Source organism: Erythranthe guttata, chromosome 13 (assembly GCF_056151865.1).
Source record: "Erythranthe guttata isolate IM_541 chromosome 13, IM_541, whole genome shotgun sequence".
Lineage (NCBI taxonomy): Eukaryota > Viridiplantae > Streptophyta > Magnoliopsida > Lamiales > Phrymaceae > Erythranthe > Erythranthe guttata.
This window is the reverse complement of record NC_142545.1, coordinates 7,745,572-7,889,750: the sequence shown is the minus strand read 5'-3', so window position 1 is coordinate 7,889,750 and position 144,179 is coordinate 7,745,572. Positions and strand designations below refer to the sequence as shown.

The 144,179-nt window shown below is 39.6% G+C and overlaps 2 protein-coding genes across 2 annotated transcripts; both read left to right on the top strand.

The window, feature by feature from the left end:
* The first annotated feature begins 28,238 nt into the window (after positions 1-28,238).
* LOC148765809 (uncharacterized) lies at positions 28,239-101,867 on the top strand. The gene is made up of 2 exons (XM_088812364.1): positions 28,239-28,328; positions 99,792-101,867. The coding sequence occupies exons 1-2, from the start codon at positions 28,239-28,241 to the stop codon at positions 101,865-101,867; spliced, it is 2,166 nt and encodes a 721-aa protein (XP_088668490.1).
* Positions 101,868-114,233: 12,366 nt separating this feature from the next.
* On the top strand, positions 114,234-114,728 carry LOC148765808 (uncharacterized). The gene has a single exon (XM_088812363.1). It carries the CDS (start codon positions 114,234-114,236, stop codon positions 114,726-114,728), a length of 495 nt encoding a protein of 164 aa, XP_088668489.1.
* Positions 114,729-144,179: the final 29,451 nt, after the last annotated feature.

Sequence of the window (144,179 nt, the reverse complement as noted above, 5' to 3'; positions counted from 1 at the left end):
AACTAGTTTCGATTACATGCATAAACTAATCACATATTCAATGTACCTTAACGCTTCCGCCATACATATGGTAATTATCGATTTAATTGAAAAACACGTAAAACCGAAAATTACGAAACATGCTTGTTCATCATCCAATAAAATCGAAACACGTAATCACATATTATTCATAATCATAAATTATAATTCATACAAACATGCTCGAATTAATTTACGATAGTTTCGATTTATTTACCTCTTGTAGCGTGAGATTTCGACAAATCGAAACCTAGAACCAATCACGTACAAGCTGCGAATTACCAATCCTCGGGGCTGCAATTCACGGCTGGAACAAGCTGATCCAGCAAGCGACGAACGGCGGTGAATGGCAGCAGCAGCGGCGGCGCGTGGCAGCAGCAGCGGCGGCGCGTGGCAGCAGCAGCGGCGGCGCGTGGGCGGCGTAGCGGCGCGTGCGGCGGTGCAGCGGCGGTGCGTGGATTCGTCGGGGCAGCAGCTCCTCTCCAATTAGGTTTCACCTCGTATTTTCGACCCACTCGAACTACATCACTAGATTTAAACGAGTTAGATAACAACAAGAATAAAACGAAGGAAACGAGAGGAGAAAACCGGCGGTTTTCCGGCGGTGATCGGCGGTGGCGCGGCGGGGCAGCAACGGCCGAAGAGGGCTGAGAGGCTAGGGTTTTGGTGCTGAAAAATCTGATCTCAAACTCTTGTTTGAGGTCTATTTATACCTAGGGTTTTCAACCCTAGTGGGTTTAAGTCATTGGGCTTGACCCACTGATGTATTAAGCCCATTCCCTCGTCGGCCTCGTTTCTAATAAACGATCGTCCACAAAATTATAACAACATTATATTTGTGACGAGCTCAAAGTCCTCGTCGATACGAGTGCCTCTTCGAAATTTCCAATTTCCAAAATTGGAAACTTCCACTTCAGTGGACTTGCTAAATCGGGAAACTTCCCAATTTAGAAAGTTCACTAAATTCCGCATGTCTCTCTTTCTCTACGTTTATTCCGATTTGCAATCCACAATTACGAATCTTGGATTCAATCATATCGACATCCAATTGTTCAAAGATTAACACATTAATCTATGCTTGTTGTTATCAAGGATCTATATTACACGAGAAGTGTGAGAAGAGGAATTACAAGGAAGAAATATTTTCCCCCCAGGTGCATTATTATTTGTCTATTTATTTGTTTTTGGGTGCATTATCGTTTTTCCTGGCCCCTTTTATTTTTTTTCCGCTCGATGTAGTATATGAAATAAATTTTTTTTTATGAAGTTGTGATCTATGATATGTGTATTCCTATGAGCTCATTGTAATTTAATCTTTTTGAGCAATATTTTATATGAAGATGTCACTGGAGTTAAAGATATATGCCCCGTACTGTACAAATTGTTCATATGTAATCATGTCTTCGTTCAATTTTTAGACATCCTTGTAAATGTCACTAATTGTAAGCCCTTTATGTTTGTTGTAAATGAATTTCAATGGTCACCGTTTCCTATTGTAAGTCTAATATAACAAACTAGAGCAGTTGTAAGTAGTGGCTGAAATTGTATATATAGTCGAGTGGGAGATCAAATGTAATTGTAGTTTCACGATCAATTTTTACTATTTAACTTATATTATATTCATAAATTGATTGACTAAATCTCTCTATATATTTCTTTGTACCATAAATCTCTATCTCTATATGTTACCCTCATTTTCCTTAAGAATTATGCAGAACCGCATTTCAACTTGATAGATCTCTTCTGCCTTTAATATTTGGATAATATTTGTCAACTTTGATTCATATCTCTTCTGCTATTCAATATTTAGAATTCAAAAGCTTCCTTAACTTCAAAAATATATTTCTAATGATCTCGGCCCTCATCCAAAACATCATTTGCATGTCCATAATCTATCATTAAGAGGTGTTTGGCTAAGCTTATAAGCTGTTAAAAATACTTTATAGATGTTTAAGAGATTATAAGTTCTTCCAAAGTATTTGAGATTTTTTTCAAAAAGACCTTATAAATTCAATAAATAAGATGTTTGAAGTACCTATACTCTATCTTTTTATAGATAAGATCTTAAAAACAGTAAAAACTGAAAACAATTTATAAGTTTATTATCCAAACACTTTAATAATTAGTTTAAAAAATAAGACGCAACAACTTATCAGCTCTCAAAACAGCTTATCAAATTTAAGAGCTTATCTGTTGTTTTAAATAAGCTTAACCAAGCGAGCTCTAAAATAGTTTTTGAAAATTTATTTACCTATTTTAAGTTAGTTATAAAAATATATAAAGCTATCAATTGAAAATAAGTAAATAATATTTTTGATGATGACCATGAGCACATCAAGATTTTGGTGGAAAAAAACATTCAAATTACCAAGATAAAGATCAAATAAAAAAACTCATGAACAAAAATATATGTATAATGTATGAATCTAAATATATTGCAATATTACAAAACAAAATAGATTATACTGAAAAATAATATTTATCGATATAATTCAAATAAGTTAGATATTTTCAATATCTATTTAGTTATTTCCATTGAAAATATGTCAAAAAATAATACAATTTTTTAAAAAAATAAAAAATAATCTCATGAATATACTGATCCAAGACGTGCAACGCACGTCCACCTTCCTAGTATCTTATAAACGTGCAGAAAAATCTGAATAGTGCTTCTCAATTTATTTTTCATTTTCTTTACGCAGATTTACCCCAAAAACGGTGCCGTTTTTTCTTTATATCTACCTTTCCAAGTACAATGTCAATTTCTTTTCCATTATGATTTAATCAATTTTTTTGGGTCGGACCAAATATGTGGGCCCGCTCCCACTATTTTCCATTTCTTTTTTGTTCTGTCAGCAGCTAAATTTTTCTTAACAAAATCTGCAAGGCTTGCATGCATTTAATGCCCTCATGGTCACAATGTTGTCTGCCTCCCCACTCTTTCTTTTTATTCTTTAAAAAAATAAGCTCACATGAATTCATATATAATAATAATTTAAAAAATATATTAATTATAATATACAATAGTTGCTAATTGCTATCTACATTTTAGTATAAACGTGATTCATTTTGAATTAACTCAAAATTATCAACTTATAAGAATACTCCATTTTAGTATAAACGTGATTCATTTTGAATTAACTCAAAATTATTAAGTTTTAAGAATTAATAACTCAAATTTACTATCTTCACTCTAATTAATGAAATAAATATTCAAAATGATTAACTAATAACCTTAATTTATTTTAATCTTTACTATGTTTAATCTTTAAGTTTAAAATTAAAAAAAAAAGTTGTCTCTTATATTTAAATGAGTGTAATTATTTTTTCCTTGTTTTATTTGCTTACTTATTAATATGATTTATATAAGAAAAACAAAAATCGTAACATATAACTATGAATACATTATGGTTCTACATTACTTCAGTTAAATAAGTAATTTCAAAGTTTATCTGCTGAAATAATTTTCCTAATTTCTTTTATATCTTAAATTAACTTTGTTATTTTAATATTTAATATTTTCCACATATTTTAATAACTATACTTACATTGAATGGGCCCATTTTCTCTCTCCTCCTACGCTCACTCACTCCTCCACGCACTTTGTCTCAACTTTCTACACATGCTTCCATTTAATGCATCATTTATCTACAGCCACTTACTACAATAAAACGACGTCGTTTGGGTTCTTATTTACCTTTCCCCATGCAAACTAAAGATAATTACAGCTGCATTTATTGCCTTATTTCACATCTTTCAAAAGTAGACCCACAACTATATTCTTTATGTCTAGTTTTTTTTTCACATCTCTCAAAAGAATTTTGAGGCCACTGGTTGTTCTGTATCACAACAAACCACGTGGGGATAATTATGCAGAAATTCCAATAACTAATAAATTGAATAGTTTTTTTTTATAATCAGTTTATACTTATTAATAAATATAAATATAAAATTTGTTATCTTCATTACAAATTAAAACGTCTATATAATATTAAAAATATCGTATTTACGAATAAATATAAAATTATTACTAATTAAAATTCTAATAATTTATCGTAAATTTATTATATAAGATATATTGCTATATTCATTACAACTTATTAAAACGTATAGATATTAATAATATATATTAGTAGCTATCTATCATCTGGAAAATGCCCACATCATATCCATTTATATTATATTATAATAGTATTTTTTATTAATTCTTGTCCTTCATAGTTGTTTTTATTAATTGTTTTTGTCAAATAATATAATATTTTATAGGATCATCAGGATATATCATAGCTTATGGTATAGACCAAATATAATTATTCATTTCTTCTTACTCCTGCTTCTCCTTCATTTCTCCAAAACAAATACCAACTCGCCATTTGTGTAACAACCACCATTTCTCATGCTTTACTAAAACTCACATTTTGTGCTCTTTGTTTAACGAATCCATTTCTAAATATTATTTTTTGGGCTTATATTCAAAGAAATCATATTACATTTACTGTGTGTTACTTTAAGGTTATATTTTACTGTCTTACTTTACTGTGTGTTACATTTATTTCTATAAGTTTCATTCCTTTGGTTGCAAGTGTGAATTGCAAGTTTCATATGTTTAAATTTTTATGGGCATCTAGACTCTAACTGCAAGTTTTACAGTGTTTTATTTTTTTTTCACCTGTTGCTCATTTACAAGAAAGAAAAGTATGAGGCCATACATTTAGTTGTTGAGTTGTTGTTAGATTTGTAATAGAGATAATTTTACCTATTTTAACATTTTCTAAATTTAAATTTATTTGTTTTATAGATTCCTTGGAGCAACATCACGTATTCACATCGATTCACTTCAACTTTGAAAGGTTTGTGTGCATATTATTTGATTATTCATAATTGTGTGGGCTGTATGATATAAGCCTTTGTATATGTTGTTGCTCTGTTCATTTTATAGTTTCAACTACATTATCCTATAATTATTCTATGTTTTTATTTGTTGTGAAAAATATATTATGTGTGTAAATTATTTATGATGGATTTCATTCTCATTGTTTTTATGTGAGTCTAGAATAGTTAACCTAAGTCGCTATATTGTTGAGATATATATATAGTCATGGCTTCTTCTTCAAAGCATAAAGAAATTCGCACAAAGATCTTGTATAAGATATGTTGCAATGAGTGTTCAAGATAGAGAGAAATTGAATTCTAGAAAAAAGGGAGAATTATGCACGCCGGGCACGGTCTTATATAAATGAGCCATCTAATTTGGCTCGGGCTCGTACCTTCAATGATTCATCTGCTATGGCCAACTCCAGTGGTCAAATTCATGATGGTGAATATGCATTTCGTGTAATACAAACTACCGCGTGCTTGCCGACAGGATCTCAGAGAATTCCTCTAATTTATACTTCTTCTACTCTAGTGCAAGAACAACCTTTTTTGCATGTACAAGCACAAAGTAAGTCATTGCTTCCTAAATTTCAGTTTATTTTACATTATAAGAAATCTTGCCTGTTAGAGTAGGTGACCAGCAAGCCAACTTGTGGCTGTGGTCCTTCTCTTTTTCCTTGTAATAAAACAATCGTTTTTCGTTCGTAATAATAAAACATTTCATTTGGCATTCTATATCTGTTATCCCATGCAAGCAGCATAGATATAGTCCTAACGAGTTACTCTATTACTGTGAGTTGGTCTAGTAGAATCGTGAGATAACTCAACAATGTAATGTAACTGTTAAACCTTGTTCCTAGTCGATGGGTTAGGCCAATAATGAGGATACCGGCCTTTCCCTTTTGAGACTAGCACTTAGTGTATGTGTACTGCGTCTCATCAGTCCTCGGTGTTGTGACATCGGCATACTTGAGTGGGTGCTCATACTAGATGAGTTCACTGAACTCCCTCGCCCTAGAAATCTATAAGTGGTTCTTATTCATCGAGTAATAGGTTTCTAAGATATAGTTGTACACCATTAGTCCTTAAGACACAGACATCACCGTGACTTCACTAGAGGACCGATTGTATCGTGACCTGTCCCTGAGTCCCACCGCGGACCACTCCAAGGGCCAACGTTCGTGCAATCCGAAATCTAGTGTGAAGTCTGTGCATTGTAGTAGGGGATTCGAGCGCTTGAGTAGTCATGGATGTCCTGTGTGTTCTGACGGTTTATAATCCAAGGAATCTCTGGCCAGATTTGATAGTGGGGTGATTAGGGAAATGTGTTTCCTTAAGTCGCACACGAACGGATTTATAATACCTAGAACGTTCGCAAGGTTATTGAACTTTATAAGATGTCTCGGTGAACCAATGCCTCTAGTTCAATCGGGACATGTGCTGCGAAGGGATCGTACTGTACGCTAACTATATCATAAGGTTCTTGCAGGCACTTCAGTTGTTTCTAGGGAATCATGATGCGTAGTTGCTCGATGCCAATCTTGATTCGTTGGGCACCGATTTGATCGGGGATTAGGTAAAATGAGTTTTACTCTAATCGGGACTCTTGGGAGGAGTTCGTATATGAACAATGTGTTGTTCGAATCACAAAGAGTTGTGAGCCCACGGCTAGCATACACCTGAACCATTGAGGGTCACACTTCTCGTGTAATATAGATCCTTGATAAGAACAAGCATAGATTAATATGTTAATCTTTGAACAATTGGATGCCGATATGATTGAATCCAAGATCCGTAATTGTGAATTGCGAATCGAAATAAACGTAGAGAAAGAGAGAAATGCGGACTTTAGTGAACTCTCTAAATTGGGAAGTTTCCCGATTTAGCAGGTCCACTGAAGTGGAAGTTTCCAATTTTGGAAATTGGAAATTTCGAAGAGGCACTCGTATCGACGAGGACTTTGAGCTCGTCACAAATATAATTTTGTTATAATTTTGTGAACGATCGTTTGTTAGAAACGAGGACGACGAGGGAATGGGCTTAATACATCAGTGGGTCAAGCCCAATGACTTAAACCCACTAGGGTTGAAAACCCTAAGTATAAATAGACCTCAAATAAGAGTTTGAGATCAGATTTTTTGCTTAAAAAAACCCTAGCCGTCCAAGCCCTAGCCGCTCCTCCACTTCGGCCGTTGCTGCCTCGCCGCGCCACCGCCGATCACCGCCGGTTTTCTCCTCTCTTCTCCTTCGTTTACTTGTTGTTTATCTAACTCGTTTACATCTAGTGTTGTAGTTCGAGTGGGTCGAAAATACGAGGTGAAAGCTAATTGGAGAGGAGTTGCTGCCCCGACGAATCCACGCACCGCCACACGCGCCGATACGCCGCTCACGCACCGCCGCTGCTGCTGCCACGCGCCGCCGCTGTTGCTGCCATTCACCGCCGTTTGTCGCTTGCTGGATCAGCTTGTTCCAGCCGTGAGTTGCAGCCCCAAGGATTGGTAATTTGTAGCTTGTACGTGATTGGTTCTAGGTTTCGATTCGTCGAAATCTCACGCTACAAGAGGTAAATAAATCGAAACTTTCGTAAATTAATTCGAGCATGTTTGTATGAATTATAATTTATGATTATGAGTAATATGTGATTACGTGTTTTGATTTTATTGAATGATGAACAAGCATGTTTCGTAATTTTCGGTTTTACGTGTTTTTAATTAAATCGATAATTACCATATGTATGGCGGAAGCGTTAAGGTACGTTGACTATGTGATTAGTTTATGCATGTAATCGAAACTAGTTCGATTTAAAAATTTTAAATTCCGCTGCGTATACATGCACGATCCCCAACAGTGGTATCAGAGCCACGGGTTAATCGTTTATTTGTCAACGTGTTTATCGTTTTCGAAAGCATGCTTCGATTTGTTGAATTGTTGAATTATTGGTGTTATCAAATTGGGTGATTAATATTAAAATTAATTGATTTTTAATTTTTGAAATTATTTATCAATTAAACCCAATTAGATAATTGATCCATTAATTTAATTTGAATTCAAAGAATAGTGTTGGATTAATTATTTAATTTAATCGTTTAATTAGTTTAATTAATGGAACACAAATTAGATGGCAAATTAGTGGGAGAACAATTAAAACATAAAAGTCCAAAATTTTAATTGTAACGATTATTACGAACTAAACTCTAATTATTGTCTTCTTAAAATTTTCTCAGCAACAATGTCCAGACATCCCCTTTCCTCTATCCTCGACCAAAACAAACTTACCGGTCCAAACTGTTGGGGATCGTGCATGTATACGCAGCGGAATTTAAAATTTTTATATCGAACTAGTTTCGATTACATGCAAAACTAATCATATAGTCAACGTACCTTAACGCTTCCGCCATACATATGGTAATTTTCGATTTAATTGAAAAATACATAAAACCGAAAATCACGAAACATGCTTATTCATCATTTAATGAAATCGAAACACGTAATCACATATTACTCATAATCGTAAATTATAATTCATACAAACATGCTCGAATTAATTTACGAAAGTTTCGATTCATTTACCTCTTGTAGCGTGCGATTTCGACGAATCGAAATCCTAGAACGAGTCACGTACAAGCTGCTATATACCACTCCTAGGGGCTGCAGGAACACCACCAAACGGCAGCTGGACCGAAAGTGTGGCGACGGCGGCGCGTGCGTGACGACGGCGGCGGCGCGTGGGCGGTGCAGCGGCGCGTGCGGCGGTGCAGCGGCGATGCGGCGATTCCGTCGGGGCAGCAGCTCCTCTCCAATTAGGTTTCACCTCGAATAAACGGATCTCCCCCTACTGTAGCACTAGATACAAAGGGGTTAGATAACAAGGGAATACGATAGAGAAAGGAGAGGGAAAAACCGGCAGATTCCGGCGACGGACGGCGGTGGCGCGGCGGAGATGCAGCGGCCGAGAGGGGGGGCTGAGCGGCTAGGGTTTTGTGCTGAAAAATCTGATCTCAAAACTCCTTTTGAGGTCTATTTATACTTAGGGTTTTAAACCCTAGTGGGCTTAAGTCATTGGGCTTGACCCACTGATGCATTAAGCCCATTCCCTCGTCGGCCTCGTTTCTAATAAACGATCGTCCACAAAATAATAACAAAATTATATTTGTGACGAGCTCAAAGTCCTCGTCGATACGAGTGCCTCCTCGAAATTTCCAATTTCCAAAATTGGAAACTTCCACTTCAGTGGACTTGCTAAATCGGGAAACTTCCTAATTTAGAAAGTTCACTAATTTCCGCATATCTCTTTCTCTACGTTTATTCCGACTCGTAATCCACAATCACGAATCTTGGACTCAATCATATTGACTTCCAACCTTGCAAAGATTAACATATTAATCTATGCTCATTGTTATCAAGGATCCATGTTACACGAGAAGTGTGACCCTCAATGGTTCAGGTGTATGCTAGCCGTGGGCTCACAACTCTTTGTGATTCGAACAACACATTGTTCTTATACGAACTCCTCCCAAGAGTCCCGATTAGAGTAAAACTCATTTTACCTAATCCCGATCAAATCGGTGCCCAACGAATCAAGATTGGCGTCTAGCAACTACGCATCATGATTCCCTAGATACAAATGAAGTGCCTGCAAGAACCTTATGATATAGTTAGCGTACAGTACGATCCCTTCGTAGCACATGTCCCGATTGAACTAGAGGCATTGGTTCACCGAGACCTCTTATAAAGTTCAATAACCGTGCGAACGTTCTAGGTATTATAAATCCGTTCGTGTGCGACTTAGGGAAACACATTTCCCTAATCACCCCACTATCAACTCTGGCCAGAGATTCCATGGATTATAAACCGTCAGAACACACAGGACATCCATGACTACTCAAGCGCTCGAATCCCCTACTACAATGCACAGACTTCACACTAGATTTCGGATTGCACGAACGTTGGCCCTTGGAGCGGTCCGCGGTGGGACTCAGGGACAGGTCACGATACAATCGGTCCTCTAGTGAAGTCACGGTGATGTCTGGGTCTTAAGGACTAATGGTGTACAACTATATCTTAGAAACCTATTACTCGATGAATGAGAACCATTTATAGATTTCTAGGGCGAGGGAGTTCAGTGAACTCATCCAGTATGAGCACCCACTCAAGTATGCCGATGTCACAACACCGAGGACTGATGAGACGCAGTACACATACACTAAGTGCTAGTCTTAAAAGGGAAAGGCCGGTATCCTCATTATTGGCGTAACCCATCGACTAGGAACAAGGTTTAACAGTTACATTACATTTCTGAGTTATCTCACGATTCTACTAGATCAACTCACAGTAATAGAGTAACTCGTTAGGACTATATCTATGCTGCTTGCATGGGATAACAGATATAGAATGCCAAATAAGATATTTTATTATTACGAACGAAAAACGATTGTTTTATTACAAAGAAAAGAGAAAGACCACAGCCACAAGTTGGCTTGCCGGTCACCTACTCTAACAATCTCCCACTTCACCTAAAGCCAACTACTCATAAATCTAAGTCCCATCGACTCTCGATGTTTCTCGTGGACCGATCCTGACAATGGCTTGGTGAAGGGATCTGCAATATTCTTCTCCGAGGTGACTCTGTCTAGCTTGACTTCACCTCTCTCTATGATCTCTCGGATCACATGGTATTTTCTCAACACGTGCTTCGACTTCTGATGAGCTCTTGGTTCCTTAGCTTGTGCTACGGCTCCGTTGTTATCGCAGTACAGCCGTACTGGATCGCTAGCGTTCGGAAATACACCCAACTCTTGGATGAATTTCCTAATCCATGACCCTTCCTTTGAAGCATCTGATGCTGCAATATATTCAGCCTCGGTGGTGGAATCAGCCGTCGTGCCTTGTTTGGAACTCTTCCAACACACGGCACCTCCGTTGACTTTGAATATATACCCCGAGTTTGACTTCGAGTCATCAACGTCCGATTGAAAACTAGAATCCGTGAAGCCTTCTATTTTCAACTCGGTATCCCCATAGACCAAAAACAAATCTCGAGTTCTTCGCAAGTACTTGAGAATGGCAAAGATATGGAAAACCTGATATATTCTTGACCATGACTTGCAATCCTTCTTGGAAAGAAATCAAAGATAAATTGCTTCCAAATGAAAAACTGCATGATAGGCCAGTGGTAATCGCAAGGGTTTTCAAAGCAAAGCTTGCAGAGCTCAAAGATGAAATTGTCAGAAAAAAGACTTTTTGGTGAAGTTGCAGCATATGTATATGCAATCGAGTCTCAAAAATGGGTTTTGCCTCACGCCCATTGGATTATTATTTTGACGGACCGTCACAAAATGATTTCATCAGATGTCTATGATGATATTATAACTGCAGAATTACGAGATACTTCACATCCTTTTTTAAGAGAATATGTTGTCCGTCACATAATGCACGGTCCATGTGGTCATTCAAATCCATCAAACATATGTATGAGAGACGGCCTTTGTAAAAATCATTATCCTAAACAATTTTCTTAAGTCACTGTTCATGGGCGCAGTTTTTATCCATGCTACAAAAGAAGAGATGATGGCAAGACAGTAGTTGTGCGCAAAGTCCATTTGGATAACAGACACATTGTTCCTTATTGTCCGTATCTACTTGCAAAGTATGATTGTCACATTAATGTCGAGAAATGTTCAAATATCAAGTTAGTTAAATACTTGTACAAATACATCTACAAAGGACATGATAAGATGGCATATCACGTGGTTGGCAATGAATCTCACGGTTCATACGATGAGATTCACGCTTTCCAAGACGGACGGTATATATGTGCGCCTAAAGCTTATTGGAGAATCTATACATTTCCAATGAGTGAGATACACCCTACCGTTATAACTTTTCTAGTGCATTTGCCAAATCACCAACCTTTGCGCTTCGGCCTCCATCATTCCTTGGAGCAACTTCTGCAAAATCCTTTATCGTCAAAGACTATGTTAACCGAATTCTTTTGGATGAATTCCAATGATTCAAACACAAAGCATCTGAAGCTTCTTTATAACAAATTCCCAAAACATTTTGTCTGGGATTCTAAATCTAGAAAATGGAAGCTACGACAGAAACAAGTCGTTGTTGGTAGGTTATCCACAGTGAGTCCATTTTAAGGTGAACGATATTATGAACGGTTATTGTTAATGCATGTAAGGTGTCCTCAATCTTTCGAAGATTTGAAGTCTATTGGAAATGACTTAGTTGTATCTTTTCGGGAGGCTGCTATATTTAGAGGGTTATTAGAATCCGATGATTATATAGATAATTGTTTGGCTGAAGCAATTCATTATCAAATGCCATGCAGTTTGCGATGACTATTTGCGATGCTACTTGTATACGGATGTGGTTCCCGATCCGCAAGTTCTTTGAGAAAAATATTATTCTGCGTTCTCTAAGGATTCTCTAGATTTGATGGGATGTCTGAAGCTGAAATAATGAGGAAAAAAATTAGATCTATAGACAATTTTCTACTCTCTATGGACAAATCCATATCGGATTTTTCTTTGCGGTTTCCAATTTCTTATTCTTCTGTTCGTGATAAAATGATTCGGGGGTATGAGCATGAGTAAAATATGGAAATATCAAAAGAAGATTTGCTTTCAAGTCATGCATTAAATGACGATCAACAGATAGCTTTCGATATGATTGTATCTAAAATTAACTCCAATGAAGGTGGTGTTTGCTTTGTAGACGGGCCTGGAGGAACCGGAAAAACCTTTCTGTACCGTGAATTATTGGCATATGTGCGTTCTAAAGGAAATATTGCTTTAGATGTGGCTACTTCAGGAGTAGCAACTTCTTTGTTACCAGGTGGGCGAACAACTCATTCCAGATTTAAGCTTCCATTTGATCTTCTAGACAAATCAATTGGTAACATCAACAAACAATGAAACCTTGCTAAAACGATAATAAATGAAAAACTTGTGGTGTGGGATGAGGCCTGAATGGCAAATCGTCATTCTATTGAAGCTCTTGATGAATTACTTAGGGACTTGATGTCTGATGACTCACCTATTGGGGGGAAAGTGATTCTATTTTTGTGGCGACTTTAGGCAAACTTTACCTATAGTGCCTGGAGGATCAAGGGAATCCATGATTGCGGCTAGCATTGTAAGTTCAGTGATCTGGCCAAATGTTACAAAGATTAGACTACAAAGAAGATCCCTGTTTTGGGTCATTTTTAATCAGAATTGGCGATGGTGATGAGCCTTTCGTATTTGAAAACAACATTACCATCCCCCAAAATATGCTTATCCCTTTTGTCGATACAAATACTTCTCTTAATATGTTGATAATCTTTCCCAGTTTCGATTTGTTCCACACATATCCTTATAAATTAATTAATAGGGCAATTTTGACACCTAAAAACGAATGTGCTGAAGAAATAAATGATCTATTAATAGATAGTTTCCCATGAACTTTAAGGGAGTATGTTAGTTATAATAAGATAATAGATTCAAACCAACAAGGAGAATATGAAACCTATTTGAATAGTATTTCCGTAAGTGTCCTTCCTCCTCACATTTTGAGGTTAAAGATGAATTGTCCGATTATGTTATTTGAGGAATTTAGATCCTATTGAAGGCCTTTGTTATGGAACACAATTAATATGTCGAGAATTAGGGGAGAATTTTATCGGAGTAGAAATAGCAGTAGGAGATTTTAAAGAAAATCACGTGTTCATACCAAGGATTCCTTTAGAGTCTTCTCATAAACAAAATTGTGCGATTCTTTTTAAAAGGATGCAATTTCCCATTACCATGTTTTGTTATGACTTTAAATGAAGCTCAAGGTCAGACACTTGATTTTGTTTGAGTTTACCTACGTGAGCCAGTCTTCTCACATGGGCAACTTTATGTTGCACTGTCGAGAGCTAGATCAACTGATGCTGTTAAAATCTTGATTCAACCATCATGTGAAAAAGCACTTGTACCTATACAATATACGAAGAATATAGTTTACAATTAAATTTAAAATCTAGCTTAAGGCCATCTTCATACAATTTACTGTTACAGTGAAATTATATCGATAACTTATGAGTTTTTAAATACCTTCATGGTTTTTAACGTTTTGTACACATTGTTTTGTACAATATTAGTAATATTTGGCAAATTTGTTTTATGCAGGATGACTTCAGTTGTTTTAGATCGTATCCAAGATGTCTTGCCAAGTATTCCTCGTTGGAGCATAAAATTAATGGTACATGACATAGCAAAACCACAACAGTCGTACTCAAGTCCCAAACGTTACCAGAGGAACAGTAAGTTCTTATTATTTCTTACTATCACAATACCAATTAAATATAACTTCAAGAAAAATAATTGTAATACTAAATTATTATAATTTGATTGTTTAAACGAATGACAAAAGGCTATGGCTACTATATTTGATAATGATATTTCAATGTTCGAAAAAGTATTCGTACTATTTGAGACATATAAAATTTTCAATGCTAAAATTACCCTTCTTGCTGAAAAGTATAATAAATTTGGATATCCATATCAATGGATCATAACTGCAAGAACTGCAATTAGTCGCGAGATAGGACATGCTATCTCTAGATCAGCAATGAATCTAAAATTTGCGTCAATTGGTCAGTTGAAGAGCAGCACACAAAGTGATGAATTGAAAGGTATAGACGACATTCTCATTTTATTTTATAAAATGTGATAAATTCCTTGCATTGCTATCTAGAAAAGCACTCACTCAAAAGAGCATGTTCATAAATGCTAATGAAAACACAAACTACAATACTAAGACATACGCATGAATGAACATGCACAAAAATACTCGGAGAAAACAACATTCACAAACATAAACGTACAAAACAATGGACAAAAGTACTCGAGGAAAAGTTCATGCACAAAAACACATGCACAAAAATATAAAGGATCATATTCTAGTTTCCTAAAGATATTTATATTAAAAGAGCACATATGGCAAAACTCACATTAATATATTTGTAACAATTACATATTTATAAATTCTAACCCCATATAGGGTTCACAAAAGAATTTATTGATTTTTATTTAATGAGTAACATTTTAACGTAATTTGTATTGTTGCATTGCATATTATTTGTAAAGTTAATTAAATAATAAAACCAATTAAAGTTTATTCATAAGCTAATTTTTAGTGAACCTTGTCTCACGCATATTAAGTACTAAAGATCATTTTCTTTTTCAAAAAATAAATCCTAAACCCAATATCCAAACATTACTCACGTGTTTGTCGATATTTTATGCAATTGGCTTAGTAATAATAATAGTAATAATAATAAGGGGAAATTTGCTAGACACCCCTAATTTTGGACTTATATAGGTGGAAATCCAAGTGATTAGATGAATATAGGTGTAGGTGCCTTGCCTATTAAAATTAATATGAGTTAAATAAAATTAATTGTATATGGACACAAATATCCTTAACTAATATTTATATAAAAATATTATTTTAGAAAATAAAGAAATAAACCCACAAATCACTCTCATTTTTTTCTCTCTCCTCTCTCCCTATCTTTCTCTCTCTCACACGCATTTATCTCTCTCCCCTCTCTCCTATCTCCTATCTACATATCTTTCTCTCTCTCACCCTCTCACGCCTCCCTCTCTCTCTCTCTCTCTTACTTACATATTTATCTCTCTCTATAATTTTATGTTTGCATTTATTATTAATTTGCTTCCAAACAACAAACATCAAACATCAAACAACAAAAGGAATTTGAAAACACATATTTAAATTGTTGTAATATGATATTTACTGGTTATATTTTTTGGTATAATTCCATCATAAATATTTATTTGCATATTTTTATTTAATAAAATCTTTAAATATTCAATTATCTTATTCACAATTTTTTTTTTTATTTTTTCCAAGTTGTAAGTTGTAACAGGAAAATGCAAATTACATACAACAACAAAATGCAAGATACAAAAGAAATGGTAAACAAACTGCAAATTTTAGAATGGTGTTTTTTTTTCTTTGTTAATTATGTATTACTGTTATATCATTTTGTAAATAGCGAACTGCACGATCAATAATTGCAAACATTAAAATGTCAAACATAAATTTGCGATTTGTATTAGTATGAGAAAAAAATAATACTGCATAATGCAATAGCAAAACAATCATTTTCTTTTGCAATTTTAAACTTGGAATTTGCAAGGTGATGTAAAAGATGAAACACTTTTATCAACAAACGTAAACTGAAACTGCAAACTGTAATCCACCGGATTACAAAATGAGGTTTGAACAATATTGTGGAATCGGTTGTTCTTTCTGTAACGGTTGGTTGTTCTTGGGTCTCGACTACAGTCTGAGTTGATTTTTCTTTTCCTTTTCGATGATTTAGTGACTTTTTTCCTTTTATTTGGCTTGACTGTTGGAAAAGAAAAAGGGAAAAAACAGAGCTATGGAATTATCCAAACAATGTTATTGCAAAAAATCAAACAACTAACAACTTTTGCAAGTTTATACAAGACTTGCAAAATGCAAACTACAAATAAAAACATCATATGTAAGTAAACGATACATGAATTAGTCGAATAAAAATGGTACTTGAAAATAGCAAACATCATTTGCAAACAACTAACAACACTACTCAAAATTAACCAAAAAAAATCAAAATTCAGATTACATAAGTACCAAAATCAGCCTCAAAAATAGCAAAATACAGAATCAAAGTGACAAACTTTAAAGAGCAAAATGCAAACCGAGTTTAAAAAAGCGCATAAAAACTCAGACTAACATCAAACAAACCTTAATAATTGTAACTTAAAATGCAGCTACATTTTGTTTAAGAATAAACATAACCAAAGTTATAACATTACCGAACCCCTCAATTGTTTGATTTTGGGGATTCGAAGTCATCATCCACATGGAAAAAAAAAAGGTTCTCAAATTAGTATCGAATTATTCGAAATAAATTGCAAACCAGCAAAATGCAAAATAAAATAAAAACAGCAAAATTGAAAATAAAATAAACAACATGCAAATGCAGAACAAAAAAATTCAAAATGCACACATTAATCATACAAATAGTTTAAAGAATCATTGCTTACGAAGATTTAATCGTTTTTTGTCCATTGTATAAATCCCAAACAGAAACACCAGCCGATGTCTTCAAACAACAAACAATTGGAAAATCACGAACATAAAGGGGGGCAAACTGGTTCAGCAAATCAAACAAATGCAAATATTGAACAGCAAATCGAACAAATGCAAATATTGAACAGCAAATCGAACAAAGACAAAATGCAAACGACCAAGTAAAACTGCAACCAATCAAACAACCAAAACCTATGGAAGGATTCAAAATTCGTGGTGAGATTTTCGCTTTGAAGAAACAGGGAGGAAATCGATTTCCATATTTTTGCAATTTTAATTTTCGAAACAACAAACCCTGTAAACAGCAAACGAAAACAAATCGAAACAAATTTGTAAACAACAAACGAAACAACTGCAAATATTGAACAACAAATCGAACAAAGACAAAATGCAAACGACCAAGTAAAACTGCAAACAATCAAACACCCAAAACCTATGGAAGGATTCAATATTCGTGGTGAGATTTTCGCTTTGAAGCAACAGGGATGAAATCGATTTCAATATTTTTGCAATTGGAATTTTCGAAACAACAAACCCTGTAAACAACAATCCAAGACAAATCGAAACAAATTTGTAAACAACAAACGAAACAAATGCAAATATTGAACAGCAAATCGAAAACGAAGACAAAATGAAACCGACCTGGTAAAACTGCAAACGAAAAATTGCCCAAAACCTATGGAAGGATTCAAAATTCGTGGTGAGATTTTCGATTTGAAGAAATAGGGGAGAAATCGAATTCCAGATGTTTGCAATTATAAATTTCAGATTTGCAGTATAATAGGGAGAGAAATGGGGGATTTGATTTTGAAGATATATTTTACCGTATATTACTAGGGATATTGATAGGGGTACTTTTGACAAATGATAAATACAAAAATTTGCTGGAAATTAGAGTTTATTAGATGGATTTTAACACATATAATCACTTATAGGAGGACCTATAGCAAATTGCCCCTAATAATAATAATAATAATAATAATAATAATAATAATAATAATAATAATAATAATAATAATAATAATAATAATAATAACAATAATAATAATAATAATAATAATAATAATAATAATAATAATAATAATAATAATAATAATAATAATAATAATAATAATAATAATAATAATAATAATAATAATAATAATAATAATAATAATAATAATAATAATAATAATAATAATAATAATAATAATAATAATAATAATAGTAATAATAATAATAATAATAATAATAATAATAATAATAATAATAATAATAATAATAATAATAATAATAATAATAATAATAATAATAATAATAATAATAATAATAATAATAATAATAATAATAATAATAATAATAATAATAATAATAATAATAATAATAATAATAATAATAATAATAATAATAATAATAATAATAATAATAATAATAATAATAATAATAATAATAATAATAATAATAATAATAATAATAATAATAATAATAATAATAATAATAATAATAATAATAATAATAATAATAATAATAATAATAATAATAATAATAATAATAATAATAATAATAATAATAATAATAATAATAATAATAATAATAATAATAATAATAATAATAATAATAATAATAATAATAATAATAATAATAATAATAATAATAATAATAATAATAATAATAATAATAATAATAATAATAATAATAAGAATAATAATAATAAGAATAATAATAATAATAATAATAATAATAATAATAATAATAATAATAATAATAATAATAATAATAATAATAATAATAATAATAATAATAATAATAATAATAATAATAATAATAATAATAATAATAATAATAATAATAATAATAATAATAATAATAATAATAATAATAATAATAATAATAATAATAATAATAATAATAATAATAATAATAATAATAATAATAATAATAATAATAATAATAATAATAATAATAATAATAATAATAATAATAATAATAATAATAATAATAATAATAATAATAATAATAATAATAATAATAATAATAATAATAATAATAATAATAATAATAATAATAATAATAATAATAATAATAATAATAATAATAATAATAATAATAAAGACACTCATGTATCCAATTTATTTTTAATAAAATAAAATAGAAATTTTTGACAAAAATAATATTAAAATCAAAATTATTCCTCATTCGATCTTGTAGGTACTAATCCAACAATATAAAACCATATATATATATATATATGTACCATATCTATCTATATATATATATAATTATATATATATGGTATATATATATATATATCAAACCAATTATGATATGGTAATTATATATGTTTTAAAAAATAATAATAATAGTAAAATATACTACAAAATATATAATAACAAAACTCACCCAAATTACGATTTCAAAGCATTTCCTATTTCTTGTTTGCATTTGGACACAAATCTATGTAAATATAGACTAGTTCGGTATACAAATGATAATGATGAAGAAAAATTAATTAGTAGATACTCGAAACAATAAGGCAAATTTGATGAAATACATTAATATTAATATACAGGTTGTTGTAATATTAAAAGTGTAAACCCTGAAAAAAATAAAGAAAAAGAAATAAAAAAAATAAGAGAGAGACTTGCTTCCTTTACTCTCTCTCTCTAGAAAAAAATGGAAGAGCATTGAGTGTCAAACATTCTATTGGATGGTAAACTGTGCTCATAAAAAGTGATATATATATATATATATATATATATATATATATATATATATATATATATATATATTTATCTACACCCTGAAAAAACTAAAGAAAAATAAATAAATAAATAAGAGAGAGACTTGCTGACTTGCTTCCTTTACTCTCTCTCTCTAAAAGAATGGAAGAGCATTAAGTGTCAAACATTTTATTGGATGGTCAACTGTGCTCATGAAGTGATATATATATATATATATATATATATATATATATATATATATATATATATGTATGTATGTATGTATGTATGTATGTATGTATGTATGTATGTGTGTGTGTGTTTGTGTCAGTGTGTGAAACAATGTGTTACTATATAAAGTTATATATTTACCAGGCATATGATCTATAATATGCTTTAATGACGTCTTAGTGACGCCTTAACACGACGCATTATAAAAACCGTCTTAAAAACTACTTTGTTGATACGCCTTCAAAGAAGAGGCGCTTCATTAATTTCGTATTTTTTTTTTCTTTTCTTTTTTTAAGTACTCAAAACTTGCATAATATGACGTTTTTCAACAAACCGTCATAATATATTGTTTCTACAAAGACGTTATTTACAAGGGGACATAATATATTGCATTAAGCAGTCATAAAATAAAAACTGAATGATCAGTGCGCATAAACCAAATAAAATAATTCATAAAAAAAATTCGCTCACCCACTCACGGTATATTTCGTGGCTTAAAGATTCTTAACACTTCCTAGGGTTTTTCTCCTTCTTCCGCTACCATTTTTCTGTTGGGTAACGGGCACGTGTACGCAGCGGAAAACAAAAATTTTATGCGATTCAACCAACTTTAAAACACATAAACACATGTCCAATAATTATAACAATTAATTGCGTACCTTTGCGCTTCCAGCGAAATTAAAAACAACATACATGCTCAATTATTCAACCGAATTTAAATCAATTAGCATGCTCGCGTTTAAATCAAATAACATGCTCGTAACATATAAATCAATTTCATGTATACACATAAAATCATACAAGAACGAACATACATATTTAATTTAAACGTATACGAATCAAGAAAAATGAATCGTGAGTTTACCTCTTGAAGTGTGAGGTAGGAACACTAAGCAAAACGAGATTGCTACGGAAACCAATCCGTACAATCCGGGGCAGCAGCGGTGGAGCGGCAGCAGCGGCGTGACGGCCACGGCGGCGCGTGAAACTCACCCGCGGTCTTCGGGCGGCGCGTGGGGTTGCGTGCGGCTTCGGCTCGTGTGCTGCTCCTCGATTCTTCGATCTTCGATCTTCCTCCTCTCGGATTTCACCTCGAATACTTCGATCTACTAAACACGGGGCACTAGACACGTAATAGTTAGAAATAACGGAAGAAAAGAAACAGGGAAACGAGTACCGAAAGGGATCGGCCAACGAATGGCCGATTCCGGCGACTTTCCGGCGACGGCGCGGTGGTTGAGTGGAGACGGCCGAGCGAGAGCGAGAGAGAGAGCGGCTAGGGTTAGGGTTTTGTGTGTGTGTGTATAAGACATATAAATCTTGTATTTATAATGTCTTGCATAAAACCCTAGCGGGCTTAAGTTGGACCGGGCCCAACAACTTAAGTTCGTTAGTACTTTTACTTGCTCGTCTCTCTCAATTCAATGACCGAAAAATTGCAACGATTATATTTTCGGAATCATTATATAGTCCTCGTCATTACGAGTGCCAACTCTCAATTTCCAACTTTCCAAAAGTGGAAACCCTAGTTCAGTGCACTTTCTAAATTTGGAAACTTCCCGATTTAGAAAGTCCACTACAATGTTCGCCTATTCTTTTCCTATTCTTATTCTCATTCATAATTCCAAATTACGAATGTTGGACCCAATCATATTGACTTCCAATCATGCAAAGATAAACATATTTTACCTTTGACCGTTTATTATAAGATCTCATGTGCACCAGCAGTGTGACCCTCGATGGTTTAGGTGTAAGATAGCCGTGAGCCCACAACCCTTTGTGGTCAAAACGCGTCCCTTAGAGTTAGGATTAAGATGAAGCTCGTTTCACCTTAATCACCCAACGAATCAAGATTGGCGTCTATCAACTACTCGTCATGATTCCCTAGATACAAATGAAGTGCCTGCAAGAACCTTCAGATATAGTTAACGTACAGTACGGTCCCTTCGATACATATGTCCCGATTGAACTAGAGGCATTGGTTCGTCGAGACCTCTTTATATGTTCAATGACCGTGCGATACATATGTCCCGATTGAACTAGAGTGTTGTAATCGTTACGTGCATGACTTAGAGAATCGAATTCTCTAATCATCACTTAGTCAGCTCTGGCCAGAGACTTAGAATGATTACAATCTTTCGGAACACACAGGACATCCAAGACTATTCTAGCGATCGAATCCCCGACTACAATGCACAGACCTCCCACTAGATTTCAGACTGCACGAACACTGGCCCTTGGGATGGTCCACGGTGGAACTCAGGGAGAGGTCACGATACAGCTGGTCCTCTAGTGAAGTCACGGTGATGTCTAGGTCATAAGGACTAATGGTGTACAACTATACCATAGATATATCTACTCGATTATTGGGAACCACTTAGAGATTTCTAGGGTGAGGGAGTTCAGTGAACTCGTCAACTTACGAGCACCCACTTATGCATGCCGATATCACAATACCGTTTACTGATGAGATGCAGTACACATACACTAAGTGCTAGTCTCTTAATGTGAAAGGCCGATATCCTCATTGGTGGCGTAACCCTTCGACTAGGAACACGTTTAACAGTTATAATACTTAAGTAAATATCTCACGATCCTAACGATCAATTACTAGTACTTGTAATAACTGTAATGACTATATCTATGCATGTGACAAAGGGACAAAGATATAGAATGCCAAGGTCTTTTATCATTAATACGAATGAATGTTCGTTTATTACAATATTAAATACGAAAGACCACAGCCACATGTTGGCTTGTTGGTCACATACTCTAACATTTTCTCTGTAGTCAATAGTGTTCAAATTTATGAGCAAATCTCGTTTTTCTCCACAATTACCTCTGTCTAATATGCCGGCGAAGATGAAGTCAGGTTCGTAGAGTCGTTGATTTAAGGAATTTCATATTTAATCCTAATTATTCATGAGTATCTGTTTCGGAATACCAAGGTATTTTGTAATTGTACCCACAAATATATGGTTATGTGAGCTAAAATTCCTCTTTTATTTATTTATGTTGATATTTGTTTCTTTCTATTTGATTTTGAAAAAAAATATGTTGAGATATGTAACCTTATATTTTGCTATTTATTTGTGCGCTTCTTCTATTTGATTTGATAATGTTCTTACTTCTATTGTAATTCCATTTACTAATTGAATTAATCTTCAGACCATAAATATTGGGATTATGTTGTTAAAAAAAGTCTTTATCAATTCTGTAATTACATGATATGCATTGCATGATAGACAGTGGATGCTATATAAACAAACTTGTTCCCTTTAGATATTTTATTGCAGGATTAAAGCATAACATATTACTACTTCTTGAAAAAAGTTCAATAATTTTAATTGGTGATGAAGGGAGTATTAATATTCAGAGTAAGCTATTCATAACTATTACATATTCTTACCGTTTTATCAGTTTCATATTCTTCTAATTTCAAGTTATTGTCATTCTTGTTTTCTATAATGAATGTATCTCCATATTTAATTCAATAATATTTTGTTGTTATGAATTCAATTCTTCGCTTTTCAAATATGATTGAGCTGGTGCTTTGATAGACTTAGAGAGGTTAATTTTTTCATAAGCTACACTACTACTGAAGTATTGGTACGATTAAATTTTTTTTTTCTCCTTAAATTCTATCATCATTTCAGCGAATTATGATTGCACATACATGTATTTTCGGTTACACTTTCTTTTTCTTTTTATTATACCTCTTATTGCATCAACGATTGGCAGGTACTGCCAAGTTCTATGAAAAAAGTTGTTGGAGCTGGTTACGGTAATATTGTACAACCCTCATCTTTATTTACTTATAATATATTGTTTCTAGAACATATTTGCTCATATATGACTATATGTTTTAATAATTAAGTAGTAGTGTATGCTGCACCTAGTTTTCAAGATAAGAAATAGACAGATGAATTTATCAATGATTTGGAGGTATTAGATAGCTTGAGCAATTATATGTTTCTTTTTGTAATCCAAACTTATATGTGGGAAATACAGCCTCATGCAAGAAATATGATGTTGATGATGATAAGGTCTCCTTGATCAATGAAAACATAGTGATTTATTTGAGAATTGATACGAAAAAAGTTAAAGAATTAACTTTATAGTTTTTTTAGGTTAATGTTAATACAAACCTTAGAATAAGGGGTTAATGTATTTTACAATCATTCATAAATAATTGCTTGTATTGCATGATTAGACGAAGATTTATTTCAATCCATTTTACATTTTATTGGTGGGACAGTTGTTTAGCCATAAAAAAATTGTATTAGTCTTCTATTTAGTATATCAAATGTCTTTTTTGTTTGAACAAACTAATTTCTTATTTGTTTTTCTCAATAGGTTATTGTATGTGAAGAAGGTGAAGAATTTTGAGCATTTTGAACTTCAAGTTTCAGGGCAAATAAGTTTTCGAATTTTGATGTTTGTGATGGATTAGATATTGACTTCGTAGATGATTGGTATTTTGAACCTAACTTTAGATAGCATTTTTTGTTGTTTTGTAAAATGTGGAACGCCTCCATTGTACTCATGCACTATGATTAGAGTGACAAAAAGAATATTTTTATTCTTTAAGTTAAAATATGTTGAGTTATATCTTTGCAGTGATTGATTGTATTTTCACAATGGAAAATAAAGTATCATAAATTGAATTAGTCAAAAAAAAAAAAAAAAAAAAAACTAGTATTAATATGACACAGAAAAGAGTAACAAAGACATATTCCTAGTGTCACTATAACACCTTTTGAGACGGTTTACGGCGTCATATATAACTTCTGCTGAAGTAGTTTGCAACAACTAACGTGACGGGAATAAGTGTCACGACAACAGACCTTTGGAGATAACCGCAGCCGTCCTAGCAACACCACTATGATGGCGCGTTGGGCGTCACGATAACATATTATGACGCCCACCTACGTGACGCTGTTTACTAGCGTCACAATCCAACAAGGGTCTCAATAGCCTCTTCTAGTGACATTTTGCGGCGTAACTAAAAGCTATTTTTCTAGTAGTGCGCAGATAAATTATTAAATCATACCTTTCATAATTCATTATTGATAGAAAATCAATGATGGATTACATATATACATATATATATATGTACTAGGACATGAATACGCATCAACAAACATGCACACAAATGCTCGCACAAAACATCATGCACAAACATACACGTACAAAACAATGTACTAAAGTCCTTGCGCAAAAATTCTAATGAGAATACAAATAACAATACTGGTACATGAATACGCATCAATAAACATGCATAATAGCCCCTGCACAAAACAACATCCACAAACATACAAGTACAAAACAAAGAAGAAAAACACTCGCGCAAAAGCGCATGCGCAAACACGCGCATGAAAATACGAGCTATAATACTAGGACATGCATACGCATCAACAAACATTCACAAACAACTTGCACAAAACATCATGCACAAACATACTATACGAGTTACAATAGTAGGACATGTATACACATCAACAAACATGCCCAAAAACACTCACATAAAACAACATGCACAAACATTCACTACAAAACAATGCAGCGAAGTAGTCACGTGAAAGTGCATGCGTAAAAACGCTAATGAAAACACGAACTACAATACTACGACATGAATAAGAATCAACTAACATGCACAAAAAAACTCGCACAAAACAACATGCACAAACATATTAGTACAAAACAAAGCACAAAAGTCCACGCGCAAAATTGCATGAGAAAAAACGCTAATGAAAACACAAATCACAATACTAGGACATTGATACGAACCCCGTATAACTTGTTACGAGACCCAATAGCTTACGCGGAAGCAAGATCGAAGACATCAAAAAACAAAGGATTCAAGTTGGCGGAAGCAAGGAATAATGACCCCATAGCTATAAAGAGCTAGAAACCATTATTATCAATGTGGAATATTGACCCCGTGGTAATAAAGAACCAGAAACCAATATTATGTCGCTGAGAAAATTACAAGAATCCACTTGTAAAATCCCAAAATTTGCTGTAGAACAGCGATGAGAATTAAATCTCACTATACTCAAATATTCATTAAAATTCGTCCATTAAAATAAGCCAAATTGGTAACCTATTTATAAGGTCTAAAAAGACTCATTTTTCACAAGGAAAATGACTCATACCTAAACTATAATAAGGAAATAAATAAATAAGAAAATACTAACCATTAAAGAACTCTAAAATAATAAAAACATAATAAATCCTAAAATAAAAGCGGAATAAATTAATTAAATAACTTGGTCTTCAAGTCGGTTTCTCGATCACCCTTCTAATCTCGCGTACACAATTAGCTATGCACGTGCATTAACTTCATACTCAATTACTTCACTATTACACGTCGAATCTCTCTTCGCTTAAAAATGAAAGTTTTATAACTTCCAGTTGGGTTTCCATAGCAATTTGAATCACTTAAAGTGGACGTCATATGAGAGAGTTATAACCCAAATGGTAAAACAGCCAGACATAGGCGAGAATCTCGAATGCATGGTATTCGACTTGTCCAACAAATTATTTTCTTTCTTTTCTTCCAATTCCTCAACAATGACTCTTCAAAGGCCTTCTACCATAGCAATTCCAACACGAACGGCTCCATTAATCTCACTCGCTTTTTCTTCTTCCAATTCTTCATCTTTGAGCTTGCTCGGATCGATCATACTCCCTCTCTATAAAATGATTCGCCCTCAAATCTGGAAAAGTATAACAAAGAGTATAAACAAAATCGATCTCATGATCAATCTCTCTATTCGGTAGTAAACTTACACATCTCCGCACCGCATTGCAGAACACACCATCTTGCAGCCATTGAGTAGTTCGAAATCCCAATGCGTTCAACCTCTGTATAGAGAATGATGGAAGCATCTCTCTAGGCACCGCCATCTCATCAACATTCACACTGAGAGTATGCACTTTGGTCAGCTCGGCATTAACTTCGATGCATGGATGGATCATATCAGACATGAATACGCATCAACCAACATGCACAAAACCCCTTGCACAAAACTACATGCACAAACATAGAGGTACAAAACAATGAAGAAAAGCACTTGAGGAAAACCACTAATGAAAATACGAGCTACAATACTAGAACATGCATACGCATCAACAAACTTGGACAAAAAAACTCGCACAAAACGACATGGACAAATATACGAATACAAAGTTACGCACGAAAGCACTCATGTAATACTGCATGCGCAAAAATGCTAATGAAAATATGAGCTACAATACTAGGACATGTATACGCATCAACAAACATGCACAAAACAACGTGCAGAAACATTCATGTACAAAACAAAACAATGCAGAGAAGCACTCACGCCAAAGTGTTGTCGCTAAACGCTAATGAAAACACGAACTAGAATAGTAGGACATCAATAGCCATCAACAAACATGCACAAAAAAACTCGCACAGAACAAAATGCATAAAAACACTCGAACAAAACAACATGCACTAACATGCACTAACATACACGTACAAAACAAGGCACAATAGTCGTAACACAAAAGTGTAAGCACAAAAACGCTAATGAAACACGAATCAAAATACTATAACATGAATACACATGAACACACATGCACAAATACCCTCGCACAAAATAACATGCACAAACATACATATACAAAGTTACGCAGAAGAGCACTCGCGCAAAAGTGCATCCGCAAAAACGCTGATGAAAATATGAGCTACAATACTAGGACATGCATACGCATCAAGAAACATGCACAAAAAAACTCGCACCATACGCATCAAGAAACATGCACAAAAACACTAGCACAAAAACACTAGCACAAGAAGAACTTGTGTCGAAGAAGATGAGGCTTCCGGAGTGTGCAGCAATTGTAGACCTCAATGAGCAAAGTAGTGCGATCCTTGCAAATAAAATTCCACCGAAGCTTAGAGATCCGAGGAGTTGTACCATTCCATGCACAATAGGTACTAGGTATTTTGGGCGGGCGTTGTGTGATCAAGGGGCGAGCGTAAATTTAATGCCTTTATCAATTTATGAGAAATTGAATTTAGGAGAAATTAAGCCCACTTCCGTGACCTTGCAGCTATCCGATAGATCTTTTACTCACCCTTTAGGTATAGTGGAGGATGTATTGGTCAAGGTAGATAAGTTTATACTCCCGGCCGATTTTCTAGTACTAGACATAGAGGAAGATGAAAATATTCCCCTTATCTTAGGACTCCCCTTCTTAGCGATCGGTAGGTCAATTATTGATGTAGAAAAAAAAGGGCTAAGAATGAGTGTGGGGGAAGAAACAGTTATCTTCAAGGTGTACCGGGTGGATGAAAAGCCTACTACGGCTAATGGGTGTTATGTACTTGACGAGGTAAGTGATTCTAAACTTTTTCCTGTTAAATTACACGATTTAAATTTTTTGTGGATACTAATGTGCATGTAGGAGAACAAAAGAAAAAGGTTGAGTTGGTTACAATACCTACTCAAAACACCGTGATAAAAGACGATGTTGGCACGCCTCATGACATCAAGAAGAATAAATTCAAGGGCATTCCTAAGCGAACCAATCGAAAGAAGAATCGGATCAACCCATTTATTCAAGACTTTCTCCAAAAGTAAGTAAGGAGATGGGTTCAAAAGCTAAGGGGTTGAAGAGCAAGAACAAAGTCTGGCTGAAGACTGTAAACTTAGCGCTTCTCGGGAGGCAACCCGAGATTTTCATTTTTATTTATTTATTTAGTTTTTTCTTGTTTTATTTTATATATTTATTTTATAAGAATGCAAGCTAACAATTTAAGCATATTTTTTTTTATTATTTTTTATTTTTTTTTCAGGAGTAAAAGTGCAATTTGGAGTACCACACGGCCGTCCCAAAACAAAGCCAAAATCTCATACGGCCGTGTGGAAATCGGAAAAAGCTACTGCCCAATTTCGGCCGTGCGAACCTCAACTGAAGCATAATAAAGGCAAGGGTGGAAGCGCAGCCCGGACATGGCCAAAACGGCTTATTCAGGTGTATTCTATCCTTAAACTTCGTGCTTATTACATTGAGGGCAATGTAAATTTTAAGTTTGGGGGTGGATAATCACTTGCTTTTATGTGCTTTAATTTTTTAGTTTGCATGCCTTAGGATTTTTTTTTATTTTTGTTATTTTAGTTTATTTATTGCTTTCGAAAATAAAAAAAAAATGAGTTGAGATAAATGCTTCGATGAATCATGATGATGAAAGATGGTTGATGTTTAATGATGAAATTGCTTGCTTTATCTTGATTGTGATTGAATTTTGGTGAGCTTTTGATTCAAAGTGTCGTAGGAAGGAGTCATTGTTAGGAATCACGAATTATGCCTTGCTTTGGTTGAAAGTTTTGTGTTTTAAAACGTGGAATTAATTTATGCTATATCATATGCTATTCGGTTTTAGAACTTGCCTTAGGAATTTACAAAAGTGAAATATTAAATTGTTGAGCAATTTGGGAAGTAATTTGGGCCATCCTTGAACCGTTTGAGCCTTTCAAGCCTACCTTTAAATTTTTATCATTCGAACCTTGATTGAGCCTTGGAGAAACGGTGATCTTTCTTTTAGCCAATGTGTTTAAGGTAGAATAAATGGCGATTCTTGAAAAATTACCCTTTGGAGTTCGGTTGGAAAATTTTATAAGGTCCTTCTTCTTCCTCTACAAAAAAAAAAGAAGAGAAAAAAAAAAGAGAAAGAAGAAGAAGAGACTAGAAGGGAGATGAAAGGACTAGTTGTTGAATTTTTGTTTGAAAGCTCGATCCATTGTCTTAAGAGCAAAAGTGGAGACTTTTGAACTCTTAAAAATCGAGTTTATTAAAAGTCCTTGGAGGTGAATTCATTGTTTCAAACGCTTATCTTTCAAAATTTGGCGTAATCACCTCAATTCAAGAAGCATAGCCACCTATACCCATATCTCCTACCTCGAACCAAAAAGCCCAACATTTGAAAGTCAAAAAGTCCCAATGATCCCAATAGCTCAATTATTTGATACTAGCCGAGTAAAGAAATTTCGTGTGTCTTTGGAGTTGAATATTATTATGTAAGTATAAATTTTCTCCATTTTTAATGTACAAATATGGGATATTTGAAGCGATAGCATGGTTTGTGGTTTTTAGCAATGGTGAGTGAATACGTATCTTTGAATTACTAGCTTGTAAATTTTTGAGAATTGTTATGATAATTGCAAGTTCTGAAAAATGAAAGTTGACCATTAATCTATGTGATGAGAGGCAGTTGTTGAGAGTGTTGCTGTGAAAGTTGCTAGTTTTTGCTTGAGGACAAACAAAAGATCAAGTTTGGGGGTGTGTTAAGTATATATTTTTACACTTTATTGTATCTTTTTATTTGACCTTAAATATGGACGGCCGTGCCAACAGCAGAACTGGGGCAGAAGGTTTCGGCGATTCTCGCGCGGCCGTGTGAGATTTTAACTGATTTTCGCGCGGCCGTGCCAAAACACGCTGGAGACAATTTTGGACTTTTAAACACACAAGGAAACCTAGAATCATCTAACAAGTTGGGACATCTATTTAAGCCCAAACCAAGCACGAATCAAAGGACTTTTGACACAACCTTGGAGCGAGAGGAGCGAGAGAACGAAGAATTGATAAATCTTCATCACAAGTCTTCTTTTATCTATCTTTTCTTAATCTATATCTTTTTATATTTTTATTATGTTTTTCGTAGAGAACATGAGTAGCTATGTTTTTAATCTAGGATTTTGTTGGAACCCTATGTGGGGATGGTGAACCCGTTTTCTTGAGATTATGCAATTATGATTTTATGATTATTTCTTCTACTTGTTATGATTGTTAGTGCATGAACTTGATAAATTTATGTGTTTTATCTGTGATTATTGGGATTGACTCGACAAAGCTATTTTGATAATTAGACGGTAAGTAGAAGAACCTTCGAGTAGTTTTCACCGGATGAGTGTGTCAATTGCATGTGGTGTCGTAGACATACAGATACCACCTTTATTCATAATTTGTTTGCATAGACATATAGTGAACCGTTTATGAATAATAGACTCATAATACACGCGACAGCGGGTTATGAGTAAATTAGTGTCTTGGGTTAATAATCATGAATCATATATTTCATAATTGAGGGGTTTTGGGTGAGCAATTCTTGCATAGGGGGAAGATAAAATCCTAGGTCCGTTTTTATTGATATTTTCTCGTGTTTATTTGCTTTCTTAATTAGTTTAATTGTTTAATTGATTTAAATTGACAAACTTGCGTAGGCTGGATTAAAATCATAATTGTTAGAATTTGGTACTTAGGATTAGGTAATTTGCGTATTCCCTATGGGATCAACATCCGACTCTCACGAGTCCACTTTACTACTTGTTTGCGATACGTGCACTTGCGTGTTGGTATTTAGCACCCAACAGTAGGTGACCAACAAGCCAACATGTGGCTGTGGTCTTTCGTATTTATTATTGTAATAAACGAACCTTTATTCATATTAATTATAAAACAACTTGGAATTCTATATCTTTGTCCCTTTGTCACAAGCATAGATATAGTCCTTACAGTTATTATGAGTACGAGTAAATGATCGTTAGGATCGTGAGATATTTACTTTCGTATTATAACTGTTAAATGTGCTCCTAGTCGAAGGGTTACGCCACCAATGAGGATATCGGCCTTTCCCATTAAGAGACTAGCACTTAGTGTATGTGTACTGCATCTCATCAGTAAACGATATTGTGATATCGGCATACATAAGTGGGTGCTCGTAAGTTGACGAGTTCACTGAACTCTCTCACCCTAGAAATCTATAAGTGGTTCCCAATAATCGAGTAGAGATATCTATGGTATAGTTGTACACCATTAGTCCTTATGACCTAGACATCACCGAGACTTCACTAGAGGACCAGCTGTATCGTGACCTGTCCCTGAGTTCCACCGAGGACCATCCCAAGGGCCAGTGTTCGTGCAGTCCGAAATCTAGTGGGAGGTATGTGCATTGTAGTCGGGGATTCGATCGCTAGAATAATCTTGGATGTCTTGTGTGTTCTGATAGTTTCTAATCATTCTAAGTCTCTGGCCAAAGCTGACTAAGTGATGATTAGAGAATTCGATTCTCTAAGTCATGCACGTAATGATTACAACACTTAGAACGATCGCACCGTCATTGAACAAATAAAGAGGTCTCGACGAACCAATGCCTCTAGTTCAATCGGGACATATGTATGGAAGGGACCGTACTGTACGTTAACTATATTTGAAGGTTCTTGCAGGCACTTCATTTGTATCTAGGGAATCATGACGCGTAGTTGCTAGACGCCAATCTTGATTCGTTGGGCGATTAAAGTGAAACGAGCTTCATCTTAATCATAACTCTAAGGGAGGAGTTTTGATCACAAATGGTTGTGGGTCCCCGGCTAGCTTACACCTGAACCATCGAGGGTCACACTGCTCGTGCACATGAGATCTTTGAATAAACGGTCAGAGATAAAGTGGTTTATCTTTGCATGATTGGAAGTCAATTTGATTGGGTCCAACATTCGTAATTTGGAATTATGAATGAGAATAAGAAAAGGAAAAGAATAGACGAACATTGTAGTGGACTTTCTAAGTCGGGAAGTTTCCAAATTTAGAAAGTGCACTGAACTAGGGTTTCTACTTTTGGAAAGTTGGGAATTGAGAGTTGGCACTCGTAATGACGAGGACTTTATAATGATTCCGAAAATGTAATCGTTACAATTTTCCGATCATTGAAATGAGAGAGACGAGCAAGTAAAAGTACTAACGAACTTAAGCTGTTGAGCCCAGTCCAACTTAAGCCCTCTAGGGTTTTATGCAAGGCACTATATATACTTGATTTATAGGCATTGCACAAAAAAAAAAACAAGACCTAACCCTAACCCTAGCCGCTCCCTCTCTCGATCGGCCACCCTCTCCCGCGGCCACCACCGCCGCCGTCGCCGCTATCTCGCCGGAATCGGCCATCCCTTGGCCGATCCAAGTTGGTAGTTCTTTTCTCTTTTCGTTTCTTCCGTTTTATTCTAACTACTTCGTGTCTAGTGCCAAGTTTTTGTAGATCGAAGTATACGAGGTGAAATCCGAGAGGAGGAAGATCGAAGAATCAAGAGCAGCCCTCGAGCCGACGACGCACGCAACCCCACGCGCCGCCCCGAAGACCCCGCGTGAGATACACGCGCCGCCGTGCCCGTCTCGCCGCTGCTGCCGCTGCACCGCTGCTGCCCCGGATTGTACGGATTGGTTTCCATAGCAATCTCGACTTGCTTAGCGCTCCTACCTCACGCTTCAAGAGGTAAACACACGAATTTCATGTTCTTGATTCGTTTACGTTTAAACAATATATTCATGTTCGTTATCGTATGATTTTATGTGATTACGTGAAATCGTTTTAATTGTTGCGAGCATGTTATTTGGTTTAAACGCGAGCATGCTAATTGATTTAAATTCGGTTAAATTATTTAGCATGTATGTTGTTTTAAATTTCGCTGGAAGCGCAAAGGTACGCAATTAATTGTTTCAATTTGTCGGGCATGTGTTTATGTGTTTATGTGTTTTAAAATCGTTTAAATCACATAAAATTTTGTTTTCCGCTGCGTACACGTGCCCGATTCCCAACAGTGGTATCAGAGCTCGTTGCGCAATTGATTGCGTTCGTTTTAATATGCTATGATTTTATGCATGTTCGATTTATTAAAGTAGTGATTGTTGTATTATGTAATTGGGAGTTTTCGTAAGTTTAAAATATTTTTGAAATATTGTTTAGAATTTTTTCCAGCTTTAAAATTGTTTAAAATTGGAAAAACGGATCTGAAATTATTTTAAAACGTCGGTTTTTAAATTGTTCGGATCGAACCGGTTGGACCGGCCGGTTCGATGGTTGTGCACGTTACAGTTGACCGAATCCAAGTGGATTCGGGTTGGTCAGACCGGTTCTCGGTCCGACTGACCCGGCCCACTGATTTGGGTCAACTGGACCGGGCAGAACCGGACCGCTTCGGTCCGAACCGGTCAGACCGGTAAGGCCGAACCGGTTCACTGGAAAAAAAAATAAAAAAATTATTTCAGATTTCTATAATTAAACTTAAAACAAATTGATTTTAATTTTCGGAAAATTATTTTCAATTAATCCCAATTAGATAATCGAGTCAACAATCATCTATTTTAGTAAATAGGTGTTAGATTAATTAATTAATTTAAATTGTTAAATTGATTTCAATTAATAGAACACATATATAATATTGATTATAGTTCAACTTAATTATTAGTACCTCAACATTATTTTATTGATTTATGCTAGTTGAGGTTCTATAATTATTTTGAAAAACCTGATAATTAATTAATGTAATTAATTATGTAGTTAGGTCGTATGTTCCTCTTAGGACAATATGCGTTTCCATATACCTTTAGAGAACATAGATGTAGGAATCACATAGACCAATCCGAACCTTCTGATGAGATAAAACTTTTAATAAAACCCTTCATTCTTAATCTAATTAAGAATCATTTCAAGCTATAAAGAAAAACACAATCTGTTGAGTTATTTCCTTCCTTCTGCCAACGGTTGGATTCTGTGTAGCCCTTTACTGTAGTGCAGTAAGCCGTGTTAGCGGGGAATGCTATGGTAGAGTAAGCTGTAGTTCAATTGACATAGCGATGAAGGTATCCATAGAAAAGGGTTATGTTGGATTAACGTGGTCGGCTAGATTAACTAGGGACTGCATTAGTTTGGCATAATCAAGTTCTATGAGCATCTTTGATTGGTAGGTCAGACTTGACACACGACGATTTTGATATTTGCGAGATTAACTTAGGTCATTATCAAGTGTGAGGAAAATTAATTTAGGGTCATATTGTGGATATGATTGATGGTGATCTACCTTTGGGAAAATATAATCGGGCTAGATTAACTACGGGTTATATTTGTCTATTAGACCTAAAGCCCATTAAGAAAAATCAGTTTTCTCGTTTGCCTACTAGAGGGAAGTGGAACTCAATAAAATTAGTGGGAGAACAATTAAATAACATAAGTCCAAACATTTAATTGTAACAATCATTTAACGCGAATCTCTAATAATCCTCTTCTGTATACCTCTCAGATAATCATGTCTTAGAATCCCATAATGTCAATCCTCGACAATAAACTCAATGGCCCAAATTACCTAGATTGGTTGCGTAGTCTTAAGCTTGTGCTAACCGTTGAGGGGCGTCTCTATGTTTTAAACGAGAGACTTCCCGCCACTATACCTGCCACAGCGACTGATGCTGAAAAGAAAACTTATGAGGCATGGAAGAAATATGATACACATGCTAGGTGCTATATGATAGCCGCCATGGAGCCCGCGCTTGCGAGGAAATGTGAGTCTCACATGCATGCTTTCGATATAAAGGCTCACCTCGATAGCATGTATAGTGAGAATATTAGGGCATCGAGGTACGCTGCTACAAAGGAGTTGATCACGGCGAGACTGCGCGAAGGGACTTCGGTCCACGAGCACTGTCTCAAAATGATCACTCTCCTTGAAAAGCTAGTGAATCTCGATGTCACCCTCCCGGCCGAGCTCTCGTTTGATCCTGTTGTCTCTTCCTAGTTCCTATGAATCGTTCATAGTGAACTTCAACATGAAAAAACTAGATCCTCCCTTGGATGAGTTAATGAACATGTTAGTCAGCTTCGAGTCCACCATTAAGAAAGAGAAGTCTGTTCTCATTGCTGCTACTTCTGGAAAGAAGAGTTATTCCTTAAAGAAGAGAAAGGAAAGAGTTCCCTTCCCAAACAACAAGTTTGAAGTGGGTGAAGGTAGTGGGGGCCCCAAGGCAAAGGTTGGCAAGCAAGTTGATGATGCTTGCCGTCACTGTGGAAAGAAAGGACATTGGCGCCGCAACTGCAAGGCTTACCTCAAGCTGAAAAGTTCTGAAAAGGGTACGTATTTCATTGACGTAAATTTGTCTGTCAACTCTTTTTCTTGGGTATTGGATACAGGCTGTGTCTCACATTTGTGCAATGATTTGCAGCTAATGACAAGAAGTCGAAAGCTTAGAGAAGGTGAGACCTACCTAAGGATGGGGAATGGAGCAAGAGTTGCTGCTGAAGCCATTGGCACAATTTACTTAAATGTTTTGGATTCTAGTTTTCCTATTGTTTTGAACAATTGTTTATTTGTTCCGTCCCTCATTAGAAACCTTATTTCTATTCATGTATTAGATACTGAAGGTTTTACTTTTGTTTTTGGAAATTCGATTTGCATTATACAAAAGAATGAGAATTCGATTTGCAAAGGACGACTATTAAACAACTTGTATGAACTAAATCCAAATGAAATACCTATTAATGTTATATCAGCAAAACGTAACGAGATAGATCAAAACCCCGCACAACTTTGGCACGCTAGATTAGGTCATGTCTCTTTAAGAAGGATGAACGATTTTGTTAGTGAAGGATTGTTCTCTTTGGAGGACATAAAATCACTACAAACTTGTGAATCTTGCCTTAAAGGGAAAATGACCAAGTCACCCTACAAAGGGAGAATGGAACGAGCCGATGGTGTTTTGGATTTGATCCATACAGACGTATGTGGTCCACTAAGTGTTAGTGCGAAAGGTGGATACAACTACTTTGCTACCTTTACCGACGATTATTCTAGGTAGGGGTATGTGTATTTGATGAAGTACAAGTCTGAGAGATTTGAAAGGTTCAAAGACTTTAGACACGAAGTAGAGAAGAACCTCAGACGAAGTATTAAGAAGCTGCGATCTGATCGTGGTGGAGAATACTTGAGCATCGAGTTCATTGACTGTCTAAAAGAGAATGGGATACAATCCCAATGGACTCCACCGGGAGCTCCTCAACTTAATGGAGTCTCCGAACGTCGGAATCGAACTTTATTGGATATGGTTCGATCAATGATGGGGTTCACGAACTTACCGACATACTTGTGGGGTCATGCACTTCTTACTGCCGCCTATTTGCTGAATAGAGTTAACACCAAAGCAGTTAGTGTTAGAGTAGGTGACCAACAAGCCAACTTGTGGTTGTGGTCTTTCTCTTTTCCTTGTAATAAAACAATCTTTTTTCGTTCGTAATAATAAAATATCTTATTTGGCATTCTATATCTGTTATCCCATGCAAGCAGCATAGATATAGTCCTAACGAGTTACTCTATTATTGTGAGTTGATCTAGTAGAATCGTGAGATAACTCAGCAATGTAATGTAACTGTTAAACCTTGTTCCTAGTCGATGGGTTACGCCAATAATGAGGATACCGGCCTTTCCCTTTTGAGACTAGCACTTAGTGTATGCGTGCTGCGTCTCATCAGTCCTCGGTGTTGTGACATCGGCATACTTGAGTGGGTGCTCATACTGGATGAGTTCACTGAACTCCCTCGCCCTAGAAATCTATAAGTGGTTCTCATTCATCGAGTAATAGGTTTCTAAGATATAGTTGTACACCATTAGTCCTTAAGACCCAGACATCACCGTGACTTCACTAGAGGACCGATTGTATCGTGACCTGTCCCTGAGTCCCACCGCGGACCGCTCCAAGGGCCAACGTTCGTGCAATCCGAAATCTAGTGTGAAGTCTGTGCATTGTAGTAGGGGATTCGAGCGCTTGAGTAGTCATGGATGTCCTGTGTGTTCTGACGGTTTATAATCCATGGAATCTCTGGCCAGAGTTGATAGTGGGGTGATTAGGGAAATGTGTTTCCCTAAGTCGCACACGAACGGATTTATAATACCTAGAACGTTCGCACGGTTATTGAACTTTATAAGAGGTCTCGGTGAACCAATGCCTCTAGTTCAATCGGGACATGTGCTACGAAGGGATCGTACTGTACGCTAACTATATCATAAGGTTCTTGCAGGCACTTCATTTGTATCTAGGGAATCATGATGCGTAGTTGCTAGACGCCAATCTTGATTCGTTGGGCACCGATTTGATCGGGATTAGGTAAAATGAGTTTTACTCTAATCAGGACTCTTGGGAGGAGTTCGTATAAGAACAATGTGTTGTTCGAATCACAAAGAGTTGTGAGCCCACGGCTAGCATACACCTGAACCATTGAGGGTCACACTTCTCGTGTAACATGGATCCTTGATAACAATGAGCATAGATTAATATGTTAATCTTTGCAAGGTTGGAGGTCAATATGATTGAGTCCAAGATTCGTGATTGTGGATTACGAGTCGGAATAAACGTAGAGAAAGAGATATGCGGAATTTAGTGAACTTTCTAAGTTAGGAAGTTTCCCGATTTAGCAAGTCCACTGAAGTGGAAGTTTCCAATTTTGGAAATTCGAAATTTCGAAGAGGCACTCGTATCGACGAGGACTTTGAGCTCGTCACAAATATAATTTTGTTATAATTTTGTGGACGATCGTTTATTAGAAACGAGGCAGACGAGGGAATGGACTTAATGCATCAGTGGCTCAAGCCCAATGACTTAAGCCCACTAGGGTTAAAACCCTAAGTATAAATAGACCTCAAAAGGAGTTTTGAGATCAGATTTTTTGAGCACCAAAACCCTAGCCGCTCAGCCCCCCCCTCTCGGCTGCTGCATCTCCGCCGCGCCACCGCCTTTCGCCGCCGGAATTCGCCGTTTTTTCCTCTCCTTTCTCTATCGTATTCCCTTTGTTATCTAACCCCTTTGTATCTAGTGCTACAGTAGGGGGAGATCCGTTTATTCGAGGTGAAACCTAATTGGAGAGGAGTTGCTGCCCCGACGGAATCGCCGCATCGCCGCTGCACCGCCGCACGCGCCGCCGCCGTCGTCACGCACGCGCCGCCGTCGCCACACCTTCGGTCCAGCTGCCGTTTGGTGGTGTTCCTGCAGCCCCTAGGAGTGGTATATAGCAGCTTGTACGTGACTCGTTCTAGGATTTCGATTCGTCGAAATCGCACGCTACAAGAGGTAAATGAATCAAAACTTTCGTAAATTAATTCGAGCATGTTTGTATGAATTATAATTTATGAGCATGAGTAATACGTGATTACATGTTTCGATTTTGTGAAATGAAGTATAAGCATGTTTCGTGATTTTCGGTTTTACGTATTTTTCAATTAAATCGAAAATTACCATATGTATGGCGGAAGCGTTAAGGTACGTTGACTATGTGATTAGTTTATGCATGTAATCGAAATTAGTTCGATCTAAAATTTTTAAATTCCGCTGCGTATACATGCACGATCCCCAACAGTGGTATCAGAGCCACGGGTAAATCGTTTATTTGTCAACGTGTTTATCGTTTTCGAAAGCATGCTTCGATTTGTTGAATTGTTGAATTTTTGGTGTTATCAAATTGGGTGGTTTAATATTAATTAAATATTTTGAATATTTCAGAAAATATAAAAATTTTTAATTTTTGAAAAAAAAAAACGTTTTTGCTGCTGTTTTTCCCCAGCTGACCGAACCGGTCCGGTCGAACCGGTCCGACCGGTCCGGTCAGCACAAACAAAAAAAAAAAAAAAAAAATTTATTTGATTTTCTGAGAATTAATATTAAAATTAATTGATTTTTAATTTTTGAAATTATTTATCAATTAAACCCAATTAGATAATTGATCCATTAATTTAATTTGAATTCAAAGAATAGTGTTGGATTAATTATTTAATTTAATCGTTAAATTAGTTTAATTAATGGAACACAAATTGGATGGCAAATAATTAATGGACTTCATTCTTATTTGAATGATTTATGAATGAAGGGAGTCCGTTAATTATTTTTGCAATTAATCGTATTAATTAATTAATTCATGAGATGAATAATTGTGATTAAGTACGATGATGATCGTATGTCTCTCTTAGGATCAATATGCGTTTCCACATACCTAGAGAACATAGTTGTAGGAATCACAAACGATCATAACCTAAAACTTCCGATGAGCTAATAAGATTTAATAAATAAAATCCCTCATTCTTAATTAAGAATAATTATCAAGCTATAAAGAAAAACCAAATTGTTGAATTTTTCTTTCCTTCTACCAACAATTAAATTATGTGTAGCCTCTCATAATAGTGCAGTAAGCCGTGTTAGCGGGGAGTGCTATTGTGGGATAAGCTGTAATTTAATTGACATTAGATGGAGATACGGTCATAGATAAAATTATGTTGGATTAATGTGGTCGGCTAGATTAACTAGGGATTGCATTAGTTTGATATAGTTGGATCTATGACATCTCATATTGGTAGGCTAGACTTGACACACGAAGATTTTGATATTCGCTAGATTAACTTAGGTCATTATCAAGTGTGAGGTAAATCGATCTTTAGGGTCACATAGTGATGTGATTGATAGTACTCTACCTTTAGGCTTATGTAATCGGGATAGATTAACTACGGGTTACATTAGCGCTATTGGACCTAATGCCCATTAAAGAAAAATAAGTTTTCTCGATTGTCTGCTAGAGGGTGGTGGAATTCGATAAAATTAGTGGGAGAACAATTAAAACATAAAAGTCCAAAATTTTAATTGTAACGATTATTACGAACTAAACTCTAATTATTGTCTTTTTAAAATTTTCTCAGCAACAATGTCCAAACATCCCCTTTCCTCAATCCTCGACCAAAACAAACTCACCGGTCCAAACTATTTGGATTGGCTTCGCAATCTGAAACTTGTGCTCCAAGTGGAGGAGCGTCTCTATGTGCTCAATGAACGTCCCCCCCGCTGCTCTTCCTGCGACTGCTATTGCTGACGAGACTGCCACTTTCGAGGCATGGAAGAAGGACGACCTCCATGCGAGGTGCTACATGCTAGCATCCATGGTGCCAGAGCTCGCGAGGAAGTATGAGTCTCACGTGCATGCTTATGATATCAAGCACCATCTTGAAAGCATGTACAGTGAGAATACTAGGGCATCGAGGTACTCAGCTACCAAGGAGTTGATCACCATGAGGCTGCGTGAAGGGGCTTCGGTCCACGAGCACGGTCTCAAGATGATCACTCTCCTTGAGAAGCTGGTAAGCCTTGATGTCACCCTCCCGGCCGAGCTCTCGGTGGATTTGATCCTACTGTTCCTTCCTAGTTCTTATGAATCGTTCATAGTGAACTTCAACATGAACAAGCTCGATCCACCATTGGATGAGTTGTTGAACATGTTGGTCAGCTATGAGTCCACGATCAAGAAGGAGAAATCTGTTCTCCTAGTTGCTCCTTCTGCGAAGAAAGGTTCTTTGCAGAAGAAAAGGAAAGAAAGAAGTTTCGGCCCGAGCAAGAAATTTGAGAAGGGCGAGTCGAGCGGAGTGAAAAATGACAAGGTCATCAAGCAAGTTGATGACGCTTGCCATCATTGTGGAAAGAAGGGCCATTGGCGACGCAACTGCAAGGCTTACCTCGATCAGAAACGTTCTGAAAAGGGTACGTATTTAGTTGAAGTTAATTTGTCCGTTAAATCTTCTGCTTGGGTATTGGATACCGGTTGTGGCTCACATCTTTGTAATGATTTGCAGCTCATGACAAGAAGTAGGAAGCTTAATGTGGGTGAGACCTACCTAAGAATGGGCAACGGAGCAAGGGTTGCTGCTGAAGCCATTGGGACAATTTATCTTTCTGTTTTGGATTCTAGTTTTTCCATTGTTTTGAACAATTGTTTATTTGTTCCGTCACTTATTCGAAACCTTATTTCTATTCCTGTTTTGGATAATGAAGGTTTTACTTTTGTTTTTGGAAATTCGATTTGCATTATACAAAAGGATCAAAATGTGATTTGTAAGGGACAACTTATAAACAACTTATATGAACTGAATCCAAGTGAAAATACCTATTAACGTTATATTAGCAAAACGAAAAGATATAAGTCTTAACCCCGCACAACTTTGGCACGCTCGACTAGGTCACATTTCCTTGAGAAGGATGAACAAGTTTGTTAGTGAAGGAATGTTCTCCTTGGAGGACGTTAAATCACTTCAAACTTGTGTATCCTGCCTTAAAGGAAAAATGACCAAGACTCCCTTCAAAGGGAAGATGGAGCGGGCCGAGGGTCTTTTGGATTTGATCCATTCAGACGTGTGTGGTCCACTAAGCGTTAGTGCTAGGGGTGGTTTTAACTACTTCGTTACCTTTACCGATGATTATTCTAGGTATGGTTTCGTGTACTTAATGAAGTATAAGTCTGAAACTTTTGAAAAGTTCAAAGATTTTAGACACCAAGTAGAAAACCAACTCGGTAGACGTATTAAGAAACTACGATCCGATCGTGGTGGCGAATACTTAAGTACTGAGTTTATAGACTATCTAAAAGAGAATGGGATTCTGTCTCAATGGACTCCTCCTGGAACTCCTCAACTTAATGGAGTTTCCGAACGTCGAAATCGAACACTGTTAGACATGGTTCGATCTATGATGGGGTTCACCGAGCTACCGGCATACCTATGGGGTCATGCACTCCTAACTGCCGTGTATTTGCTGAATAGGGTTAATACCAAAGCAGTTAACTCCACACCTTATGAACTTTGGCACTCCAAGAAACCCACGTTTAAACATATTAGGATATGGGGTTGTCCCGCTTACGTGAAGCGGCTAGTGGGAGATAAGTTGGATGGAAAATCCGACCTATGCTATTTTGTGGGGTATCCCGAGGATTCCATGGGATACGAATTCTACTATGTTTCCGAGGCAAAGGTGTTCGTCTCGAGAAATGCCATGTTCCTTGAGAAGGAATTTCTATCTGATAGAAAGGGCAGTGTAGTTGATCTCGAAGAAGTTCGAGAACCACAATCTGAAGTTCAAGCACAACAATCAGATAATGAACCAATTCAACAAACCACTAACATACCTCCTGAACCGTCGCTGCGTAGATCCGAAAGAGTTCGGAGAGCGCCCGATAGGTTATTCCTCGTTGATGAAGTTGACCAAGGATATGATCCTAGAACTTTCAACGAAGCTGTATCGGATACAGACAAGGGACATTGGCTTAATGCCATGAAATCCGAAATGGACTCTATGTACTCCAACAAGGTATGGACCTTGGTAGATCCACCCGAGGGAATCGTTCCCATAGGCTGCAAGTGGATCTATAAGAAGAAAATTGGAGTAGATGGAAAGGTATCGACCTACAAGGCTAGATTGGTAGCGAAGGGTTATACTCAAAAGCAAGGAGTTGACTATGAGGAAACCTTCTCTCCAGCTGCTATGGTTAAGTCCATTAGGATTTTGCTGGCCATCTCTGCGTGGTATGACTACGAGATATGGCAAATGTATGTGAAGACCGCTTTCCTTAATGGGGACATTGAGGAAGAAATTTACATGGCGCAGCCGGAAGGCTTCATATCTTCTGGAGATGAGCAAAAGGTTTGCAAACTCCAGCGATCCATTTATGGATTGAAACAAGCATCCCGTAGTTGGAACAAAAGGTTCGACACAACTATCAAAGAGTTTGAATTTGTGAAAAACCCGGAGGAACCTTGTGTCTACAAGAAGGTTAGTGGGAGTGCAGTGACTTTTCTTGTACTTTATGTTGATGACATACTACTCATTGGGAATGATATAGGGATGTTGCAGTCAACTAAAGTATGGTTATCCACACGTTTCTCGATGAAGGATTTGGGAGAAGCATCCTACGTATTGGGAATACGGATCTATAGAGATAGATCGAGGAGATTGCTTGGCTTGTCCCAATCCATGTACATAGACACCGTTCTTAAACGGTTTAGCATGGAAGAATCCAAGAAGGGATTCTTGCCAATGTCCCATGGGGTTTGTCTCTCGAAATCCATGCGTCCACAAACGCAAATGGAAATCAAGGAGATGAAAAGGACACCTTATGCATCCGCTATAGGAAGCATAATGTATGGCATGCTATGTACACGACCTGATATTGCGTATGCTGTGAGCGTCACAAGCAGATATCAGTCCGACCCCGGCCCAGCCCATTGGAAGGCTGTGAAGGACATTCTCAAGTACTTGCGAAGAACTCGAGATTTGTTTTTGGTCTATGGGGATACCGAGTTGAAAATAGAAGGCTTCACGGATTCTAGTTTTCAATCGGACGTGGATGACTCGAAGTCAAACTCGGGGTATATATTCAAAGTCAACGGGGGTGCCGTGTGTTGGAAGAGTACCAAGCAAGGCACAACGGCTGATTCCACCACCGAGGCTGAATATATTGCAGCATCAGATGCTTCAAAGGAAGGGTCATGGATTAGGAAATTCATCCAAGAGTTGGGTGTGTTTCCGAACGCTAGCGATCCAGTACGGCTGTACTGCGATAACAACGGAGCCGTAGCGCAAGCTAAGGAACCAAGAGCTCATCAGAAGTCGAAGCACGTGTTGAGAAAATACCATGTGATCCGAGAGATCATAGAGAGAGGTGAAGTCAAGCTAGACAGAGTCACCTCGGAGGACAATATTGCAGATCCCTTCACCAAGCCATTGTCAGGATCAGTCCACGAGAAACATCGAGAGTCGATGGGACTTAGATTTATGAGTAGTTGGCTTTAGGTCAAGTGGGAGATTGTTAGAGTAGGTGACCAACAAGCCAACTTGTGGTTGTGGTCTTTCTCTTTTCCTTGTAATAAAACAATCGTTTTTCGTTCGTAATAATAAAATATCTTATTTGGCATTCTATATCTGTTATCCCATGCAAGCAGCATAGATATAGTCCTAACGAGTTACTCTATTACTGTGAGTTGATCTAGTAGAATCGTGAGATAACTCAGCAATGTAATGTAACTGTTAAACCTTGTTCCTAGTCGATGGGTTATGCCAATAATGAGGATACCGGCCTTTCCCTTTTGAGACTAGCACTTAGTGTATGTGTACTGCGTCTCATCAGTCCTCGGTGTTGTGACATCGGCATACTTGAGTGGGTGCTCATACTGGATGAGTTCACTGAACTCCCTCGCCCTAGAAATCTATAAGTGGTTCTCATTCATCGAGTAATAGGTTTCTAAGATATAGTTGTACACCATTAGTCCTTAAGACCCAGACATCACCGTGACTTCACTAGAGGACCGATTGTATCGTGACCTGTCCCTGAGTCCCACCGCGGACCGCTCCAAGGGCCAACGTTCGTGCAATCCGAAATCTAGTGTGAAGTCTGTGCATTGTAGTAGGGGATTCGAGCGCTTGAGTAGTCATGGATGTCCTGTGTGTTCTGACGGTTTATAATCCATGGAATCTCTGGCCAGAGTTGATAGTGGGGTGATTAGGGAAATGTGTTTCCCTAAGTCGCACACGAACGGATTTATAATACCTAGAACGTTCGCACGGTTATTGAACTTTATAAGAGGTCTCGGTGAACCAATGCCTCTAGTTCAATCGGGACATGTGCTACGAAGGGATCGTACTGTACGCTAACTATATCATAAGGTTCTTGCAGGCACTTCATTTGTATCTAGGGAATCATGATGCGTAGTTGCTAGACGCCAATCTTGATTCGTTGGGCACCGATTTGATCGGGATTAGGTAAAATGAGTTTTACTCTAATCAGGACTCTTGGGAGGAGTTCGTATAAGAACAATGTGTTGTTCGAATCACAAAGAGTTGTGAGCCCACGGCTAGCATACACCTGAACCATTGAGGGTCACACTTCTCGTGTAACATGGATCCTTGATAACAATGAGCATAGATTAATATGTTAATCTTTGCAAGGTTGGAGGTCAATATGATTGAGTCCAAGATTCGTGATTGTGGATTACGAGTCGGAATAAACGTAGAGAAAGAGATATGCGGAATTTAGTGAACTTTCTAAGTTAGGAAGTTTCCCGATTTAGCAAGTCCACTGAAGTGGAAGTTTCCAATTTTGGAAATTGGAAATTTCGAAGAGGCACTCGTATCGACGAGGACTTTGAGCTTGTCACAAATATAATTTTGTTATAATTTTGTGGACGATCGTTTATTAGAAACGAGGCAGACGAGGGAATGGACTTAATGCATCAGTGGCTCAAGCCCAATGACTTAAGCCCACTAGGGTTAAAACCCTAAGTATAAATAGACCTCAAAAGGAGTTTTGAGATCAGATTTTTTGAGCACCAAAACCCTAGCCGCTCAGCCCCCCCCTCTCGGCCGCTGCATCTCCGCCGCGCCACCGCCGTCCGCCGCCGGAATTCGCCGGTTTTTCCTCTCCTTTCTCTATCGTATTCCCTTTGTTATCTAACCCCTTTGTATCTAGTGCTACAGTAGGGGGAGATCCGTTTATTCGAGGTGAAACCTAATTGGAGAGGAGTTGCTGCCCCGACGGAATCGCCGCATCGCCGCTGCACCGCCGCACGCGCCGCTGCACCGCCCACGCGCCGCCGCCGTCGTCACGCACGCGCCGCCGTCGCCACACCTTCGGTCCAGCTGCCGTTTGGTGGTGTTCCTGCAGCCCCTAGGAGTGGTATATAGCAGCTTGTACGTGACTCGTTCTAGGATTTCGATTCGTCGAAATCGCACGCTACAAGAGGTAAATGAATCGAAACTTTCGTAAATTAATTCGAGCATGTTTGTATGAATTATAATTTATGAGCATGAGTAATACGTGATTACATGTTTCGATTTTGTGAAATGAAGTATAAGCATGTTTCGTGATTTTCGGTTTTACGTATTTTTCAATTAAATCGAAAATTACCATATGTATGGCGGAAGCGTTAAGGTACGTTGACTATGTGATTAGTTTATGCATGTAATCGAAATTAGTTCGATCTAAAATTTTTAAATTCCGCTGCGTATACATGCACGATCCCCAACAGTTAGATCCACACCTTATGAACTTTGGCATTCCCAGAAACCCAACTACAAACATATAAGGATATGGGGTTGTCCCGCTTATGTGAAGCGATTAATGGGAGATAAGTTGGATAGTAAATCCGACTTGTGCTATTTTGTGGGGTATCCCGAAGAATCGATGGGATACGAGTTCTATTATGTCAAGGAAGCAAAGACGTTTGTTTCGAGAAATGCCACCTTTTTGGAAAGGGAGTTTCTATCCGATAAAAAAAGCAGCATGATCGAACTTGAAGTAGTTCAAGAACCACAAAGTGAAGTTCAAGCGCAAGAACAAGCAATCGAACCAATACCACAATCCACTAATATACCTCCTGAACCTACGGTACGTAGATCCGAAAGAGTTCTGAAAATGCCGGATAGGTTATTCCTCCTCGAGAATGATGAAGATCAGGTTGATCTTGGACAAGATCCAAGAACATACAATGAGGCCGTATCGGATGCGGTCATGGGACATTGGCTAACTGCCATGAATCCGAGATGGACTCCATGTACTCAAACAAGGTATGGACCTTGGTAGATCCAACCAAAGGAATTGTTCCTATAGGCTGCAAGTGGATCTATAAGAAGAAAATTGGAGTGGATGGAAAGGTATCGACCTATAAAGCTAGATTGGCAGCGAAAGGATACACTCCAAGGCAAGGTGTTGACTATGAGGAAACCTTTTCGCCAGTCGCGATGCTGAAGTCCATTAGGATTTTGCTGGCCATAGTTGCGTGGTACGACTACGAGATATGGCAAATGGATGTGAAGACCGCTTTCCTTAATGGAGATATTGAGGAAGAAATTTACATGGCGCAGCCGGAAGGCTTCATATCTTCTGGAAGTGAGCAAAAGGTTTGCAAGCTCCAGCGATCCATTTATGGATTGAAACAAGCATCCCGTAGTTGGAACTATCAAATAATTTGATTTTTAGAAGAATCCGGAAGAACCTTGTGTATACAAGAAGGTTAGTGGGAGGGCAGTGATATTTTTAGTGCTTTACGTTGATGACATTCTACTCATTGGGAATGACGTAGGAATGTTGCAACAAACGAAAACATGGTTGTCCACACGTTTCTCAATGAAGGATTTGGGAGAAGCATCTTACGTATTAGGAATACGAATCTATAGAGATAGAGCAAGAAAGATGCTTGGATTATCCCAAAGCATGTACATAGACACCGTTATGAAACGGTTTAGCATGGAAGAATCCAAGAAAGGATTCTTGCCAATGTCCCATGGGGTTCGTCTCTCGAAATCTATGTGTCCGCAAAGACCTATTGAAATCGAGGAGATGAAAAGAACGCCTTATGCTTCTGCCATAGGAAGCATTATGTATGGCATGCTATGTACGAGACCCGATATTGCGTATGCTGTGAGTGTCACAAGCAGATATCAGTCTAACCCCGGCCCGGCTCACTAGAAAGCCGTGAATGATATCCTCAAGTACTTGCGAAGGACTAAGGATATATTTTTGGTCTATGGGGGTGCCGAGTTGAAATTAGAGGGCTTTACCGACTCTAGTTTTCAATCGGATGTGGACGACTCAAAGTCGAATTCAGGATTTATATTCACGCTTAATGGTGGTGCCGTGTGTTGGAAGAGTTCCAAGCAAAGCACGACGGCCGATTCCACTACCTGTTGGGGATCGATGCATGTGTACGCAGCGGAAAACAAAAATTTAATCGAACTCAATGTTCGATCACATGCATAAATCAATTAATTGAACGTACCTTAACGCTTCCGCCATACACATGGTAATATTTCATATTTTAATCGAAATTAAATAAAACGAAATACAAAGATGAGCATGCTCTTGAATACGACATCATGAAATCGAAAACATACGTTCTTCATATAATTTTCATGCTCACAAATTAATTCACATAATCCAATTACGAATTAATTCGCAGGGGTTTTCGATTTTACCTCTTGAAGCGTGAGATTTCGACGAATCGAAATCTATAAACTAAGACATGTACAAGCTGCTATTAAACAACTCCAAGGCTACGAAGAACCGACCGAACAACAGCTGGTCCGATCTGATCTCGACGGCGGCACATGAGGTGCAGCGGCGGCGGCGCGTGGCAACGACGACGGCGCGTGCGGGGCTGGCGGTGGTGGAGTTGCGTTCTTCCTCTCCAATTAGGTTTCACCTCGTACAACTAGACCCACTCTAACTGCAGCAGTAGATACAGAAGAGTTAGAAAACAACGGGAATAAAGACGAGGAAGAAAAGAGAAGAAACCGGCGGCGGCGGTGCGGCGTGGCTGCAGCCGTGAGGCGGAGGACGGCCGTGCTTCATGCGGCTAAGGTTTGGGGCTGGAAAAAAAACTTCTCTCAACTCATCTTATGAGTTGTATTTATACTAGGGTTCATAACCCTCATGGGCTTAAGTCATTGGGCTTGACCCACTGATCCATTAAGCCCACCCCCTCGTCGGCCTCGTTTCTTACAAACGATCGTCCACAAAATTATAACAAAATTATATTTGTGACGAGCATAAAGTCCTCGTCGATACTAGTGCCTCTTTAAAATTTTCAATTTCCAAAATTGGAAACTTCTAATTTAGTGGACCTGCTAAATCGGGAAACTTCCCAATTTAGAAAGTTCACTAAATTTCCGCGTATCTCTTTCTCTCCGTGAATTCTAACTCGTAATCCACACCTACGAATCTTAGATTCAATCATATTGACATCCAACTACGCAAAGATTAACACATTAATCTATGCTTGTTGTTTTTCAAGGATCTATGTCACACGAGAAGTGTGACCCTCAATGGTTCAGGTGTAAGCTAGCCTTGGGCTCACAACTCTTTGTGATTCGAACATCACATTGTTCTGATATGAACTCCTCCCTAGAGTCCCGATTAGGGTACAACTCATTCTACTCAATCGCCGATCAAATCGGTGCCCAACGAATCAAGATTGGCGTCTAGCAACTACGCATCATGATTCCCTAGATACAAATGAAGTGCCTGCAAGAACGTTGTGATATAGTTAACGTACAGTACGATCCCTTCGCAGCAAATGTCCCGATTGAACTAGAGGTATTGGTCCACCGAGACCTCTTATTAAGTTCAATAACCGTGCGAACGTTCTAGGTGTTATAATCCGTTCGTGTGTGACTTAGAGAAACACATTTCCCTAATCACCCCACTATAACCTCCGGCCGGAGATTCCATGGATTACAAACCGACAGAACACACATGACATCCATGACTACTCAAGCGCTGGAATTCGCTACTACAATGCACAGAATTCACACTAGATTTCGGACTGCACGAACGTTGGCCCTTGGAGCGGTCCGCGGTGGGACTCAGGGACACGTCACGATACAGTCGGTCCTCTAGTGAAGTCACGGTGATGTCTGGGTCTTAAGGACTAATGGTGCACAACTATATCATAGAAACCTATTACTGGATGATTGGGAACCACTTATAGATTTCTAGGCGAGGGAGTTCAGTGAACTCATCTAATATGAGGCCCCACTCAAGTATGCCGATGTCACAACACCGATGACTGATGAGACGCAGTACACATACACTAAGTGCTAGTCTCAAAAGGGAAAGGCCGGTATCCTCATTATTGGCGTAACCCATCGACTAGGAACAAGGTTTAACAGTTACATTACATTGCTGAGTTATCTCACGATTCTACTAGATCAACTCACAGTAATTGAGTAACTCGTTAGGACTATATCTATGCTGCTTGCATGGGATAAGAGATATAGAATGCCAAAAGGTATTTTATCATTAATTTGAAATAGATTATTTACGAGTAGTGTGAGAAAACACAACACTTAGTTGGCTTATTGGTCACATACTCTAACAATCTCCCACTTGACCTAAAGCCAACTACTCATTACCTAAGTCCCGTCGAATCTCGATGTTTCTCATGGACCGGTCTGTGTAAAGGCTAAGTAAAGGGATCTAGAATGTTGTCTACCGAGGCAACTCTCTCGAACTAAAGTTCGCCTCTACTAATTATCTTACTAATGAATTAATTTGTATTCAGTATCTGCTTGGATTTCTTTTGAGATCTTTTGAATAAATACATTCAACATTTGAATGTAATTTCAAATCCAAACTGCTACGTTTGCGTCATCCAATGGCGCATTATTCTAAGCCTCGGAGGTGGAATCCGCCGTCATGTTCCATTTGGAACTCTTTCCAACACACGGCACCCTGTTATGAAGCATGAATATAATCCCTGACGTCCTTTAAAGTTGTCCATTTCCGATTGAAACACTAAAGTCGTCGAACGACTTTACTTTCAACTCGGAATCCCCACAGACTATATATGAACAAGTCCTTAGTACTTCGCAAGTATTCAAGCATTTCTTTCATATCTATCCAACTAACTTGGCTGGGGTTAGACTGATATCTACAGTGACGCTTCACTGCATAAACCATATCAAGTCTATAATATGAATGAGGGTAGCTAAGCAACCTCTTCTATTTGTCTCTATAAATACGTATCCTCTAATACGTAGGAAGCATACCCTAAATTCATTCATTGAGAAACGTGTGGACAACCGTGTTTTAGTTGACTGCAACATTCCTACATCATTCCTAATGAGTAGAATGCCACCAACAAAAAACACTATTAAACGTAATGGCGCTCCCACTAACCTTCTTGTGAACTTAAGGCTCTTTCGAACTCTTCACTAAATCAAATCCCTTTGATTTTCGTGTGGAATCAAACATTCTAATTTAATGGGATGCTAGGTTCAATCCACAAATGGATCGCTGGAATTTTGCAAACATTTTGCCAATTTCGACAAGATGTCAAACCTTCCGGCTGTACCACTCTGATTCCCTCAATCTCGCCATTGAGGAAGGTGGTTTTCACATTCATTTTCCATATCTCGTAGTCATACTACGCAGAAATGGCTAGCAAAGTCCTAATGGATTTTAAGCACAGTGATTTGTGAAACTTTATCTCATGGACAACAACTTGTCTTAGAGTATAACTATCTTTCACGTATCTAGCTTTATAGGTCGATACCTTTCCATCTATTCCAATCTTAAAGATTGTAGATCCACTTGCATCCAACGGGAAAAGTTCCCTTGGGTGGATCCATCAAGGTCCATACCTTGTTGGAATATATGGAATCCATTTTGGATTTCATGGCTTCACGCCAATGTCCCTTGTTTGCATCAAATACAGACACATTGAAGGTACTTGGATCATATATGTGGTCAAACTCATTTTGACTACCTTCGATGATCATAAGCCTATTGAGTTCTCTATGGATCCTTTCGAATCTCTACATAGTTGGTTGAGAAGGTACATTAATGGGTGATTAGATTTTGATTGGCTCTTGTCCTATTTATGGTGTTGCAATTTCAATTTGTGGTTCTCGAATTTCTTCAAGTTCTACCATACACTTATTTTATCACATAGAAACTTCTTCTTTAAGAAGGTGACATTCCCCGAGACAAACACTTTTGTTTCGAGGGATAGTAGAATAAGCATCAAAAACAATTTTGAGATACCCCACGAAATGACATAAGTTGGATCCACTATCCAACTCGTCTCCCACTAGCCATTTCATGTAAGTGGATTATCGAGTATGCCGTAGTTAATATGGTGTGGAACAAACTGTTTTGGTGTTAACCCTATTCAACAAATACGCGGCGGTTAGGAGTGCATGACCCCACAGGTATGCCGGCATCTCGGTGAACCCCATCAAAGATCGAACCATGTCCAACAGGGTTCGATTCCGACGTTCGAACACTCCATTCTATTGAGGAGTTCCAGGAGGAGTCCATTGAGAGAGAGAATCTTATTCTCCTTTAGACAGTCAATAAGCTCGGCGCTTAAGTGTTCGCCATCACGATCGAATCGCAGCTTCTTAATACGGCGACAAGTTGGTTTTCTACTTGGTGTCTAAATCTTTGAACCCTTCAAAAATTTCAGACTTGTACTTCATTAAGTACACGAAACCATACCTAGAAAAATCATCGGTAAAGGTAACGAAGTAGTTGAAACCACCACTTGCACTAACACTTTGTGGGCCACACATCTCTGTATGGATCAAATCCAAGAGACCTTCGGCACGTTCCATTTGCCCTTTGAATGGCGACTTGGTCATTTTTCATTTAAGACAAGATTCACAAGTTTGAAGTGAATTCACATCATCCAAGGTGAATAATCCCTCACGGACAAACTCGTTCATCCTTCTTAAAGAGATGTGACCTAGTCGTGGCGTGCCAAAGTTTTGCGGGGTTTTGACTTCTATATCGAGTTCGGGTTAACCTAAAGTTCATTGGATTATACTTCATATAAGTTCAATGAATAACGTATCTTTCTTAGAACATTTCTGAGCAAGACAATCCTTACAGTTTACAAAGCCTAATGGTCTGTCTTTCCACATTGGAAGCAAGCATCACTTATATGCTTGTTTTCTTTGGCCTTGGGAATACTTGATTTACCCCTAGTCTATCTTTTGCTAGGACGGAAACTATTTTCCTTTTGCTATCTTCTTCGACTTTGAACTATTCATAGTAAAAGATATAGAAACTACCAAATGCGAAAAAGACTTCTCTTCCTTTATAACCGACTCGTATTACAACATGTTGACCAACTCCTTCAAAAAGAGATTCAACCATATTCTTGTTGAAACTAATTATGAACGTTTCATAATAGTTAGTGGGTGATGGAAGTATGAGATACCGAGATCTCTGATGGGAGAACGATGTTGTGGTCACACAACTTCTTTAAGAGTGAGTCATCTTAAAACCATGCTTCAAGACCGTAGTCCTCTAGCTCAGTCTAAGAGACATCAACTCCTCAGTTGTCGCGAACCTCATTGCCATAATGTTCTCACCACACACGATCTCAAGGCGAGCCTATATGTCAATAACATAAAGGTGGTTCTCATAGTTCCTTGCTAACTTGGGCGACTAGGTGCTATCGTATAACACTTCGTCATAATGGACACCCTTCTTCCACTTCTAATAAGTGGTGGTTCCCTAGTGAGTCGAGTTATCATGAAGTTTGGTCGGGGTATTTATTTGAGTATGCACAATCTGCTCTTGGAGCAAGCGCGCCAAACGAATTTTATTGAGCCAATCAAGGTAATTATTGCCATTAAGTTTTGTTCGTATCGAGAATTGACGATAAGGGATTCTTAGCATTTATACTGAAACTTTTAAGTAGACTTACATAAAAGATATTTCATTATTAATGAATGCAATTAAAGATTTGGACTTTTATCATTTAATTGTTCTCTCACTAATTTTATCGAATTCCACCACCCTCTACCAGACAGACGAGAAAACGTATTTTTCCTTAATGGGCTTTAGGTCCAATAGCGCAAATGTAACCCGTAGTTAATCTAGCCCAATTACATAAGCCTAAAGGTAGAGTACTATCTATCAGATCACTATGTGACCCTAAAGATTATTTTACCTCACACTTGATAATGACCTAAGTTAATCTCGCGAATATCAAAATCTTCGTGTGTCATGTCTAGCCTACCAATGTGAGATGTCATAGATCCAACTCTATCAAACTAATGCAGTCCCTAGTTAATCTAGCCGACCACATTAATCCAATAGAATTTTATCTACAACCGTATCTCCATCTAATGTCAATTAAATTACAACTTATCCCATAATAGCACTCCCCGCTAACACGGCTTACTGCACTATTATGAGAGGCTACACATAATCTAATCGTTGGTAGAAGGAAAGAAGAAAGAACAACAAATCGGTTCTCCTTTATAGCTTGATAATTATTCTTAGAAATTAAGAATGAGGGATTTTTATTAAGTTATGGTTATCTCATCAGAATTATTGGTTATGATCGTTTGGGATTCCTACAACTATGTTCTCTAATGTGGAAACGCATATTGATCCTAAGAGAGACATGCGATCATCATCGTACTCAATTACAATTATTCATCATATGAATTAATAAATTAAAACGATAAAATGCAAAATAATTAACGGACCTCTTTCATTCATAAATCAATCAAATAAGAACGAGACCCATTAATTATTTGCCATGTAATAACATTTGTGTTCCATTTATTAAACTAATTTAAAAATTAAATTAATAAATTAATCCAACACTATTCCTTGAATTCAAATTAAATTAATAGATCAATTATCTAATTGGGCTTAATTGATAAATAATTTCAAAAATTAAAAATCAATTTGTTTTAATTTTAATTTCAGAAATTTAAAATAATATTTTATTTTATTTTTGGTTTCGGTGCTGACCGGACCGGTCAGACCCGGTCTGACCCACCGGACCGGTCAGCTGTAGAAAATCAGAAAAATAAAATTCAGAATTTTCGATTTTTCAAATTCTACAATTTTTGAAAATATTCAAAATATTCAATTTAAATTAAAACACCCAATTTCGATAATACCAAAAATTTAACAATTCAACAAATTAAGCATGCTTTTGAAAGCGATTAAACAAGTTAATCGATTACCCATGGCTCTGATACCACTGTTGGGGATCGATGCATGTATACGCAGCGGAAAACAAAAAATTAATCGAACTCAATGTTCGATCACATGCATAAATCAATTAATTGAACGTACCTTAACGCTTCCGCCATACACATGGTAATATTTCATATTTTAATCGAAATTAAATAAAACGAAATACAAAGATGAGCATGCTCTTGAATACGACATCATGAAATCGAAAACATACGTTCTTCATATAATTTTCATGCTCACAAATTAATTCACATAATCCAATTACGAATTAATTCGCAGGGGTTTTCGATTTTACCTCTTGAAGCGTGAGATTTCGACGAATCGAAATCTATAAACTAAGACAGGTACAAGCTGCTATTAAAAAACTCCAAGGCTATGAAGAACCGACCGAACAGCAGCTGGTCCGATCTGATCTCGCCAGCGGCACATGAGGTTCAGCGGCGGCGGCGCGTGGCATTGGCGACGGCGCGTGCGGGGCTGGCGGTGGTGGAGTTGCGTTCTTCCTCTCCAATTAGGTTTCACCTCGTACAACTAGACCCACTCTAACTGCAGCACTAGATACAAAAGAATTAGAAAACAACGGGAATAAAGATGAGGAAGAAAAGAGAAGAAACCGGCGGCGGCGGCGGCGGCGGCGGCGGCAGAGCGGCGGCGCGACGGCGGTGCGGCGGTGCAGCGGCGGGGCTGGAGCCGTGAGGCGGAGGACGGCCGTGCTTCATTCGTCTAGGGTTTGGGGCTGTAAAAGAAACTTCTCTCAACTCATCTTATGAGTTGTATTTATACTAGGGTTCATAACCCTCATGGGCTTAAGTCATTGGGCTTGACCCACTGATCCATTAAGCCGACCCCCTCGTCGGCCTCGTTTCTTACAAACGATCGTCCACAAAATTATAACAAAATTATATTTGTGAAGAGCATAAAGTCCTCGTCGATACGAGTGCCTCTTTGAAATTTTCAATTTCCAAAATTGGAAACTTCTAATTTAGTGGACCTGCTAAATCGGGAAACTTCCCAATTTAGAAAGTTCACTAAATTTCCGCATATCTCTTTCTCTCTGTTTATTCTAACTCGTAATCCACAATTACGAATCTTAGATTCAATCATATTGACATCCAACTACGCAAATATTAACACATTAATCTATGCTTGTTGTTTTTCAAGGATCTATGTTACACGAGAAGTGTGACCCTCAATGGTTCAGGTGTAAGCTAGCCGTGGGCTCCCAACTCTTTGTGATTCGAACAACACATTGTTCTTATACGAACTCCTCTCAAGAGTCCCGATTAGAGTAAAACTAATTTTACTCAATCGCCGATCAAATCGGTGCCCAACGAATCAAGATTGGCGTCTAGCAACTACGCATCATGATTCCCTAGATACAAATGAAGTGCCTGCAAGAACCTTATGATATAGTTAACGTACAGTACGATCCCTTCGCAGCAAATGTCCGGATTGAACTAGAGGTATTGGTCCACCGAGACCTCTTATTAAGTTCAATAATCGTGCGAACGTTCTAGGTGTTATAATCCGTTTGTGTAAGACTTAGAGAAACACATTTCCCTAATCACCCCACTATCAACTCCGGCCAGAGATTCCATGGATTACAAACCGACAGAACACACAGGACATCCATGACTACTCAAGCGCTCGAATCCCCTACTACAATGCACAAACTTCACACAAGATTTCGGACTGCACGAACGTTGGCCCTTGGAGCGGTCCGCGGTGGGACTCAGGGACAGGTCACGATACAGTCGGTCCTCTAGTGAAGTCACGGTGATGTGTGGGTCTAAAGGACTAGTGGTGCAGAACTATATCATAGAAACCTATTACTCGATGATTGGGAACCACTTATAGATTTCTAGGCGAGGGAGTTTAGTGAACTCATCTAATATGAGCACCAACTCAAATATGCCGATGTCACAACACCGGTGACTGATGAGACGCAGTACACATACACTAAGTGCTAGTCTCAAAAGGGAAAGGCCGGTATCCTCATTATTGGCGTAACCCATCGACTAGGAACAAGGTTTAACAGTTACATTACATTGCTGAGTTATCTCACGATTCTACTAGATCAACTCACAGTAATAGAGTAACTCGTTAGGACTATATCTATGCTGCTTGCATGGGATAAGAGATATAGAATGCCAAAAGGTATTTTATCATTAATTTGAAATAGATTATTAACGAGTAGCGTGAGAAAACACAACACTTAGTTGGCTTACTGGTCACATACTCTAACACTACCGAAGCGGAATACATTGCAGCGTCTGAAGCTGCAAAAGAAGGGACTTGGATAAGGATGTTCATCCAAGAGTTGGGTGTCATTCCTAATGCTAGTGATCCAGTACCGTTGTACTGTGATAACACCGGAGCCGTGGCGCAAGCTAAGGAGCCGCGATCTCATCAGAAGTCGAAGCATATTTTGAGGAAGTATCACGTGATCCGAGAGATCATTGATAGAGGTGAAGTTAAGGTAGAACGAGTCACCTCGGAAGAGAACGTTGCAGACCCCTTCACGAAGCCTTTACCGAGATCGGTCCATGAGAAACATCGAGAGTCGATGGGATTGCGATTCATGGGTAGTTGGCTTTAGGTCAAGTGGAAGATTGTCAGAGTAGGTGACCAACAAGCCAACATGTGGCTATGGTCTTTCGTATTTATTAATTGTAATAAACAAACCTTTATTCGTATTAATGATAAACACAACTTGGCATTCTATATCTTTGTCCCTTTGTCACAAGCATAGATATAGTCCTTACAATTATTACAAGTACGAATAAATGATCTTAGGATCGTGAGATATTTACTTTAGTATTATAACTGTTAAACGTGTTCCTAGTCGAAGGGTTACGCCACCAATGAGGATATCGGCCTTTCTCATTAAGAGACTAGCACTTAGTGTATGTGTACTGCATCTCATCAGTAAACGATATTGTGATATCGGCATACATAAGTGGGTGCTCGTAAGTTGACCAGTTCAGTGAACTCCCTCACCCTAGAAATCTCTAAGTGGTTCCCAATAATCGAGTAGAGATATCTATGGTATAGTTGTACACCATTAGTCCTTATGACCTAGACATCACCGTGACTTCACTAGAGGACTAGCTGTATCGTGACCTGTCCCTGAGTTCCACCGAGGAACATCCCAAGGGCCAGTGTTCGTGCAGTCCGAAATCTAGTGGGAGGTCTGTGCATTGTAGTCGGGGATTCGATCGCTAGAATAGTCTTTGATGTCCTCTGTGTTCTGATAGTTTGTAATCATTCTAAGTCTCTGTCCAGAGCTGACTAAGTGATGATTAGAGAATTCGATTCTCTAAGTCATGCACGTAACAATTACAACACTTAGAACTGTTGGGGATCGTGCATGTATACGTAGCGGAATTTAAAATTTTATATCGAACTAGTTTCGATTACATGCATAAACTAATCACATAGTCAACGTACCTTAACGCTTCCGCCATACATATGGTAATTATCGATTTAATTGAAAAATACATAAAACCGAAAATTACGAAACATGCTTATTCATCATTCAATAAAATCGAAACACGTAATCACATATTACTCATAATCATAAATTATAATTCATACAAACATGCTCGAATTAATTTACGATAGTTTCGATTTATTTACCTCTTGTAGCGTGAGATTTCGACGAATCGAAACCTAATACGAATCACGTACAAGCTGCTTTATACCACTCCTAGGGGCTGCAGGAACACCACCAAAAGGCAGCTGGTCCGAAGGTGAGGCGACGGCGGCGCGTGTGTGTCAGCGGCGGTGGCGCGTGGGCGGTGCAGCGGCGCGTGCGGCGGTGCAGCAGCGGCGTGGCAATTTCGTCGGGGCAGCAGCTCCTCTCCAATTAGGTTTCACCTCGAATAAACGGATCTCCCCCTACTGTAGCACTAGATACAAAGGGGTTATATAACAAGGGAATACGATAGAGAAAGGAGAGGAAAAACCGGCGGATTCCGGCGGTGATCGGCGCCGGAGCGGCGGGGCAGTAGCGGCCGAGAGGCTGGACGGCTAGGGCTGGACGGCTAGGGTTTGGTGTGTAAAAATCTGATCTCAAACTCTTGTTTGAGGTCTTTTTATACTTAGGGTTTTCAACCCTAGTGGGCTTAAGTCATTTGGCTTGACCCACTGATGCATTAAGCCCATTCCCTTGTCGGCCTCGTTTCTAATAAACGATCGTCCACAAAATTATAACAAAATTATATTTGTGACGAGCTCGAAGTCCTCGTCGATACGAGTGCCTCTTCGAAATTTCCAATTTCCAAAATTGGAAACTTCCACTTCAGTGGACCTGCTAAATTGGGAAACTTCTCAATTTAGAAAGTTCACTAATTTCCGCATGTCTCTCTTTCTCTACGTTTATTCCGACTCGTAATCCACAATTACGAATCTTGGGCTCAATCATATTGACCTCCAACTTTGCAAAGATTAACATATTAACCTATGCTCATTGTTATCAAGGATCCATGTTACACGAGAAGTGTGACCCTCAATGGTTCAAGTGTATGCTAGCCGTGGGCTCACAACTCTTTGTGATTCGAACAACACATTGGTCTTATACGAACTCCTCCCAAGAGTCCCGATTAGAGTAAAACTCGTTTTACCTAATCCCCGATCAAATCGGTGCCCAACGAATCAAAATTGGCGTCTAGCAACTACGCATCATGATTCCCTAGATACAAATGAAGTGCTTGCAAGAACCTTATGAATAAGTTAGCGTACAGTACGATCCCTTCGTAGCACATGTCCCGATTGAACTATAGGCATTGGTTCACCGAGACCTCTTATAAAGTTCAATAACCGTGCGAACGTTCTAGGTATTATAAATCCGTTCGTGTGCGACTTAGGGAAACACATTTCTCTAATCACACCACTATCAACTCTGGCCAGAATTTCCATGGATTATAAACCGTCAGAACACACAGGACATCCATGACTACTCAAGCGCTCGAATCCCCTACTACAATGCACAGACTTCACACTAGATTTCGGATTGCACGAACGTTGGCCCTTGGAGTGGTCCGCGGTGGGACTCAGGGACAGGTCACGATACAATCGGTCCTCTAGTGAAGTCACGGTGATGTCTGGGTCTTAAGGACTAATGGTGTACAACTATATCTTAGAAATCTATTACTCGATGAATGAGAACCACTTATAGATTTCTAGGGCGAGGGAGTTCAGTGAACTCATCCAATATGAGCACCCACTCAAGTATGCCGATGTCACAACACCGAGGACTGATGAGATGCAGTACACATACACTAAGTGCTAGTCTCAAAAGGGAAAGGCCGGTATCCTCATTATTGGCGTAACCCATCAACTAGGAACAAGGTTTAACAGTTAAATTACATTGCTGAGTTATCTCACGATTCTACTAGATCAACTCACAGTAATAGAGTAACTCGTTAGGACTATATCTATGCTACTTGCATGGGATAACAGATATAGAATGCCGAATAAGATATTTTATTATTATTACGAACGAAAAAACGATTGTTTTATTACAAAATAAAAGGAAAGACCACAGCCACAAGTTGGCTTGTTGGTCACCTACTCCAACAATCTCCCACTTGACCTAAAGCCAACTACTCATAAATCTAAGTCCCATCGACTCTCGATGTTTCTCGTGGACTTATCCTGACAATGGCTTGGTGAAGGGATCTGCAATATTCTCCTTCGAGGTGACTCTGTCTAGCTTGACTTCACCTCTTTCTATGATCTCTCGGATCACATGGTATTTTCTCAACACGTGCTTCGACTTCTGATGAGCTCTTGGTTCCTTAGCTTGCGCTACGGCTCCGTTGTTATCGCAGTACAGCCGTACTGGATCGCTAGCGTTCGGAAATACACCCAACTCTTGGATGAATTTCCTAATCCATGACCCTTCCTTTGAAGCATCTGATGCTGCAATATATTCAGCCTCGGTGGTGGAATCAGCCGTCGTGCCTTGTTTTGAACTCTTCCAACACACGGCACCTCCGTTGACTTTGAATATATACCCCGAGTTTGACTTTGAGTCATCCACGTCCGATTGAAAACTAGAATCCGTGAAGCCTTCTAATTTCAACTCGGTATCCCCATAGACCAAAAACAAATCTCGAGTTCTTCGCAAGTACTTGAGAATGTCCTTCACAGCCTTCCAATGGGCTGGGCCGGGGTCGGACTGATATTTGCTTGTGACGCTCACAGCATACGCAATATCAGGTCGTGTACATAGCATTCCATACATTATGCTTCCTATAGCGGATGCATAAGGTGTCCTTTTCATCTCCTCGATTTCCATTTGCGTTTGAGGACGCATGGATTTCGAGAGACGAACCCCATGGGACATTGGCAAGAATCCCTTCTTGGATTCTTCCATGCTAAACCGTTTGAGAACGGTGTCTATGTACATGGATTGGGACAAGCCAAGCAATCTCCTCGATCTATCTCTATAGATCCGTATTCCCAATACGTAGGATGCTTCTCCCAAATCCTTCATCGAGAAACGTGTGGATAACCATACTTTAGTTGACTGCAACATCCCTACATCATTCCCAATGAGTAGTATGTCATCAACATAAAGTACAAGGAAAGTCACTGCACTCCCACTAACCTTCTTGTAGACACAAGGTTCCTCCGGGTTTTTCACAAATTCAAACTCTTTGATAGTTGTGTCGAACCTTTTGTTCCAACTACGGGATGCTTGTTTCAATCCATAAATGGATCGCTGGAGTTTGCAAACCTTTTGCTCATCTCCAGAAGATATGAAGCCTTCCGGCTGCGCCATGTAAATTTCTTCCTCAATGTCCCCATTAAGGAAAGCGGTCTTCACATCCATTTGCCATATCTCGTAGTCATACCACGCAGAAATGGCCCGCAAAATCCTAATGGACTTAATCATAGCAACTGGAGAGAAGGTTTCCTCATAGTCAACTCCTTGCTTTTGAGTATAACCCTTCGCTACCAATCTAGCCTTGTAGGTCGATAACTTTCCATCTACTCCAATTTTCTTCTTATAGATCCATTTGCAGCCTATGGGAACGATTCCCTCGGGTGGATCTACCAAGGTCCATACCTTGTTGGAGTACATAGAGTCCATTTCGGATTTCATGGCATTTAGCCAATGTCCCTTGTCTGTATCCGATACAGCTTCGTTGAAAGTTCTAGGATCACATCCTTGGTCAACTTCATCAACAAGGAATAACCTATCGGGCGCTCTCCGAACTCTTTCGGATCTACGCAGTGACGATTCAGGAGGTATATTAGTGGTTTGTTGAATTGGTTCATTATCTGATTGTTGTGCTTGAACTTCAGATTGTGGTTCTCGAACTTCTTCGAGATCAACTACACTGCCCTTTCTATCCGATAGAAATTCCTTCTCAAGGAACACGGCATTTCTCGAGACGAACACCTTTGCCTCGGAAACATAGTAGAATTCGTATCCCATGGAATCATCGGGATACCCCACAAAATAGCATAGGTCGGATTTTCCATCCAACTTATCTCCCACTAGCCGCTTCACGTAAGCGGGACAACCCCATATCCAAATATGTTTAAACGTGGGTTTCTTGGAGTGCCAAAGTTCATAAGGTGTGGAGTTAACTGCTTTGGTATTAACCCTATTCAGCAAATACACGGCAGTTAGGAGTGCATGACCCCACAGGTATGCCGGTAACTCGGTGAACCCCATCATATAGATGGAACCATGTCTAACAGTGTTCGATTCCGACGCTCGGAAACTCCATTAAGTTGAGGAGTTCCAGGAGGAGTCCATTGAGACAGAATCCCATTCTCTTTAAGATAGTCTATAAACTCAGTACTTAAGTATTCGCCACCACGATCGGATCGTAGTTTCTTAATACGTCCACCGAGTTGGTTTTCTACTTGGTGTCTAAAATCTTTGAACTTTTCAAAAGTTTCAGACTTATACTTCATTAAGTACACGAAACCATACCTAGAATAATCATCGGTAAAGGTAACGAAGTAGTTAAAACCACCCCTAGCACTAACGCTTAGTGGACCACACACGTCTGAATGGATCAAATCCAAAAGACCCTCGGCTCGTTCCATCTTCCCTTTGAAGGGAGTCTTGGTCATTTTTCCTTTGAGGCAGGATACACAAGTTTCAAGTGATTTCACGTCCTCCAAGGAGAACATTCCTTCACTTACAAACTTGTCCATCCTTCTCAAGGAAATGTGACCTAGTCGAGCGTGCCAAAGTTGTGCGGGGTTAAGACTTATATCTTTTCGTTTTGCTGATATAACGTTAATAGGTATTTCATTTGGATTCAGTTCATATAAGTTGTTTATAAGTTGTCCCTTACAAATCATATTTTGTTCGTATAATGCAAATCGAATTTCCAAAAACAAAAGTAAAACCTTCATTATCCAAAACAGGAATAGAAATAAGGTTTCGAATAAGTGACGGAACAAATAAACAATTGTTCAAAACAATGGAAAAACTAGAATCCAAAACAGAAAGATAAATTGTCCCAATGGCTTCAGCAGCAACTCTTGCTCCGTTGCCCATTCTTAGGTAGGTCTCACCCACATTAAGCTTCCTACTTCTTGTCATGAGCTGCAAAACATTACAAATATGTGAGCCACAACCAGTATCCAATACCCAAGCAGAAGATTTAACGGACAAGTTAACTTCAACTAAATACGTACCCTATTCAGAACGTTTCTGATCGAGGTAAGCCTTGCAGTTGCGTCGCCAATGGCCCTTCTTTCCACAATGATGGCAAGCGTCATCAACTTGCTTGGTGACCTTGTCATTCTTCACTCCGCTCGACTCGCCCTTCTCAAGTTTCTTGCTCGGGCCGAAACTCCTTTCTTTCCTTTTCTTCTGGAAAGAACCTTTCTTTGCAGAAGGAGCAACTAGGAGAAGTGATTTCTCCTTCTTGATCGTGGACTCATAGCTGACCAACATGTTCAACAACTCATCCAATGGTGGATCGAGCTTGTTCATGTTGAAGTTCACTATGAACGATTCATAAGAACTAGGAAGGGACAGTAGGATCAAATCCACCGAGAGCTCGGCCGGGAGGGTGACATCAAGGTTCACCAACTTCTCAAGGAGAGTGATCATCTTGAGACCGTGTTCGTGGACCGAAGCCCCTTCACGCAGCCTCATGGTGATCAACTCCTTGGTGGCTGAGTACCTTGATGCCCTAGTATTCTCACTGTACATGCTTTCAAGATGATGCTTGATATCATAAGCATGCACGTGAGACTCATACTTCCTCGCGAGCTCTGGCACTATGGATGCTAGCATGTAGCACCTCGCATGGAGGTCGTCCTTCTTCCATGCCTTGAAAGTGGCAGTCTCGTCAGCAGTAGCAGTCGCAGGAAGAGCAGCGGGGGGACGTTCATTGAGCACATAGAGACGCTCCTCGACTTGGAGCACGAGTTTCAGATTGCGAAGCCAATCCAAATAGTTTGGACCGGTGAGTTTGTTTTGGTCGAGGATTGAGGAAAGGGGATGTTTGGACATTGTTGCTGAGAAAATTTTAAGAAGACAATAATTAGAGTTTAGTGCGTAATAATCGTTACAATTAAAATTTTGGACTTTTATGTTTTAATTGTTCTCCCACTTATTTTATCGAATTCCACCACCCTCTAGCAGACAATCGAGAAAACTTATTTTTCTTTAATGGGCTTTAGGTCCAATAGCGCTAATGTAACCCGTAGTTAATCTATCCCGATTACATAAGCCTAAAGGTAGAGTACTATCAATCACATCACAATGTGACCCTAAAGATCGATTTACCTCACACTTGATAATGACCTAAGTTAATCTAGCGAATATGAAAATCTTCGTGTGTCAAGTCTAGCCTACCAATATGAGATGTCATAGATCCAATTATATCAAACTAATGCAATCCCTAGTTAATCTAGCCGACCACATTAATCCAACATAATTTTATCTATGACCGTATCTCCATCTAATGTCAATTAAATTACAGCTTATCCTACAATAGCACTCCCCGCTAACACGGCTTACTGCACTATTATGAGAGGCTACACATAATTTAATTGTTGGTAGAAGGAAAGAAAAATTCAACAATTTGGTTTTTCTTTATAGCATGATAATTATTCTTAATTAAGAATGAGGGATTTTATTTATTAAATCTTATTAGCTCATCGGAAGTTTAAGGTTATGACCGTTTGTGATTCCTACAACTATGTTCTCTAGGTATGTGGAAACGCATATTGATCCTAAGAGAGACATATGATCATCATCGTACTTAATCACAATTATTCATCTCATGAATTATTTAATTAATACGATTAATTGCAAATATAATTAATGGACTCCCTTCATTCATAAATCAATCAAATAAGAATGAAGTCCATTAATTATTTGCTATCTAATTTGTGTTCCATTAATTAAACTAATTTAACGATTAAATTAAATAAATAATCCAACACTATTCTTTGAATTCAAATTAAATTAATGGATCAATTATCTAATTGGGTTTAATTGATAAATAATTTCAAAAATTAAAAATCAATAAATTTTTAATATTAATTTCAGAAAATCAGCAAGTAGCATAGATATAGTCCTAACGAGTTACTCTATTACTGTGAGTTGATCTAGTAGAATCGTGAGATAACTCAGCAATGTAATGTAACTGTTAAACCTTGTTCCTAGTCGATGGGTTACGCCAATAATGAGGATACCGGCCTTTCCCTTTTGAGACTAGCACTTAGTGTATGTGTACTGCGTCTCATCAGTCCTCGGTGTTGTGACATCGGCATACTTGAGTGGGTGCTCATACTGGATGAGTTCACTGAACTCCCTCGCCCTAGAAATCTATAAGTGGTTCTCATTCATCGAGTAATAGATTTCTAAGATATAGTTGTACACCATTAGTCCTTAAGACCCAGACATCACCGCGACTTCACTAGAGGACCGATTGTATCGTGACCTGTCCCTGAGTCCCACCGCGGACCACTCCAAGGGCCAACGTTCGTGCAATCCGAAATCTAGTGTGAAGTCTGTGCATTGTAGTCGGGGATTCGATCGCTAGAATAGTCTTTGATGTCCTCTGTGTTCTGATAGTTTGTAATCATTCTAAGTCTCTGTCCAGAGCTGACTAAGTGATGATTAGAGAATTCGATTCTCTAAGTCATGCACGTAACAATTACAACACTTAGAACTGTTGGGGATCGTGCATGTATAGGGAGCGGAATTTAAAATTTTATATCGAACTAGTTTCGATTACATGCATAAACTAATCACATAGTCAACGTACCTTAACGCTTCCGCCATACATATGGTAATTACGAAACATGCTTATTCATCATTCAATAAAATCGAAACACGTAATCACATATTACTCATAATCATAAATTATAATTCATACAAACATGCTCGAATTAATTTACGATAGTTTCGATTTATTTACCTCTTGTAGCGTGAGATTTCGACGAATCGAAACCTAATACGAATCACGTACAAGCTGCTTTATACCACTCCTAGGGGCTGCAGGAACACCACCAAAAGGCAGCTGGTCCGAAGGTGAGGCGACGGCGGCGCGTGTGTGTCAGCGGCGGTGGCGCGTGGGCGGTGCAGCGGCGCGTGCGGCGGTGCAGCAGCGGCGTGGCAATTTCGTCGGGCAGCAGCTCCTCTCCAATTAGGTTTCACCTCGAATAAACGGATCTCCCCCTACTGTAGCACTAGATACAAAGGGGTTAGATAACAAGGGAATACGATAGAGAAAGGAGAGGAAAAACCGGCGGATTCCGGCGGTGATCGGCGCCGGAGCGGCGGGGCAGCAGCGGCCGAGTGGCAGGACGGCTAGGGCTGGACGGCTAGGGTTTGGTGTGAAAAAATCTGATCTCAAACTCTTGTTCGAGGTCTTTTTATACTTAGGGTTTTCAACCCTAGTGGGCTTAAGTCATTTGGCTTGACCCACTGATGCATTAAGCCCATTCCCTCGTCGGCCTCGTTTCTAATAAACGATCGTCCACAAAATTATAACAAAATTGTATTTGTGACGAGCTCGAAGTCCTCGTCGATACGAGTGCCTCTTCGAAATTTCCGATTTCCAAAATTGGAAACTTCCACTTCAGTGGACCTGCTAAATTGGGAAACTTCTCAATTTAGAAAGTTCACTAATTTCCGCATGTCTCTCTTTCTCTACGTTTATTCCGACTCGTAATCCACAATTACGAATCTTGGGCTCAATCATATTGACCGTCAGAACACACAGGACATCCATGACTACTCAAGCGCTCGAATCCCCTACTACAATGCACAGACTTCACACTAGATTTCGGATTGCACGAACGTTGGCCCTTGGAGTGGTCCGCGGTGGGACTCAGGGACAGGTCACGATACAATCGGTCCTCTAGTGAAGTCGCGGTGATGTCTGGGTCTTAAGGACTAATGGTGTACAACTATATCTTAGAAATCTATTACTCGATGAATGAGAACAACTTATAGATTTCTAGGGCGAGGGAGTTCAGTGAACTCATCCAGTATGAGCACCCACTCAAGTATGCCGATGTCACAACACCGAGGACTGATGAGACGCAGTACACATACACTAAGTGCTAGTCTCAAAAGGGAAAGGCCGGTATCCTCATTATTGGCGTAACCCATCGACTAGGAACAAGGTTTAACAGTTAAATTACATTGCTGAGTTATCTCACGATTCTACTAGATCAACTCACAGTAATAGAGTAACTCGTTAGGACTATATCTATGCTACTTGCATGGGATAACAGATATAGAATGCCAAATAGGATATTTTATTATTATTACGAACGAAAAAACGATTGTTTTATTACAAGATAAAAGGAAAGACCACAGCCACAAGTTGGCTTGTTGGTCACCTACTCCAACAAGAACGATCGCACCGTCATTGAACAAATAAAGAGGTCTCGACGAACCAATGCCTCTACTTCAATCGGGACATATGTATCGAAGGGACCGTACTGTACGTTATCTATATCTGAAGGTTCTTGCAGGCACTTCATTTGTATCTAGGGAATCATGATGCGTAGTTGCTAGACGCCAATCTTGATTCGTTGGGCGATTAAGGTGAAACAAGCTTAATCTTAATCATAACTCTAAGGGACGAGTTTTGACCACAAAGGGTTGTGGGCCCACGGCTAGCTTACAACTGAACCATCGAGGGTCACACTGCTCGTGCACATGAGTCAGAGATAAAATGGTTTATCTTTGCATGATTGGAAGTCAATTTGATTGGGTCCAACATTCGTAATTTGGAATTATGAATGAGAATAAGAAAAGGAAAAGAATAGATGAACATTGTAGTGGCCTTTCTAAATCGGAAAGTTTCCAAATTTAGAAAGTGCACTGAACTAGGGTTTCCACTTTTGGAAAGTTGGAAATTGAGAGTTGGCACTCGTAATGACGAGGACTTTATAATGATTCCGAAAATGTAATCGTTACAATTTTCCGATCATTGAAAAGAGAGAGACGGGCAAGTAAAAGTACTAACGAACTTAAGCTGTTGGGCCCGGTCCAACTTAAGCCCGCTAGGGTTTTATGCAAGGCACTATAAATACTTGATTTATAGGCCTTGCACAAAAAAAAAAAAAAAAACAAGACCTAACCCTAAACCTAGCCGCTCCCTCTCTCGATCGGCCACCCTCTCCCGCGGCCACCACCGCCGCCGTAGCCGGAATCGGCCATCCCTTGGCCGATCCAAGTTTGTAGTTCTTTTCTCTTTTCTTTTCTTCCATTTTATTCTAACTACTTCGTGTCTAGTGCCACGTTTTAGTAGATCGAAGTATACGAGGTGAAATCCGAGAGGAGGAAGATCGAAGAATCGAGGAGCAGCCCTCGAGCCGACGACGCACGCGACCCCACGCGCCGCCCCGAAGACCGCGCGTGAGATACACGCGCCGCCGTGCCCGTCTCGCCACTGCTGCCGCTGCACCGCTGCTGCCCCGGATTGTACGGATTAGTTTCCGTAGCAATCTCGACTTGCTTAGCGCTCCTACCTCACGCTTCAAGAGGTAAACACACGAATTTCATGTTCTTGATTCGTTTACGTTTAAACAATATATTCATGTTCGTTATCGTCTGATTTTATGTGATTACGTGAAATCGTTTTAATTGTTGCGAGCATGTTATTTGGTTTAAACGCGAGCATGCTAATTGATTTAAATTCGGTTAAATTGTTTAGCATGTATGTTGTTTTTAATTTCGCTAGAAGCGCAAAGGTACGCAATTAATTGTTTCAATTTGTCGGGCATGTGTTTATGTGTTTTAAAGTCGTTTAAATCGCATAAAATTTTTGTTTTCCGCTGCGTACACGTGCCCGATTCCCAACAGATTGTTGATGCGTATTCATGTCCTAGTATTGTTGTTCGTGTTTTCATTAGCCTTATTGCGTATGGGCTTTTGTGCCAGTGCTTTTGTGCCCTGTTTTGTACGTGTATGTTTGTGCATGTTGTTTTGAGCAGTGTTTTTGTGCATGTTTGCTAATGTTTATTCATGTCCTAGAATGGTTGTTAATGTTTTCATTAGCTGTTTTGCGCATGCACCTTCGCGTGGTGATTTGCTGCATTGTGTTGTACCTGAATGTTTGTGCATGTTGTCATGTGTGAGTGTTTTTGTACATGTTTGATGATGCGTATTCAAGTCCTAGTATTGTTGTTCACGTTTTTATTAGCATTTTTGCACCTGTAGTTTTCCATGAGTGGTTCACTGGATTGTTTTGTACATGAATGTTTTGTGCATGTTATTTTGTGAGAGTGTTTTTTTGCATGTTTGTTAATTCTTATGCACATCCTAACATTGTAGTTTGTGTTTTCATTAGCAATTTTGCGCATGCACTTTCCAAAAGGTTTTTGGGAGTGCTTTTGTGCAGTTTTTTGTACATGTATGCTTGTCTATGTTTTTTTATGCATATACATGTCCTAGTATTTTAGCTCGTGTTTTCAATAGCGGTTTAAACTTTTGCGTGCGTGCTTCTTTGCATTGTTTTGTGCTAGTGTTTTTACTCCATGTTTGTTGATGCTTATCCTCCTAGTACTGTAATTTAAATTTTCATTAGCGTTTAAGCACATGCACTGTCGCATGAGTGTTTCGCTGCATTGCTTTGTACGTGAATGTTTGTGCATGTAGTTTTGTGAGAGTGTTTTGGTGCATGTTTGTTGATGCTTATTCGTGTCCTAGCATTCTTGCTCGTGTTTGGATTAGCGTTTTTGCGCATGCAATTTTGCACAAGTATTTTTTTTTCGTTGTTTTTTGCGTGTATGTTTGTGCATGTTGTTTTGTGCGAGTGTTTTTGTGCATGTTTGTTGATCCGTAAACATGAAATTGTATTGTAGCTCGTATTTCCATTAGCGTTTTTGCGGATGAATTTTCGCGCGAGTGCTTTTCTGCATTACTTTGTTCATGTATGTTTGTGCCTGTTGTTTTATGCGAGTGTTTTTGTGCATGTTTGGTGATGCGTATTTAAGTCCTAGTATTGTAGCTTGTATTTTCATTTGCGTTATTGCGCAAACACTTTTGTGCGAGTGCTTTTGTGCAATATGTTTTACCTATATGTTTGTGCATGTTTTTTGTGCGAGTGTTTATGTGCATGTTTTTTTATGCATATACATGTCCTAGTATTTTATCTTGTGTTTTCGTTTGCGTTTTTTAGCATGCTTTTTTGCGCCGAGTGCTTTGTGAATTATTTTGTACCTGTATGTTTGTGCATGTTGTTTTTTACGAGTATTTTTGTGCATTTTTGTCGATGCATATTCAAGTCCAAGTATTGTAGTTCATGTTTTGATTAGTGTTTTAGCGCATTGACTTTTCCGTGAGTGCTTCGATGCATTATTTTATACGTGAATGTTTGTGCATGTTGTTTTGTACGAATGTTTTTATTCATGTTTGTTGATTCTTATTCATGTCCTAGTACTCTGGTTCATGGTTTCATTAGCGTTTTTGCTCATGCACTTTTGCGCGACTACTTAGTGCATTGTTTTGTATGTGTATGAGTGGGACTTATATTGGGTATTGTTTTTGTACGTGTACGTTTTGTACGTGTATGTTTTGTGCGAGTGTTTTAGGCATGTTTGTTGATGCATATTCATGTCCTAGTATTGTTGTTCGTGTTTTATTTGCATTTTTGCGCATACACTTTTGTGAGAGTGCTTCAGTGCATTGTTTTGTACAGGAATGTTTGTGCTTGTTATTTTTGGTGAGTGTTATTGTCATGTTTGTTGATGCCTATTCATGTCCTAGTATTGATATTCATGTTTTCATTAGCGATTTTCCGCATGCACTTTTGCGTGAGTGCTTCGATGCATTGTTTTGTACGTGAATGTTTGTGCATGTTATTTTGGGCGAGTATTTTTGTCATGTTTATCAATGCGTATTCATGTCCTAGTATTGTTGTTTCTGTTTTCATTAGCGATTTTGCGCATGCACTTTTGGACGGCTACTTTTATGCATTGTTTTGTACATGTATGATTGTGGGACTTCTTTTGTTTATTGTTTTATGTACGTGTATGTTTTATGCGAGTGTTTTTGGTCAAGTTTGTTGCTGTTTATTCATGTCCTAGTATTTTTTTTCGTGTTTTCAACAGCGTTTTCACGCATGCAACTTTTTTGCTTTAGTGCTTCGCTGCATTGTTTTGTACGTTAATGTTTGTGCATGTTAGTTGATGCAATTTTGCGTGAGTACTTTGTTGCATTGTTTTGTAAGTGAATGTTTATGGACGTTGTTTTTTTCACTTGTTTTTGTGCATGTTTGTTGATGCTTATAAATGTCCTAGTGCTGTAGTACGATTTGTGGTTAACGTTTCTGTGCCTGCACCTTTGCGTGAGTACTTTTGTGCATTTTTTTGTATGTGTATGTTCGTGCATGCTTTTTCGTGGAAGGATTTTTGTGCATGTTTGTCAAAGGATATTCATGTCCTTGTAATGTAGTTTGTTTTTTATTAATCGTTTTGTGCATGCACTTTTGCGTGAGTGCTTTGCTGCATTGTTTTTTATTTGATTTTTTTTGCATTTTGTTTTGGCGAGTATTTTTTTTACATGTTTGTTGATGCATATTCAAGTCCTAGTATTGTAGCTCATATTTTCATTAGCATTTTTGCGCATGAACTTTTGCCCGACTGCTTTTGTGCATTATTTTGTACCAGTGTGTTTGTGCTTGTTGTTTTGTGCGAGTGTTTCCAGGCATGTTTTTTAAGCAGATAAATGTCCAAGTATCGTAACTCATATTTTTATTAGCATTTTTGCGCATGCACTTTTGCGCTGAGTGATTTGTGCATTATTTGTACCTGTATGTTTGTGCATGTTGTTATGTGCGAGTGTTTTTGCGTATGTTTGACAATGCTTCTTCATGTCCTAGTGTTGTATATCGTGTTTCGATCAGTGTTTTTGTGCATGCGTGTTTGCGTAACTGCTTCGCTGGATTATTTTGTATGTGAATGTTTGTCCATACGTGATACAATACTAGGACATGCATAATCGTCAACAAGCAGGCACGGAAACAATCCCACACATGACAACATGAACAAGCAGAGATGTACAACGTAATGTAGAAAAGTACTCGCGCAAATGTGCGTCCGCAAGAACGCTAATGTAAATATGAGTTAAACACTAGAACATGTATACACGAGCTACAATACTAGAACATGTATACGCATTAACAAAAAGGCACACAAAAAACTCACACAAAACAACATGCACAAACTTACAAGTAGAACGTATGCAGAAAAAAGTACTCACGCAAATGTGCATCCGCAAGAACGCTAATGAAACACAAGCTACAATAAAAAGACGTGCATACGCATCAACAAACATGCACAAAAACACCGTACAAATCAACCTGCACAAAACATACACGTACAACACAATGCAGAAAAGCACTCATGCAAAGTGCATGCCCAAAAACAGTATTGAGAACACGAGCTATAATACTAGGACATGCATACGTATCAACCAACAAGCGCAAAAACACTCGCAAAAAACAACATGAACAAACAAACACATCCAAAACAATGCACACAAATACTCGCGGAATAGTGCATGCACAAAAACACTAATAAAATCACGAACTACGGTAATAATACACGAATACGCATCAACACACATTTGCACAAAACAAGATGTACAAACATTATCGTACAATAAAATGCAGCGAAGCACTCACGCAAAACAGAACCACAATACTAGGGCATGAATATGCTTGAACAAAATGGAAACATAAACACTCACACAAAACTGCATGCACAAACGTATACGTACAAAACAATGCACAGATGTACTCGCACAAAAGGGCATGCGCAAAAAATCTAATGAAAACATGAACTACATTACTCGGAAATGATTACCCGTCAAGAAACATGCAGATAAACACTCGCACAAAACAACATGCACAAACATACACGTACAAAATAATTCAGAAAAGCACTCGCACAAAAGTGCATTAGCAAAACTGCTAATGAAAACACGAGGTAGAATACTAAGAAATGTATAAGCATTAACAAACATACAGAAAAACACTCGCACAAAACAATCTGCACAAACAAAAATGTACAAAACAATACACAAACGTACTCGTGCAAAAGCGCATTCGCGAAAATGCTATTGAAAACACTAGCTACAATACTAGGACACGAATAGGCATCAACAAATATGCACAAAAACACTCGCACAAATCAACATGCACAAACATAGACGTACAAAACAATGTATAAAAGCATTCGCGCAAAGTGCATGCCTAAAATTTCTAATGATAACATGAGCTACAATACTAGGACATGCATACGCATCAACAAACATGCACAAACACACTGGCACAAAATAACATGCACGAACATTCCCGAGCAAAATAATGCAGAAAAGCACTTGCGCAAAACGACATGCATAAAAACACTAATGAAATTTATTTGCTACCATACAAGGATATGTATACGCATCAAAAAACATGCACAAAAACTCCCGCAAAAAACAACATACACGTAGAAACAGTCCAGAAAACCACTCGCGCAAAGTGCATGCGCAAAAGCACTAATGAATAGACGAGCTACACTACTAGGACATGCATACAGATTAACTAACATGCTATAAAAAATCCCACACAAACATACATGTACAATATAATGGAGGAAAGTACTCACGCAAAAGTGCATGCGCAAGAGCGCTAATGAAAACATGAGCTCAATACTAGGACATGCATACCCATCAACAAACATGCACATAAACACTAGCAGAAATCAACATGCACTAACATAAAATGCAGAAAAGCACTGATGCAAAGTGCATGCCAAAAAATGCTAATGAAAACACGAGATACAATACTAGGACATGCATACGCATCCACAACCATGCACAAAAATAATCACACAAAACAACATGAACAAATATACACATACAACACAATGCACACAAGTACTAGCGCAATAGTGCATGCGCAAAAACGCTAATGAAAACATGAACTCCTGTACTAGTATATGAATATGCATCAAGAAAAATTCGCACAAAACCAAATGCACAAACATTCTTGTACAAAACAAAGCTGCGAAGCACTCAGCCAAAAGTGCATACGCAAAAAAGCGAATAAAAACAACACCACAATACTAGGACATGAATACGCTTGACCAAACATGCACAAAAACACTCAGACAAAACCACATGCACAAGCGTACACGTACAAAACAATACACAAATATACTAGCGCAAAAGTGTATGCGCAAAAACACAATTCAAAACACCAACTGCAATACTCGGAGATGAATACCCATCAACAAACATGCACAAAAACACTCGCACAAAACAACATGCACAAACAAACACGTAGAGAATAATGCTGAAAAGCACTCGCGCAAAAGTGCATTCGCAAAACAGCTAATGAAAAGACAAGCTACAATACTAAGACATGCACACGCATCAACAAACATACACAAAATCACTCGCAAAATACAAGATACACAAATATACATGCACAAAAAAATGCACAAAAGTAGTCGCGCAAAAGCGCATGCGCAACAACACTATTGAAACACAGGAACTACAATACTAGGACATGAATACGCATCAACAAACCTGCAAAAAAACACTCGCACAAATCAACAGGCACAAACATACACGTACAAAACAATGTAAAATTATACGCGAGAAAGTGGATGCGCAAACACGCTAATGAAAATATGAACTACAATACTAGGATTTGAATACGCCTCCACAAACATGCACAAACACATTTGCCTAAACATACTGGTATAAAACAATACAAAAAAAAAATATAGCGAGAAACCGCGTTAGCAAAAGAGGTAATGAAAACACAAACTACAATACTAGGACATGAATATGCATGAACAAACAACCAAAATAACACTGGAACAAAATATCATGCACCGACAAACACATACAAAACAATAGAGAAAAGAACTCGCTAAAATGTGCATGCGAAAAAACGCAAATCAAAACACGAACTAGAATAGTAGGACATGGATAACGCATGAACCAACATGGACAAAAAGTCTCGCAAAAAACAACATACACAAATATACATCTACATAACGATGCGGAAAAGCTGTCACTTGAAAGTGCATTCGCAAAACTACGAACTAGAATTCTAGGATATGAATTCGCATAACAAACATGCACAAAAACACTCGCATAAAAAAACATGCACAAACCTAGACGTACAAAACAATCGAGAAAAGCACTCACTAAGAAGTGCATGTGCAAAAATGCTAAAGAAAACACAAACTACAAGACTAGGACATACGCATCAACAAACATGCACAAAAATACACAGACAAAACAACAATCACAAACATAAACGTACAAAATAATGCACAAAAGTACTCGCGGAAAAGCTCATGTGCAACAACTCTAATAAAAACAGGTGCTACAATACTAGGATATAAATACACATAAACAAATATGAACAAACATACACATGCAAAACAATACACAAAAGTACTCACGCAAAAGTGCATGCATAAAAATGCTAATGAAATCACGAACTGCAATACTAAGATATCAATACGCATCAACTAACATACACAAAAACCCTTGCACAAAACAACATGCACAAATATATCCTTCGAAAGCAATCAAGAAAATCATTCAAGCAAAAGTGCATGCGCAAATACGCTCATGGAAACACAAACTACTATACTAAGACATGAATACACATCAACAAACATGCACAAAAATACACTCGAAAAACAATGTCCAAAATTTTGTTCGCAAAATTGATTATCATATCAAAAAGTATTATCATATTAAAAAAAGAATATATATTTAAGCTTGGCAATTGGGCATTTGAAATAAGTAAGGTAGATGTTGTGAATTTAATGCGCCGATGAAGTGAAAAGATACCCAACGACAATGCCATATAAAAAGATCAAACTCACCTTGGTGGCATACCTTTAAAAGAAAAATATTATTCCATTTAAAATATTTAGTGTTATAATATATATATATATTTAGTAATATAATATATATATATATATATATATATATATATATATATATATATATATATATATATATATATATATATATATATATATATATATATATATATATATATATGTTTGTGTGTTAATATATAATATATAATATATATATTTAGTCATTAATTAGTAAATGTGCATGCGCAAAAAAATTACATAGAACAACACTCGTGCAAACGTGCATGCTCAAATACGCTAATGAAAACACGCGCTACAATACTTGGACATGTATACACATCAATAAACATGGACAGAAACACTCACATAAAACAACATGCACAAACATTCACGTACAAAACAATGCAGCGAAGAACTCACGCAAAAGTGTATTCGCAGAAATGCTAGGGAAAACACGAACTACAATACTAGAACATGAATAAGAATCAACAAACATGCATAAAAACACTCTCACAGCACAACATGCACAAACATACACATACAAAATAATGCAGAAAAGCACTGCACAAAGTGCATGCGCGACAACGCTATCGAAAAGACTAACCACAACACTAGGATACGAATACGTATAAACAAACATGCACAAAAACACTCGCACAAAACAACTTGCACAAACATAGACATACAAAATAATGCACAAAAGTACTCAGGTAAAAGCGCAGGCGCAAAAACGCTATTCAAAACCCTAACTACAATAATAGGACACGAATACCCATAAACACATATGCACAAAAACACGTACACAAACATACAAGTACAAAACAATGCTAAAAAGCACTTGCGCAAAAGTGCATGCACAAAAATGCTAATGAAAACACGGACTTCAATACTAGAATATGAATACACATGAACAAGCATACATGTGCAAAGCAAAGCACAAAATTAGTTTCCCAAAAGTGCATCCGTAAATAAAAATGCTATTGAAAACATGAACTACAATACTAGGATATGAATACACGTCAACAGTCATACACAAAAACACTCGAACAAAAAAACATGCACCAACATACACGTACAAAAAAATGGAGAAAAGAAGTCGCGTAAAAGTGCATGCGCAAAAACACTAATGAACGCACGAACTATAATAGTAGGACATGGATACGGATCAACAAACAAGCACAAAACACTCGAACAAAACAACATGCACAAACTTATATGTACAAGCATACACTTAGAGAACAATGAACAAAATTACTCTCGTAAAAGTGCTTCCAAAATACGCAAATGAAACGCGAGCTACAATACTGCGACCGTAACACGCATGAACAAACATGCACAAAAATTCTCGCACAAAACAACATACACAAAGATATATCTACAAGAAGATGCAAAAACGCAGTCAGGTGAAAGTGCATTCGCAAAAACGTTAATGAAAACACGAACTAGAATTATAGGACATGAATAAGCATTACAAACTTGCACAAAAACACTCGCACAAAACAACATGCACAAACATAAACGTACAAAACATTCCAGAAAAGCTCCACTCAAAAGTGCATGTGCAAATATGCTAATGAAAACACAAACTACATACTAGGACATATGCATCAACGAACATGCACAAAAATACGCGGACAAAACCACATTCACAAACATAAACGTACAAAACAATGCAAAAAAGTACTCGGGGAAATGTGTATGCATAAAAATGCTAATGAAATAACGAACTGCAATACTAAGATATCAATACACATTAACTAACATGCACAAAAACACTTGCACGAAACAACATGCACAAACATACATGTTCAAAACAATCAAGAAAAGCATTCGAGCAAAAATGCATGAGATACGCTCATGAAAACACACACTGCAATTTTAGGACATGAATACGCATCAACAAACATGCACAAAAATACTCGCACAACTATACACTCGAAAAACAATGTACAAATGTTCGTTCGCAAAATTGCTCGCGCAAAAAGCTGAAGAAAACATGAACTACATAACTAGGACATGAATACCCAAAAAAGAAAATGCACAAAAACACATGCACAAAAATATATGGGATCATATTCTAGATTCTTTAGGATATTTGTATTAAAAGAGCAAATATGGCAAAACTAGCAAATATTATAAAAGAAATAAAAATATTTATAGTATTAATTTTAATTAGAATAACATCAAAAAGTATTATCATTTAAAAAAAAAAATAGGAGTAAAAAACAGTTTGCCCCCTAAATTAAAGGTCGATTTGCACTTTACCCCCCAAACAAAAAAATTTGCACGTTTTTACCTGAACTCGTTCATTCGTTGCACGGTGCCCCCTAAACTCAATTTTCCGGTAATTTTGTCCGGAAAGTTAAAACATGTGCCTTGCACGTGACATTCGTAGGGATATATTCGTCCATTCACTTACATATTGTATATTAAATATAAATTAATCTTTAAAAAACCAAAAAATAAATAAAAACAAAACAAGAAAAACAAAAAATAAAAAAATATTGTCTTCCTTCTTCCCGTCCACACCCCCCCCCCCCCCCCCTCTCTCTCTCTCTCTCTCTTTCCCCGCCCACACATCACACACACACACACGCATCTCATCACAGTCTTGCTTCAGGACTTCATCCATGGAGAATTTCAGCACAGTCGCCACCAACCCATGTTTTAATCCATGTTTATTTCCTCTCAAATCCGCCGAAAGACCTCCATTTTCGCCGCCGGAGTTGCTGCGGCCCAGGAAAAAACCGTAAAATCCGTTTTGAAATACAACCCGTTTGATTCATCCATTGCTAATGATCCTGGAACCCATGTTCTTAATTTGGATTCTGTTTATGAACCCACCCCTCGTAATCGCCCCCTTCGAAGAATGTTGGAATTTTTTTTAAATTCGTTTCCAATCAATCTGTTCTTTACAACGATAAAAAAACCCCTTGTTATTTCTGAATACAGCCTGAATCTACCGCCGACTTCCTGCAATCACACACACACACAAATCGAAGAAATTAGATATATAGAAATTACAGAGAGGCGAGGTTTTAGTGTGTGTTTATCGGAAAGAGAGAAGGTGTTCGAAGACTCGATCGGCAAACGGAGGAGGAAGCGAGGCAAGTAATGGCATCGGCGGCCGGTGGGTGACGAAATTTTTGGTTGAGATGGGTTTGGGATGGTGGTGGCACGGTGGGCGAAGTGGGGAAGAAGGAAAAAGACAGTCTTGGGCGGATATCTGGTGAAAGTGAATACAAAATATTTTTTTATTTTTTGTTTTCTTTCTTTTGTTTTAATTTTTTGTTTTTTTGATTTTTTAAAGAATAATTTATATTTAATATTAAAGATGTAAGTGAATGGACGAATATAGCCTTCTAAATGTCACGTGCAACGCACATGTTTTAACTTTCCGGTCAAAATTGCCGGAAAAATTAGTTCATGGGGCAACGAATTAACGAGTTCAGGTAAAAACGTGCAAAGTTTTTTTGTTCGCGGGGTAAAGTGCAAATCAGCCCATATTTTAAGGGGCAAACTGCTTTTTACTCAAAAAATAATATATTTAACCTTGAAAATTAAGAAATGGAAATAAGTAAGGCAGAAGTATTGAATTTAATGGGCCAATGAAGTGAAAAGATACCCGACGACAATACCATATAAAACGAATCGAACTCACCTTGATGGCATACATTTAAAAAAAACATATAATTCCATTTTAAATATTAGTAAAATAATGTATATACACACGTGCTACAATACTAGGACATGTATACGTAGACACGGCCATGGGTCGGTTCAACTTTTTCAGCTATTTTTTATTTGCCGGCCCGGCGATTCACGGCTCACCAATTCCTAGAACCGGGCCCGTCCCGCGTACAAGGGGCCGGTTCACTGATCAACGGTTTGGGCCGGTTCTGGGCCGAAAACAGGCCAATGGCCGTGTCTATGTATACGCACAACAAACATGCAAAAAAACTCTCACATAAAACAACATGCACAAACATTCACGTACAAAACAATGCAGCGAACCTCTCAAGCAAAAATGCATTCGCAAAAAAGCTAATGAAACCATGAACTACAATACTAGGACATGAATAAGAATCAACAAACATGGATAAAAACACTCGCACAAAACAATATGCACAAACATACACATACAAAATAATGCAGAAAAGCATTGCGCAAAGTCCATGCGCAACAACGCTATTGAAAAGATTAACCACAATACTACGACACGAATACGTATAAACAAACATGGAAAAAAACACTCGCACAAAACAACATGTGGGAAACATACACGTACAAAACAATGCACAAAAGTTCTCGCGCAAAAGCGCACACGCGAAAATGCTATTAAAAACACTAACTTCAATAATAGGAAACGAATACGCATAAACTGTTAGAGTAGGTGACCAACAAGACAACTTGTGGCTGTGACCTTTCCATTTATTCTTGTAATAAATAATGGGTAAATTACACACACCCCCCTGAGGTAAGCTTAAATAACTGTAAGGTCCATGTGGTATCGATAATTACACTTAGCCCCCTGAAACGTAGTCAGAAACTCTAATGGGATAATGAACTGGATACGTTATTCCGATAGGGTTCTAATAGACTATTGGTTTCATAAAGTGGTGAAGACAACAAAGAGATATGGGGTAACATGGCTCCCCGAACATTCCCAAACATTTCTTCAATCACCCATAGCTCTTTGTTGTCTCCACCACTTTCTGAAACCAATAGTCCGTTAGAACCCTATCGGAATAACGTATCCAATTCATTATCCCATTAGAGTTTCTGACTACGTTTCAGGGGGCTGAGTGTAATTATTGATACCACAGGGACCTTACAGTTATTTAAGCTTACCTCAGGGGGGTGTGTGTAATTTACCCATAAATAATCCTTTTTCGTATATATGATAAAAACACCTTGGGATTCTATATCTTTGTCCCTTTGTCTCAAACATAGATATAGTCGTTACAGTTATTACAAGTACTAGTAATTGATCCTTAGGATCGTGAGATATTTAGTTTAGTATTATAATTGTTAAACATGTTCCTAGTCGAAGGGTTACGCCACCAATGAGGATATCGGCCTTTCCCATTAAGAGACTAGCACTTAGTGTTGTTGGGGATCGATGCATGTATACGCAGCGGAAAACTAAAATTTAATCGAACTCAATGTTCGATCACATGCATAAATCAATTAATTGAACGTACCTTAACGCTTCCGCCATACACATGGTAATATTTCATATTTTAATCGAAATTCAATAAAACGAAAAACAAAGACGAGCATGCTTGCATACGACATCATGAAATCGAAAACATACATTCTTCATATAATTGTCGTGCTCACAAATTAGTTCATATAATCCAATTATGAATTAATTCGCAGGGGTTTTCGATTTTACCTCTTGAAGCGTGAGATTTCGACGAATCGAAATCTATAAACTAAGACACGTACAAGCTGCTATTAAACAACTCCAAGGCTGCGAAGAACCGACCGAATAGCAGCTGGTCCGATCTGATCTCGACGGCGGCACATGAGGTGCAGCGGCGGCGGCGCGTGGCAACGGCGACGGCGCGTGCGGGGCTGGCGGTGGTGGAGTTGCGTTCTTCCTCTCCAATTAGGTTTCACCTCGTACAACTAGACCCACTCTAACTGCAGCACTAGATACAAAAGAGTTAGAAAACAACGGGAATAAAGACGAGGAAGAAAAGAGAAGAAACCAGCGGCGGCAGAGCGGCGGCGCGACGGCGGTGCGGCGGTGCAGCGGCGGGGCTGCAGCCGTGAGGCGGAGGACAGCCGTGCTTCATGCGGCTAGGGTTTGGGGTTGTAAAAAAAACTTCTCTCAACTCATCTTATGAGTTGTATTTATACTAGGGTTCATAACCCTCATGGGCTTAAGTCATTGGGCTTGACCCACTGATCCATTAAGCCCACCCCCTCGTCGGCCTCGTTTCTTACAAACAATCGTCCACAAAATTATAACAAAATTATATTTGTGACGAGCATAAAGTCCTCGTCGATACGAGTGCGTCTTTGAAATTTTCAATTTCCAAAATTGGAAACTTCTAATTTAGTGGACCTGCTAAATCGGGAAACTTCCCAATTTAGAAAGTTCACTAAATTTCCGCATATCCCTTTCTCTCCGCTTATTCTAACTCGTAATCCACAATTACGAATCTTAGATTCAATCATATTGACATCCAACTACGCAAAGATTAACACATTAATCTATGCTTGTTGTTTTTCAAGGATCCATGTTACACGAGAAGTGTGACCCTCAATGGTTCAGGTGTAAGCTAGCCGTGGGCTCACAACTCTTTGTGATTCGAACTGTTGGAGTAGGTGACCAACAAGCCAACTTGTGGTTGTGGTCTTTCCTTTTATCTCGTAATAAAACAATCGTTTTTCGTTCGTAATAATAAAATATCTTATTTGGCATTCTATATCTGTTATCCCATGCAAGTAGCATAGATATAGTCCTAACGAGTTACTCTATTACTGTGAGTTGGTCTAGTAGAATCGTGAGATAACTCAGCAATGTAATGTAACTGTTAAACCTTATTCCTAGTCGATGGGTTACACCAATAATGAGGATACCGGCCTTTCCTTTTTGAGACTAGCACTTAGTGTATGTGTACTGCGTCTCATCAGTCCTCGGTGTTGTGACATCGGCATACTTGATTGGGTGCTCATACTAGATGAGTTCACTGAACTCCCTCGCCCTAGAAATCTATAAGTGGTTCTCATTCATCGAGTAATAGGTTTCTCAGATATAGTTGTACACCATTAGTCCTTAAGACCCAGACATCACCGTGACTTCACTAGAGGACCGATTGTATCGTGACCTGTCTCTGAGTCCCACCGAGGACCACTCCAAGGGCCAACGTTCGTGCAATCCGAAATCTAGTGTGAAGTCTGTGCATTGTAGTAGGGGATTCGAGCGCTTGAGTAGTCATGGATGTCCTGTGTGTTCTGACGGTTTATAATCCAAGGAATCTCTGGCCAGAGTTGATAGTGGGGTGATTAGGGAAATGTGTTTCCCTAAGTCGCACACGAACGGATTTATAATACCTAGAACGTTCGCACGGTTATTGAACTTTAGAAGAGGTCTTGGTGAACCAATGCCTCTAGTTCAATCGGGACATGTGCTGCGAAAGGATTGTACTGTACGCTTACTATATCATAAGGTTCTTGCAGGCACTTCACTTGTATCTAGGGAATCATGATGCGTAGTTGCTAGACGCCAATCTTGATTCATTGGGCACCGATTTGATCGGGGATTAGGTAAAATTAGTTTTACTCTAATCGGGACTCTTGGGAGGAGTTCGTATAAGAACAATGTGTTGTTCGAATCACAAAGAGTTGTGAGCCCACGGCTAGCATACACCTGAACCATTGAGGGTCACACTTCTCGTGTAATATAGATCCTTGATAACAACAAGCATAGATTAATGTGTTAATCTTTGAACGATTGGATGTCGATATGATTGAATCCAAGATTCGTAATTGTGGATTGCGAATCGGAATAAACGTAGAGAAAGAGAGACATGCGGAATTTAGTGAACTTTCTAAATTGGGAAGTTTCCCGATTTAGCAAGTCCACTGAAGTGGAAGTTTCCAATTTTGGAAATTGGAAATTTCGAAGAGGCACTCGTATCGACGAGGACTTTGAGCTCGTCACAAATATAATTTTGTTATAATTTTGTGGACGATCGTTTATTAGAAACGAGGCCGACGAGGGAATGGGCTTAATACATCAGTGGGTCAAGCCCAATGACTTAAACCCACTAGGGTTGAAAACCCTAGGTATAAATAGACCTCACACAAGAGTTTGAGATCGGATTTTCATCACCAAAACCCTAGCCGCTCAGCCCTCTTCGGCCGTTGTTGCCCCGCCGCGCCACCGCCGATCACCGCCGGTTTTCTCCTCTCGTTTCCTTCGTTTAATTCTTGTTGTTATCTAACTCGTTTACATCTAGTGCTGTAGTTCGAGTGGGTCGAAAATACGAGGTGAAACCTAATTGGAGAGGAGCTGCTGCCCCGCCGAATCCACGCACCGCCGCACGCGCCGCTACGCCGCCCACGCGCCGCCGCTGCTGCTGCCATTCACCGCCGTTCGTCGCTTGCTGGATCAGCTTGTTCCAGCCGTCAATTGCAGCCCCGAGGATTGGTAATTCGCAGCTTGTATGTGATTGGTTCTAGGTTTCGATTCGTCGAAATCTCACGCTACAAGAGGTAAATAAATCGAAACTATCGTAAATTAATTCGAGCATGTTTGTATGAATTATAATTTATGATTATGAGTAATATGTGATTACGTGTTTCGATTTTATTGAATGATGAACAAGCATGTTTCGTAATTTTCGGTTTTACGTGTTTTTCAATTAAATCGATAATTACCATATGTATGGCGGAAGCGTTAAGGTACGTTGACTATGTGATTAGTTTATGCATGTAATCGAAACTAGTTCGATATAAAATTTTAAAATTCCGCTGCGTATACATGCACGATCCCCAACAGTGGTATCAGAGCCACGGGTTAATCGTTTATTTGTCAACGTGTTTGTCGCTTTCGAAAGCATGCTTCGATTTCTTGAATTGTTGAATTATTGGTGTTATCAAGTTGGGGGGTTTAATATTAAAATTAATTGATTTTTAATTTTTGAAATTATTTATCAATTAGACCCAATTAGATAATTGATCCATTAATTTAATTTGAATTGAAAGAATAGTGTTGGATTAATTATTTAATTTAATCGTTAAATTAGTTTAATTAATGGAACACAAATTAAATTGCAAATAATTAATGGACTTCATTCTTATTTGATTGATTTATGAATGAAGGGAGTCCGTTAATCATATTTGCAATTAATCGTATTAATTAATTAATTCATGAGATGAATGATTGTAATTAAGTACGATGATGATTGTATGTCTCTCTTAGGATCAATATGCGTTTCCACATACCTAGAGAACATAGTTGTAGGAATCACAAACGATCATAACCTAAAACTTCCGATGAGCTAATAAGATTTAATAAATAAAATCCCTCATTCTTAATCAAGAATAATTATCAAGCTATAAAGAAAAACCAAATTGTTGAATTTTTCTTTCCTTCTACCAACAATTAAATTATGTGTAGCCTCTCATAATAGTGCAGTAAGCCGTGTTAGCGGGGAGTGCTATTGTGGGATAAGCTGTAATTTAATTGACATTAGATGGAGATACGGTCATTGATAAAATTATAATGGATTAATGTGGTCGGCTAGATTAACTAGGGATTGCATTAGTTTGATATAGTTGAATCTATGACATCTCATATTGGCAGGCTAGACTTGACACACGAAGATTTTGATATTCGCTAGATTAACTTAGATCATTATCAAGTGTGAGGTAAATCGATCTTTAGGGTCACATAGTGATGTGATTGATAGTACTCTACCTTTAGGCTTATGTAATCGGGATAGATTAACTACGGGTTACATTAACGCTATTGGACCTAAAGCCCATTAAAGAAAAATAAGTTTTCTCGATTGTCTGCTAGAGGGTGGTGGAATTCGATAAAATTAGTGGGAGAACAATTAAAACATAAAAGTCCAAATTTTTAATTGTAACAATTATTACGAACTAAACTCTAATTATTGTCTTCTTAAAATTTTCTCAACAACAATGTCCAAACATCCCCTTTCCTCTATCCTCGACCAAAACAAACTCACCGGTCCAAACTTTTTGGATTGGCTTCGCAATCTGAAACTTGTGCTCCAAGTCGAGGAGCGTCTCTATGTGCTCAATGAACGTCCCCCCGCTGCTCTCCCTGCGACTGCTACTTCTGACGAGACTGCCACTTTTGAGGCATGGAAGAAGGACGACCTCCATGCGAGGTGCTACATGCTAGCATCCATGGTGCCAGAGCTCGCGAGGAAGTATGAGTCTCACGTGCATGCTTATGATATCAAGCATCATCTTGAAAGCATGTACAGTGAGAATACTAGGGCATCGAGGTACTCAGCTACCAAGGAGTTGATCACCATGAGGCTGCGTGAAGGGGCTTCGGTCCACGAGCACGGTCTCAAGATGATCACTCTCCTTGAGAAGTTGGTGAGCCTTGATGTCACCCTCCCGGCCGAGCTCTCGGTGGATTTGATCCTACTGTCTCTTCCTAGTTCCTATGAATCGTTCATAGTGAACTTCAACATGAACAAGCTCGATCCACCACTGGATGAGTTGTTGAACATGTTGGTCAGCTATGAGTCCACGATCAAGAAGGAGAAATCTGTTCTCCTAGTTGCTCCTTCTGCAAAGAAAGGTTCTTTCCAGAAGAAAAGGAAAGAAAGGAGTTTCGGCCCGAGCAAGAAACTTGAGAAGGGCGAGTCGAGCGGAGTGAAGAATGACAAGGTCACCAAGCAAGTTGATGACGCTTGCCATCATTGTGGAAAGAAGGGCCATTGGCGACGCAACTGCAAGGCTTACCTTGATCAGAAACGTTCTGAAAAGGGTACGTATTTAGTTGAAGTTAATTTGTCCGTTAAATCTTCTGCTTGGGTATTGGATACTGGTTGTGGCTCACATCTTTGTAATGATTTGCAGCTCATGACAAGAAGTAGGAAGCTTAATGTGGGTGAGACCTACCTAAGAATGGGCAACGGAGCAAGGGTTGCTGCTGAAGCCATTGGGACAATTTATCTTTCTGTTTTGGATTCTAGTTTTTCCATTGTTTTGAACAATTGTTTATTTGTTCCGTCACTTATTCGAAACCTTATTTCTATTCCTGTTTTGGATAATGAAGGTTTTACTTTTGTTTTTGGAAATTCGATTTGCATTATACAAAAGGAACAAAATATGATTTGCAAGGGACAACTTATAAACAACTTATATGAACTGAATCCAAATGAAATACCTATTAACGTTATATCAGCAAAACGAAAAGATATAAGTCTTAACCCCGCACAACTTTGCCACGCTCGACTAGGTCACATTTCCTTGAGAAGGATGAACAAGTTTGTAAGTGAAGGAATGTTCTCCTTGGAGGACGTGAAATCACTTCAAACTATTGTATCATGCCTTAAAGGAAAAATGACAAAGACTCCCTTCAAAGGGAAGATGGAACGAGCCGAGGGTCTTTTGGATTTGATCCATTCAGACGTGTGTGGTCCACTAAGCGTTAGTGGTAGGGGTGGTTTTAACTACTTCGTTACCTTTACCGATGATTATTCTAGGTATGGTTTCGTGTACTTAATGAAGTATAAGTCTGAAACTTTTGAAAAGTTCAAAGATTTTAGACACCAAGTAGAAAACCAACTCGGTAGACGTATTAAGAAACTACGATCCGATCGTGGTGGTGAATACTTAAGTACTGAGTTTATAGACTATCTTAAAGAGAATGGGATTCTGTCTCAATGGACTCCTCCTGGAACTCCTCAACTTAATGGAGTTTCCGAACGTCGGAATCGAACACTGTTAGACATGGTTCGATCCATGATGGGGTTCACCGAGTTACCGGCATACCTGTGGGGTCATGCACTCCTAACTGCCGTGTATTTGCTGCTTAAACATATTAGGATATGGGGTTGTCCCGCTTACGTGAAGCGGCTAGTGGGAGATAAGTTGGATAGAAAATCCGACCTATGCTATTTTGTGGGGTATCCCGAGGATTCCATGGGATACGAATTCTACTATGTTTCCGAGGCAAAGGTGTTCGTCTCGAGAAATGCCGTGTTCCTTGAGAAGGAATTTCTATCGGATAGAAAGGGCAGTGTAGTTGATCTCGAAGAAGTTCGAGAACCACAATCTGAAGTTCAAGCATAACAATCAGATAATGAACCAATTCAACAAACCACTAATATACCTCCTGAACTGTCGCTACGTAGATCCGAAAGAGTTCGGAGAGCGCCCGATAGGTTATTCCTCGTTGATGAAGTTGACCAAGGATGTGATCCTAGAACTTTCAACGAAGCTGTATCGGATACAAACAAGGGACATTGGCTAAATGCCATGAAATCCGAAATGGACTCTATGTACTCCAACAAGGTATGGACCTTGGTAGACCCACCCGAGGGAATCGTTCACATAGGCTGCAAGTGGATCTATAAGAAGAAAATTGGAGTAGATGGAAAGGTATCGACCTACAAGGCTAGATTGGTAGCGGAGGGTTATACTCAAAAGCAAGGAGTTGACTATGAGGAAACCTTCTCTCCAGTTGCTATGCTTAAGTCAATTAGGATTTTGCTGGCCATCTCTGCGTGGTATGACTATGAGATATGGCAAATGGATGTGAAGACCGCTTTCCTTAATGGGGACATTGAGGAAGAAATTTACATGGCGCAGCCGGAAGGCTTCATATCTTCTGGAGATTAGCAAAAGGTTTGCAAACTCCAGCGATCCATTTATGGATTGAAACAAGCATCCCGTAGTTGGAACAAAAGGTTCGACACAACTATCAAAGAGTTTGAATTTGTGAAAAACCCGGAGGAACCTTGTGTCTACAAGAAGGTTAGTGGGAGTGCAGTGACTTTCCTTGTACTTTATGTTGATGACATACTACTCATTGGGAATGATGTAGGGATGTTGCAGTCAACTAAAGTATGGTTATCCACACGTTTCTCGATGAAGGATTTGGGAGAAGCATCCTACGTATTGGGAATACGGATCTATAGAGATAGATCGAGGAGATTGCTTGGCTTGTCCCAATCCATGTACATAGACACCGTTCTCAAACGGTTTAGCATGGAAGAATCCAAGAAGGGATTCTTGCCAATGTCCCATGGGGTTCGTCTCTCAAAATTCATGCGTCCTCAAACGCAAATGGAAATCGAGGAGATGAAAAGGACACCTTATGCATCCGCTATAGGAAGCATAATGTATGGCATGCTATGTACACGACCTGATATTGCATATGCTGTGAGCGTCACAAGCAGATATCAGTCAGACCCCGGCCCAGCCCATTGGAAGGCTGTGAAGGACATTCTCAAGTACTTGCGAAGAACTCGAGATTTGTTTTTGGTCTATGGGGATACCGAGTTGAAATTAGAAGGCTTCACGGATTCTAGTTTTCAATCGGACGTGGATGACTCGAAGTCAAACTCGGGGTATATATTCAAAGTCAACGGGGGTGCCGTGTGTTGGAAGAGTTCCAAACAAGGCACGACGGCTGATTCCACCACCGAGGCCGAATATATTGCAGCATCAGATGCTTCAAAGGAAGGGTCATGGATTAGGAAATTCATCCAAGAGTTGGGTGTATTTCCAAACGCTAGCGATCCAGTACGGCTGTACTGCGATAACAACGGAGCCGTAGCGCAAGCTAAGGAACCGAGAGCTCATCAGAACTCAAAGCACGTGTTGAGAAAATACCATGTGATCCGAGAGATCATAGAGAGAGGTGAAGTCAAGCTAGACAGAGTCACCACGGAGGACAATATTGCAGATCCCTTCACCAAGCCATTGTCAGGATCAGTCCACGAGAAACATCGAGAGTCGATGGGACTTAGATTTATGAGTAGTTGGCTTTAGGTCAAGTGGGAGATTGTTGGAGTAGGTGACCAACAAGCCAACTTGTGGCTGTGGTCTTTCCTTTTATCTTGTAATAAAACAATCGTTTTTCGTGCGTAATAATAAAATATCTTATTTGGCATTCTATATCTGTTATCCCATGCAAGTAGCATAGATATAGTCCTAACGAGTTACTCTATTACTGTGAGTTGGTCTAGTAGAATCGTGCGATAACTCAGCAATGTAATGTAACTATTAAACCTTGTTCCTAGTCGATGGGTTACCCCAATAATGAGGATACCGGCCTTTCCCTTTTGAGACTAGCACTTAGTGTATGTGTACTGCGTCTCAGCAAGTCTAAGTGCTAGTCTCAAAAGGGAAAGGCCGGTATCCTCATTATTGGCGTAACCCATCGACTAGGAACAAGGTTTAACAGTTACATTACATTGGTGAGTTATCTCACGATTCTACTAGATCAACTCACAGTAATAGAGTAACTCGTTAGGACTATATCTATGCTGCTTGCATGGGATACGAGATATAGAATGCCAAAAGGTATTTTATCATTAATTTGAAATAGATTATTAACGAGTAGCATGAGAAAACACAACACTTAGTTGGCTTATTGGTCACATACTCTAACAAGTGTATGTGTGTTGCATCTCATCAGTAAACGGTATTGTGATATCGCCATGCATAAGTGGGTGCTCGTATGTTGACGAGTTGAATGAACTCCCTTACCCTAGAAATCTCTAAGTGGTTCCCAATAATCGAGTAGATATATCTATGGTATAGTTGTACACCATTAGTCCTTATGACCTAGACATCACTGTGACATCACTAGAGGACCAGCTGTATCGTGACCTGTCTCTGAGTTCCACCGAAGACCGCCCCAAGGGTCAGTGTTCGTGCAGTCCGAAATCTAGTGGGAGGTCTGTGCACTGTAGTCGGGGATTCGACCGCTAGAATAGTCTTGGATGTCTTGTGTGTTCTCATAGTTTGTAATCTCTAAGTCTCTGGCTAGACCTGACTAAGTGATGATTAGAGAATTCGATTCTCTAAGTCGTGCACGTACCGATTACAACACTTAGAATGATCGCACCATTTTTGAACTACTAATGAGGTCTCCATGAACCAGTGCCTCTAGTTCAATTGGGACATATGAATCGAAGGGATCGTACTGTACGTTAACTATATCAAAAGGTTCTTGCAGGCACTTCATTTGTATCTAGGGAATCATGACGCGTAGTTGCTAAATGCCAATCTTGCTTCGTTGGGTGATTAAGGTGAAACGAGCTTCATCTTGATTGTAACTCTAAGGGACGAGTTTAGACCACAAAGGGTTGTGGACCCATGGCTAGCTTACACCTGAACCATCGAGGGTCACACTGCTCGTGCACTCGAGATCTTTGAATAAACGGTCAGAGATAAAATTGTTTTATCTTTGCGTGATTGGAAGTCAATATGATTGAGTCCAAATTTCTAAATCTTAGTGAACTTTCTAAATCGGGAAGTTTCCAAATTTTGAAAGTGCACTGAATTAGGGTTTCCACTTTTAGAAATTGGAAATCAAGATTTGGCACTCGTAATGACGAGGACAATAAAATGATTCCGCAAATATAATCGTTACAATTTTCCGATCATTGAGTCGTGAGAAACGAGCATGTAAAGAACTAACGAACTTAAACTGTTGGGCCTGGTCCAACTGAAGTCCGTTAGGGCTTTTATACAAGACACTATAACTACATGATTTATAGGTCTTGCACAAACACACAACAGAATTACAAAACCCAAGCCGATGGAACTCTCTCACTCGGCCGACTTCTCACCCACATCCGCCGCCACCGCCGCCGTTCGTCGCCAGAATGGGCCACTTGCGCCAATTGGTTTTTGGTAGTTCTTTTCGTCTTGTCTTTTCTTCCGCCTATTCTAACTTTTGTGTGTCTAGTGCCACGTATTTAGTAGATCAAAGTATACGAGGTGAAATCCGAGAGGAGAAAGATCAAAGAGTCGAAGAACCGAGGAGCAGCCCCCGAGCAAACGCCGCACGCGCCCTCACGCCCCGCCCGAAGACAACGCGTGATCCACATGCGCCGCCGTCGCTAGCACCACCGCCGCCGTCGCTCCCGACTGCACGGATTGGTTTCTGTTGCAGTCTTGCTTCGATTCTTGCGCCTATCTCATGCTTTAAGAGGTAAATTTTCGAATCAGATATTCGATTAGGTTTTTAATTTAATTATATTAAATTATACATGTTCGTTCTCGTAGTATGTTTTCGTGAATTTATATGTATTTAATGTTTATATGAAATTCATGATTTACTGCGAGAATTTTTAATGATTTACTGTCGATAAATTTAATTCGCATGATTCTTGTTTTTAATTTTCGCTGGAAGCGCAAAGGTACGCAATTAATTGTTTAAATAATTATCGGGGATGTGATTATTTGAATTAAATCCGTTTATTTCACGTAAATTTTTTTTTTCCGCTGCGTACACGTGCTCGATTCCCAACAGTGGTATTAGAGCTTGTTGCGCAATTAATTGCGTTGTTATATGCTATGCTTATTTTGATGCATGTTCGATTTATTATAGTTGTGATTGTTGTATTATTTAATTGGGTGTTTTTAGAAGTTTAAAATATTTCTGAAATATTGTTTACAATTTTTCCAGCTTTAATACAAAAAAAAATTTCCAGCTTTAACGTACACGTGCCTGATTGCCAAAATAAACACATATGCACAAAAAACTTACTCAAACATACATGTACAAAACAATCGTGAAAAGCACTCGCGCAAAAGTACATGCCCAAAAACGCTAATGAAAACAGGAAATACAATACAAGAATATGAATACGCATGAACAAAGATACATGGACAAAACAAAGCACAAAAGTAGTTCCCGAAAAGTGCATCAATAAAAACGCTAATGAAAACATAAACTACAATGCTAGGACATGAATACATATCACTAGTGATACACAAAAACATTCATCCAAAAAAACATGCACCAACATAGACGTACAAATAAATGCAGAAAAGCACTCATGTAAAAGTGCATGCGCAAAAACAAAAGTGAATGCACAAACTATAATAGTAGCTCATGGATACGGATCAAAAAAACATGCACAAACATACATGTACAAGCATACGCGTAGAAAACAATGCATAAAATTACTCGCGTAAAAGTGCATGCTAAATATGCTAATGAAAACACGAACTACAATACTAGGACAATAACACGCATGAAAAGCATGCACAAAAAGTCTCGCACAAAACAACATACACAAACATACATCTACAAAACGATGCAGAAAAACAGTCACGTGAAAGTGCATTCGCCAAAATGTTAATGAAAACACGAACTAGATTTCTAGGACATTAATGGGCATAAAAAACATGCACAAAAACACTCGCACAAAACAACTTGCACAAACATGGACGTACTAAACAATCAAGAAAAGCACTCACTCAAAAGAGCATGCCCAAAACTGCTAATGAAAACACAGACTACAAAACTAGGACATACGCATCAACGAACATGCACAAAAATACTCGGACAAAACCACATTCACAAACATAAACGTATAAAACAATGCACAAAAGTACTTGTGGAAAAGTTGATGCGCAAACACGCTTATAAAAACATGAACTACAATACTAGGACATAAATACGCATAAATAAACATGAATAAAGATACACGTACAAAACAATGCACAAAAGTACTCGAGCAAAAATGCATGCATAAAAATCCTAATGAAATCACGAACTACAATACTAGGATATGAATTCGCATCAACAAACATACACAAAAGTAGTTTCACAAAACAACATGCACAAACATTCCCGATCAAAACAATAAAGAAAATCATTCGAGCAAAAGTGCTTGCACAAATACGCTCATGAAAACAAAAACTACAATTCTCGGACATGAATACGCATCGACAAACATGCACAAAAATACTCGCACAACTATACACTCGAAAAACAATGTATAAAAGTTCATTCCCAAAATTGCTTGCGCAAAAAGATGATGAAAACATGAACTACATTACTAGGACATGAATACGCAATAATGAAAATGCACAAAAACACATGCACAAAAATGTATAGAAACATATTCTAGGATATTTATATTAAAAGAGCACATATGGCAAAACTAGTAAATCTTATAAATGAAATTAAAATAATTTAATAGTATCAATTTTAATTAAAATAAAATCAAAAAGTATTATCATTTAAAAAATGTATATATTTAAGCTTTACAATTAAGCATTGAAAATAATTTAATGGGCCGATGAAATGAAAAGATACTCGACGACAATACCATATAAAACATATCAAACTCACCTTGCTGGCATACATTTAAAAAAACGTGATGCTAAAAAACGTAAACGTACATGCGCATAAAAGTTACACATAAAAGCACTCGCGCAAAAGTACATGCTCAAAATTGCTAATGAAAATACGCGCTACAATACTAGGATATGTATACACATCAACAAACATTCACGTACAAAACAATGCAGCAAAGCCCTCACGCAAAAGTGCATTAGCAAAAAGGCTAATGAAAACACGAACTACAATGTTAGGACATGAAAAGAATCAACAAAAATGCACAACAACACTCGCACAAAACAACATGCATAAACATAAACGTACAAAACAAGGCACAAAAGTCCTCGCGCAAAAGTGCAGGAGCAAAACCGCTAATGAAAACAAGAATCACAGTACTAGGGCATCAATACGCATGAACAAATATGCACAAAAAACCTTGCACAAAACAAAATGCACAAAAAACCTTGCATAAAACAACAATCGCAAATATACACATACAAACCAATGCAAAAAAGCAGTCGCGCAAAGTAGTGCATGCGCAACAACGCTAATGAAAACATGAGTTACAATACTAGGACATGCATAATCATCAACAAACATGCCAAAAAGACACCCACACAAAACAACATGCACATGTATACATGTACAACATAATGTAGAATAGTACTCACGCAAAAATGCATGCGCAAGAACGTTAATGAAAAATGGAGCTACAATACTAAGACATGCATACGCATTAACAAACTTGTACAAATACACTCGCACAAACATACGCGTACAAAACAATGTACAAAAGCACGCATGCAAACTGTATGCCCAAAAACGCTAATGAAACAATGAGGTACACGATAGGGAATGCATACGCATCAACTGACATGCACAAAACAACATGAACAAACATACACCTACAAACATACTAGGACATTCATACGCAACAATAAACATGCAAAAAAACACTCGCACAAAACAACATGCACAAACATACACATACAAAACAATGCAGAAAAGCACTCGGGCAATGTCCATGCGCAACAACACTAATGAAAACACGAGCTACGGTACTAGGACATGCATAGTCATCAACAAACATGCCCAAAAAAAAACCCACATAAAACAATATGCACAAACATACAGGTAGAACATAATGCAGAAAAGTACTCACTCAAAAGTGCATGCGCAAGAACGCTAATGAAAATACCAGCTCGAACACTAGGACATGTATACGCGTCAACACACATCCACAAAAACGCTCGCCAAATCAACATGCACAAACATACACGTACAAAAAAATGTAGAAAAGCACTCGTGCAAAGTGCATGCCCAAAAACTCTAATGAAAACATGAGCTACAATAGTGCACAAACACAATCGCAGAAAACAACAAGCACAAACATAGACGATTACAATAGTGCACAAAGGCACTCACGCAAAACTGAATGCGCAATAACTCTAATGGAGTAGGTGACCAACAAGCCAACTTGTGGCTGTGGTCTCTCCATTTATTCTTGTAATAAATAATCATTTTTCGTATTAATGATAAAATAACTTGGCATTCTATATCTTTGTCCCTTGTTCAAACATAGATATAGTCCTTACAGCTATTACAATTACTTGTAATTGATCTTTTAGGACTGTGAGATATTTACTTAAGTATTATAACTGTTAAACGTGTTCCTAGTCGAAGGGTTACGCTACCAATGAGGATTTCGGCCTTTCCCATTAAGAGACTAGCACTTAGTGTATGTGTACTGCGTGTCATTAGTAAATGGTATTGTGATATCAGCATGCTTAACTGGGTGCTCGTACGTTGACGAGTTCACAGAACTCCCTCACCCTAGATATCTCTAAGTGGTTCTCAATAATCGAGCAGAGATCTCTATGGTATAGTTGTGCACCATTAGTCTTTAAGACCTAGATATCACCGTAACTTCACTAGAGGACCAGCTGTATCGTGATATGTCCCTGAGTTCCACCGAGGACCGCCCGAAGGGCCAGTGTTCGTGCAGTCCAAAATACAGTGGGAGGTCTGTGCATTGTAGTCGGCGATTCGATCGCTAGAATAGTCTTGGATGTCATGTGTGTTCTCATAGTTTGTAATCTTTAATTCTCTGGCTAGAGCTGACTAAGTGATAATTAAGGAATTCAATTCTCTAAATCATGCACGTACCAATTACAACACTTAGAACGATCACAGAGTTATTGAACTACTAAGGAGGTCTCGATGAACCAATGCCTCGAGTTCAATCGGGACATATGAATCGTAGGGATCGTAGTGTACACTAACTATATCAAAAGGTTCTTGCAAGCACTTCATTTGTATCTAGGGATTCATGATGCGTAGTTGCTAGACGCCAATATTGATTCGTTGGGTGATTAAGTTGAAACGAGTTGCATCTTAATTGTAACTCTAGGAACGAGTTTAAACCACAAAGAGTTGTGGACCCATGGCTAGGTTATACCTGAACCATCTAGGGTCACACTGCTCGTGCACGTGAGTTCCTTGAATAAACGATCGAAGATAAAAATGTTTAATCTTTGCATAATTGGAAGTCGATATGATTGAGTCCACCATTCGTAATTTGGAATTGTAGATGAGAATAAGAAAAGGAAAAGAACTAGGCGAACATCTTAGTGAACTTTCTAAATTGGGAAGTTTCCAAATTTAGAAGGTCCACTGAATTAGGGTTTCCACTTTTAGAAATTGCAAATCGAGAATTGGCATTCGTAATGACAATCACGTTTCAATGATTCCGAAAATATAATCTTTATAATTTTCCGATCATTGAGTTTGAGAAACGAGCGAAGAAAGACTAACGAACTTAAGTTGTTGGGCCCCATCCAACTTAAGCCCGTTAGGGCTTTTATACAAGACACTATAAATACAATTTTTATAGGTCTTGCACAAATACAACACTCATAAAATACCCTAGCTGCTTTTCTTCATGTCCACGGCCATCCTCCACCGCCGCCGTCGCCTCCGCTGTCGCCCCGTTGCTGGAATCGGTGCTCACGCGCCGATAATCTTCGGTAGCTCTTTTATTTTTGTTTTATTCTTCCGTTTATTCCAACTTTTGCGTGTCTAGTGCCACGTATTTAGTAGAAGTCAATATAAGAGGGAAAATCCGAGAGAAGGAAGACAAAGGAGTCAAATCGCCGAGAAGCACCCGCCGAACAGACGCTGCACGCGCCCTCACTCACCACCCGAAGACAGAGCGTGATTCACACGTGCCGCCGCGGCCCGCGCATCTGTCGCCGTCGTTTCTCCGCCGCTGCTCCTGACAGCATGGATTGGTTTCCGTGGCAGTTTGCTTCAATCCGAGAATTCGCCTCACGCTTCAAGAGGTAATTTTCGGATCCGTTTTTAATTAGTTTTTAATTTAATTAGATTAAATTAAATGTTAATATACACAGTATGAGTTTTCGTGAATTACTATACGTGATTGTTTATGTATGAATTCGTGATTTACTACGAGCATGCTATGTGATTTAATTATCGAATTATTTATAAGCATGTTGTACTTTAATTCTCGCCGGAAGCATTTAGGTAAGCAATTAATTGTTATTTTTGGATATGTGTTTATATGAATAAAATCATTTTTCATATAAATTTTTTGTTTTGCGCTGCGTACACGTGTTCGATTCCCAACAGTGGTATCAGAGATCGTTGCGCAATTAATTGCGTTTAATGTATTATGCTTAATTTTAATGCATATTCGATTTATTAAAATTGTGATTGTTGTATTATTCAATTGGGTGTTTTCGAAAGTTTAAAATATTTTGGAAATATTGTTTATAATTTTTTTCTCGCTTTAAAATTGTTTTAAATTGGAAAATCGGATCTAAAATTTAATTAAACTTGTTGTTTTTAATTTTGTTTGGATTGAACCGGTCGGACCAGCCGGTTCGATGGTTCTGTTCGATCCAACTGACGGAATCGACGTTGATTCGGTTCAGTCAGACCGGTTCTTGGTATGACTGACCCAACCCACTAATTCGGCATGTTGGACCGATCTGAACAAGACTGTTTCGGTCCGAACCGAACTGTTTCGGTCCGAACCGGTTTACTGCAAAAAAAAAACTTATGAAGCATGGAAGAATGACGACACTCATGCTAGGTGCTACATGATAGCCGCCATAGAGCGCGCGCTTGCGACGAAATATGAGTCTCACTGTAACACCCCTCATTTTCAATTTCCCTATTCATCCTATATAAATTGGTATATTTTAATTAATTTTATTCATTGCAACAAATTTTACTTGACTGCGTAAATTTTCAAAGATATGCGATATGGGAAGTTTTAAAATTATGTGATATGCTAATACATGTGTGCACTATACATACTCTAATATATATGTATATATATTCATAAGCATTTACTTTAAATATATATATATATATATATATATATATATATATATATATATATATATATATATATATATATATGTATTTGTATATAGATTAGTATAGTTTCAATAAACCTATGATAGGGCCCTGTTTGTCAACCCAGCCATTTGTAATGGGCCCGGAAGCGAAAAGGGCAGCCCGCATGGAGATTGGGCCAAGTGGGACGAATTTCATGATAACTAAGCCCAAATAGACCTATCGAACAAAGCTCGGCCCAAAGGGTAACATATGTCTTTTATTGGTTTTCTCTCCAGTACACTCAAACAAGGCCCAATGGAACGGAACGACGGCCCAAGCGAGTTAATGGGCGACCGAAGGGGGGATGGCGCGAGTTTAGCATGAGAATAAGATTGAGCGAAAATCAGATCTTCTGTATAAGGCCCAAGATCAAGACCAAGAAGAAGGGACGGGAATAATGGACGCAATCTGTCCCCTTGATTGCCGGGAAACAATTAGCTTATAAAAACCTTGGTAACAATCGTTCTAGGCAGACACAACAACATAAAACAAAAAAGAGAGTAATAAAATATCGATAAATATTCTGATCATTATCTGTATATTAGGATTTCTATCAGAAGACTCATAACCGGAGTCCCGGTGGGAAATTCTTGAGGGTGCGAGCTTTCGACACCTTCAAGTGGCGCCGTCTGTGGGAAACACGAGTCAGAGTTGAGGCGTGAGTAAAATTATGAAGGGTGAAGGCATCACGAAACGGTTGGAAATCTAATTAGTGACAAAAACTCCCCCCACAAAAAAATCGAGGGATATCATGGATGTATCCCCGTAGGAGATCCTCCCGAACAATACATCTATGGGCGAGATGTCCGATCGGAACAAGCTAAATAACAAGGAGGTCCACGGGGATAAAATCAAAGAAACCACTCAAGGTCTCATGGATCTATTAGATTAGCAGATCGCTTTGGGTGTAGAACAACGGAGACTAGCAATACACAAAGAAGAAGTTCATAAACTCGAAGGCGAGTTAAAAGAAGCTCGAGAAAATGAAAAGAATGAAGCGTCAGCCGCGGAAAAAAGCACGAGGGAAGAAGAATATTTGTCGACCCAGATCGTTGCTCAAAAATAAAACATCCAGAAGCTTGAGCAGGAGCGCGAAAATGGCGTTCTTCGAATGGAAGATATGAAGAAAGAACTCGCTCAATTACGAGAACGGCGAATACCTACCCAGGGAGAGCCTCCGTCTAGCATGCCACGAGAAGTGCGAATACACGCAGACCATTCGGAAGGAAGAGGAGATAGCTTCAATTCCATGGATCAAGAGGATGCGATTAAAGAAAGGAGAAACGCTAGAGAAGTGAGGCAGCACCATGTTAGTCGGTCAACTGATATCATAGAAGCCGGACCGTTTGCGTGGAATATCTTGCAAGATCCGCTGCCGTCCACATTCACTCCTGTAGGTTTTTTCTATGATGGGATAGGTGATCCTTTGGATCACCTGTATCGATTCAAAAGCATAGCAACGCTGCACCTATATACAGATGGAATACGGTGCCGCGTATTTACCACCACGCTAATAAAGAATGCTCAACTCTGGTTCAACAGCTTGCCCAGAGAGTTTATCACCTCTTTCGAAGATTTTAGCACGAAATTTCTGCGTAACTTTTCAAGTTCAAGAAAACAGCAGAAAACGGCGATGGTCTTATTTAGACTAAGGCAAAAGGAAAGAGAAGATTTGCGCGAATATGCGAAGCGCTTCTCCGCAGAGAAGTTGGAAATCCCTGTGACACCTCCCGAAATCCTCGTCAGTGCATTCGTCCAAGGATTGCAAGACGGCGATTTCTTCCGATCATTAGCCAAAAGAAACGCCTCAACCTTCGCAGAATTGTTGGAACGCGCAGAGAAATACATCAATTTAGAAGAATGTCGTAAGATGAAAGAAGGAGAACGTTCTAGAGATATGGGAAGTAGCGATAAGCGTATCGTTCGAGCTCCGCATAGAAACGGCGAACAATTTCGAACTAATGTTCGCTCATTGATGGAGATACAAGAAGAGCAGCCGGAGACACATTACTCTCCTAGCGCAAGAAGAAGCAACCAGTTTCCTACATCAGGAGGACCCAGATTCAAAGTAGGAGATCCCCAGTTCGACAGGTATGCGGAACTCATGTTACCCAAATCTGTTATTCTCGAGCGTATAGCCAAACACCCCAAACTACGATGGCCAAGGGGACATAGTGAACCACCAAGGGGAACCGCAGTCGCGAGCGGATATTGTCATTTCCATAATGATTATGGTCATGAGACCAATGGGTGCTTCACCTTACAGGACGAATTGGAAAGGTTGGTGCGATTAGGAGCTCTGTCAGAATACGTCATAGAAGAGAATTCTAAAAGAGGGAGGGATAACGAGAAAAGACGGAGAAATGAAGAAGATGAGGTAGAACCCATAGTGAAAAGGGGGTTCATCAGTATGATCATTGGCGGCCCGACGGACGGAGACTCAAACCGAGCGCGACGTTACCGCCTTCAAACCATCAGGAAAGTCGAAGTAAACCAGATTAGCGTTAAGGCTGAAGCTCATCCCGTTATTTCTTTTGGGCCTCACGATTGCTGCGCCTTAGACACGCCGCACGCAGATGCTCTAGTGATAACCTCTAACGTCGCTGGTTATGATGTCTCAAGGATCTTTGTGGATACTGGTAGTTCGGTGAATGTTCTATTTTATGATTGTCTACAACGCATGGACCTCGAAGTGGACGTTGCGCCGGTATCCACCATGTTATATGGTTTCAATGGAGGGTCAGTTCGTCCAATGGGCCAAGTGAAGCTCACGGTGTCTCTAGGAACGGCCCCGCTCGTGAAAATTAAAACAGTTAATTTTATGATAGTTGATGCGCCGGAATCCTCATATAATATGATCTTCAGAAGGCCTATGATTAATACCTTCCGGGCGATTCCTTCAATATATCACATGAAGCTAAAATTTCCTGTAGGAAGTGAGGTCGGAGAAGTCATTGGAGACCAAACGAGCTCTCGGTCGTGTTATGTGGAATCAGTTCGTCAGGGAGAGAAGAGCAAAAGGGGCAGGGAATCACAAGGCGGAACCATGGATGGGAAGAAAGTGCGAACCAACACAGCGGAGGCAACTTCGACTCGAAGTAGCACCAGCGAAGAACTTATCGAGATCGAAGTCATACCCGATCACCCATAATGCGTCACACGAATAGGGTCTGGTCTAGACAAAGAAATAAAGGAGCAGCTGATCGGTTTGTTGCGAGATAATTCGGACGTGTTCGCATGGAAATCGGAAGACCTCACTGGAATAGACCGAAGCATCATGGTTCATAAGCTACACATTAACACAAAGGTTCGACCAGTGAAACAGAAGAAAAGGCATTTCGGAGCAATCAAAGACGCTATCATCAAGGAGGAAGTGGACAAACTCCTATAAATCGGACATATACGCGAAATCCAGTTCCCCGAATGGCTTTCAAACGCTGTTCTAGTAGCTAAACCAGGCGGTAAATGGCGTATGTGCATAGACTTTCGCGACCTCAATGCCGCATGTCCTAAGGATCACTATCCACTTCCCAGGATAGATTAGCTGGTAGAGGCCACGGCAGGGTGCAAACTATTAAGCATGATGGATGCATCGCAAGGATATCACCAAGTCAGACTAGACGTCATAGACCAACCTAAGGTTAGTTTTATCACCTCGGGAGGCACTTACTATTATCAAGTTATGCCGTTTGGCTTAAAAAATGCGGGTGCAACATATCAGAGGCGTGTAGACAAGGTGTTCTCTAAGCAATAATGGCGAAACCTTGAGGTGTACGTGGACGACATGTTAGTGAAGAGTCGCAAGGCCACATCTCATATAGCTGACCTCGCGGAAACCTTCTTAACTCTTCGAAGATATGGCATGAAGTTGAACCCTGCTATATGCTCTTTCGGGGTCCGCACAGGAAAGTTCCTTGGATATATGGTCACTAAACAAGGTATAGAAGTTAACCCGGAAAAAGTGAGGGAGATCACAGCAATGACTACCCCAAGGACAATCAAAGAAGTACAAACTCTGGCGGGGAAAGTTGTAGCACTCAGCCGGTTCGTATCACGACTTGCCGAACACAGCTTTCCGATTTTCCGAGCATTACGAAAGGGGAAAGAGTTCGCCTGGATGGAGGAATGCCAAACCTCTTTCGAGAATCTGAAACAGGTCCTTTCAAGACTCCCTTCGTTATCCCCCCCAGAAGAAGAAGAGATTCTTTGCATGTACTTAGCTGCAGGGAATGAGTCTATCAGCTCAGTGTTGTTCAGAGAGAAGGATAGAAAACAGCAGCCTATGCATTATGTAAGTAAAATCTTACAAGGCGCGGAGTTTCGTTATCCCGAAGTTGAAAAGGTTGGTCTTGCCCTCATCACAACGGCAAGGCGATTAAGGCCATACTTCCTATCACATACTATAATAGTGAGGACTAGCTATCTCCTACCACAGACATTAGGGAACGCCGAAGCATCTGGGCGCATGGTCAAATGGGCCGTGGAATTAGGCCAATACAATGTCGAATACGAGCCCCGGACCGCAATAAAAGGGCAAGCACTGGTGGATGTGTATGTGGACGGATCTTCCACGAATCAAGGCGCAGAAGCAGGTGTGTTACTCATAAAACCCAACAAAGAAGAGTTCCACTTCGCTATAAAGTTTAATATGAGAGCATCAAATAATGAAGCCGAGTACGAGGCCTTGGCACAGGGACTGGAGATAGCACAAAAAATGGGAATAAAAAAGGCCAGAGTTCATTCCGATTCTCAATTGGTCGTGCATCAACTGGCGGGAGAATACGAGATTAAGGAAGTACGAATGGAAGCATATGTGAAAGTTATCAAAACGCTGGTCGAAGGCTTTGAAGAGTGCGAAATCATCCTGATCCCGCGAGAATCGAACACACAAGCTGATTTCTTATCCAAAATCGGTAGTTCATCTGTGGATTGCAGCGAGCGAAATATAACCATATTATCTACTGGCGGACGGTTTTTAGAAAGTAATGGCGAGAAACTTGTTGCAAAGGTGGAGGATCAGGAGGACTGGCGAACACCAATCATTAATTACCTCAAAGGCAACACAATCTCAGACCGTCGCACGTGAGAACGAGTGGAATACATGGCCCGGCATTTCTATTTAATAGGTGAAACCTTGTTTAAAAGATTGTACTCGCATGTAGACGCAAGATGTCTAGGGAACAACGAAGCTGAATATGTGCTAAAAGAAGTACATAAAGGATGGTGTAGCAATCACGAAGGAGCGAGAACAATAGTACAAAAGCTATTGCGGGTAGGGTATTACTGGCCTACAATGAAGAAAGAAGCCACGCAATATGTAAGACGATGCCCTAATTGTCAAGCACACGCCATCGTAGCACGTCAGCCAGGAGAGCTCATGAAAATCATATCGTCACAATGCCCTTTCGCGCAGTGGGGGATCGATCTAGTAGGCTTCTTTACCATGGAGGTTCGTAGAAAGAGGTACCTGATCGTAGCCGTAGACTATTTTACGAAATGGGTAAAAGCCGAGGCGTTATCGCGAATTACTGAAGATGAGGTGATGAAATTTATTTGGAAAAACATTTGTTGCCGATTCGGAATCCCTAGAATTATTATATCGGATAATGGTGTTGGGTTTCGGGCACGCGTACGCAGCGGAAAACAAAAATTTTATGCGAATTAAACGAGTTTTAAATCACATAAGCACATGCCCGATAATAGATAACAATTAATTGCGTACCTTTGCGCTTCCAGCGAAATTAAAAACAACATACATGCTAATAAATTTAACCGAATTTAAATCAATTAACATGCTCGCAATTTAAACCAAATAACATGCTCGCAACGATTTAATCGATTACACATAATCACATAAAATCATACAAACACAAGCATGAAATCATAGTTTAAATTAAACCCTAAAACGAAACTAGGGTTTCGAGTATTTACCTCTTGACGCGTGAGGTAGGATTGAACGATTCGTCGTGATTACTACGGAAACCAATCCGTAGAATCGGGGCAGCAATGGAGCAGCAGCAGCGGCGGTGTGGCAGCTCACGGCGGCGCGTGTACAGCACGCGCGGTTGTGCGAGGCGGCGCGTGGGGCAGCGTGCGGCTTCGGCTCGTGCGTTGCTCCTCGATTCTTCGATCTACGGTCTTCCTCCTCTCGGATTTCACCTCGTATACTTCGATCTACTAAATCGTGGCACTAGACACGAAGTAGTTAGAATAAAACGGAAAGAAAATAAAGGAGAAAGAATACCGAACAAGAGCCGGCCGAGGAACGGCCGTTTCCGGCGACGGAGCGGCGGTGGTGGCGCGGTGGTGGCCGCGCGGAAGAGAGGGCGAGAGAGAGAGGGTGGCCGATTAGGGTTAGGGTTTTTGTGTGTGTGCTAGGGTTATAAATCATGTATTTATAGTCCCTAGCATGAAACCCTAGCGGGCTTAAGTTGGACTGGGCCCAACAGCTTAAGCTCGTTAGTTTCTTTAATCGCTCGTATCTCTCAATTCAATGATCGAAAAATTGTAACGATTACAATTTCCGAGTCATTATAATTTTCTCGTCATTACGAGTGCCATCTCTTATTTTCCAACTTTCCAAAAGTGGAAACCCTAGTTCAGTGGACTTTCTAAATTTGGAAACTTCCCGATTTAGAAAGTTCACTAACATGTTCGCTTATTCTTTTCCTTTTCTTATTCTCATTCATAATTCCAAATTACGAATGTTGGACTCAATCATATTGACTTCCAATTATGCAAAGATAAACTATTTTATCTCTGACCGTTTATTCAAAGATCTCATGTGCACGAGCAGTGTGACCCTCGATGGTTCAGGTGTAAGCTAGCCGTGGGCCCACAACTCTTTGTGGTCAAAACTCGTCCCCTTCGAGTTACAATTAAGATGAAGCTCGTTTCACCTTAATCACCCAACGAATCAAGATTGGCGTCTAGCAACTACGCGTCATGATTCCCTAGATACAAATGAAGTGCCTGCAAGAACCTTCAGATATAGTTAACGTACAGTACGGTCCCTTCGATTCATATGTCCCGATTGAACTAGAGGCATTGGTTCATCGAGACCTCTTTATATGTTCAATAACGGTGCGATCGTTCTAAGTGTTGTAATCCTTACGTGCATGACTTAAAGAATCGAATTCTCTAATCATCACTTAGTCAGCTCTGGCCAGAGACTTAGAATGAATACAAACTTTCAGAACACACAGGACATCCAAGACTATTCTAGCGATCGAATCCCCGACTACAATGCACAGACCTCCCACTAGATTTCGGACTGCACGAACACTGGCCCTTGGGACGGTCCTCGGTGGAACTCAGGGACAGGTCACGATACAGCTGGTCCTCTAGTGAAGTCACGGTGATGTCTAGGTCATAAGGACTAATGGTGTACAACTATACCATAGATATCTCTACTCGATTATTGGGAACCACTTAGAGATTTCTAGGGTGAGGGAGTTCAGTGAACTCGTCAACTTACGAGCACCCACTTATGCATGCCGATATCACAATACCGTTTACTGATGAGATGCAGTACACATACACTAAGTGCTAGTCTTAATGGGAAAGGCCGATATCCTCATTAGTGGCGTAACCCTTCGACTAGGAACACGTTTAACAGTTATAAAACTTAAGTAAATATCTCACGATCCTAACGATCAATTACTAGTACTTGTAATAACTGTAAGGACTATATCTATGCTTGTGACAAAGGGACAAAGATATAGAATGCCAATGTGTTTTATCATTAATACGAATAAAGGTTCGTTTATTACAATAATAAATACGAAAGACCACAGCCACAAGTTGGCTTGTTGGTCACCTACTCTAACAATCTCCCACTTGACCTAAAGCCAACTACCCATAAACCGCAATCCCATCGACTCTCGATGTTTCTCATGGACCGATCTTGGTAAAGGCTTCGTGAAGGGGTCTGCTACGTTCTCTTCCGAGGTGACTCGTTCTACCTTAACTTCACCTCTATCAATGATCTCTCGGATCACGTGATACTTCCTCAGAATATGCTTCGACTTCTGATGAGATCGCGGCTCCTTAGCTTGTGCCACGGCTCCGGTGTTATCACAGTACAACGGTACTGGATCACTAGCATCAGGAATGACACCCAACTCTTGGATGAATTTCCTTATCCAAGTCCCTTCTTTTGCAGCTTCGGACGCTGCAATGTATTCCGCTTCGGTAGTGGAATCGGCCGTCGTGCTTTGCTTGGAACTCTTCCAACACACGGCACCACCATTAAGCGTGAATATAAATCCAGAATTCGACTTCGAGTCGTCCACATCCGATTGAAAACTAGAGTCAGTGAAACCCTCTAATTTCAACTCGGCACCCCCATAGACCAAAATTATATCCTTAGTTCTTCGCAAGTACTTGAGGATATCTTTCACGGCTTTCCAGTGAGCCGGGCCGGGGTTAGACTGATATCTGCTTGTGACACTCACAGCATACGCAATATCGGGTCTAGTACATAGCATGCCATACATTATGCTTCCTATGGCAGAAGCATAGGGCGTCCTTTTCATCTCCTCGATTTCACTAGGTGTTTGGGGACACATAGATTTCGAGAGACGAACCCCATGGGACATTGGCAAGAATCCCTTCTTGGATTCTTCCATGCTAAAACGTTTCATAACGGTGTCTATGTACAGGCTTTGGGACAAGCCAAGCATCTTTCTTGCTCTATCTCTATAGATGCGTATTCCCAATACGTAAGATGCTTCTCCCAAATCCTTCATTGAGAAACGTGTGGACAACCATGCTTTCGTTTGCTGTAACATTCCTACGTCATTCCCAATGAGTAGAATGTCATCAACGTAAAGCACTAGAAATATTACTGCCCTCCCACTAACCTTCTTGTATACACAAGGTTCCTCCGGATTCTTCTCAAAATCAAACTCTTTGATAGTTGAGTCGAATCTAATGTTCCAACTACGGGATGCTTGTTTCAATCCATAAATGGATCGCTGGAGCTTGCAAACCTTTTGCTCACTTCCAGAAGATATGAAGCCTTCCGGCTGCGCCATGTAAATTTTTTCCTCAATATCTCCATTAAGGAAGGCGGTCTTCACATCCATTTGCCATATCTCGTAGTCGTACCACGCAGCTATGGCCAGCAAAATCCTAATGGACTTCAGCATCGCGACCGGCGAAAAGGTTTCCTCATAGTCAACACCTTGCCTTTGAGTGTATCCTTTTGCTACCAATCTAGCTTTATAGGTCGACACCTTTCCATCTACTCCAATTTTCTTCTTATAGATCCACTTGCAGCCTATAGGAACGATTCCCTTAGGTGGATCTACCAAGGTCCACACCTTGTTGGAGTACATGGAGTCCATTTCGGATTTCATGGCAGTTAGCCAATGTCCCATGTCCGCATCCGATACGGCCTCATTGTATGTTCTTGGATCTCGTCCAAGATCAACATGATCTTCATCATTTTCGAGGAGGAATAACCTGTCCGGTATTTTCCGAACTCTTTCGGATCTACGTACCGTAGGTTCAGGAGGTATATTAGTGGTTTGTTGTATTGGTTCGATTACTTGTTCTTGCGTTTGAACTTCATTTTGTGGTTCTTGAACTATTTCAAGTTCTATCATGCTGCCCTTTCTATCGGATAGAAACTCCCTTTCCAAAAAGGTGGCATTTCTCGAAACAAACGTCTTTGCTTCTTTGACATAGTAGAACTCGTATCCCATTGAGTCTTCGGGATACCCCACAAAATAGCACAAGTCGGATTTACTATCCAACTTATCTCCCACTAATCGCTTCACATAAGCGGGACAACCCCATATCCTAATATGTTTGTAATTGGGTTTCCGGGAATGCCAGAGTTCATAAGGTGTGGATTTAACTGCTTTGGTGTTAACTCTATTCAGCAAATACGCGGCAGTACGGAGTGCATGACCCCACAAGTATGCCGGTAAGTTTGTGAACCCCATCATTGATCGAACCATATCTAATAAAGTTCGATTCCGACGTTCGGACACTCCATTAAGTTGAGGAGTTCCCGGTGGAGTCCATTGGGACTGTATCCCATTTTCTTTTAGATAGTCAATGAACTCGATGCTCAAGTATTCCCCACCACGATCGGATCGCAGCTTCTTAATACTTCGTCCGAGTTGCTTTTCCACTTCGTGTCTAAAATCTTTGAACCTTTCAAATGTTTCAGACTTGTACTTCATCAAGTACACATACCCATACCTAGAATAATCGTCGGTAAAGGTAGCGAAGTAGTTATATCCACCCTTCGCACTAACACTTAGTGGACCACATACGTCTGTATGGATCAAATCCAAAAGACCTTCGGCTCGTTCCATTACCCCTTTGTAGGGTGACTTGGTCATTTTCCCTTTAAGGCAAGATTCACAAGTTTGTAGTGATTTCACGTCCTCCAAAGAGAACAATCCTTCACTAACAAAATCGTTCATCCTTCTTAAAGAGACATGACCTAATCTAGCGTGCCAAAGTTGTGCGGGGTTTTGATCTATCTCCTTACGTTTTGCTGATATAACGTTAATAGGTATTTCACTTGGATTTAGTTCATATAAGTTGTTTAATAGCCGTCCTTTGCAAATTAAATTCTCATTCTTTTGTATAATGCAAATCGAATTTCCAAAAACAAAAGTAAAACCTTCAATATCTAATACAGGAATAGAAATAAGGTTTCTAATGAGCGACGGAACAAATAAACAATCGTTCAAAACAATAGGAAAACTAGAATCCAAAACATTTAAGTAAATAGTCCCAATGGCTTCAGCAGCAACTCTTGCTCCATTCCCCATCCTTAGGTAGGTCTCACCCGCTCTAAGTCTTCGACTTCTTGTCATTAGCTGCAAATCATTGCACAAATGTGAGCCACAGCCCGTATCCAATACCCAAGAAGAAGAGTTGACAGACAAATTTACGTCAATGAAATACGTACCCTTTTCAGAACCTTTCTGCTTTAGGTAAGCCTTGCAGTTGCGGCGCCAATGTCCTTTCTTTCCACAGTGATGGCAAGCATCATCAACTTGTTTGCTAACCTTTGCTTTGGGGCCCCCACTGCCTTCACCCACTTCGAACTTGCTGTTTGGGAAGGAAACTCTTTCCTTTCTCTTCTTTTGGAAAGAACTCTTCTTTCCAGAAGGAGCAGCAATGAGAACAGACTTCTCTTTCTTAATGGTGGACTCGAAGCTGACCAACATGTTCATTAACTCATCCAAGGGAGGATCTAGTTTGTTCATGTTGAAGTTCACTATGAACGATTCATAGGAACTAGGAAGAGACAACAGGATCAAATCCAACGAGAGCTCGGCCGGGAGGGTGACATCAAGATTCACTAGCTTTTCAAGGAGAGTGATCATTTTGAGACAGTGCTCGTGGACCGAAGTCCCTTCGCGCAGTCTCGCTGTGATCAACTCCTTTGTAGCAGCGTACCTCGATGCCCTAATATTCTCACTATACATGCTATCGAGATGAGCCTTTATATCGAAAGCATGCAAGTGAGACTCATATTTCCTCGCAAGCGCGGGCTCCATGGCGGCTATCATATAGCACCTAGCATGAGTGTCATCTTTCTTCCAAACTTCATAAGTTTCCTTTTCAGCATCAGTCGCTGTGGCAGGTATAGTGGCGGGAAGCCTCTCGTTCAAAACGTAGAGACGCCCCTCAACAGTTAGCACAAGCTTAAGACTACGCAACCAATCTAGGTAATTAGGGCCATTGAGTTTATTGTCGAGGATTGACATTATGGGATTCTTAGACATAATTATCTGAGACATATAGAGAAGAGGATTATTAGAGATTCGCGTTAAATGATTGTTACAATTAAATGTTTGGACTTATGTTATTTAATTGTTCTCCCACTAATTTTATCGAGTTCCACTTCCCTCTAGTAGACAAACGAGAAAACTGATTTTTCTTAATGGGCTTTAGGTCCAATAGACAAATATAACCCGTAGTTAATCTAGCCCGATTATATTTGCCCAAAGGTAGATCACAATCAATCATATCCACAATATGACCCTAAATTAATTTTCCTCACACTTGATAATGACCTAAGTTAATCTCGCGAATATCAAAATCGTCGTGTGTCAAGTCTAACCTACCAATCAAAGATGCTCATAGAACTCGATTATGCCAAACTAATGCAGTCCCTAGTTAATCTAGCCGACCACGTTAATTCAACATAACCCTTTTCTATGGCTACCTTCATCATTATGTCAATTGAATTACAGCTTACTCTACCATAGCACTCCCCGCTAACACGGCTTACTGCACTATAGTAAAGGGCTACACATAATCCAACCGTTGGCAGAAGGAAAGAAATAACTCAACAGATTGGGTTTTTCTTTATAGCTTGAAATGATTCTTAATTAAAAGAATGAGGGGTTTTGATTAAGTGTTTTATCTCATCAGAAGGTTTTGGATTGGTCTATGTGATTCCTACATCTATGTTCTCTAAAGGTATATGGAAAACGCATATTGTCCTAAGAGGAACATACGACCTAATTTCATAATTAATTACATTAATTAATTATCGAGTTTTCAAAATAATTATAGAACCTCAACTAGCATAAGTCATTCAAATAATGTTGAGGTACTACTAATTAAGTTGAACTTATAATCAATATTATATATGTGTTCTATTAATTGAAATCAATTTAACAATTTAAATTAATTAATTAATCTAACACCTATTTACTAAAATAGATGATTGTCGATCCAATTATCTAATTGGGATTAATTGAAAATAATTTTCCAAAAATTAAAATCAATTTGTTTTAAGTTTAATTTTAGAAATCTGAAATAAAATTTATTTTTTTTTTTTTTTTTTTTTTTATTTTTCAGTGGTCCGGTTCGGCCCAACCGGTCTGACCGGTTCGGACCGAATCGGGCCGGTTCTGTCCGGTCCAGCTGACCCAAATCAGTGGGCCGGGTCAGTCGGACCGAGAACCGGTCTGACCGACCCGAATCCACTTGGATTCGGTCAACTAAACCGCACACAACCATCGAACCGGCCGGTTCGGCCGGTTCGATCCGAACATTTAAAAAACCGACATTTTAAAAACAATTTCAGATCCGATTTTCCAATTTTAAACAATTTTAAAGCTGGAAAAATTCTAAACAATATTTCAAAAATATTTTAAACTTACGAAAACTCCCAATTACATAATACGACAATCGCTACTTTAATAAATCGAACATGCATATTAAAACGAAACGCAATTAATTGCGCAACGAGCTCTGATACCACTGTTGGGTTTCGGGCACGCGTACGCAGCGGAAAACAAAAATTTTATGCGAATTAAACGAGTTTTAAATCACATAAGCACATGCCCGATAATAGATAACAATTAATTGCGTACCTTTGCGCTTCCAGCGAAATTAAAAACAACATACATGCTAATAAATTTAACCGAATTTAAATCAATTAACATGCTCGCAATTTAAACCAAATAACATGCTCGCAACGATTTAATCGATTACACATAATCACATAAAATCATACAAACACAAGCATGAAATCATAGTTTAAATTAAACCCTAAAACGAAACTAGGGTTTCGAGTATTTACCTCTTGACGCGTGAGGTAGGATTGAACGATTCGTCGTGATTACTACGGAAACCAATCCGTAGAATCGGGGCAGCAATGGAGCAGCAGCAGCGGCGGTGTGGCAGCTCACGGCGGCGCGTGTACAGCACGCGCGGTTGTGCGAGGCGGCGCGTGGGGCAGCGTGCGGCTTCGGCTCGTGCGTTGCTCCTCGATTCTTCGATCTACGGTCTTCCTCCTCTCGGATTTCACCTCGTATACTTCGATCTACTAAATCGTGGCACTAGACACGAAGTAGTTAGAATAAAACGGAAAGAAAATAAAGGAGAAAGAATACCGAACAAGAGCCGGCCGAGGAACGGCCGTTTCCGGCGACGGAGCGGCGGTGGTGGCGCGGTGGTGGCCGCGCGGAAGAGAGGGCGAGAGAGAGAGGGTGGCCGATTAGGGTTAGGGTTTTTGTGTGTGTGCTAGGGTTATAAATCATGTATTTATAGTCCCTAGCATGAAACCCTAGCGGGCTTAAGTTGGACTGGGCCCAACAGCTTAAGCTCGTTAGTTTCTTTAATCGCTCGTATCTCTCAATTCAATGATCGAAAAATTGTAACGATTACAATTTCCGAGTCATTATAATTTTCTCGTCATTACGAGTGCCATCTCTTATTTTCCAACTTTCCAAAAGTGGAAACCCTAGTTCAGTGGACTTTCTAAATTTGGAAACTTCCCGATTTAGAAAGTTCACTAACATGTTCGCTTATTCTTTTCCTTTTCTTATTCTCATTCATAATTCCAAATTACGAATGTTGGACTCAATCATATTGACTTCCAATTATGCGAAGATAAACTATTTTATCTCTGACCGTTTATTCAAAGATCTCATGTGCACGAGCAGTGTGACCCTCGATGGTTCAGGTGTAAGCTAGCCGTGGGCCCACAACTCTTTGTGGTCAAAACTCGTCCCCTTCGAGTTACAATTAAGATGAAGCTCGTTTCACCTTAATCACCCAACGAATCAAGATTGGCGTCTAGCAACTACGCGTCATGATTCCCTAGATACAAATGAAGTGCCTGCAAGAACCTTCAGATATAGTTAACGTACAGTACGGTCCCTTCGATTCATATGTCCCGATTGAACTAGAGGCATTGGTTCATCGAGACCTCTTTATATGTTCAATAACGGTGCGATCGTTCTAAGTGTTGTAATCCTTACGTGCATGACTTAAAGAATCGAATTCTCTAATCATCACTTAGTCAGCTCTGGCCAGAGACTTAGAATGAATACAAACTTTCAGAACACACAGGACATCCAAGACTATTCTAGCGATCGAATCCCCGACTACAATGCACAGACCTCCCACTAGATTTCGGACTGCACGAACACTGGCCCTTGGGACGGTCCTCGGTGGAACTCAGGGACAGGTCACGATACAGCTGGTCCTCTAGTGAAGTCACGGTGATGTCTAGGTCATAAGGACTAATGGTGTACAACTATACCATAGATATCTCTACTCGATTATTGGGAACCACTTAGAGATTTCTAGGGTGAGGGAGTTCAGTGAACTCGTCAACTTACGAGCACCCACTTATGCATGCCGATATCACAATACCGTTTACTGATGAGATGCAGTACACATACACTAAGTGCTAGTCTTAATGGGAAAGGCCGATATCCTCATTAGTGGCGTAACCCTTCGACTAGGAACACGTTTAACAGTTATAATACTTAAGTAAATATCTCACGATCCTAACGATCAATTACTAGTACTTGTAATAACTGTAAGGACTATATCTATGCTTGTGACAAAGGGACAAAGATATAGAATGCCAATGTGTTTTATCATTAATACGAATAAAGGTTCGTTTATTACAATAATAAATACGAAAGACCACAGCCACAAGTTGGCTTGTTGGTCACCTACTCTAACAAATGGCACGCAGTTCAATGGTAAAAAAATAACGGAATGGTGCACAGAGATGAAGGTCGCCCAACGTTTCACATCCGTGGCGCACCCACAAGCAAACGGGCAAGTCGAGGTAATCAACAGGATCTTGGTGGATGGTATAAAGAAACGCATGGAAAAGGCAGGCGGTGGTTGGGTAGAAGAATTAGACTCGGTTCTATGGTCTTATCGGACATCACCCAAAAGGGCTACAGGAGAAACACCTTTCGGCTTAGTCTATGGGATGGAAGCGATCGTACCTGCGGAGATAGGCCTGGAATCATTAATGGTTCGCGAATATGATGATAGAGAGAATGAAGAAATGATGCGAGAACATTTAGATCTTTGCTACGAAAAAAGAGAAGCAGCAGACTTGAAGATGAGAGATAGCAAAAATCGCATCAGAGCCAGCTACGATCGAAAAGTCAATCCGAGAAGTTTTCAAGTAGGCGATCTCGTACTACGGCGAGCCCATGCATTGAAACCCACGGGCAAGCTAGAGGCTAATTGGGAAGGTCCAACACAGTGAAGAAGGTCGCAGCGGGTGGCGCCTACGAGCTACAAGATCGAAAAGGAAAAAAAATACCAAGAACATGGAATGTATGCCACCTTAGGAAATTCTATGCATAGTAGTGTTAGAGTAGGTGACCAACAAGCCAACTTGTGGCTGTGGTCTTTCGTATTTATTATGGTAATAAACGAACCTTTATTCGTATTAATGATAAAACACCTTGGCATTCTATATCTTTGTCCCTTTGTCACAAGCATAGATATAGTCCTTACAGTTATTACAAGTACTAGTAATTGATCGTTAGGATCGTGAGATATTTACTTAAGTATTATAACTGTTAAACGTGTTCCTAGTCGAAGGGTTACGCCACCAATGAGGATATCGGCCTTTCCCATTAGAAGACTAGCACTTAGTGTATGTGTACTGCATCTCATCAGTAAACGGTATTGTGATATCGGCATGCATAAGTGGGTGCTCGTAAGTTGACGAGTTCACTGAACTCCCTCACCCTAGAAATCTCTAAGTGGTTCCCAATAATCGAGTAGAGATATCTATGGTATAGTTGTACACCATTTGTCCTTATGACCTAGAAATCACCGTGACTTCACTAGAGGACCAGCTGTATCATGACCTGTCTCTGAGTTCCACCGAGGACCATCCCAAGGGCCAGTGTTCGTGCAGTCCGAAATCTAGTGGGACGTCTGTGCATTGTAGTCGGGGATTCGATCGCTAGAATAGTCTTGGATGTCCTGTGTGTTCTGAATGTTTGTAATCATTCTAAGTCTCTGGCCAGAGCTGACTAAGTGATGATTAGAGAATTCGATTCTCTAAGTCATGCACGTGACGATTACAACACTTGGAACGATTGCACCGTCATCGAACATATAAAGAGGTCTCGATGAACCAATGCCTCTAGTTCGATCGGGACATATGTATCGAAGGGACCGTACTGTACGTTAACTATATCTGAAGGTTCTTGCAGGCACTTCATTTGTATCTAGGGAATCATGACGCGTAGTTGCTAGACGCCAATCTTGATTCGTTGGGTGATTAAGGTGAAACGAGTTTCATCTTAATCGTAACTCTAAGGGGACGAGTTTTGACCACAAAGGGTTGTGGGCCCACGGCTAGCTTACACCTGAACCATCGAGGGTCACACTGCTCGTGCACATGAGATCTTTGAATAAACGGTCAGAGATAAAATAGTTTATCTTTGCATGATTGGAAGTCAATATGATTGGATTCAACATTCGTAATTTGGAATTATGAATGAGAATAAGAAAAGGAAAAGAATAGGCGAAAGTGTTAGTGAACTTTCTAAATCGGGAAGTTTCCAAATTTAGAAAGTGCACTGAACTAGGGTTTCCACTTTTGGAAAGTTGGAAAATGAAAGATGGCACTCGTAATGACGAGGATATTATAATGATTCCGAAAATGTAATAGTTGCAATTTTCCGGTCATTGAATTAAGAGAGACGAGCAAGTAAAAGTACTAACGGACTTAAGCTGTTGGGCCCGGTCCAACTTAAGCCCGCTAGGGTTTTATGCAAGACATATAAATACTTGATTTATAGGTCTTGCACAAATACACAACAAAAAACCCTAACCCTAGCCTGTTAGAGTAGGTGACCAACAAGCCAACATGTGGTTGTGGTCTTTCGTATTTATTATTGTAATAAACGAACCTTTATTCGTATTAATGATAAAACATCTTGGCATTCTATATCTTTGTCCCTTTGTCACAAGCATAGATATAGTCCTTACAGTTATTACAAGTACTAGTAATTGATCGTTAGGATCGTGAGATATTTACTCAAGTATTATAACTGTTAAACGTGTTCCTAGTCGAAGGGTTACGCCACTAATGAGGATATCGGCCTTTCCCATTAAGACTAGCACTTAGTGTATGTGTACTGCATCTCATCAGTTAACGGTATTGTGATATCGGCATGCATAAGTGGGTGCTCGTTAGCTGACGAGTTCACTGAACTCCCTCACCCTAGAAATCTCTAAGTGGTTCCCAATAATCGAGTAGAGATATCTATGGTATAGTTGTACACCATTAGTCCTTATGACCTAGACATCACCGTGACTTCACTAGAGGACCAGCTGTATCGTGACCTGTCCCTGAGTACCACCGATGACCATCCCAAGGGCCAGTGTTCGTGCAGTCCGAAATCTAGTGGGAGGTCTGTGCATTGTAGTCGGGGATTCGATCGCTAGAATAGTCTTGGATGTCCTGTGTGTTCTGAAAGTTTGTAATCATTCTAAGTCTCTGGCCAGAGCTGACTAAGTGATGATTAGAGAATTTGATTCTCTAAGTCATGCACGTAAGGATTACAACACTTAGAACGATCGCACCGTCATCAAACATATAAAGAGGTCTCGATGAACCAATGCCTCTAGTTCGATCGGGACATATGAATCGAAGGGACCGTACTGTACGTTAACTATATCTGAAGGTTCTTGCAGGCACTTCATTTGTATCTAGGGAATCATGACGCGTAGTTGCTAGACGCCAATCTTGATTCGTTGGGTGATTAAGGTGAAACGAGCTTCATCTTAATCGTAACTCTAAGGGACGAGTTTTGACCACAAAGAGTTGTGGGCCCACGGCTAGCTTACACCTGAACCATCGAGGGTCACACTGCTCGTGCACATGAGATCTTTGAATAAACGGTCAGAGATAAAATAGTTTATCTTTGCATGATTGGAAGTCAATATGATTGAGTCCAACATTCGTAATTTGGAATTATGAATGAGAATAAGAAAAGGAAAAGAATAGGCGAACATATTAGTGAACTTTCTAAATCGGGAAGTTTCCAAATTTAGAAAGTGCACTGAACTAGGGTTTCCACTTTTGGAAAGTTGGAAAATGAGAAATGGCACTCGTAATGATGAGGAAATTATGATGGTTCCGAAAATGTAATCGTTACAATTTTTCGGTCATTGAATTAAGAGAGACGAGCAAGTAAAAGTACTAACGGACTTAAGCTGTTGGGCCCGGTCCAACTTAAGCCCGCTAGGGTTTTATGCAAGACATATAAATACTTGATTTATAGGTCTTGCACAAACACACAAAAAAAACCCTAACCCTAGCCGCTACACTCTCTCTCTCTCGGCCTCTCTCCCAGCGACCACCGCCGCGCCGCCGTTGCTCCGCCGTGACCGGAATCGGCCATCAATTGGCCGATCCTTTTCGGTACTCTTTTCTTCTTTCTTTTTCTTCCGTTAATTCTAACTACTTCGTGTCTAGTGCCACGTTTTAGTAGATCGAAGTATACGAGGTGAAATCCGAGAGGAGGAAGACCGATGAATCGAAGAACAGCCATCAATCCGACGACGCAGGCGACCCACGCGCTGCCCCGAAGTCCGCGCGTGAGATACACGCGCCGCCGTGCTGATCTGCCGCTGCATTGCTGCTGCCCCGATTGTACGGATTGGTTTCCATAGCAATCTCGACTTGCTAAACGCTCCTACCTCACGCTTCAAGAGGTAAATACACGAAACCCTAGTTTCGGTTCCTTTAGGTTTAAACTATTTATTCATGTTTGCTTCCGTATGATTTTATGTGATTATGTGTAATCGTTTTAATCTTTGCAAGCATGTTAATTGGTTTAAACGCGAGCATGTTAATTGATTTAAATTCGGTTAAATTATTTAGCATGTTTGTTGTTTTTAATTTCGTTGGAAGCGCAAAGGTACGCAATTAATTGATTTAATTTGTCGGGCATGTGCTTATGTGTTTTAAACTCGTTTAATTCGCATAAAATTTTTGTTTTCCGCTGCGTACGCGTGCCCGAAAACCAACAGTGGTATCAGAGCTCGTTGCGTAATTAATTGCGATGTAAAATATGCTATGATTTTATGCATGTTCGATTTATTAAAGTAGTGATTGTTGTATTATGTAATTGGGAGTTTTCGTAAGTTTAAAATATTTTTGAAATATTGTTTAGAAATTTTCCAGCTTTAAAATTGTTTAAAATTGGAAAATCGGATCTGAAATTGTTTTAAAATGTCGGTTTTTTAATTGTTCGGATCGAACCGGTCGGACCGGCCGGTTCGATGGTTGTGTGCGATTTAGTTGACCGAATCCACGTGGATTCGGGTCGGTCAGACCGGTTCCCGGTCCGACTGACCCGGCCCACTGATTTGTGTCAGCTGGACCGGACAGAACCGGACCGCTTCGGTCCGAACCGGTCAGACCGATTGGGCCGAACCGGTTCACTGAAAATTAAAAAAAAAAAAAAAATTAATAATAATTTTATTTCAGATTTCTAAAATTAAACTTAAAACAAATTGATTTTAATTTTTGGAAAATTATTTTCAATTAATCCCAATTAGATAATTGGATCAACAATCATCTATTTTAGTAAATAGGTGTTAGATTAATTAAATTGATTTAAATTGTTAAATTGATTTCCATTAATAGAACACATATATAATATTGATTATAGTTCAACTTAATTAGTAGTACCTCAACATTATTTGAATGATTTATGCTAGTTGAGGTTCTATAATTATTTTGAAAAACCCGATAATTAATTATTGTAATTAATTATGAAATTAGGTCGTATGTTCCTCTTAGGACAATATGCGCTTCCATATACCTTTAGAGAACATAGATGTAGGAATCACATAGACCAATCCAAAACCTTCTGATGAGATAAAACATTTTAAATAAAAATCCCTCATTCTTAATTTAATTAAGAATCATTTCAAGCTATAAAGAAAAACCCAATCTGTTGAGTTATTTCTTTCCTTCTGCCAACGATTGGATTATGTGTAGCCCTTTGCTGTAGTGCAGTAAGCCGTGTTAGCGGGGAGTGCTATGGTAGAGTAAGCTGTAATTCAATTGACATATCGATGAAGGTAGCCATAGAAAAGGGTTATGTTGGATTAACGTGGTCCGCTAGATTAACTAGGGACTGCATTAGTTTGGCATAATCAAGTTCTATGAGCATCTTTGATTGGTAGGTTAGACTTGACACACGACGATTTTGATATTCGCGAGATTAACTTAGGTCATTATCAAGTGTGAGGAAAATTAATTTAGGGTCATATTGTGGATATGATTGATTGTGATCTACCTTTGGGCAAATATAATTGGGCTAGATTAACTACGGGTTATATTTGTCTATTGGACCTAAAGCCCATTAAGAAAAATCAGTTTTCTCGTTTGTCTACTAGAGGGAAGTGGAACTCGATAAAATTAGTGGGAGAACAATTAAATAACATAAGTCCAAACATTTAATTGTAACAATCATTTAACGCGAATCTCTAATAATCCTCTTCTCTATATGTCTCAGATAATCATGTCTAAGAATCCCATAATGTCAATCCTCGACAATAAACTCAATGGCCCTAATTACCTAGATTGGTTGCGTAGTCTTAAGCTTGTGCTAACTGTTGAGGGGCGTCTCTATGTTTTGAACGAGAGGCTTCCCGCCACTATACCTGCCACAGCGACTGATGCTGAAAAGGAAACTTATGAAGTTTGGAAGAAAGATTACACTCATGCTAGGTGCTATATGATAGCCGCCATGGAGCCCGCGCTTGCGAGGAAATATGAGTCTCACTTGCATGCTTTCGATATAAAGGCTCATCTCGATAGCATGTACAGTGAGAATATTAGGGCATCGAGGTACGCTGCTACAAAGGAGTTGATCACGGCGAGATTGCGCGAAGGGACTTCGGTCCACTGCACTGTCTCAAAATGATCACTCTCCTTGAAAAGCTAGTGAATCTTGATGTCACCCTCCCTGCCGAGCTCTCGTTGGATTTGATCCTGTTGTCCCTTCCTAGTTCCTATGAATCGTTCATAGTGAACTTCAACATGAACAAACTAGATCCTCCCTTGGATGAGTTAATGAACATGTTAGTCAGCTTCGAGTCCACCATTAAGAAAGAGAAGTCTGTTCTCATTGCTGCTACTTCTGGAAAGAAGAGTTCTTTCCAAAAGAAGAGAAAGGAAAGAGTTCCCTTCCCAAACAGCAAGTTCGAAGTGGGTGAAGGTAGTGGGGGCCCCAAAGCAAAGGTTGGTAAGCAAGTTGATGATGCTTGCCATCACTGTGGAAAGAAAGGACATTGGCGCCGCAACTGCAAGGCTTACCTAAAGCAGAAAGGTTCTAAAAAGGGTACGTATTTCATTGACGTAAATTTGTCTGTCAACTCTTCTTATTGGGTATTGGATACGGGCTGTGGCTCACATTTGTGCAATGATTTGCAGCTAATGACAAGAAGTCGAAGACTTAGAGCGGGTGAGACCTACCTAAGGATGGGTAATGGAGCAAGAGTTGCTGCTGAAGCCATTGACACAATTTACTTAAATGTTTTGGATTCTAGTTTTCCTATTGTTTTGAACGATTGTTTATTTGTTCCGTCGCTCATTAGAAACCTTATTTCTATTCCTGTATTAGATATTGAAGGTTTTACTTTTGTTTTTGGAAATTCGATTTGCATTATACAAAAGAATGAGAATTTAATTTGCAAAGGACGACTATTAAACAACTTGTATTAACTAAATCCAAATAAAATACCTATTAATGTTATATCAGCAAAACGTAAGGAGATAGATCAAAACCCCGCACAACTTTGGCACGCTAGATTAGGTCATGTCTCTTTAAGAAGGATGAACGATTTTGTTAGTGAAGGATTGTTCTCTTTGGAGGACGTGAAATCACTACAAACTTGTGAATCTTGCCTTAAAGGGAAAATGACCAAGTCACCCTACAAAGGGAAAATGGAACGAGCCGAGGGTCTTTTGGATTTGATCCATACAGACGTATGTGGTCCACTAAGTGTTAGTGCGAAGGGTGGATATAACTACTTCGCTACCTTTACCGACGATTATTCTAGGTATGGGTATGTGTACTTGATGAAGTACAAGTCCGAAACATTTGAAAAGTTCAAAGATTTTAGACACGAAGTAGAAAAGCAACTCGGACGAAGTATTAAGAAGCTACGATCCGATCGTGGTGGAGAATACTTGAGCATCGAGTTCATTGACTATCTAAAAGAAAATGGGATACAATCCCAATGGACTCCACCGGGAACTCCTCAACTTAATGGAGTCTCCGAACGTCGGAATCGAACCTTATTAGATATGGTTCGATCAATGATGGGGTTCACAAACTTACCGGCATACTTGTGGGGTCATGCACTTCGTACTGCCGCGTATTTGCTGAATAGAGTTAACACCAAAGCAGTTAAATCCACACCTTATGAACTTTGGCATTCCCGGAAACCCAACTACAAACATATTAGGATATGGGGTTGTCCCGCTTATGTGAAGCGATTAGTGGGAGATAAGTTGGATAGTAAATCCGACTTGTGCTATTTTGTGGGGTATCCCGAAGACTCGATGGGATACGAGTTCTACTATGTCAAAGAAGCAAAGACGTTTGTTTCGAGAAATGCCACCTTTTTGGAAAGGGAGTTTCTATCTGATAGAAAGGGCAGCATGATAGAACTTGAAGTAGTTCAAGAACCACAAAGCGAAGTTCAAACGCAAGAACAAGTAATCGAACCAATACAACAAACCACTAATATACCTCCTGAACTTACGGTACGTAGATCCGAAAGAGTTCGGAAAATGCCGGATAGGTTATTCCTCCTCGAAAATGATGAAGATCATGTTGATCTTGGACAAGATCCAAGAACATACAATGAGGCCGTATCGGATGCGGACATGGGACATTGGATAACTGCCATGAAATCCGAAATGGACTCCATGTACTCCAACAAGGTATGGACCTTGGTAGATCCACCCAAAGGAATTGTTCCTATAGGCTGCAAGTGGATCTATAAGAAGAAAATTGGAGTGGATGGAAAGGTGTCGACCTATAAAGCTAGATTGGTAGCAAAAGGATACACTCAAAGGCAAGGTGTTGACTATGAGGAAACCTTTTCGCCAGTCGCGATGCTGAAGTCCATTAGGATTTTGCTGGCCATAGCTGCGTGGTACGACTACGAGATATGGCAAATGGATGTGAAGACCGCCTTCCTTAATGGAGATATTGAGGAAGAAATTTACATGGCGCAGCCGGAAGGCTTCATATCTTCTGGAAGTGAGCAAAAGGTTTGCAAGCTCCAGCGATCCATTTATGGATTGAAGCAAGCATCCCGTAGTTGGAACATTAGATTCGACTCAACTATCAAAGAGTTTGATTTTGAGAAGAATCCGGAGGAACCTTGTGTATACAAGAAGGTTAGTGGGAGGGCAGTGATATTTTTAGTGCTTTACGTTGATGACATCCTACTCATTGGGAATGACGTAGGAATGCTGCAACAAACGAAAGCATGGTTGTCCACACGTTTCTCAATGAAGGATTTGGGAGAAGCATCTTACGTATTAGGAATACGCATCTATAGAGATAGAGCGAGAAAGATGCTTGGCTTATCCCAAAGCCTGTACATAGACACCGTTATGAAACGGTTTAGCATGGAAGAATCCAAGAAGGGATTCTTGCCAATGTCCCATGGGGTTCGTCTCTCGAAATCTATGTGTCCGCAAACACCTAGTGAGATCGAGGAGATGAAAAGGACGCCTTATGCTTCAGCCATTGGAAGCATAATGTATGGCATGCTATGTACGAGACCCGATATTGCGTATGCTGTGAGTGTCACAAGCAGATATCAGTCTAACCCCGGCCCGGCTCACTGGAAAGCCGTGAAAGATATCCTCAAGTACTTGCGAAGAACTAAGGCTATATTTTTGGTCTATGGGGGTGCCGAGTTGAAATTAGAGGGTTTCACTGACTCTAGTTTTCAATCGGACGTGGACGACTCAAAGTCGAATTCTGGATTTATATTCACGCTGAATGGTGGTGCCGTGTGTTGGAAGAGTTCCAAGCAAAGCACGACGGCCGATTCCACTACCGAAGCGGAATACATTGCAGCGTCCGAAGCTGCAAAAGAGGGGACTTGGATAAGGAAATTCATCCAAGAGTTGGGTGTCATTCCTGATGCTAGTGATCCAGTACCGTTGTACTGTGATAACACCGGAGCCGTGGCGCAAGCTAAGGAGCCACGATCTCATCAGAAGTCGAAGCATATTCTGAGGAAGTATCACGTGATCCGAGAGATCATTGATAGAGGTGAAGTTAAGGTTGAACGAGTCACCTCAGAAGAGAACGTTGCAGACCCCTTCACGAAGCCTTTACCGAGATCGGTCCATGAGAAACATCGAGAGTCGATGGGATTGCGATTTATGGGTAGTTGGCTTTAGGTCAAGTGGGAGATTGTTAGAGTAGGTGACCAACAAGCCAACATGTGGCTGTGGTCTTTCGTATTTATTATTGTAATAAACGAACCTTTATTCGTATTAATGATAAAACATCTTGGCATTCTATATCTTTGTCCCTTTGTCACAAGCATAGATATAGTCCTTACAGTTATTACAAGTACTAGTAATTGATCGTTAGGATCGTGAGATATTTACTCAAGTATTATAACTGTTAAACGTGTTCCTAGTCGAAGGGTTACGCCACTAATGAGGATATCGGCCTTTCCCATTAAGTAAACGGTATTGTGATATCGGCATGCATAAGTGGGTGCTCGTTAGTTGACGAGTTCACTGAACTCCCTCACCCTAGAAATCTCTAAGTGGTTCCCAATAATCGAGTAGAGATATCTATGGTATAGTTGTACACCATTAGTCCTTATGACCTAGACATCACCGTGACTTCACTAGAGGACCAGCTGTATCGTGACCTGTCCCTGAGTACCACCGAGGACCATCCCAAGGGCCAGTGTTCGTGCAGTCCGAAATCTAGTGGGAGGTCTGTGCATTGTAGTCGGGGATTCGATCGCTAGAATAGTCTTGGATGTCCTGTGTGTTCTGAAAGTTTGTAATCATTCTAAGTCTCTAAGTCATGCACGTAAGGATTACAACACTTAGAACGATCGCACCGTCATCGAACATATAAAGAGGTCTCGATGAACCAATGCCTCTAGTTCGATCGGGACATATGAATCGAAGGGACCGTACTGTACGTTAACTATATCTGAAGGTTCTTGCAGGCACTTCATTTGTATCTAGGGAATCATGACGCGTAGTTGCTAGACGCCAATCTTGATTCGTTGGGTGATTAAGGTGAAACGAGCTTCATCTTAATCGTAACTCTAAGGGACGAGTTTTGACCACAAAGAGTTGTGGGCCCACGGCTAGCTTACACCTGAACCATCGAGGGTCACACTGCTCGTGCACATGAGATCTTTGAATAAACGGTCAGAGATAAAATAGTTTATCTTTGCATTATTGGAAGTCAATATGATTGAGTCCAACATTCGTAATTTGGAATTATGAATGAGAATAAGAAAAGGAAAAGAATAGGCGAACATATTAGTGAACTTTCTAAATCGGGAAGTTTCCAAATTTAGAAAGTGCACTGAACTAGGGTTTCCATTTTTGGAAAGTTGGAAAATGAGAAATGGCACTCGTAATGACGAGGAAATTATGATGGTTCCGAAAATGTAATCGTTACAATTTTTCGGTCATTGAATTAAGAGAGACGAGCAAGTAAAAGTACTAACGGACTTAAGCTGTTGGGCCCGGTCCAACTTAAGCCCGCTAGGGTTTTATGCAAGACATATAAATACTTGATTTATAGGTCTTGCACAAACACACAAAAAAAACCCTAACCCTAGCCGGTACACTCTCTCTCTCTCGGCCTCTCTCCCAGCGACCACCGTCGCGCCGCCGTTGCTCCGCCGTGACCGGAATCGGCCATCAATTGGCCGATCCTTTTCGGTACTCTTTTCTTCTTTCTTTTTCTTCCGTTAATTTTAACTACTTCGTGTCTAGTGCCACGTTTTAGTAGATCGAAGTATACGAGGTGAAATCCGAGAGGAGGAAGACCGAAGAATCGAAGGACAGCCATCAATCCGACGACGCACGCGACCCACGCGCCGCCCCAAAGTCCGCGCGTGAGATACACGCGCCGCCGTGCTGATCTGCCACTGCTGCCGCTGCATTGCTGCTGCCCTGATTGTACGGATTGGTTTCCGTAGCAATCTCGACTTGCTAAACGCTCCTACCTCACGCTTCAAGAGGTAAATACACGAAACCCTAGTTTCGGTTCCTTTAGGTTTAAACTATTTATTCATGTTTGCTTCCGTATGATTTTATGTGATTATGTGTAATCGTTTTAATCTTTGCAAGCATGTTAATTGGTTTAAACGCGAGCATGTTAATTGATTTAAATTCGGTTAAATTATTTAGCATGTTTGTTGTTTTTAATTTCGCTGGAAGCGCAAAGGTACGCAATTAATTGATTTAATTTGTCGGGCATGTGCTTATGTGTTTTAAACTCGTTTAATTCGCATAAAATTTTTGTTTTCCGCTGCGTACGCGTGCCCGAAACCCAACATAGCCGTCCACTCCTCTCTCTCTCGGCCTCTCTTTCCGCGGCCACCACCGCCGTCCTCCCCGCCGTTTCGCCGGAATCGGCCGTCCATCGGCCGATTGGTTTGGTAGCTTCTTTCCTTCTCTTTTTCTTCCGTTTTTCTAACTATTACGTGTCTAGTGCCACGTGTTTAGTAGATCGAAGTATACGAGGTGAAATCCGAGAGGAGGAAGATCAAAGATCAAGGAATATAAGAGCAGCGCACGAGCCGAAGCCGCACGCAGCCCCACGCGCTGCCCCGGAAGACTGCGCGTGTACCTCACGCGCCGCCGCTGCTGCCGCTGCTGCCCCGATTGTACGGATTGGTTTCCGTAGCAATCTCGACTTGCTAAACGCTCCTACCTCACGCTTCAAGAGGTAAATACACGAAACCCTAGTTTCGATTCGTTTACGTTTAAACTATGAATTCATGTTTGCTATCGTATGATTTTATGTGATTATGTGTAATCGTTTTTAATCTTTGCAAGCATGTTAATTGGTTTAAACGCGAGCATGTTAATTGATTTAAATTCGGTTAAATTATTTAGCACGTGTGTTGTTTTTAATTTCGCTGGAAGCGCAAAGGTACGCAATTAATTGATTTTAATTTGTCGGGCATGTACTTGTGTGCTTTAAAGTCGTTTAAATCACATTAAATTTTTGTTTTCCGCTGCGTATGCGTGCCCGAAACCCAACAAGTAGACCGCAACGACAGGTTAGTAAAAAAAAAAAAAAGTTGTAACTCTCCTTAATAAGTGAATCTTGTCGCACATGGGCCCCGGCCCCATGGTTTTTCCTCTCATTCCGGGAGGTTTCCACGTAAAAAAAATCTTTCGTGTGTCCCTTTTTTATTTATCGCAAAAAAAAGAAAAAGAGAAGAGAGGAAAGGGTTGGAAGATCCCCGTGGCTATGGCCCAAAAGGTAGTCGCGAACATATATAAAGGGTTGGAAGATCGCCGTGGCTCCGGCCCGAAAGGTAGATGCGAACATATAGAAGAGGGTTGGAAGATTCCCGTGGCTCCGGCCCAAAAGGTAGTCGCGATAGTGCGAAAAGGGTTGGAAAATCCCCGTGGCTTCGGCCCAAAAGGTAGTCGCGATAGTACGAAAAGGGCCGGAAAAATTCCTAAGGCTGCAGCTCGAAAAAAGAAAAAGTAAAAAGCTCATAAAGACGATAGGAAATATCCCCAAGACCTCGGCAGGGAGAGTTAAAGACAAAAGCTCGCAACACGATCCCCGAGAACCTGGGAGATCAACCGGTTCGCGCGAACTGGCCCATCAACAAACAAAACGGCAAGCAATACTAACAGAACAAAATCATAAGGTATGAAAACACACCCTATAAATTGGGAAAAATAGCATAAATAGAATATTAGTTTAGAACAGCGAAAAAAAAAAATGGCGAATTTGGGAAAACGACCCATAATCTATACAGGAGATCCCTCGGCGAGATCATCGTGGGTCGCATCACCTTCATCGTCAGCAGGATTATAGACATCAACGGCATCTCCTAGAGCATCCTCTTCAAATTCTTTTCCGACAACCGTCGTCGTCGAAGGACCAGCCTGTTCGGAGGGGCGAGGGCATATCCGGTTCGCAACGGACAAAAAAATTGGCGTCCACCAGGCTAAGTTCGCAGGCTCGGAAGGATCTCCTCCCCAACCAGGAATGTTCTGGCTGGCCTTTTTGGACATTTCTTTTTCATCTAGCTTCAGCGAGAACCCCGCAGCATCAATCTCTGCTTGTGCAACCCGAATCCCCTCTGACCAGAAGAATTTGGAAACGGGAAGAGCCCTCCGGAAGAAAAGCATGGATTTCCAGAGTCTCGCCAGAAAAGCCTTCACAAACTCATCCCTAAATTGCTCTCCAAGAGGGGTATGAAGGAACTCCATTCGACCCACACGGCGACCTTCTTCATATCGCAGGGAGCTATTGTCCATGGCTTCAGACAGTTGGCTCAGAGTATGCTTATGCTCCTCCTCCATCAAAGCCATCTTATCCCTTAGCGAGTCGACCTCCACGCGCAAGCTCCTCATATCTTCCTCCAACCTTTCGTTTCGCTTCTCCACCAGCTGTTTCTCGTCATTCAGCTGCTTGCGGTCTTTCTTCAACCGGTTATACACCTCGCGGAGGGTATCACTCCGCTGAGAGGGGCAGGTGGCCCACAACGTCTGCAACTGTATATGAAACTAGAATTATGAGAACATAATCCTTCACCAATAAATAAGAAAAAGAACGAAGGGAAAAGAGAAAATGAAGAAATGGCAGAACTACCTTTGCCAAATGGTAGTTGGAGCGATCAATGCGATGGTCCAGGCTCATTTTGCCCCATAACTCGCGATCTCTAGGAGTCGCCTGCTCACAAAATATCTTGCCGATCTCAGCACCATCCTCGCATTCAGCAAAACTAAAACCCTCCCTCACGGGAGTCAAGCCTAATTGGGCCTGCACCCCAGCGCCCACACTCGAACTCTAGTCAATAATGTTTGAGGGTTGATGATCAGAAGAAGCGCGAGCCCTCTAAGGCCGAACCGGTTCACTAAAAAAAAAAAAAAAAAAAAAAAAAATATTTCAGATTTCTAAAATTAAACTTAAAACAAATTGATTTTAATTTTTGGAAAATTATTTTCAATTAATCCCAATTAGATAATTGAGTGAACAATCATCTATTTTAGTAAATAGGTGGTAGATTAATTAAATTGATTTAAATTGTTAAATTGATTTCAATTAATAGAACACATATATAATATTGATTATAAGTTCAACTTAATTAGTAGTACCTCAACATTATTTGAATGATTTATGCTAGTTGAGGTTCTATAATTATTTTGAAAAACCCGATAATTAATTAATGTAATTAATTATGTAATTAGGTCGTATGTTCCTCTTAGGACAATATGCGTTTCCATATACCTTTAGAGACCATAGATGTAGGAATCACATAGACCAATCCGAACCTTCTGATGAGATAAAAATTTTAATAAAACCCCTCATTATTAATTTAATTGAGAATCATTTCAAGCTATAAAGAAAAACCCAATCTGTTGAGTTATTTCTTTCCTTCTGCCAACGGTTGGATTATGTGTAGCCCTTTGCTGTAGTGCAGTAAGCCGTGTTAGCGGGGAGTGCTATGGTAGAGTAAGCTGTAATTCAATTGACATATTGATGAAGGTAGCCATAGAAATGGGTTATGTTGGATTAACGTGGTCGGCTAGATTAACTAGGGACTGCATTAGTTTGGCATAATCAAGTTCTATGAGCATCTTTGATTGGTAGGTTAGACTTGACACACGACGATTTTGATATTCGCGAGATTAACTTAGGTCATTATCAAGTGTGAGGAAAATTAATTTAGGGTCATATTGTGGATATGATTGATTGTGATCTACCTTTGGGCAAATATAATCGGGCTAGATTAACTACGGGTTATATTTGTCTATTGGACCTAAAGCCCATTAAGAAAAATCAGTTTTCTCGTTTGTCTACTAGAGGGAAGTGGAACTCGATAAAATTAGTGGGAGAACAATTAAATCACATAAGTCCAAACATTTAATTGTAACCATCATTTAACGCGAATTTCTAATAATCCTCTTCTCTATATGTCTCAGATAATCATGTCTAAGAATCCCATAATGTCAATCCTCGACAATAAACTCAATGGCCCTAATTACCTAGATTGGTTGCTTAGTCTTAAGCTCGTGCTAACTGTTGAGGGGCGTCTCTATGTTTTGAACGAGAGGCTTCCCGCCACTATACTTGCCACAGCGACTGATGCTGAAAAGGAAACTTATGAAGTTTGGAAGAAAGATGACACTCATGCTAGGTGCTATATGATAGCCGCCATGGAGCCCGCGCTTGCGAGGAAATATGAGTCTCACGTGCATGCCTTCGATATAAAGGCTCATCTCGATAGCATGTATAGTGAGAATATTAGGGCATCGAGGTACGCTTCTACAAAGGAGTTGATCACAGCGAGACTGCGCGAAGGAACTTCGGTCCACGAGCACTGTCTCAAAATGATCACTCTCCTTGAAAAGCTAGTGAATCTCGATGTCACCCTCCCTGCCGAGCTCTCGTTGGATTTGATCCTGTTGTCCCTTCCTAGTTCCTATGAATCGTTCATAGTGAACTTCAACATGAACAAACTAGATCCCCCCTTGGATGAGTTAATGAACATGTTGGTCAGCTTCGAGTCCACCATTAAGAAAGAGAAGTCTGTTCTCATTGCTGCTACTTCTGGAAAGAAGAGTTCTTTCCAAAAGAAGAGAAAGGAAAGAGTTCCCTTCCCAAACAGCAAGTTCGAAGTGGGTGAAGGTAGTGGGGGCCCCAAAGCAAAGGTTGGTAAGCAAGTTGATGATGCTTGCCATCACTGTGGAAAGAAAGGACATTGGCGCCGCAACTGCAAGGCTTACCTAAAGCAGAAAGGTTCTGAAAAGGGTACGTATTTCATTGACGTAAATTTGTCTGTCAACTCTTCTTCTTGGGTATTGGATACGGGCTGTGGCTCACATTTATGCAATGATTTGCAGCTAATGACAAGAAGTCGAAGGCTTAGAGCGGGTGAGACCTACCTAAGGATGGGGAATGGAGCAAGAGTTGCTGCTGAAGCCATTGGCACAATTTACTTAAATGTTTTGGATTCTAGTTTTCCTATTGTTTTGAACGATTGTTTATTTGTTCTGTCGCTCATTAGAAACCTTATTTCTATTCCTGTATTAGATATTGAAGGTTTTACTTTTGTTTTTGGAAATTCGATTTGCATTATACAAAAGAATGAGAATTTAATTTGCAAAGGACGACTATTAAACAACTTGTATGAACTAAATCCAAATGAAATACCTATTAATGTTATATCAGCAAAACGTAAGGAGATAGATCAAAACCCCGCACAACTTTGGCACGCTAGATTAGGTCATGTCTCTTTAAGAAGGATGAACGATTTTGTCAGTGAAGGATTGTTCTCTTTGGAGGACGTGAAATCACTACAAACTTGTGAATCCTACCTTAAAGGGAAAATGACCAAATCACCCTACAAAGGGAAAATGGAACGAGCCGAGGGTCTTTTGGATTTGATCCATACAGACGTATGTGGTCCACTAAGTTTTAGTGCGAAGGGTGGATATAACTACTTCGCTACCTTTACCGACGATTATTCTAGGTATGGGTATGTGTACTTGATGAAGTACAAGTCTGAAACATTTGAAAGGTTCAAAGATTTTAGACACGAAGTAGAGAAGCAACTCGGACGAAGTATTAAGAAGCTGCGATCCGATCGTGGTGGAGAATACTTGAGCATCGAGTTCATTGACTATCTAAAAGAGAATGGGATACAATCCCAATGGACTCCACCGGGAACTCCTCAACTTAATGGAGTCTCCGAACGTCGGAATCGAACATTATTAGATATGGTTCGATCAATGATGGGGTTCACAAACTTACCGGCATACTTGTGGGGTCATGCACTTCGTACTGCCGCGTATTTGTTGAATAGAGTTAACACCAAAGCAGTTAAATCCACACCTTATGAACTTTGGCATTCCCGGAAACCCAACTACAAACATATTAGGATATGGGGTTGTCCCGCTTATGTGAAGCGATTAATGGGAGATAAGTTGGATAGTAAATCCGACTTGTGCTATTTTGTGGGGTATCCCGAAGACTCGATGGGATACGAGTTCTACTATATCAAAGAAGCAAAGACGTTTGTTTCGAGAAATGCCACCTTTTTGGAAATGGAGTTTCTATCCGATAGAAAGGGCAGCATGATAGAACTTGAAGTAGTTCAAGAACCACAAAGTGAAGTTCAAACGCAAGAACAAGTAATCGAACCAATACAACAAACCACTAATATACCTCCTGAACCTACGGTACGTAGATCCGAAAGAGTTCGGAAAATGCCGGATAGGTTATTCCTCCTCGAAAATGATGAAGATCATGTTGATCTTGTACAAGATCCAAGAACATACAATGAGGCCGTATCGGATGCGGACATGGGACATTGGCTAACTGCCATGAAATCCGAAATGGACTCCATGTACTCCAACAAGGTATGGACCTTGGTAGATCCACCCAAAGGAATTGTTCCTATAGGCTGCAAGTGGATCTATAAGAAGAAAATTGGAGTGGATGGAAAGGTATCGACCTATAAAGCTAGATTGGTAGCAAAAGGATACACTCAAAGGCAAGGTGTTGACTATGAGGAAACTTTTTCGCCAATCGCGATGCTGAAATCCATTAGGATTTCGCTGGCCATAGCTGCGTGGTACAACTACGAGATATGGCAAATGGATGTGAAGACCGCCTTCCTTAATGGAGACATTGAGGAAGAAATTTACATGGCGCAGCCGGAACGCTTCATATCTTCTGGAAGTGAGAAAAAAGTTTGCAAGCTCCAGCGATCCATTTATGGATTGAAGCAAGCATCCCGTAGTTGGAACATTAGGTTCGACTCAACTATCAAAGAGTTAGATTTTGAGAAGAATCCGGAGGAACCTTGTGTATACAAGAAGGTTAGTGGGAGGGCAGTGATATTTTTAGTGCTTTACGTTGATGACATTCTACTCATTGGGAATGACGTAGGAATGCTGCAACAAACGAAAGCATGGTTGTCCACACGTTTCTCAATGAAGGATTTGGGAGAAGCATCTTACGTATTGGGAATACGCATCTATAGAGATAGAGCAAGGAAGATGCTTGGCTTATCCCAAAGCCTGTACATAGACACCGTTATGAAACGGTTTAGCATGGAAGAATCCAAGAAGGGATTCTTGCCAATGTCCCATGGGGTTCGTCTCTCGAAATCTATGTGTCCGCAAACACCTAGTGAAATCGAGGAGATGAAAAGGACGCCTTATGCTTCTGCCATAGGAAGCATAATGTATGGCATGCTATGTACGAGACCCGATATTGCGTATGCTGTGAGTATCACAAGCAGATATAAGTCTAACCCCGGCCCGGCTCACTGGAAAGCCGTGAAAGATATTCTCAAGTACTTGCGAAGAACTAAGGATATATTTTTGGTCTATGGGGGTGCCGAGTTGAAATTAGAGGGTTTTATTGACTCTAGTTTTCAATCGGATGTGGACGACTCAAAGTCGAATTCTAGATTTATATTCCTACTTAATGGTGGTGCCGTGTGTTGGAAGAGTTCCAAGCAAAGCACAACGGCCGATTCCACTACCGAAGCGGAATACATTGCAGCGTCCGAAACTGCAAAAGATGGGACTTGGATAAGGAAGTTCATCCAAGAGTTGGGTGTCGTTCCTTGTGCTAGTGATCCAGTACCGTTGTAATGTGATAACACCGGAGCCTTGGCACAAGCTAAGGAGCCGAGATCTCATCAGAAGTTGAAGCATATTCTGAGAAAGTATCATGTGATCCAAGAGATCATTGATAGAGGTGAAGTTAAAGTAGAACGAGTCACCTCGGAAGAGAACGTTGCAGACCCCTTTACGAAGCCTTTACCGAGATCGGTCCATGAGAAACATCGAGAGTCGATGGGATTGCGATTCATGGGTAGTTGGCTTTAGGTCAAGTGGGAGATTGTTAGAGTAGGTGACCAACAAGCCAACTTGTGGCTGTGGTCTTTCGTATTTATTATGGTAATAAACGAACCTTTATTCGTATTAATGATAAAACACCTTGGCATTCTATATCTTTGTCCCTTTGTCACAAGCATAGATATAGTCCTTACAGTTATTACAAGTACTAGTAATTGATCGTTAGGATCGTGAGATATTTACTTAAGTATTATAACTGTTAAACGTGTTCCTAGTCGGAGGGTTACGCCACCAATGAGGATATCGGCCTTTCCCATTAGAAGACTAGCACTTAGTGTATGTGTACTGCATCTCATCAGTAAACGGTATTCTGATATCAGCATGCATAAGTGGGTGCTCGTAAGTTGACGAGTTCACTGAACTCCCTCACCCTAGAAATCTCTAAGTGGTTCCCAATAATCGAGTAGAGATATCTATGGTATAGTTGTACACCATTAGTTCTTATGACCTAGATATCACCGTGACTTCACTAGAGGACCAGCTGTATCGTGACCTGTCTCTGAGTTCCACCGAGGACCATCCCAAGGGCCAATGTTCGTGCAGTCCGAAATCTAGTGGGAGGTCTGTGCATTGTAGTCGGGGATTCGATCGCTAGAATAGTCTTGGATGTCCTGTGTGTTCTGAAAGTTTGTAATCATTCTAAGTCTCTGGCCAGAGCTGACTAAGTGATGATTAGAGAATTCGATTCTCTAAGTCATGCACGTGACGATTACAACACTTGGAACGATCGCACCGTCATCGAACATATAAAGTGGTCTCGATGAACCAATGCCTCTAGTTCGATCGGGACATATGTATAGAAGGGACCGTACTGTACGTTAACTATATCTGAAGGTTCTTGCAGGCACTTCATTTGTATCTAGGGAATCATGACGCGTAGTTGCTAGACGCCAATCTTGATTCGTTGGGTGATTAAGGTGAAACGAGTTTCATCTTAATCGTAACTCTAAGGGGACGAGTTTTGAGAGTTTTGACCACAAAGGGTTGTGGGCCCACGGCTAGCTTACACCTGAACCATCGAGGGTCACACTGCTCGTGCACATGAGATCTTTGAATAAATGGTCAGAGATAAAATAGTTTATCTTTGCATGATTGGAAGTCAATATGATTGGATCCAACATTCGTAATTTGGAATTATGAATGAGAATAAGAAAAGGAAAAGAATAGGCGAACGTGTTAGTGAACTTTCTAAATCGGGAAGTTTCCAAATTTAGAAAGTGCACTGAACTAGGGTTTCCACTTTTGGAAAGTTGGAAAATGAAAGATGGCACTCGTAATGACGAGGATATTATAATGATTCCGAAAATGTAATTGTTGCAATTTTCCGGTCATTGAATTAAGAGAGACGAGCAAGTAAAAGTACTAACGGACTTAAGCTGTTGGGCCCGGTCCAACTTAAGCCCGCTAGGGTTTTATGCAAGACATATAAATACTTGATTTATAGGTCTTGCACAAATACACAAAAAAAAACCCTAACCCTAGCCGTCCACCCCTCTCTCTCTCGGCCTCTCTTTCCGCGGCCACCACCGCCGTCCTCCCCGCCGTTTCGCCGGAATCGGCCGTCCATCGGCCGATTGGTTTGGTAGCTTCTTTCCTTCTCTTTTTCTTCCGTTTTTCTAACTATTACGTGTCTAGTTCCACGTGTTTAGTAGATCGAAGTATACGAGGTGAAATCCGAGAGGAGGAAGATCAAAGATCGAGGAATCGAAGAGCAGCGCACGAGCCGAAGCCGCACGCTACCCCACGCGCTGCCCCGGAAGACTGCGCGTGTACCTCACGCGCCGCCGTGGCCGATTCGCCGCTGCTGCCCCGATTGTACGGATTGGTTTCCGTAGCAATCTCGACTTGCTAAACGCTCCTACCTCACGCTTCAAGAGGTAAATACACGAAACCCTAGTTTCGATTCGTTTACGTTTAAACTATGAATTCATGTTTGCTATCGTATGATTTTATGTGATTATGTGTAATCGTTTTTAATCTTTGCAAGCATGTTAATTGGTTTAAACGCGAGCATGTTAATTGATTTAAATTCGGTTAAATTATTTAGCACGTGTGTTGTTTTTCATTTCGCTGGAAGCGCAAAGGTACGCAATTAATTGATTTTAATTTGTCGGGCATGTACTTGTGTGCTTTAAAGTCGTTTAAATCACATTAAATTTTTGTTTTCCACTGCGTATGCGTGCCCGAAACCCAACAAGTAGACCGCAACGACAGGTTAGTAAAAAAAAAAAAAAAGTTGTAACTCTCCTTAATAAGTGAATCTTGTCGCACATGGGCCCCGGCCCCATGGTTTTTCCTCTCATTCCGGGAGGTTTCCACGTAAAAAAAATCTTTCGTGTGTCCCTTTTTTATTTATCGCAAATAAAAGAAAAAGGGAAGAGAGGAAAGGGTTGGAAGATCCCTGTGGCTATGGCCCAAAAGGTAGTCGCGAACATATATAAAGGGTTGGAAGATCGCCGTGGCTCCGGCCCGAAAGGTAGATGCGAACATATAGAAGAGGGTTGGAAGATTCCCGTGGCTCCGGCCCAAAAGGTAGTCGCAATAGTGCGAAAAGGGTTGGAAAATCCCCGTGGCTTCGGCCCAAAAGGTAGTCGCGATAGTACGAAAAGGGCCGGAAAAATTCCTAAGGCTGCAGCTCGAAAAAAGAAAAAGTAAAAAGGTCATAAAGACGATAGGAAATATCCCCAAGACCTCGGCAGGGAGAGTTAAAGACAAAAGCTCGCAACACGATCCCCGAGAACCTGGGAGATCAACCGGTTCGCGCGAACTGGCCCATCAACAAACAAAACGGCAAGCAATACTAACAGAACAAAATCATAAGGTATGAAAACACACCCTATAAATTGGGAAAATAAGCATAAATAGAATATTAGTTTAGAACACCGAAAAAAAAAATATGGCGAAGTTGGGAAAACGACCCATAATCTATGCAGGAGATCCCTCGGCGAGATCATCGGGGGTCGCATCACCTTCATCGTCAGCAGGATTATAGACATCAACGGCATCTCCTAGAGCATCCTCTTCAAATTCTTTTCCGACAACCGCCGTCGTCGAAGGACCAGCCTGTTCGGAGGGGCGAGGGCATATCCGGTTCGCAACGGACAAAAAAATTGGCGTCCACCAGGCTAAGTTCGCAGGCTCGGAAGGATCTCCTCCCCAACCAGGAATGTTCTGGCTGGCCTTTTTGGACATTTCTTTTTCATCTAGCTTCAGCGAGAACCCCGCAGCATCAATCTCTGCTTGTGCAACCCGAATCCCCTCTGACCAGAAGAATTTGGAAACGGGAAGAGCCCTCCGGAAGAAAAGCATGGATTTCCAGAGTCTCGCCAGAAAAGCCTTCACAAACTCATCCCTAAATTGCTCTCCAAGAGGGGTATGAAGGAACTCCATTCGACCCACACGGCGACCTTCTTCATATCGCAGGGAGCTATTGTCCATGGCTTCAGACAGTTGGCTCAGAGTATGCTTATGCTCCTCCTCCATCAAAGCCATCTTATCCCTGAGCGAGTCGACCTCCACGCGCAAGCTCCTCATATCTTCCTCCAACCTTTCGTTTCGCTTCTCCACCAGCTGTTTCTCGTCATTCAGCTGCTTGCGGTCTTTCTTCAACCGGTTATACGCCTCGCAGAGGGTATCACTCCGCTGAGAGGGGCAGGTGGCCCACAACGTCTGCAACTGTATATGAAACTAGAATTATGAGAACATAATCCTTCACCAAGAAATAAGAAAAAGAACGAAGGGAAAAGAGAAAATGAAGAAATGGCAGAAGTACCTTTGCCAAATGGTAGTTGGAGCGATCAATGCGATGGTCCAGGCTCATTTTGCCCCATAACTCGCGATCTCTAGGAGTCGCCTGCTCACAAAATATCTTGCCGATCTCAGCACCATCCTCGCATTCAGCAAAACTAAAACCCTCCCTCACGGGAGTCAAGCCTAATTGGGCCTGCACCCCAGCCCCCGCACTCGAACTCTAGTCAATAATGTTTGAGGGTTGATGATCAGAAGAAGCGCGAGCCCTCTTGCGCGAAGAGGAACCAGCCATGACCTCTTTCTTCTTACGTTTCTCTGAGATGTCCATCTCAGCGACAACGTCAACATCATCAGGCAATATCGGCTGCGAAGAGGAGTGTTGGGCCGGATCACCAATATGGGTAGGGACCATCGGGTTCGTCTCGCCTTCTGGAAAGATATCAAATGAACTCTCTTCGCTGTAGAAGAGTTTGTTGAACTCCATTCCTGCGAACCAAAAAAAAACAAAAAGCGGAGTTAATAGAAAACATAGGGATGCACGCTGATAAAGGCACATAAGGAAAATAAGGCTATACTTATGTTGTGATAAGGAGTGGCAGCCGAGCTGAGCCATCTCAAGCCAAAATGCGTTAAGATGCGCGAATTTTGAGTTAATTTTTCCACATGAAACCAACCCGGGCGAACTAGATCCAAGAAATTCCTCAAGGTAGAATCCATACGAGGTTTGTCAAAAGGATGACTTTCATTGATCATTCGAGTAGGAAAAGGAAATGGGGTAGAGGAAGAAATATAAACGTAATATCGATCCCAATAATGCACCTTATTGGGGTACTTGTCCATAAACTTGGTACCGGCACGGGCGGCTAAGTAAAACCTATAGGGGGAGTACTTCTTCGCAATAAAACAAGCGAACAAGCGATCAGCGGTCGGTTCTATTCTTTGCCACGCCAATACACAGTAGAAGACCGACATAAAGCGAATAGAATTGGGGTGGAATTGGTTGATAGGGATTCCATACTTCTCAGAAACGGCGACGAAGAACGGATGAAGGGGAAGAGCGAGGCCAGCATAGAACTGGCCTAAATGGAAGGTGACACTATTAGGAGGAGGAGAATAAGTTCGCTCGTTCTCACGAAGAGTCGCAATAGAAAAACCCAAAGGAAGGCCCACATCGCGCATAAACAGTTCTATATGGCGAAGTGTTACAAGGGAGCTCTCTGAAATTCCCACTTCCCCTGATTTGGCGTTTTTCCTAACATTTTGAGTCACCGGCCGAGGCCCAAGGTTTATAAGGGGGCGAGATGTGTCAGAAAGCGTGCCTGAAGAAGAGGAAGAGTCAGAGGAGGAAGAACTGGGAGACGGAGATGACCCTAGGACTAAAGAAGGATCCTCATTCGGAGGCAATTTACGCTCGGCAGAAGAAAGGGGACGAAGGGACAACGACGAAGGATCGAAATCCATGACACAGCGATTCAAGAATTACAAAGAAAAGAGGAAGTTTTTATAGACGCATTAAAGAACAAAGAAAATGAGGCAGAGGACGGAGAAGTACCTGATGTCTTAGAAAGAAAAGGAGGCTAAGGAACGCGCAAGGCTGGTTTTCACGTTGAGCGAACTGGAATAAAAGAGCGATTAATGAAAAGGCGAGACAGGATAATAAGTTTGGTAAAAGGAATGGATGAAATGAAGGAGAAAGTATATATAGGAGAGGGAATAAGTAAGGTGAAACGACCCCGTAAAAGAGACCGTCGGATCAAACGGTGATAGAAGGCGGAGATTAAGACACGCGGTCCGGGTAGCTGTAAAGGGTAGAAATTCCTGTACAGGTGTCTTGTCACGGTTGGGCGGTGACAGCTATAGAAGAAACGAGAAGATGATACGTCTCCCACGTGCGAAGAGTGCGGGACTCAAGGTGCAGGACAATAATGACAAAGCATTGGGAAGGGGCGCGTGTTTACAGAAATAAATACGTGGTGAAGAAAAGCTCGCACGATTAATGGTGTGAAATCCGCTTTCTCTTTTCCGATTTTCTACGCTTCTCTCCTTCTTCGATGCTTCACTCCACATCAAGCGTATTCTCCAGCGAACCATTTTTAGGTTCACTCGAGAATATGGGGGACTAGATGATAGGGCCCAGTTTGTCAACCCAGCCATTTGTAATGGGCCCGGAAGCGAAAAGGGCAGCCCGCAGGGAGATTGGGCCAAGTGGGACGAATTTCATGATAACTAAGCCCAAACAGACCTATCAAACAAAGCTCGGGCCAAAGGGTAACATATGTCTTTTATTGGTTTTCTCTCGAGTACACTCAAACAAGGCCCAATGGAACGGAACGACGGCCCAAGCGAGTTAATGGGCGACCGAAGGGGGGATGGCGCGAGTTTAGCATGAGAATAAGATTGAGAGACAATCAGATCTTCTATATAAGGCCCAAGATCAAGACCAAGAAGAAGGGACGGGAGTAATGGACGCAATCTGTCCCCTTGATTGCCGGGAAACAATTAGCTTATAAAAACCTTGGTAACAATCGTTCTAGGCAGACACAACAACATAAAACAAAAAAGAGAGTAATAAAATATCGATAAATATTCTGATCATTATCTGTATATTAGGATTTCTATCGGAAGACTCATAACCGGAGTCCCGGTGGGAAATTCTTGAGGGTGCGAGCTTTCGACACCTTCAACCTATATACTAATCTAGAGTCTAGGTATCCATCCTTAGCACACCTAAACTATACTCAACCCCTTAACCATGATTGGTAACCCAAAAGCCTCCTCCCATTTAAAAAAAAAAAAGCCTAAACCCCCTCTCTCTCCCCCGGCTGATTTCTCTCTCTCTCTCCCCCTTCTGGTCTCTCTCTCTCTCTCTCTCTCTCTCTCTCTCTAGAACGCCATCACCACCGTGAACCACCACCACCAGCCACTCCATAGCAAAACACCACCCAAGCTCCAAGAATATCCTAACATGAGAATTCCCTATCCTATCCTCATTGTAGATTGCTCCAAGAACTCTATATACACGAGGTGCCCTATCACGGGATAAATCTCATCTCACCTTCAAATATACTCCATAGCCCTCTCCCTCACGATAGCTTGGTTAGAAATTGAAGATTGAAGAGGTAAAGAACCTCTTCCGATTTTTTTGGTTTTCTCCCTTCTTTTCCCCTTTTCTGATTTTTCGATTCCCTTGAAAGTTCAAGAGCACTTTTCTTTGGCTAGCATTCTTTCTAACACAAGGTAAGGAATCGAAATCCTTACTGCACTACAGCAAAGGGCTACACATAATCCAACCGTTGGCAGAAGGAAAGAAATAACTCAACAGATTGGGTCATTCTTTATAGCTTGAAATGATTCTCAATTAGATTAAGAATGAGGGGTTTTATTAAAAGTTTTTATCTCATCAGAAGGTTCGGATTGGTCTATGTGATTCCTACATCTATGTTCTCTAAAGGTATATGGAAACGCATATTGTCCTAAGAGGAACATACGACCTAATTATATAATTAATTACATTAATTAATTATCGGGTTTTTCAAAATAATTATAGAACCTCAACTAGCATAAATCATTCAAATAATGTTGAGGTACTACTAATTAAGTTGAACTATAATCAATATTATATATGTGTTCTATTAATTGAAATCAATTTAACAATTTAAATTAATTAATTAATCTAACACCTATTTACTAAAATAGATGATTGTCGATCCAATTATCTAATTGGGATTAATTGAAAATAATTTTCCAAAAATTAAAATCAGTTTGTTTTAAGTTTTATTTTAGAAATCTGAAATAAAATTTTTTTTTTTTTTTTTTTTTTTTTTTCAGTGAACCGGTTCGGCCCAACCGGTTCGGACCGAAGCGGTCCGGTTCTGTCCGGTCCAGCTGACCCAAATCAGTGGGCCGGGTCAGTCGGACCGGGAACCGGTCTGACCGACCCGAATCCACGTGGATTCGGTCAACTAGATCGCACACAACCATCGAACCGGCCGGTTCGACCGGTTCGATCCGAACAATTAAAAAACCGATGTTTTAAAAATAATTTCAGATCCGATTTTCCAATTTTAAACAATTTTAAAGCTGGAAAAATCTAAAAAATATTTCAAAAATTTTTTAAACTTACGAAAACTCCCAATTACATAATACAACAATCACTACTTTAATAAATCGAACATGCATAAAATCATAGCATATTAAAACGAACGCAATTAATTACGCAACGAGCTCTGATACCACTGTTGGGTTTCAGGCACGTGTACGCAGCGGAAAACAAAAATTTAATGCGATTTAAACGCATTTAAAGCACATAAGCACACGCCCGACAAATTAAAATCAATTAATTGCGTACCTTTGCGCTTCCAGCGAAATTAAAAGCAACATACATGCTAAAATGTTTAACTAAATTTTAACCAATTAACATGCTCGCGTTTAAACCAACTAACATGCGTGCAACGATTAATACGATTTCATATAATCACATAAAATCATACGAAAGCAAACATGAATATTTAGTTTAAACGTAAACGAATCGAAACAAGGGATTCGTGTGTTTACCTCTTGAAGCGTGAGGTAGGAGCGCTAAGCAAGTCGAGATTGCTACGGAAACCAATCCGTACAATCGGGGCAGCAGCGGTGCAGCGGCAGCAGCGGCGAGACGGGCCGTGGCGGCGCGTGTAACTCACGTGCGGTCTTCGAGCGGCGCGTAGGGTTGCGTGCGTCTTCGGCTCGTGTGCTGCTCCTCGATTCTTCGATCTTCGATCTTCCTCCTCTCGGATTTCACCTCGTCTACTTTGATCTACTAAACACGTGGCACTAGACACGTAATAGTTAGAAAAACGGAAGAAAAAGAGAAGGAAAGAGACTACCAAGGCAGTCGGCCGATGAACGGCCGATTTCGGCGAGAATCCGGCGACGGCGACGGTGATGGCCGCGGGAGAGAGGCCGAGAGAGAGAGGTGAGCGGCTAGGTTTTTGATTATGTCTTGTGTGTTTGTGCAAGGCCTATAAATCAAGTTTTTATAGTCCCTTTCATAAAACCATAACGGGCTTAAGTTGGACCGGGCCCAACAGCTTAAGCTCGTTAGTTCCTTTACTTGCTCGTCTCTCTCAATTCAATGATCGGAAAATTGCAACAAATACATTTTCGGAGTCATTATAATATCCTCGTCATTACGAGTGCCATCTCTCATTTTCCAACTTTCCAAAAGTAGAAACCCTAGTTCAGTGCACTTTCTAAATTTGGAAACTTCCCGATTTAGAAAGTTCACTAACACATTCGCCTATTCTTTTCCTTTTCTTATTCCCATTCATAATTCCGAATTCTGAATGTTGGATCCAATCATATTGACTTCCAATCATGCAAAGATAAACTTACTTTATCTCTGACCGTTTATTCAAAGATCTCATGTGCACGAGTAGTGTGACCCTCGATGGTTCAGGTGTAAGCTAGCCGTGGGCCCACAACACTTTGTGGTCAAAACTCGTCCCTTAGAGTTACGATTAAGATGAAGCTCATTTCACCTTAATCACCCAATGAATCAAGATTGGCGTCTAGCAACTACGCGTCATGATTCCCTGGATACAAATGAAGTGCCTGCAAGAACCTTCAGATATAGTTAACGTACAGTACGGTCCCTTCGATTCATATGTCCCGATCGAACTAGAGGCATTGGTTCATCGAGACATCTTTATATGTTCGATGACGGTGCGATCGTTCCAAGTGTTGTAATCGTCACGTGCATGACTTAGAGAATCGAATTCTCTAATCATCACTTAGTCAGCTCTGGCCAGAGACTTAGAATGATTACAAACTTTCAGAACACACAGGACATCCAAGACTATTCTAGCGATCGAATCCCCGACTACAATGCACAGACCTCCCACTACATTTCGGACTGCACGAACACTGGCCCTTGGGATGGTCCTCGGTGGAACTCAGGGACAGGTCACGATACAGCTGGTCCTCTAGTGAAGTCACGGTGATGTCTAGGTCATAAGGACTAATGGTGTACAACTATACCATAGATATCTCTACTCGATTATTGGGAACCACTTAGAGATTTATAGGGTGTGGGAGTTCAGAGAACTCGTCAACTTACGAGCACCCACTTATGCATGCCGATATCACAATACCGTTTACTGATGGATGCAGTACACATACACTAAGTGCTAGTCTTAATGGGAAAGGCCGATATCCTCATTAGTGGCGTAAACCTTCGACTAGGAACACGTTTAACAGTTATAATACTTGAGTAAATATCTCACGATCCCAACGATCAATTACTAGTACTTGTAATAACTGTAAGGACTATATCTATGCTTGTGACAAAGGGACAAAGATATAGAATGCCAAGGTGTTTTATCATTAATATGAATAAAGGTTCGTTTATTACAATAATAAATACGAAAGACCACGTCCACATGTTGGCTTGTTGGTCACCTACTCTAACAATCTCCACTTGACCTAAAGCCAACTACCCATAAATCGCAATCCCATCGACTCTCGATGTTTCTCATGGACCGATCTCGGTAAAGGCTTCGTGAAGGTGTCTGCAACGTTCTCTTCCGAGGTGACTCGTTCAACCTTAACTTCACCTCTATCAATGATCTCTCGGATCACGTGATACTTCCTCAGAATATGCGTCGACTTCTGATGAGATCGTGGCTCCTTAGCTTGCGCCACGGCTCCGGTGTTATCACAGTACAACGCACCTGGATCACTAGCATCAGGAATGACACCCAACTCTTGGATGAATTTCCTTATCCAAGTCCCTTCTTT

Excerpts from the sequence above, each read along its gene's own strand:
- LOC148765808 (XM_088812363.1), top strand. The coding sequence starts at position 114,234 with ATGAAGGTCGCCCAACGTTTCACATCCGTGGCGCACCCACAAGCAAAC.
- LOC148765809 (XM_088812364.1), top strand. The coding sequence starts at position 28,239 with ATGAGTGTGGGGGAAGAAACAGTTATCTTCAAGGTGTACCGGGTGGAT. Across the intron at positions 28,329-99,791 it reads GGTGTTATGTACTTGACGAG|AAGCTTGAGCAGGAGCGCGA; the intron begins GTAAGTGATTCT and ends TAAAACATCCAG.